Raw genomic sequence first — 144,179 nt, 5'->3', positions numbered from 1 at the left:
TTGATAACTATTGATACAAATTTGTTAATCTCAAATATAATTTTAGTAAGTTTTGATATAATTTGATAACCTTTTATATAATTTTGATTTTGATAACCTTATTTACATCGCAATGACCTTTGTTAAAAATTTGATAACAGTTAAAAAATTTGGTAATGTTTAAGGGTGTGAACAAATAGAGTTTTCAACAAACTATTGTTGAACATGTTCGATTTCTGTTTGTTTATGGTCGTTTATTAAGCTTAACAAATAATTTTAAACAATATTTTTATATTCGTTTATTAGACGAACTAAACACAAACAAAGGTCTATTTAGTTTGTTTATGTTTGTGAACAAGCTCGTTTAAAGTTATTTTAAAACTCATTCGTTTATTGTTCGTTTGCTATAAATATATAATAATACTAATAAAATTATATTTTTATCCTATTATCCTAATCCTATTTTAAGATTCGTTTATATTTATTTATGTTCATTTATGTTCGTTTAGGGTTTGTTTGTTTAAATTTGTTTTGTTATGATTTGTTTATTATTAATGAATATGTTTGTTTATATATATTAGTAAACATATTTGTTTAATGTTCACAAACAAGTTCATTTAACTTAATTGAATTGAGCATAAACAACCTATTATTTAATCGAACCAATATGAATGAACAAAACAATTTTCTTACCGAACACAAACCTAGCTCGAATACCTCTAAAAATAAACGAACAAACCACAGATATATGTTTGTTCGTTTATTCTTTGTTTGTTTACAGCCCTAGTATTGTTTACTACTTTTTTAGTAACTTTTGATATAATTTGATAATCATTTATATAATTTTAATTTTGATAACCTTTGATATATTGTGGTAACCTCTATTAAAAGTTTTATAACAATTCATAAAATTTTAGTAACCTTTAATACAATTTTGGTAACTTTTACTACTATTTTGATAACTTATGATATAATTTGAGTAACTATTTATATAATTTTGGTAGCATTTGATAAAATTTTATTAAGTTTGATATAATTTTGGCAACCTTTAATGCATTTTTGGTAATCTTAGATACAATTTTGATAATTTTTGACATAATATTGATAAATTTTGATATAATTTTGATTCTAATAACCTTTTATACATTTTGGTAATTTTGGTTAGAAATTTGATAAACTTTGATAAAATTTTGTAACCATCAATAAAATATTGGTAACATTAGGTATTAGTTTGGTAACATGATATAGTTTTAGTAACTATGAATATAATTTTGGTAACTTTTGATAAAACATTGATAACCTATTGATGTAATTTTGGTAATCTAATTTCATACAATTTAGAAAACTTATAATATACTATTGGTAATCATTGATAGCATTTTGGTAATCTTTGATAGCATTTTGGTAACATTGGGTATAGTTTTGAGAACCTTTAATATAATTTTGATAAACTTTGATATATATATATATATATATATTATATATAATGTTTGACATAATTTGGTAACCTTAGATATAGTTTTGATAACTTTTGATACAATTTTAGTAATTTTTTATATAATTTGGTAATCAAAGAAATCGTTTTGATAACCTTTGATACAATTTTAGTAACCTTTGACATAATTTGATAATCTTTGATAAATTTTGATTTTGATAAACTTTTATATAAGTTGATAATTTTTTATATAATTTTGATTTTAATAAAATGATATAATTTGATAACCTTTGTTAGAAGTTTGATAATTTTTGATAAAATTTTAATAGTCTAAGATATGATTTTGGTAATCATTGATACAATTTATTTAACTTATGTTACAATTTTAGTAATTCGTGATATGATTTTTGTAATTTTGATAAACTTTTTGCAATCTTGAATGCAATTTTGGCAACCTTTGATATTGTTTTGGTAACTAATGATATAATATTGGTAATTATTGATATAATTTTGATAACATTTGACAAAATTTTAGCAATGTATTGATATAATTTTGATAAATTTTAATAAATTTTGATAATTTATTATATAATTAATTAATATTAGATACATAAACTAATGATGAGCTAAAATATATCAAACAAATAATTTACACAAAAAAAAGCTAAAAGTTATATAACCTTAAAAAAATAAAACTATGATAAATTTAAAATGAAAGAGATATTAGTTTAAACTTACTAAAAAATATATCATAAAAAATTATCTACAATTTTTTTCTTGAGTACATACTATTTTTAAATCAAATAATCTTATTATATAATTACTTTAGTTCAAGTATAAAGAATTTTACGATAATCTGATTTTAAATCAAAATAAAAAATTTAAATTTTCAATAACAAATAGACAAAAAGTAAAAGCTCGAATGAATTCCATAATAATTTGTTACCTTACAAATTCATAAAAATGAAGATAACAATGCTTGACTGTCAAGTTGTTAAAACTGCTCCAACAAAACAAACATTATACAAGCAATTCACTGGCTGCTGTTGCTTGTATGATGTGGTCATGTGGATTTTATACTCCAGCCCCTAACCCTTGCATTTTAATTTAATTAAGGGTAACCCAATTCAAAAAAAAAAAAAAGGTAACCCCTACCACAATTTCCATGACCAACACACAGAGAGAAGAAAAGAAAAACCAAAATGGTAAGAAAAAAAATATTATATAAAAAAAAAAGAACTACCAAAAGAAAGAAGATTACAAATCTTGTGGAAAGAAAATAGACTTAACCCAGATAAGCTGATCCCATCAATTCATCATGATGACATTAGTGATAAACTATATAATCTCCTCCAGCTGCACTTTGAATCTTCTAGAAGCTTTTTTCCTTCAATGAGTTGGAAATCAGGAATCTTTCCTTTTCAGCTCCTATCTGACTGTTTTCTTATGGATGGAGATAGTGAGTGATAGAGATAGAATGATGGTGCTTTATTATTATTATTTTACTTTCTTCCCCCTTTAGCTTTAGACTTTTTGTGATGCTACCATTGTTGGTAAAGCCCTTTTCAACCCCACTTCAATGAGATCTCCAGTGCTTGGCCAGTTCAAAACCATTTTTGCTGTAGTGATAGTCTTCAATAGTTTGATCAATCTCAGCTTGAGTGTTCATCACAAAAGGTCCATACTGAACCACTGGCTCATTAAGAGGCTGGCCAGCTATCAGCACAAATCTTAATGGCTTTGAGGACTTGTTCCACACACTTGCACCATCTCCAGGACCCAAAACAACAACATGGTTAGCTGATATGGGTGTTTTGTTTTGGTAGCCAAAGACTCCTTCTCCTTCAATTATGTATGCAAAGGCATTCCATGATTCTGGGATGTGTTGATGAACTTCAGCTCTTGGCCTTAAACTAAAATCTAGGTACAAGGTTGGAGTCCTGGTGTAAACTGGAGATCTAACTCCCATTGATTCCCCAGCTATGACTCTCACTTCTGCCCCATCTTGTTCAGCACTTGGAATGTCCTCACTCAAAAGCTCCTGATACCTTGGTTCAATCCTGCATAAAAATTTTGGATAAGTCAAATATACAATTATAAGTTGGACCCGAAGTTTGGTTCAAATACTTCAAATTCTAGCACCTGCAACCTTTTCTTCATGATGACCGTACAAAAAGAAAAAAAAAAGCTATTCAAAGTTACCTCCTTAACTTCTATTTGCTAAACAGGAAATATTCTAGAAGATCTCATGAATTTAAATGACTATGACAGACAGATATAGATTAACAATATATAGTGCAATCTGAAAACTTTTTCTCTTTTCAAAAAAAAAAACAAAAGAACTCATTCATCTTATCTCTTTTTAATTTTTAGCCCCACAAATTATTTTAAAATCCATTACTCCACAAATAAAATAAAATACAACTAATGTTTGTATTTATATTAATTAAAACATTATCACACAGGTAAAATAAAGTATAACTTTTTAATGAGTCAAAGCCAATACTAGTAATACAGATTAATTAGCTAAAAGTGGTAGACATAAATCTAAAGGATATTCATATGAAGTATATGAGCAAAAGTTTTCAAAGTCAAAGAGTAATTTGTTGCTTGGAATATGGTGAATTTTCATAAATTGGTTCCCAGAATTCATAGTTGTGTATGAAAAGAAACAGAAAAGTGAAGTCAAAGTTTCGTACATTTTGTCTTGAGAAGACAGATTGATCCAAAGCTGCAAACCCTTGTGGACACCTTCTCCAGCAGGCATTTCAGAGTGGATTATCCCTCTTCCAGCTGTCATCCACTGCTCAAAACAAGGAAAACAAAACCCAGAAACAGAGAAAAAAATGAAAACCGAGAAATAGGATCAGATCTGTCATGTAGAGTTTAAATCATTCAAAGAAGAAAATTTTTACCTGTACATCACCAGTGTGAATTGTACCCTTATGCCCTGCAAAATCTTGATGAGTAATACCCCCCTGAAATCCACAAAAACACCAAATTTTAGTTCATTCTCATAAAAACTTTCAAGCTTGAAGGATCAAACTGTGATCAAGAATGTATCTGTACAAAAACAATGAACAAGAATTGTACCTGTATCATGTATGTAACAGTTTCAAACCCTGTAAAAACAGCACCTTTACATCAGAAGAATATAGCAGAAACATTAAAAAGATGGTCTTTTTATTGTTTTTTTCTCAAGATATTTGTGCTAAGAAACTCAAGAACCTCTGTGAGGATGATCAGGAAATCCAGCCGGAGGAGACACTGCAAAATCATTGATACAACAATAAGAAATGAATGGTTAATCAATTGAAAGAACAAGGGAAAAAAATCAGAGAAACAGACCAGGTTCTGGTAATGGCTGATGAACCCATACCTGAAAAATCATCCATCATGAGAAAAGGATCCAAAGACTTCAATTCACTCCTGACATCAAATGCAAACAAACAAAAAAACAAACAAGCAAAATGAATCAAACTGAAAAAGAAAGAAAACAACCCAGAAAGGAAAAGACAAAGGAAAAACTTAAAGAAACCTTCCAATGCATCTCCTGACAACAGCACCATCACCCTCACGTTGATGCTTAGCAAGAACCTTCTTGGTCACCAATCTTGGTCTAGTAAAAGAGGTTGGATCAGTTTCAGACATGATGTTTCTGACAATGATTCTGTTTCTGATAGAAGTAATTGGTTTCTGAAACGATTGTAACACTGGCAACAAAAACAATATCCTATGATTTGCTATAGCAGTAACAGCTGCTCTCATATAAGAAACTTTTTAACCAGCTTTTCTTTTTGAATGTATGACTTAAATCCTGATGTTGGGTTTATATATAAGTACAGAGATTGGGAAATGAGACCAAAACAAAGTAAAAAATTTGGATAAAAAAATGAAATTTTTGGGAGGGGGGTTGGTTTGATAATTTGATTGGAGGCTGTGACAGAAATTGATTCCTTTCCTTGGACCAATCATCATGATGATGTCAAGCATTTGTCATTATGATGGGCTCCTTGCTCTTTCCTCACATTTTTAGTATTGGAAGATCTTTTCTTTTTATGTAGACAAGACATGCATCTGATTTTTTTTTTTTCTAAATAATACCAGTTTGCTTTTATGAATGTGACTGAATCCGATCGGGTCATTTATAATTTTGTAAGTATTTAATTATATTTGAAGATATTCTTATATTAGATTAGTTATGAATTACATTTTAAAAATGTTATAATATTATTATAATTTTTATTTTATAAAAAAATAAAAATTTTAAAACTAAATTAAAAAGAACCCTTAAAACAACATTTTAAAACATAAATAAATTAATCAGATTGAGTTGACTGAGTTGCATTAATACTTGATTCTTCAAAATATCAATTTAAGTTAGAGTTGACAGATTTGATTCGAACTTAAAAATTTATTTAAATTGATTTGTGATCAAATTCAAATCAACTTAAATTTAAAAAAAAATCAAAGATCAAAATTAAAAAAAAAAATCACGCCTAATCCAATCATGTTTGCTTTCATTTTTTTTTTCTTATGCATTATATTTGAAGGTCCAACATTAGAAGGTCAAATTACTTTTGAATTTTCATGTTAGAATCCAATATTTCTTGTAAAAGCATAAGTTTATCTTTTAAAACAAAATCGAGGGGAGATATTCCGAAGTATGATATATCATTAAATCATAATTATAGTTTATATTAAATTTATATATAGTTTATCAAAATAAAAATTTGATAACAAAAATTAAAATTAAGTTTTAAAAACAAAATATTTTATGATTATCAACTCAATCGATCCTTTTACAAGGAAATCATCCTAACAATAATAAAATGTTAAATGACATCTTTCATACCTATGCATTGCGTTTGCTTTTTTATGCAAAGAAAAAAAGAGGTTTGATTTTGACGTTTATTTTCCCAACTTGTTTTGTTTTATTTTTAAGTGTTTAAACCGACCGCGATTACCATGCTTATCTTTCTATCTATATATATTGGGACACTATGGTCCTCCAATTAGATGACAGCAGGAGCCCTTTTTGACCAGCTGGCTAATGTCGATGATCGGCATGTGGCATTGCATATGAACATGGGAAACCTGTCAGTGTCTTAGAAATTAGAAATCTCAAAAATTTAATATGCCAAGTCAAATGGATTCATATGCTAACATGCATTGCAAATGGTTCAAGTTCTTAGACCTTGTTCAATGGACACTTCCAATGTTTAATAAATTTCATTTACATATTGCCAATTGTCTAACTTCTCTTTTTTGATTGATAAAAAAAAAATTTATTAATAAATGATTGACTTAATTAATTAAAATTTATCATATTCGACGAAGAAATTTTAAATTTTAATCTTATAAGTGATCATTTATTGAGATTATCTCGAAAGCGTGACATGTAATTATCTATTTTAAATTATCAAATATCATACATTATATTTTAATTTAAAAGATTGAATAATCTATTTATTTTTTGAATTTTTTTATACAAATAAAAAAATATTGTTACCAAAAGATGCCGATGTGATAATTTTAAATAAAATATTATATTTTTATAAAAATAAAAATATATTTTTATATTTAATGATATAATAATTTTTATATTTTATATTTATTTGATAACAAATAAATAAAAATATACTAATTATCAAATCTTACGCAAAGTCTGATCGAATCTGTCGTCTAAACCAATTTAATTTATATTAAAATAATAATAACCCTTTTTTACTCTGCCATGGCCGATGGGTTTGGATTGACATCATTGAATTTAGTTTTGAAGCGTTTTTCACAACCTTGAAAAATTGAGTGCCGGTCAGCAAATAGCAACTGGCGGCTTAATAATTAATGATTAAGGAAAGTTTATTCTAATAATTAATGGCTTCAATATTAATAGAGAAATAAATACAAATTGAATTATTTTTATTTTATTTAAATGTGAATAAAAATATAAATTAATATTATTTAATTATTTACTTATTCGAAATATATGTAATATGATTATCAAATGTTTCAATTAGTTATTGTTATTTATAACAGTATTTTAACATAAATAACCAGTTTAAATCACTGTTATTAAGTAGATTGATAATGAAAATCTTTTTACATATTGTAAAAAAAATTGAATTGAAAAAAAATAATATCTTATTGAATGAAGAGTCAATATTTTATGTGTCATTACAATAAAAAATTTTAAAAATTTTCTTATGTATCGAAAAAAAAAAAGTTATTCACGTAAAAATTTATATCAACAAATTTTATCTAATAATCATGAATGTTGTAATATAATATAATATAATATAATATATATGATTATTTAGTTAGTATTTTAATTAAAAATTTTGTTAATTAATGATAAAATAATTAATTTATCAAATTATTTTTTTATATTTCATATTGTTGAAATTAAAAATATAAATTTATATTCACAAACTATGCAAATTCGATTTGCAAATAAATTAAACTTGATTAATATAAAATTTTGTTCGAATTATTAAACAAACTAAATTTAAACATCTAATGATACGAGTATAGTCAAGCAGTAGATAAGTAGAATTGAATATCTTTCTATTTATACACCAGAAAATTAAAACTTATCAATGGTTGGTGAAACTCAAAAGACTGCAATTCACAAAGGAACATGAGCATTACTTTTGAAGAAAACATGCAGTGAAGTACAAATGGTCACATAGGTCAACTTCTAGAAGAATTTGGTAGTGATTCCATTGAAGAGGAGCCATGGAAAATAAATTTGCAAAGGCAGCAAAGGATGACAAGAAACATTCACATCTTCTTGTCTCCATTTCTCATTTTTGACATTTTGGACCTCCATTTAAGTTGCATCTTCTTACAAGATCATTTGCAGGCATGTGGCTTAAATGTCCAAACCAACTTAATACTATGCCAACCTTTTCCTAGATGCATTAACTTCCCTAATATCAAAAGAGGTTAAAAAAATCAATCAAGATAAAACAAAAAAATACACCTTAATTAAATCTTATTTCACAAGTTAATATAAAATAATAAACAAAACTTGAACTTTATTAATTAATTAATTATTTTAAAATTTAAGTAATATTTTGTACAATAATATTTATTTAAGGAATAAGACAACAGTGAAGTGAAGTTATGATACTTTTATAAGACTGCAATAATTTAAAAAATGTTTTACTAGTTTTTTAACATTATTTAATGTAAAATTTTAAATCAATAACATATATAAAAAAATTTAAAGAAAATTAAAATCAAATAATTTATTTTATTATATAAAAAAATAAAGCTATTTATTTTTTAGTTTTTTAAAGAGGATTAAACTATTAAATACTAATACATTTTACAAATTGATTAGGATTTGAGGCTTGAACTTTTTTTATCCTAAAATTTAAGCTTTTTTAATTACAAAATTTTTTTTTGAGGGGGCCATCTTTCGTTTGTTTGAGGAATCTTGTAAATTAAAAATAAATCTAAATATCAGAATTCATAAATGTTGGGAGGGCCATGGCCCACTCTGACTTGAATGTAACACTGTCAATGGACATTTCCATCAATAAACCATTATAAATGATATATAGAAACAAAATACTGAAAAACAATCAATTTGTGGTGTCTCTTGCTTTACTTTCTATTCGAAGTACTCATAACTCCTCATATGGACGACTATTCCTCCACGCATGTTTTTAATAGCTTGAATGTTTTCAATGTCGAAATTACACGCTCCGCTCCTCTCAAGGCCATCCAATGAACTTTATCCAAGAAGATAAATAAGTTTGATAATTTAAAATATAATACAATAATATAATATAAAAATATGATTTAAAATTTAAAAAAAAATTATAAATAAATTTAATAAAATTAAAAATTATATTTTATATTTTCGTATCGACATAAATTATAACACATAATTTTTTAATATAACATAAGATAAATAAAATATTTTATATGACATAGTAACATGAATTACCAAATCTAAAAGCAAATACCTTCAAATAAACTTTTTAATAAATAAGTTTCAACTTAAAAAATTGAACCTCCGAAATTTATTTTTAAGTTTTGTATTGTGATTTGGGTTCAAATTTAATACTCTCACTATGTCAATATTATTGAACTGATAATTCATCAATGACGGTCAAAAATTTTATGTGCTAAGTTTGTGTCTAACTTGGTGCCCTATTAATCAAATTATGACATTTATCACGTTGACATATTCAAAACTTTATGACTTTTTTTTTCAATCTTTAATTTGATAAAAATCAAATGCAATAGCTATTCCTTTCAACTTAACATTGGGCTTGATTGCTCAATTAAAGTTTCAAACCCTTAACCAAATCATATATTTACATACATATATATACGTGGATAGCTTATATTATTAACACATAGGATAGTTAATAACTTTTATTTAATTAATTATTTAATTTTTAAAATTTTAAATTTTCAAAAAATTACATTTATCCAATTCTTTTAATGTATAAAGATTTATCCTAATCTAAGCCAAAAAAAAAAAATGCCTTAACTTGCTCTTACCAATACATATATGAAAACCAAAATTCAAATAGCTTTTAAAGATTAAATCCCTAAATCGTGATAACTATAAATTCATATACTAACTAAACCCATATTCTCGTAAATTTAAATAACTAAAACTTTTTGGATGATTCGTTGTGATTTATCAAATTTTTCCTCTATTTTTTTATAATTTAAAACAAAAAAATATATATCTTATCTTAATTTAAAATCACACAATATTTTTAATTTTAATTTGTACAAACTTATTTTATCTTAATTTAAAATCAGACTTAGATAAACTTCATTTTTTGTAAATTTATAAATTTTAAAAATTGAAAAATTATTGAATATATATTTTTGTTAGGCCAAAATTTCATTAATAAAAGATGAGATAAACTCATAGCTTACAAACATAATCTCATTACATCACCTTCTAACTCTTACATAAGTAAAGATACACCTAATAACGTTAAGTGTATATAGCTCACTACATCATATAGAAAATCACCCCCTTTAACGTTATTATCCTAACGTACAAATACATTACCGTCAGGCCATGAAAAATTCCTCCCAGTCAACACCTACCTTGGCCAATGCATCAGCCGTCCCATTTTATTTGCTCGACACATTAGACCAATTTACAGTGCCAATATTCTTGATTAACCTATCGATTTCGAAGCATAAGTTCCATACCTTCCATGGTCGACCTGCCCCATTTTTACACCAATTCACATCATCATAGAATCATATTCAATTATGAGTTCGGTACTCCCAACCTTTTCGGATTTAATTATATATATATATGATTTCTTCTAATCTTTAATATTTTAATTTCTATAGGAAATAAAAGCAATTGAATTTTGGTCACAAAAGTTTCGCAGGATAAAGTTTTAAAATCAAAGATGGAAAAATCTTTGTTGTGGTTGAATAGAAAATGTCTCCCCATGTGGTGAGCTTGGGTTCTTAGATCTTTCATTACGTTTTGTTATTGTATTTTTAAAGTTTTTTAGTTATTGACAAGATTATTTGATGAGTTTCAATTGTAAGAACTGCAAATCAGCAATATTTATGTTGTAAAATTTTTTATAAGAAAACTACAAATGCATTAAAGGAGAAAATTAATGATGAATATCAAGTAAACACGTGAGGGTTTTTTAGGAAATTTTAATTATAGTGTTTCTTTTTCTTTTTCTTTTTTTAGATTAATAACTTATATGTATGATGTGTTTGTAACATGATTCTTTACTCTTTAGGGGAATTGAAATATCAAATTGCACAAGCGAAGATGGGTTTTGGTGATTTACATTCAAATGTTAAATAAATACGTTATTTAATTATTATTATTTTTTTAGCTTTATGCTATTGCTTTTATTTCTATGGTATTTGTCTAATATTTTCTATTGCTATTATTTTGTAAACTTTATTTGTGCTCTATAATTTGTTATAGAAGACGATTTCAAGGATAATGAGATAGAGATATAATGAATCGGTTGATCCATTTAGTTATTAGTAATTATAATATTTGTTATTTTGCCATTACGAATTTGCAAGTTACTAATTGTTTGAATAAGTTGATCGAGTGAATTACAAATATAATCTTTTATTGAATCTTATTGTAAGATTATATTTGTAAATTGGAGTTATCTTGAATTATAATAAAAAAAAGTGATTATTTGATAATAAAAAATTTAAATATAGTAATATAAGTATTTTTTTTCTTACCTTCAAATAAAATTTTTCTAATTATCAAAAAAGAAAATTATGTTCTTGTATGACATTTTAGATAAAAATTTTTTTAATATGATATCCCTCATAATTGCCTCTTGATTTTGTATACTATTTTTATTTTTTTTATTGATGGTTTAAGAAATATTCAAGTTGGATTTTCATTGGTTAATGTTATAATAACGACTCAAATTATTTGATATTTTTTAATGTTTATTCATATATATTCATCAAAGTGACTTAAAATGCTTAACAAAAAACTTTATTAAAATTAGTTAGTGACAATAGGCGAAAATAAACACAAAGTATATACCGTGAATTTTTTTGGTAAGTAAAATTTAGGGTGACAATATTTTTTCAATACGAATCAAAATAAATCAAAAGTTTTAGAAAAAAATTGCATTATATTTACATATTGTCTACTAAAAGAGATGGTTGATAGTAGAATTTAAATATAAATTTTACCAACTCAATCAAATCCGGTGTTAGTATATAGCATGATTTGTTATTACTTGTTTATTTATGACTTATTTTTCATTTCTTTCTTTATTTTTATGATTTTATTAACATTTTAATGACAATAAAATTGTTTTCCCTTCCATCTTTGTCAAGGTATCCACTTTTAAATAGATATGATAGTTTAAAATATGATATTATAATATGAGAAGAATATAATATAAATATAAAATATGAAAGTGATACAATTTAAAATTTTAATAATAATTATATTTAATTTAATAAAATAAAAAATATATATTTTATATTTTCATATCGATACGAATTATAACACGTAATTTTTATATAAAACACGATATAAATACATAAATTTTAATATTTTATACTATATAAATACATAATTCATTAGATCTACTTCCAAGTCCTAATATGAAAATGCTTAACCCTTAGTCAATATTCAATTTAGTAAAAAAATAACTTATAGTCAATTTTAATTTTTTTAATCAGTTAACGTGATATTTAAGAAAAAATTAATTAATATATATGATATTTTCTTAAAATTTGGAAAAAACTAATTTTTTAAAGCAGTATGTTAATTAATTATAAGCATCTGTTAATAAATCCTCCAAAAAGAATATCTATCTTAAATTAAAAATAAATATATTTATTATGAAATCAAATTTATTTTTTTATACATAAGTCATAATTTAAAATAAAAAATTATAAATATTGATATTTAAATTTTAAATTGTCATATTTGTTATTTTATTTTATTTTATTTTTTGAAACATATTTGTTATTTTAATCAATAAACTAAGGTGGGTCAACGGACTAGGAGTCAACAAGTGTCACAGTCAATTACACACAAAAAAAAAAAAAAAGGTTAAATATTAATGCAAGTATCAATGAACTGTTACATTAATTAATTATTAAGTAGTAAACATGAATGCTCCCCAAAAAATTGTTAATTTTAGAAAAAAATATCTTTTTAACTGGTTAAAGAGTAATTAAGAAAGGTAGGTAAAAAAATTTAAGAAATGGAAAACACAGAATAAAAAGAACAAGTGAGATTGAGTAGGAAGTTCGAATAAAGAAGAAACAGGCAACGGAAATACAAGGGGCGTTGAAAGCGGATTGTTGGGGTTTTTTTTTTTTTTGTTCTGCTTTGTCCCCAACCAAGTAAAATTAAACTCAGTTTTTAACTGTTCAAACTCAGTTTTTCTGTGACACCAACTTCCGTAGGCCATGGCCCCTGGTATGAAGATCGTTTTCGGATTGTTAACATTTGTCACTGTCGGAATGATTATCGGTATGTCTTTGCCACTCGATTCAAAAAAAATAAACTTTTTTTTTACACCTTCAAACAGGGTATCTCTTGTTCTTTGCTGTTTAATTAATTAATTTTGTCTGATTTTCCACCTTTTTTATGATTTTAAAATCATGGTTTTTCTTTGAAATCTGTATTTCAAACCATGAAAGGAGATTTAGCTGATTAGATAGATGTATTTCATTGAGATGAGAAATGGGATTTTGTTTTTCTTGGTTGGCTTTGAAATTTGAGCAATTGGGTTAAAAAAATTTACTCATTTTTGCTTCAGAATGAGCAAATTGTGAAATTTTCTGCTAATTATCGCGTGTATTTCATGGTTTGAGATAGAGATTTCATTACTAACATTGAAATTTATTGTACCAAGGGAGCATGGATCGGGCTTTTTTCGGTTGTTTTTGCTGCATAGATTCGTTGTTATTCCTCTTACATTTTGTGTTATGATATGCAGGTGCTCTGTTTCAACTAGCATTCATACGTGGATTAGAAGATTCATACGGTATCTTTTTCTTCATTCCATATCTTTTACATAGTTTTGTGAATGCTGGTTTCTCTGATTACTTGCTTCCTTCTATGTTATTGTGCCAAGGAGTCTAATTTTTGAAAAGGTTTATTTATTATGCTTAGTTCAGATGTATGAAATATTCAGCAAAAATATTTTTAAATTCTATATTTCTCCTTGTATTATTTTTAAAAGATAGTTTATAGCTTATAGGTATTAATAAGTAGAGATTAGAGATAATGGCACGACTCTTCAACAATCTTAGTTTCAGCAACCAGCAGTTACCATATATTAGAATTATCCTTAAGTGGACCTCCTTGGGGCAAAATATTAAAAATATAGGACTTCACTTCTGTTTATAGATCATCTCAAGAAACTTTTGTAAATCATAAAAGGGTGAAAGTTGCGATTTAACCATATCCAATTATCACTAGTCAAGAATTATCAAACATTTGTGAGTTCCCATTTTTGTTCTTTCAAACTCATATTGGAGCACTCTGCGACATTTTCTGATGTTTCCTTAGAGCTTATTTGGTATAATTTTGCATGCCTTCTAAAGACCTATGGAGGTCACCGCCGATGTGCTCCATCCAAGTGTTATTTCAATATAATATTTTAACCCAGATTTTAGGACTTGTGATGGGATAACCATAGCATTAAGCTTTACAATAAATTAGCATTTTAGGGTTTGGCAAGTTGGCTGCTTTGATTTAGTTCCGGTTTAGTTATATAAGTAACTGCTATAACAACATTTTGGTCAATCTTCAACAGAATTTCTGGTTGTTTTATCATCTATTTCTTCATCCTTTTTCTTAGAGTCTAAGTTTAAACCTGTAGCTCATGGGATTGAAGTTGTTACCTTTCCTTTACGGTAGAAAGTTTCAAAATCTCCTTCAAAATCAGATTTAGTTCGTTCTAGACTTCATGTACCTGAGTCTAGATTTGGCTTTGAGTGTAGTGTTAGATTTTGCATCTGAGTTTGACCAGTGCAGGTTGCTATTATAAAATTTTAGTGGGCCGACACAACAAATTATTTGTGTCTAAAGGATATAATTTTAAAAGCATCTTTTGGAGAAGTCATGCTAGCAAAATGCTATTGCCTCCTTTGTTGTACTGCTTTGATTTCATTTAATTGTTTTGTTTTATTATTGCTTTATTGAGATATGCATCTTTAGTTACTTAAGATAACCATTGGAAAATTTTGACTGATATTATGTGCAGTAGAACTTTTTAATGTTTCAGCAAGCACCATGTTTAGTATTTCTTTCTCCTTTTTTTTTTTTTAAACAAATTCTATTCATATGCTTAATAGGTAATGAGTTTCCAACTACAAAGTTGCGTAGGAGTCAGATTGATGGCTATCTTAAGTTGCCAAGAGGTTGGTTTGGTTCTTTCTGGTTTTCAAACAATAAAGCAATCAAAATTTATTCAACATAATTGAACTTTGGATAAAAAATTTTTAAGTTTAGCCTAATTGTATATTTTGCTATAAGTTCATTGATGTATTTGGTCTTTTTACTTATTATATTTTCAGGTATGAGTCATTGGCACGGTGACAAAGAAGCAGAAATTTTGCGTGTTGGATATGTATGTTTCTTATATTTTTTGAACTTCATTTTTATTTTTTAATTTTTAAAGTTCTAGCGCTAACAATGAGACTGAGTTTTTTTTAATGAAATCAATAAAGGTTTGAATTTGCAAGGGAAAAAGGAAAAATGGTACAAAAGGAATAGAGAAAGCTTAAATTACAAAATTTCCCTTGACAACTGGTGGTGCATTGCATTTTGGCTTGTGTTGTTTGGAAATTACTACTAGTTTTTCCACGCTTCACAGTGGGTGCAAATTTTTTTTTTTATTTTCTTTGTTCTTCTTAAAATTAACCTAAATTTGTATACTGCATTCACTAATGCTTTTGAAAACCCTTGATTCATGTTTTTGGTAAACTTTCTTTTTCCAATTTGAGGGGAGGAATATGTTTTATTCTCTTCTCTAACAAGCCTCCTCTCATACCTGCCGGATGGGCTTGGTGTTCATCTAATCACAAACCCACCCCATTTGTGCTGCACAACTCTAATATAGCTAGCCATTTGCAGTATATGAATCATACTTAGATTTGCATGTCTTTATCATAGAGAAGAACAACCACACATTCTTGTTGCCTCACCTAATATTTTAAGTTTCTATTTGGAGTTATTTTTCTTACAAATTATATTGGAATAAAATAATATAGCAGAATTTGAAGGGGATTAGTGGAGGTTGAGTGGTTCTTTGATAATTTCACATGGAGTAAATAGAGGAAACTTTGAAGCAAAGGAAATTAGGAGAGAACAGGGGGGTGGGCGGGACAGCCTCTCTGTGCATATTAAAGCGTGACATAGATGGAGATGAATAATTTACTCTTTATTTGGATTTATTATGCGTTTTTATGCTTGTGTAAAATTTATCCCAAAGATGAGTCTTCATACACCATTCAGATATTTTCTGAAAAACAAAAAGTTTGACTTTACTTTTTGTTGTGATGATGCAGGTCAAACCTGAAATAATTAGCTGGTCACCTCGAATTATTGTACTTCATAATTTCCTTAGCAATGAGGTATGTATGTCATCAACGATTGAGAACCACTTGTAATCCTAGAAAGTATCACATTGGAAATTCTGATTCATTCAATGACTAGCTGTTATGTATGTCATCAATGATTGAGAACCACTTGTAATCCTACAAATTATCACATTGGAAATTCTGATCCATTCAATGACTAGCTGATATAAACAGCTATGTGATTAGGGCTATTGTAAGCCTTAAGATTTAAATTTGTAAGAAATTGGGGGAAATTGAATAATGAAGAAAAAAAAATTGTAAGCTGCACAATTAAGGTTCCTTAGGGATCACATTTAGGTTGATTGCATTGCACAATCATAAGAACTATATTACCAAAAATTTTCTAATAAGAATCCTATCTCTCTATAAAAAGATTAAATTCATGTATATGGAATCCTAGCATTCCTAGTCCAAAAAATCACTAGACATATCATTGGCATGCTCCAAATTGAGCGTTAGGCGCTAGAACCTGCCTTGTCACTAACATGTTTGGAGGCTGGTTCCACCTTGTTTCATCAATACTATGATATTTGGTATAGGCTGTCATTGTAAATCTTTTATAATTGTTTGAATGTAGGTAATAAATAATAGGAATCACTGATCCTATTGCCTGTATCTTTTGATTGCTTGATGTGTTATACTGAAACTGATGACAAATTGTTTAGTTCCATTGGACTTTAATAAAAGCCTATTGGTCCAAGGAGCAGAAGCTGTATTCAAAGTAATTTTCATCTATAGCAGGTCATTTGTAATAGAAATACTCCTAAACTCTTTTAAGCACAGTTAATATGAACTAACAACAAGCAATTACTAAATTACACTTCATTTTGAATTTCCTTTTACAACTTAAGGGGTAAATGAGATTTCAACAAGTTATAACCAAGGCTAATCTGGTAGAGGTAAAAGATGATGTTTTGACACTTTAATTGTTGATATATTTAGTTAGGTGCCAAGAAAAACAATAGATTAAACAAATTATGATTGAGTGCTAGGTAGAAAAGTATTAAAAGACTGGAAAAGAAATTTTGTAAGTGAAGGCTATCTTTGCTAGGATAGAATAGACTAGTATTTTTTTTTGTCTTTGCTCAAGGCAGTAGGGTAGAATATTGAACTCTTTGTTTCTAGTGACATAAATAGCTCTTTTCTGAATATCGCTGCTCTCCTACTTGTGACTGACTGCATCCATCATCTGCTTAATGGTACTGAAGTCTCCTTTTACATCAAGTTCTAAGCTTTCTAAAACAACCACATTGACCTAAGTTAGTGCTTTTAAAATATCATATTAATGAGTAATCCAACACAATAGAGTTTAAATTATAGCATTATGATCTCTGCAGGAATGTGACTACCTTAGTGCCATTGCCCGCCCTCGGCTTCAAATTTCTACCGTGGTGGATGCAAAAACCGGGAAGGTATATTTGTCAACTTTTTCTATTCCTTGAAGTACTTCTTGCCGGTGTAGCAATTTGTTTGGCATGTAATTGCTTGCTAATTGAAAAGGCTCATCTCTTTTATGGACCTTCTGTTAGGTATCTAGCATATTCATATTTTGTTGAGGTCATATATGTATGCTTGTAAAGTATCTCCTCTTTTGTTTGTTTGATGTGTAAATATCTACTTTCTAAAGTTCGCTGAAATTTAGTGATTGGAGATCTTGTCTTGCCTTGAATTTGAGATTTCTTGATTGAGATCCTGTCAACCTTTAAAATTCTATGAAGCCTTTTCAAGTCTATTAAGAAAGCAAACCAGTCCTTATTTTGCATTTATTGAAGAGGGTTTGACTTGAGAATTTAATTAGGAAGCTGCTTGTGTTTTCATCTTTGCACTTTTGTCATTTTGAGCTGCTTAATTACTACCTAGGTGCTTTTTTGACCTATCAAACTTTTGTTTTACTTTAAGGTAGCCTAAAGATGAAGGAGCCTCTTTCTTATTACTGCACGATAAAGGATACTTAGGCATGGAGAACTCTAACTATTACATGTTGTAGAGATGGCAGCTGGGGGAATTGCCTTACCTTCTTTAGCTGCATCTCTGTCACTTACAAAGTATAAATTAAAATGGAATATCTTGTTACATATTCCTGCAAACCTAGCTTTAAAGGGACTCTTCCTCTTCTTGTCTTGTTATTGGTTAAGTTTTTAATGCTTTCAGTATAATGCTGAATGAAGGTAGTTATGGTCATAAGTTTTATCACAAAACAAAATCTGTATTTCCTATCTTTGCCCTAGTACTTTTACTTTTAGTAACTTATTTTTCAAGACAAGAATTGATCTTACTGGAGCAGCTGTTTTTCAGGGAATTAAGAGTAATGTCAGGACAAGCTCCGGTATGTTCCTGAGTCCAACAGAGAAAAAGTTTCCAATGATACAGGTTAGTTTTCAAATTACTTCTCTCCAACATAAATGGCTGTGTCATCAATCTATCATATGAGCTAATCTAGGAAGCATAGAGAACGATTTTAATTCCTATCCTTGATGTTTTATATTTTACTGATGCATATTGCATCTATTAATAGCTACGGAAAAAAAGCATAAGCGTTGGTCCAAATTGGCATTTGAATGACGTGATCAAATATATATTTAGTTGGTTTGATGGAAATGTTGATGGAAAGTGTTGGCAGAATTAAGTATTTAGTGGAGGGTAAAAAATGGCATTATGACTAATCTCAGCTGCAGATAGAGACTATAGGAGAGACATTAACTTTTGATATTGCAATATGAAATTGAAAACACTGATGATGTGCCGTTTTGGTATGATAAGATACTTTAGCAGAAGCTGCCTTACACCTTGTTTTCTATATTGTTGACTAAATAAAGTGGCTACCATTCATTCTATCTAGTGAAAGCAGAATTCATTCTTTTGCATGAAGTAATTATGGATCACATAATGCTATGAACCTTCCATTAAAAAAAAAAAAAAAAAAAAGTAATGCCATGAACCTTATGCATCAAAATAAAGTGGCTGCTAAGTAATGTGATATGGTCATGACATGCACAAATTCATGCCACGAACTGATTACAACAATGTAAAAGTCTAAAATAGTGCTGCCACCAAACTGGCAATGAGTATAGAGAGGATCCATTGGTTATTTGGCTTACTCACATTGTTCATGATGACTTATATGATTTCCTTGGTAACAAGCTCAGTAAATTCTTTTAATGGGCAGAGAGATAGTTTCTGAAAATGCCCCCCACAGAGGCTTTTCAAAAATGTTTGCAAAGGTCTTGCTCTCATTTACCCAAAGGAACTATGCACTTGGTTCTATGGTTCTTGTATAAAACATATCTGTCTTTCCTCTGTTGATAGCCAGTTAGCAGTCTTTTATGGGTTATCTATTTTCACTGAGGATTTACACTTAAAGGTACGGTTTTGCAAATATTTGTACATGATATGCTGGCTACAATTCTTGGAATTTAAAAACATATTCTCTCATCTAGATGGCAACTAGAAGGTGAACACTGACTTGGGTATATATGATCAACTTGCACCATCTTTTAATTTTACATTTCATTTATTGGACTTGAGGATGAATTCATCTGCATGATATGTTTCCTTTCTAACATTGCAAGTGTTGTTTACATCCGTCTTCTCCAATAGTCTAATAAAGTGTGATTGAAGTTTTCCCTCCATTTCTTTTTCTTTTGAACTCAAGGCAATTGAAAAGCGGATTTCTGTCTTTTCTCAAATACCAGCTGAAAATGGGGAGCTTATCCAAGTTTTAAGGTGGGTGTCCGACTTAAACTTCTTTAAAATATTGCTCAAAAGCAAGAAAACTGATATATCATGTTACCAAGGCTAACATATAATGCAGCACAGGTATGAAAAGAATCAGTTTTACAAGCCCCACCATGACTACTTTTCGGATACTGTAAGTTATCTGCCCTTCTTGAAATTGACATGGTGGATCTATTGGTTGTATCAGTAATATTTTTTCTTATGATTTGAAGGTATCCTGATCCATTTCTTTCGACTATTGCAGTTTAACTTGAAGCGCGGTGGTCAACGAATAGCAACTATGCTTATGTATCTAAGCGATGGTGTTGAAGGGGGAGAAACATATTTCCCTATGGTAATTCCCTTTAAAAAAAAAAAAAAAGACCAGGAACTTGACGCATAACTTTTGTTAATCATATTAGGCAGATGATACTTCTACTGCATTTAAAGAGACATTCAACTTGTTTGTCCTTTTATGGGTATTTTGAGAATAACTGCCAATATGCCTTTGGTTTAAGGTACTTCTCTTAAATTGCGTAGGTGATTTGATAGATGCTTTCCAAGCTGATAAAGTTCATTGAGTAGTTCTTTCATACTGTGCTAGAAAGAGTAAGCACAGAAGTCTTATGAAGTCTGTTTATGGGTGTCAAGGGCAAGCATTGAAAATTGGGCTTTTTAAGGTTTAAAGTTGCAAAGAAAGCTTATTAGCTTTAATATATGGATTTAGGGTTTTAATTGATGGAAAATGATTTTTGGAAGTGAGGATGTAACTTAGTAGATTTTGGGGAAATAACTGAAGAACAGAATTTGGTGTTTACAGAGGAAAGCAGTGGAGTTGGAGAATTATGGTGATGTAACACTCCAATGGACAAGACAGGACTTAAAACCCACTATAGCATCCCAAATTTCTTTCATTGTCTTCACTCAATGTTGATGTACTAAGTAATAATCCGTTATATGAGAATATATTTGGGGTCGTATGTTGAATAAATACTACAGTAGAAGAAGTTTAAGAATTTGGTCTTATTGAAAACTGTTAGGAATATAATAAGGAAGTAGGGTCTAGGATTATGAATGGTTAGAAATATTGCTGAATTACTTATTACAAATTGGGTGGGAAGGACTTGAATCATATTACTGAAGTTTAAAGTAGTGTGTGTTTGGATTTAAACAAAAATCCAAAATGAAAACTGAATTAACTTTCTTTATCTTCTTCTTTTCTTTTTGTTCTGGGTTTGAAAAGTTTTCACATAGAATAATCCAAACTGACTATACCAAAAGGATGATCCTACTAGAATTGATGGTTTGTTTGATTCACTTTTTTCATTGGTTCTTTTGCTGACTTCTAGTACTGGTGTCGGCAACTTCATGTTTAGCAACTTTGTAATTTCTTGTCACGTTATAATTGATAGATTATGTCAATTTCTTGGACTGACATTCATACATCACTTTTGAAATATGGTTTTATTCAGCAGGAATGTTTTTTTAATTTTTAAATCAAACAAGTATTCTATTTCCGTATGAGAATGCATGCAAATTTCTAAATTGCAGGATTGGTTTTATTCAGCACCTTTTGTATATCAAAAACCTTATAAGTTTGCCTTGCATTACTAGGTTGGGTTCCCATTGTTATAATTGCCAGGGACTCAATATTAAGTATTATCTTGTCATGAATCCCATTGTTTTAACTGTCAAATGTTTTTACTTTGTCAATTTTTCTTTGACAATTATTAGACGTTATACCGTTCATTGCATCAGTATGTTAAAAACATGAATGTAATCTCAGGCTGGTACGGGTGATTGTAACTGTGGTGGGAAGATTGTGAAAGGGATGTCCGTAAAACCGGTCAAAGGAGATGCAGTGCTTTTCTGGAGCATGGTTTGTATCTTTCTCTTCTTGATAAACTTAATTTGCCTGTTAAACATGCCTTTCAGTGCATTAAAATTTTCAGTGCTTCTCTTAGGGGCTCGATGGACAGTCGGATCCAAATAGCATTCATGGAGGATGTGAAGTTTTGTCAGGAGAGAAGTGGTCAGCAACAAAATGGATGAGGCAAAAACCTACTTTCTGAATATAAATCCTATCCATCTTTCATATATGTTTGGGGGGCTACCCTTTCACTATGTCTACAAATTCGCATCAATGCTTTAGCCAATGAGTAATAATCTCTTATAGTAGGAAGTTAGTATTGCCTAGATACCGAAAATCGAGTTTCACACTTTAAGCAATCAAAATACCATATCAGAATAGTGTACAGCTTGAGAAATGAACAATTAGATATATAGTTGCATCACTCATTTTTATGCACCTATTTTAGGAGTGTACTTTGATGCCCTCCATGATTACCCCCATATCCCCAACCCAAGGACTATGTTTCTGTATGTTGTTTTTGAACATCACTGCCCTTCCACAGACATAATGTTGATTTAGAACAGGTTGTTTGTAAGCATCCATCTCCATTTTTGCCAGGTTTTAGTTGTTTAAGTTCTTCACCTGTTTCTTTTCTCTTGTTCTAATTAGTTTTGTCATGTGGAATGGGCTCCTTCTATGACAAAAAACATTGGAAAAACAAGTTTTTCTCTTTCTTTCATTGATTTATAAGCTATCTGAATAACAATCTTCATCTATTAGGGTTAGATTGGTTTCTCAAATCATTTTTATGAACTTCTCAGTTTTTTCAACCTATACCATAATGAAGATATGGCTGCAATGGTTTTTAATCAATTTTTTTCTTAAATTTAGTACACTAAAATACAACAACAATAACACACTAAACCTAAGGTCCCATATTTTGGAATTGATTGTATGAAAAACCAAATAAGAAATTCAAGTTAGGTTTTAGTTTGAATTTTCTTGCGTCATCTATTTTTATCAACAATCATTTTTTTCATTTAATTTTTTAATCATCATATCATTTTTTATTATTTACATTCATATCTTTTAAGGTCAATTTTTAGAGGTTTTGATTTCTCAACTTAATTTTCCTAATTAGTGCATAAATGGGTTTATGTTTCACATGTTAAAACAATCACAAATGAATTTTTCTGATATTTAAAAAGTTTAAAATAATCAATACTTTAAAAAAATTTTAATATTTTGAAAAGTAATAATTTTTTTTAACATATTGAAATCCTATTTTTTGATATTTTAATTTGATTTTTTTTTACATAAAAAAATCAGCAAATATTAGTATTAGGAACATTTAATTTAGAAAGATAAATATTTGTTTTTCGTATTATCATCAATGGTTATAAAAATATATATATATTAGACCGAATAAAATTTAAAATGAATATGAATAAATTTTGATATATTTAAAATTTATTTGTTTAATCAAAGAAATTTAAAATATTATTAGTGATCATTTATTAAATTTAATAAATAATTTAAAATATTTTGTACTTTTTTGTTAAATTTAATAAATCAATTATATTTTTTTGTTGGAGACATCGATGGATATGGTACAAAGCAAGTAAAGCATTTTACATTTTTATTTTCGAATTTTTATATTATATATATTTATTTATATTTAATAAATATTTTAAATTTATCTTTATTTTCGTAAAATTGATATAGATAATTTTTATACTCATAATTTTAAAAAAATTATTTTTTTAATTTTTATCTTACATATTAATATAATTTTTTAATAATTATATATTAATATATTTTTAAACAATAAAATAATAATTCTAATTAATACAAAATAATAATTTATATTATTTAATTAAAAATATATATAAATATATAGTAAAATACAAATACTAAACAAATATTATATTATTCATCATCATTTTATGCGCAATAAAATTTAAAATTATATCTATTTTGATCCACGTCTCTATCTCCACGATATATCATCCATGCTGTTTGATAAAACATCAAATTCCCTGAGTAAAATTGAGATCCCTTTTTTACATATTATTCCTTCAATGTTCGTTTACAACCATAAATTTAATTAATTAATTAGTTTGATTGAAATAAAAAATTCAAAAAGCGCGGGTCCCACTTCTCCCCCAAACGCAAAACCTCTCACCCAGCCATCGAAGACCTGACAATGGAATGGACATTTTTTTTTTCCTTTTCTTCTGGTAAAATCAAATTTCCACTTGTTTTTCTTTCTTTTTTTTATTTAAAGGTTCTGAATAAAAAACAGAAGAAATTGGAGAGACAAACGAAGTAGAGAAAAGGATTACCAATTTCTACTTCCATTAAAGGTTTTAACTATGTTTCGTTGGATCGGCTCTTACTATTCTCTTCAGCTAATTTCGTTTCTCGTAGTTTCTTCTGCTATAAGTAGCGCTCGCAGTTGGGGCGTTATTAACGTCAAGTACAAATTCGCCGGCAGTCAACGGTCTCTGTTTGACTTGAAAGACCACGACAGTCGCCGTCAACTTCGAATTCTCGCTGGTGTTGATCTCCCCTTGGGCGGTTCCGGTCGACCCGATGGACTTGGGTTAGTATTTCAATCTATATATACTTTTTTTTAACAAAAGTTTGTGTTTTATTTTATTTTTGAAAATTTGGATTTTTTGGTAGGCTATATTATGCAAAAATAGGGATAGGAACACCTCCGAAGGATTACTATTTGCAAGTAGATACGGGAAGTGATTTAATGTGGGTTAATTGTATTCAATGTAAAGAATGCCCCAAAAGAAGCTCCCTTGGTGTAAGTCTTCCTTTTTTTCTGTCACTCTCTCTTTTTCTTTAGCCTTTGTTTGGTTTTTACTTTTTTTTTTATAAAGGAGGTCACAGGGATATGGGAAGGGGTTGCAGGTGCTGGGATTTGAATCCCAAACCAACTAGATGCCAACTTTTAAGGGTAGTTGCATGAACCAATTGAGCTAAGATATGGTTCGTTTGGTTGTTACTTTTATTAATTATTTTTTGCTAGTATTTTAAGCATTGCTTTGTAAAAAGAAAAAAAAAAAACATATTTATAGTCTAAAAAAGTAACAGTAGAAAGTAAAATTATACTAATTGATTAAGAATGAACAAATGAACTATTTTAATGCAACTTTTCTATATCAAATAAAATGATTCTTCAAAATAGTTTTTTTTTTTTCCATTCAAACGAAAAATTATCATTTTGCTTCTGGAAATAAAGAGCTAGTAAAAGTAACAATGAAATGCTATCTAAAAATAATGTGTTCTGGTTATCCAAAAAAAAAAAAATTATGCATTCCTATTGTTCAATTTGTCAAAAGTATTTTGTTTTCTTTTATAGCTAAACGTGTTTTTTGGGTAAAAACCAAAGATTGTGATATATACTTGGTATCTTTAATCATATTTGATCACATTTGTTTTATTTATATGCTATGGTTACAGATAGATCTTACTTTGTACGATATTAAGGACTCTGCCACTGGCCAGTTGGTTTCATGTGATCAAGAGTTCTGTCATGCCATAAATGGAGGTCCATTGGCTACTTGTACGGCTAATATGTCTTGTCCATATCTTGAGATATATGGAGATGGGAGTTCCACTGCAGGATACTTTATAAAAGACATTGTACTGTATGATCGAGTGTCTGGCGATCTTGAAACCTCATCTGCAAATGGAAGTGTTATATTTGGGTGAGTTGTCAATCCTTCTGTTACTCTTCTATAATTCATAGTTGTGATACATGTGGCACTGTGTTAGCTTTTAAATCACTGGCTAGGCACTTTCTTGCAAAATATTCTAACTTGCAGGTGTAACTGCTGCTGATGTTATTGCCAGTAAAATCTCTTTAATTTGTTCAAGTTCAGAAGTTCTTGTTTTCCCTCTGTAGATAGCAGAACATGATAGCCATCTAGATTGTAAAATTATTTGCAAATTATTCTGACAATTAGAAAAAGTTTTTAAAAAGTTAAACCTAATTTTCATTAATGGCTCCATGTACTTTCTTGATTACTTTATTTTATGAGATTTTCTTAGTGCTGTACATTTTGAATGTCATTGTGAAGTTGATGTCTAGCTTATCATTTAATACATACTAGCATATATTTTGTGCCTGCCTTTCTCTTCCTTTTTTCCCTTTCTCCTTCACACAACTCTAGTCTCTGACAACAGGTGACATTTTTATGACTAAGATGCATCATCTGATCCATCTTTATTTTGTGAGAAAAATGGGCTTCAAATTAATCAATTGTAGGTATTTGTTATGATTTAAGATGACATATTCATGATGAGAAGGTACTGTCTAGACTCTAGAGTATGTAATGTTCATATTGTTTAGTTTTAAAATAACTGTTATTATTGACAATTCACCAAGTTAAGTTTGAATAACTTGAAGTTTGCGGGAACAGGATGAAGTTGCATCAATTTCTCTTTTAGGGTTCTTCGGAATTACAACATGAGATTGTCTTCTGTCTCGAACTTGCCTGGGCTTAATGAATGTTTGATTTTGCATATGTAGCTTATGCATACTTGTGTCTGTAAAGTATGTGCTCATAATGTGTGTGCATTTGCTGTTTGCTTTTACTTCTTTTTTGAGGTATTATATGGTTATTCTAGCATTCTTTTTTCATAGGTGTGGTACTACACAATCAGGGAATCTAGATTCATCTAATGAAGAAGCACTTGATGGAATACTTGGCTTTGGAAAATCTAATTCATCAATGATTTCCCAGCTTGCTTCATCTGGAAAAGTGAAAAAGATGTTTGCTCACTGCTTAGATGGGGTTAATGGAGGTGGTATCTTTGCTATCGGGCATGTTGTGCAACCAAAAGTTAACATGACTCCCTTGGTACCAAATCAGTATGTGACATCGTTGTTGAATATCATTGCTTGTTTTTACCATCACAGTTTCCACTTATTACTTGCTCATATTTTATTTTCTATTAAGTTGGTTTTTTTTAGCATTATGTGTTATAAAATTACATAACTGTTGGAGGAAAGCATCAGAGTTCAGGGGGAATCATCATCATGATTGTTGTCTGAAAAGACTGAACAAGAATTGTGTGCTGCTAATTATTTTTCGTTTGGCCCTAGGATTGTTTGTGTCTAGCATGTGCAGCTTAGAAGGCCTAGCTGCAGGCTTAAGGGTTAATTTGCCTGAAATGATTTGATGACTAATGGTCAATAGTAGTTTTCATCACTCAGATTGTGGTGGTTGGACTGTGGAAGTTTACTCCATTTATTAGCTGCCACTGCACAAAAAAAAAAAAAAAGGGTGGTTACTAGTGTGGAAAAGAACCGCATATGTAGTCATTTCAATTTGTAGTGAAGTTATTTTGTGATTGCTTCACTTCATTGTTATACAGGTTGAACATAGTTAATTCAGCTGCTACTATTGTTTATAGCAAGCTCCACTGGGTAATAATGGATAATCAGAAAAATAAAAAATTATTATTCTATTGTCTTTTAGCTGATCTAATCAAGATGATTTACTATGATAATGGGGATGTGTTCCAAGTGGTCATTCTAGAATTTGATTTGTAAGTTAGCAAAGATTGTAACTTTAGCAGATGGATTATGTGTAGTGGTTTCTTTATGTGATGAGAGATTAGGAAGAGAAAACATTGGACAAATGGCTTGGGAAAAGTTAAAGACTTGAGATGAACGGGTACTGAATAAATTCATTGTGCATAACTAATTAAAGTGATGAAAATCTTGAAACACTCTCTTGTGAAATGCTGCATGTTTTGTTCAATTACTTCATTTTCTTTTGTCTCCATGCCTAGAAATTTCTTTATGGCTTAAAGCCATTTTTTAGCTCATTACTGACAGCAACACATTGGTACCGACTGGATCGGAGACTAGCTTCTCTATGATATGTTAGTTTTTGACTCATTTGCATGATTTTGATTGTCAATGTTTTGACTTCGTCTTCTAAGTCACATATAGCATATGAATATGTGATTCCATATTTTGAACTTAGTCTTGTCATATAAAATTTCAGGCCACATTACAATGTCAATATGACGGCAGTTCAAGTTGGTCTTGATTTCCTAAACTTTACAACAGATGTTTTCGAGTCAGGAGACCGAAAAGGGACAATAATTGACAGTGGAACTACCTTGGCATATCTCCCAGATATGATTTATGAGCCATTAGTAAATAAGGTATGTGATATAAAATTGGCTTTTATCTTCCAGAGAGTTTCACTTCGGTGTGCTAAAGTTTTATGTTTTTCTTTTTATCTCTGGTTAGATACTTTCTCAGCAGCCTAATTTGAAGCTTCAAACTGTTCATGATGATTATACATGTTTTCAGTATTCTGAAAGGTATGAAACATGGTATATAGCAATAGTGAATCATGTTGGAAACTGTTTATCATGTTTAGATTTGGATTTTATTTATTTTGTCATATCTTAAATTCCTTTATTTAATTCAATTTATTTGGCATCATAATTTTTTTGGGGATAATTTTTATCTGATTTTTTGCCTTTTTCTTTCTCTTTTGCTTAGTGGTTCAGTTTTAAAATAATTTTTTCCTTGACATTTGTTTGTGCTTGCTTCATTTGTGCTAGGGCTGAACCCACTTTTTAGGTGCCTTTAATAAAATTCTCTCATTATGGAAACTGTATGCCATTAGAAAATGTCCTAATTAATGCCTGTTGGTTTAATTTGTCATTCTAGCTATATACTTCTTGATTATGCTAGTGGTAGTGCTTGATTCCTTTTTCTCCGATTGTTCTGAATATAGTATTTTGTCCCAATAGTTCTCTGCTCCCTTTGGCTAGATTAACTTGACTAAATGATCACTATATTGAGTGTTCTATGCTAAACCTTATTTTGATAGTAATTTATATTTTTGTCAAGCAATGTTTTTATTTGCATATATTTCTTTTATTGCAGTCTTGATGAGACATTTCCAAATGTCACTTTCCATTTTGAAAATTCAGTTATTCTGAAGGTTTATCCACATGAGTACCTATTCCCCTTTGTAAGTGTGTTTAACTTCACAAATTTAGAATCTGGTCAAATGTCTATTTTGCTTGAAAGATTTGTTTAGCTGCCTTGTTCACAGTTCTATCTTTTCGTGGTAAGCTTGTGAGTGTCACTTATGAAAGTTGTTTGCCACTTTAAGAGAAGTCCTCATGGATCAGGTCTGTCCTCGGGGCTGTGCAGGGACATGCCCCCTTGCATGTCCTGAGTGGTTCAACCCGGGCCAACAGCAAAAAGTGGCTGTCTCCCTTCTCCTCTGGGTTTAACAGGAAAAAAAAATTATCTATATAGTCGACAATTTTTATTAGTAATGGTGACAATCTCTTTATGTTCTGATGAAATAAATATTTGTATTTCCATTCTGTTTGGTCAATGCATAATACTGGTGTGACAAATGTCTATAAAGAACATGTTATTACTCTTCCTGCTCTAATTTTAGTTTTGGGAATTAAAGTTGTTTGATTATTGTTATGTTATTATTATTGCTATTATTTTATGTGGCCTTTATGTAACATTTACCTGGTCTTAGTCTTGCTTGATTTGGCACAGTAAATAACTATTAGATTAAGTTGAATGAATTTTAAATAGGTTTTATTTTGAGAGCTGTGAATGTTTCTGAATGCAGAAGCAGAACTATAATTTTAACAATTACTGCATATTAGGATTGTTTTTGTCATATAGTTGAGCATAAATCATCTTAAAGGTTCTTCGGAGTATTATAAACTGGTAGTGATTGCATAAATTGGTATTTACAAGGGTGGATTCATGCAGAATGGTTTGTGGTGCATCGGATGGCAAAACAGCGGAATGCAATCCAGGGATCAAAAGAATATCACCCTCTTAGGAGGTATGCCTTCCGACCATGCTTTTTGTTACTTCTGAATTGAAGACCTATTCTTTCAAGTATAATTGCTATACATTTTCATTTACCTTTCTGCTTGTGTTTAAATCTCCAACTGTTATGTGAAAATACATATTTGCAGTACCATAACTCACATGATTTATTCTGATGTGTTGAGTATATTCGAACTTATAACAATTTATTTATTTTGCATTGGTAGAAAAATTTATGGAGTAAGTCTTCAAATCCAAGTACTGCTAAATGGAATTCTTGAGTGTGAACTGTTTAGCATTGATTTGTTAGATTTAAGTTGTAATAAAATTTGCAGAAATGAGTCATTTGTAATTTTCCCCTGAATATTGTTGTGTTGTTTACAGATTTGGTGCTTTCAAACAAGCTCGTTGTGTATGATTTGGAAAATCAGACCATTGGATGGACTGAGTACAATTGTGAGTATCATGTTACCTTTCCTTTCTTGTTTGCTTTATAATAATTGTAATAACAGGTACAAAATCTTGGGCTATTATTGTTTCACATGTTTTATGTCATTTATAAGAGATGTTTCTGCTCTCTTTTTCTTACTTGATTGCATCTTGATTCTGAAGTATTATTATTGTTGAATGTTTTTGATAGTTTAGTTTGCCCTCATTCTTTAAACATGTACAAATCATGTAAAGATATTTAAAATTCCCATCTATATATTCTTTACTAGATTAGTTGCCTTGCAGTGAGTTTTCATCAATCTTTTTCACCTAGTTCTAGTTTTAAAGATATAGGTGAGATATTATCCATAGAATTGTGTAACTTTCAGTAATTCTTGCGGCATTAACTTTTCCTATAACTTTTTTGACTCGTGGAAGAAGTATTAGATTAGCTTTTCGACTTTCGAGTGAATGTTGACTCTTATGTCAGAACATAAAATGTTAGATGGTTATCAACAGCGTTAAGTATCAATTCAGAATTCTAGCTAGAAAGCACTACATGATGTGCAATAGAGACATAGAGTTCTTTGTCTTCCCTTTTTTAACTTTTTTACGCTTGATTTCAGGCTCTTCAAGCATACAAGTGCTGGATGAACGGACTGGAACAGTGCATTTAGTAGGTTCCCACTATATTTCTTCCGCTTGCCATTTGAATGCCCAGTTTATCATGATTTGGTTTTTGTTAGCTACGTTACTACACTATTCAAACTGCTGATATTCGATAGACGATACAAAATACTAACAGTCAATTAAGTTATAGAAATCAAATATAAAATTGAAATCAAGATATTCATCATCTTGATATGTAGTTTGTTGAATAATTAACATTACATGATAGAATACTTGACATGACTTGTACATGTATCTCCAAAGCAAGCACAGCAACAAACTGGGACAAGGACCTTGTAATAGATTGTAACCCTCACAATTTGTGCATTCATATCATGCGAAACATTGATGATTCATGTATTCGTATTGTGTTTTATATAAAAATTATGTGTTATGCTTTATGTCGATAAAGAAAATATGAAATTATTTTTTTTGTTTTTATTAAATCCATATTATTCCTTAGTATTGAATCTGTGGAAATAAAACGTATACAAAGCATACACACTTGCATTGCTTTGGCATACCTGAGTGTGATTTTCTTTTATTTTCAAACCTTGAAGTTGAGCTTTCCAAAACAAAATTTGAATTCGATTCCATTTTTGCATTTGTTTTTTCTATGTTTTGATTTTTATTAAAATAAATATTAATAAAAAGGAAATAAATAATAAAATAATAAAAAGAGGAGGAAATGAGAGAAAATAGAAACGTAGAATCTTATCGGGCTGTCGGGCCCAATTTGAAATGGAAAATGCTCAACGCAATTCAAGGATACAAAACAAATCTTAAAATTTATTTAGCAATTTGGGAACTTAAAATAAAAATTGAAGTCCAATTAACAAAATTCAAAATTCAATCAATAAATTGTAAATTCGAAAATCAAGTTTTAAACATATTTAATAAAATTTGATCATGAACGTGAAAAACAAAATTTTAAAAATAACTTTGAACTAATACAAAAAATTTAAAGTTGGTTTAATTATTGAAAACAATTTAAATCAAATTATTTCAATAAATTGTATCACTTGATTCCTAACAAAATGCGATTTTTATAATAATAAAATTAACTTAAATTTGAATTATTTTAGATTTTTATTTTGGATTATTTACTTGTGTTAATAAAATTGAATTAGTCAAATTCAACTATTCAATCAAATTTTTTGAGTTCAAAGAGTTGTAATAACAATAATTTATTTTTTAGAACACGTTTGATTTGAAAAAATTCATAATTTTTTTCTCTAAATCTTGATGGTGGGTATTTATTTCCTCTGTTTGGTTTAAGGTAATTCAATTACAGGAAAAATGTCAAATTCTTAATGATACCCAAAGTCTCATAATCATAAACCTATATTTCTTTGTGGTATTTTAGGATTATGAGGAGAAAGTTGTTTTATTTTCAAATTTGACTTGAATAAAAAATTTGTCATATATATGTTATGTTTTTGAAAAGTAAGTCTGAAACTCAGTTTTAATTTTTTTTAATTTAATTGTAGCATTTCTTTTAAATAAGATGTCATAATTGGTACAATTTTTTAGTTTTCCAATGTATCATATTAAGTTCATATTATAGCGTTTTGTAGTACATACGCCTTATCTAGTACCTCACACGTCTGTGATATAAGTGGCTATTAAGGCGTTTCATTGCAAAAACGCGTTAATTGCTTATCAATTACGGCGATCAAATGGTACATATGCCTTATTTATATTCAATCATAGTTTGATAAAAATTTAAGTGGCTATTAAGATGTTTCATTTGAGAAACACCTTAATTGAAATGTTGTAATTGTCACATATTAAAATTTTGTTTTCTCTCTTGAAGATCTGACATAATTGATTATCAATCGTAGTTTGATAAAGATTCAAGTAGCTATTAGGGTGTTTCTATAATTTTTTTTCCACATATTAAAATTTTTTTTCCTTTTCTAAAATCGTATTTAACATAATGAATGTTGTAATATCTAATCAAATTTGAGAGAACCTATATTTAATACATCAAATAAGGCATTTCTATATATTAAACGCCTTAATTGATGTTTTCATCATGTTTCAATAACCAAATGCATTATTTTTATTTTTATTTCAACACATCAGAGCTCAAAGCAAATACTTTTTTATTTGAGCCAACTTCAACTTCAATATCCATCATTTAATCTTCGTCCTATTAAGTTTATTTACGTTTTTTTTTTTTTTATAAACGGTGTGTATATTATTTGATATCTAATTAACCATTACGCATTATTTATTGAATTCCAATCTTTTCTTTTCTTTTTTTTTTTTTGCATCTTTTTAGATGCTTGGATCTGTTATTCATTTGGGTTTTAGCTCATTTAATCATAAATATTTTGTTGATGATTTATATATATATATATATATATATTTTATATTTGATAAATTCCATGCACCATATACAAACATTTGCTTTCCAATTATGTTTTCAACTTTAATGAGATTTTGTTTTCTAAACAGTTATGACTCATTTATCATTAAGAACGAAGATGTAATTGGTTACCTAACTTATGATGCATTTAAACCATATGAAGATTTTGTTGTATGTGTTATGTTTTGTTACTGTGACTTTATTTGATACGAACCTTAAAAAATAAGACTATCTTATGGTGAAACATCTTATGATAGACTATATATTAGAGAATCAAACTTAAATGCAACAATTTTTTAGAACAACAAATAGTGTGTAGATAATACCATAATGCATAGGAGAATTTTTGTAAAATTATGTTATTTGCTTCAAATAAAAGGGGGATTATACGTATCTAGATATATATCAATAAAGAACTGGTTATTAGCTTTATCCACATTATTGCCCATCATACAAAAAATAGAATTATGAAGTGTCGAGTAATTAGATCTTAAGAGACGATTAGTAGGCAATTTCATTTTGTGTTGAATTCTATTTTAAGACTACTTATGCTATTGTTTAAAAAATCTAAACTAATACCAAATAATTCAATAAATAATATATGAAAATGGTTCAAGGGTTGTTTAGGTACTTTAGATGGCACATACATTAAGACCAATGTAGATGCAGTTGACAAGCTTAGATACAGGACTAGAAAAAATAAAATTGCTACTAATGTCCTTAGTATTTGCACTTTAGATATGCAATTCATATATATTTTATCGAGAAAGAAAGGTTCTACTCTAGATGGCAGAGTGTTAAAGGATGCAATACATGTAGGAATAGGTTGAGGATCCCATAAGGTATTAGCTTTATATGTTGGTTTAGTGTTTATAACAAAACACCTTTTTTTTTATGTATTAATGTTGTTCCACTATAATAGATAATTATTATTTGCGTGATACCGGATACACAAATAAAAAAGGTTTCTTGGCACCTTATAGAGGTTAAAGATACCATCTTAATGATTGGAGAGCAAGACTTTAACTGACAACCCTTCAGGAATACTTTAACATTCAACACTTTCAAACAAAAAATTATATCGAGAGATGTTTTAGTATATTGAAAATTAGATGGACAATTTTAAAAAAGAAGTGATTTTATTTAATAAAGCCATAATGTATAATCATTTTTACTTATTGCCTCCTTCATAATTTTATTAAGTTTGAGATGATAATTGACCCTAATGAAGGTGATGTTACTAAAAGAATTATTAGCCAACTAGATGGATCTAAACATCAAGATTTGATTGCGTATGTTGACCCATATGATTCTTGGACTTAGTTTAGAGATAATCTAGTTAATGAGATATTCATTTGGTTGTAATCTCGGGGATAAAGACATTATATAAATTTTTTGTATATTATAACGTTTACTCAATTTAATTACAATGGTTGAGTATAGAATTTAGTTTATACTACTGTTGAATATATGTTTATCAGATATTTCTTTTATTCTTGAGTGTCCAATGTATATTACAAATTTTTGCAATAATCTTTGCTTTCTTTTCATATTTATTCGTTTAATTCATTCCCTTTTTACGTTTTTTGTTTACTATATTGATATTGTTGCATGATGTTTAACTATGTGATTAGGAATTCAACATGTCTTCATCTCGTGCCAATCTTTTTCAATCCGTGTGAGGCCTATCTAGAAAAAAAATAGAAAGTTTAGCAGGTAGGTAACCATTCTTAGACAAAGAGGAAGATTCCTATCTGGTTTAATGCCTACATTTTTTGGTAGATGATCTAGATGGAGAGCAAATAATGGTACATTTCATGTTGGATATTTAGGTTATCTTGAACGAGTACTAGAGCAACTTATTCTTACTTTCTAACTTAAAGTTACCCCCATATCGAGTCAATGGTTAAGCTACTCAAGAGATAATATGAAGTAATTTGTGAAATAAAAAATACTAGTAGATTTGGGTGGAATGATCAATACAAATGTATCATAGTTGAGAAAGAAATTTTCGATGAATAGGTTCGGTAAGTTTTTTAAGATTAAACTTTCGCTTACCTTATTTATTTATGTTTTTTTTTTTATTTGTATTCACTTTATCTTTTTTGTAGACTCATCTACATGTTTTAAACATTTTCATTTAATTAAGGCATGAAGAGTTTTTTTTTTTAATGCAAATAGAGTGGCATGTTATAAATTTCATTCTTTATATTGAAATTTAATATTTAATATTGTAGATAAGACCAATTTCATATATGTATTTTTAGAACAAAAAGCATACTTGTGTGAATGATATAAGAAATTGGTTGTCATAGCGTTTAAATGAAACGACTGGGAATTGGTATTAATTTAAACAAATATAAACTTATAAAAATTAACAGCTAGACAATCATAGTGCCTATACAAAAAAATTTGAAATGTTTGTATATATTTACAACCATTTTGATTGTCCTTAATTTTTAATGTGCAAATGTGGATACGTAATTACACAATTCTTTACAAACTTCATTAATTTTTCTTGCATGAAGCTTTCCTTTTGCGTCCATTATTAGTAAAAAATAAGAAGTCAATATTAATCAACTTGCACAATATTATATAAGTTTAATTGAAAGATATTATTTATTATATAGTATTCATATTAACCTTGAATTGTGTGCTCATAATATCATACATAACAATCTCCCTAATAAAACGAATGATATAATATCCACATTCGATAGCTCTTGATTGATAAGAAACCTGAAAATAAAGTTGAGTGGGTTGCTAAACATTTTTCTAAACAAACTTAGCATAAAAAAATATATGTTACACTAACCGATAATTTCACGCATTTGAACTTTCTATTTTTATGAATTACAGCCAATCCTTTGAATTGAACACAAAAACCATAATAAACATAAATACTAGTAATTATACAAAAATATATTTTAATTATATTATCACAAATACATAAAATGTAATACCTCTTTATTAAATTGGCAAGGTTGGGTATAGGCATCTCAGATGGTTGTCCGGAGTTCAATAAGGAGTTCATGTATTAATCTTAATTACAACAAGCTGCCAATAACCTCTACAAACAAGCTGCCAATAACCCTTACAAAATAATATACATGATATTATTTTAAAATGTATTACATGAAAAAACATAAATTTGGTATATACTTATGCAAAATGTATTAGATATCATAAATGATCCAATTATTACTACGAATATAACTTACCCGAAATTATATGGTGCCAGATAATATTTGCAAGATTTTTGCAATAATTGACCCACATGATGAGCACCAGTAGTGAGAGTGTTAGATTAATGACTAATCAAATTTGAGTAAATGAATCTGTATCTATCGATCAATTATTTTTCCTTGATCCCTCTATACAATAAGCTGCATAATGACAATTAATAGTATCATTTAGTAATACTATATAATATAGGAAAACAAATAGAAAGAATATATTTAAATTAAATTATAAGCTAACCTCATATACTTAATAATATCATAAGCCAATATCTCATCCATAATACAAAATACCTCAATCTTTGACTGCCCTATGTACGACCTCGAAGGATAATCAAATAATCCATACTTGACCTCAATGAGAATGCGATCTCCTTATAATAAATGATAACGCGTATAGGTGGTTAACACATTCATGGCAAATTGTGCAAGTGTCATCATTGAGTCTGAACATCTTGTAATAAAATAGTATAAAATATAAATCCTTAAACTAATTTAAAAAATAAATAATAAAATTAAATATTAAATCAATAAACAAAAAAAAAATAATGATGATTACTAGAGATTGATTTTGCTATAAAACTTGATTTGTGAATTCATTTTCATGGTGGATGTCGGTGACAAATTAACCTTGAGGCATGTTAGCTTGCATTGTTGCCAACATTGCCTTTAATGTTACGAGTCATTGCTATTACTCATTAAGACGTTACTTTTGCTCATTAAGTCTTTGTTATTACTGCTTAATTATTACTTTATATTTTATATTCTTCATTGCACGGGGTTTCGATTGATTTTTAAACAACTATGATGGCGAGAAAAAATTTTCAACCCTTCAAACTTGACTATGTCTATCTTTTGATCTTAAAACTAAGGATAAAGGATCTTTTTCATAACCAATTCACAAGTCACCGGATTCATATCTCGTAGTAAATTCATCTTGAAAAATAACATGATGGTTAATAACGAACTAAATACAATATTTAGTCATGCATAAAAGCACATTGAGCATACATAAAATAAAAACAAAATGAACTTACAATCTTTTAAGTAATTTCTTCAGTTGCTTCATTCCTATACAATTAATCTTTGTACATATGTCATTTACTTTCAAATGTCCCATCTAGAAATTTCAAATTTTGAGCTAAATGTTTCTTGAAACCATTAATTAGTATCGATTTTCACATTTTCATTTAATGAATTCATAAATATTCATCTATGAATATAACAAAAGTGTTTGAATACTGATAAAATCAAGCTTGATATTTGCATAACCCTTTTTTTATATCTGATGGTAATACACTTGTTGAGCCTATGTGTGTGTTTTTTTTTTCTTTTTGTTATTTGATTTTCTGAAACAAAAACCAAAAATTGATTACATGTAACTATACCATTATATTAAACAATATATTATAAAAACTTAAGAAGCTAGTTATATATACCAAGAATTCATCTAATAGACAATCTTAAGCAAATTGCGAACACTTTGTATAATTAATAACAACTGCATATGTCGTTGGAGAATCTAACAACAATTCATAATTATCAACAAATAGTAAAATATATTGGTTGTCAATTTACTTTTAAAGTTTCTGAATACTTTCTCAGTAGATTGCAACACAAGCTTCTTATACTCAGATTGAACGTCGAATAGTTTCTATAAATAAGATTAAATTAAGTTAACTCAACAAAGTAATGAATTAATTTAGATTTCATTCATTAAACTTGTAGACACCTAATCTATTTGGGGTCTATTTTTGGGTTTTGTTAATTAATTAAAAATAAAAAATGAAAAAAAGGTGGTTGAATTGGAGTAAAACTGGGATTGGGAATTTTGAGATAAATTGGAAGAGATTGAACAGGACTGAAAGTCCAAAGGAAATTGGGATTCCTATTCAGTTTTGGAGTTTGTAGTTTTAAAGCTTATAAATAGATCCACTGATACACAGAAAGTATACACCAAAAAAAAAGAAAATAAGGAGAAACAAAAGTAAAGAAAGAGTGTTTAGCAATCTTAGGATGTTCAAAAATTTTTAAAAAAATTTTGGCTTTGTTTTCTTCTAAAAATTTTTTGAAAATTTCTAGAATCCGATGAAATTTTTGACGAAAATTTAAGTTTTTTGGTGACTATCCGACGAGAAACCCAGTTTCCAACGATATAACACAGAAACGGTGATTGAAAATCACCTAGAGAGAGAAAAAGTAGAGAAGAGAGAGAGAACACATGATTTGAGGAAAGAAGAAATTTTTCCTTTTTATATGCAAGCTAAACGATGTCATTTTGAGTACGCACTTAAACAGGATCCGTACGTTTTGCCAAGATCTGACCAAACCCGTAGCGTGACCCGAACCAATAATCCGCATTCCTACCTGGGCTTTATCGGAGTCCAATCGAGCTGATTTTTCATCGAACAGCACTTTTGAGTCGTTTTCTGTGTCTGGAGCCGAGCCACGCCAACCCTCAAGCCGAGTTGTTTTCGATTTTTTTGGTCTTTTTTAATTTTGTTTGTTTGTTTATTATTTTTTAAGAGTATTTTTGAATGAATAAATTAAAAAATATATAAAAATATAAAAAAATATTTTTGAGAAAAAATTGAAAGTATTAATTTTCCTTAAAATAAAATTATAAAAAAATATTTTTGAGAAAAAGTTGAAAGTATCAATTTTTCTTAAAATTAAAATTTAAAAAAAAAGTATTTTGAGGAAAAGTTGAAAGTATTAATTTTTCTTAAAATAAAATTTCTAAAATAAAAATTTTCAAAAATATTCTGAAGAGAAGTTGAAAGTATCAATTTTTCTTTTACAAAAGCAATGTTTATTTTTATATAAAACAAAAAGAAAAAGATCTATATCAAAAGTTGAATAATTATTTTTTTTCTTTCTTTTTTTCTTTGGAAAATTTTTAAATGTTAAATAATCCGACGATGGAGCCTTTATAAGAGAAACAGTAGTTTTCTTGCATACTCTTAAGGTAAGAGAATTTTTTTAATTTTTTACTAAAAGTATTAGAGTTAATCAAGGATAATTTTTAATAATTAATTACTTGATAATTTTTAAGGCTTATTAGATAACACGAAATTAAGCTGGTACCATCTTTCAATGGACGTTGTGAGGGTGTTATAACCTTCTTCACTCGTAATCGAACTTTCAAATCCTGTTCTGATTAATAGACCTTAACCTATTCTTTTAGGGACCTTTAAGCTTAGGTGTTTCTTGAAAGGATAGATTTCTTAGGTGGCCAATCGCACCTAAATAAAAAAGATTGGTGGTGACTTTCTAAGTCAATGTCAAGCAATAGATCCCTAGATCTAGACGTTATGATAGTTTGACGACTTCGCTGGGGACATCCGAGAGTCAGGCCAGCAAATAAATTTGTGTTATCCAAAAGTCTAATAAAACTGAACTTTTTTGCATAGATTTTTTTATTCATTCATATCTATTTACTTTGTTAATTCTATCATTCATATGCATGTGCATAACATGAGCTCTATACTCGAGCTCCGTCTCTTTAAGAGGGAGTAAAGTACCTATTACTTTCGAGAGGTTTTAATGCCTTCATAGTGGCTAGTGAAATACTCTCACTCAGATTGAATATTTTTCACTTGTAACCTGTAATGGGTGAGGATTAAGATACCTTACTAGTCTGTGATGAACAATGACATAAGGAACAATTTGGAAACCTTTAAACTTTAACCTTGAACCACATATAATGAACCTTATAAGCATCTAACCTATAGATAGAGCCATCTCATTCGCTTTAGAATTAACCAAAAGCATAAGATTTATTCCTCTTATTATGTGTAATATTTTAATTTATTCATTTATTTATTTCTTTTTATTTGGTATACTAACTTTTCCTCTTTTTCATTTTTGCATTGATTCATGCTCATATCATAGAGTTGCATAAAAAACATTTACATGAAAGACGGTCTTCAACAGTGAATTTTTCATGGATTTCATAGAATGACTAGTTTGCTCTTTATCTGTATTAACTTATTATGAGTCATCTAACGAAGTAAAGGTCTAATAAAAAAAGATCCAACAAAAAGAGAGAGACTGCCTACCCATTGGTCATGTTTCTATCTTATCTCAAGAGACATCTATCCTCTTTAAACAAAATAATCTAAAAAATTTGGTTGATATATGGAAGAAGATGAGTCCATCAAGACAAGAAGAGTTTTACCAGAAACATGGGCATATAGCACACCTTCTTACAGTAAATGTCGACAATCAACTAATTAGAGTTATAATGCAATTCTGAGATTTTGCATACTAGTGTTTCATATTCAATGAAGTTGATATGAAACCAACTATTAAAGAGTATTCGACTTTGTTAGGTCTGCATCTCAAGGCTCTTAATAAGATATATGTCAAAAAATATAAATTAGGGTTTCATAAGAATTTGGCCCATCTTATGAGGATAGACAAAGAGATTAGAGATTCTCATTAAAAAAAAAAACAAGAACAAGTTTGCCTACCTTGAAAGTTTTTTCATGATTTTATAGTGCAACATGTCAACGAAGAACAGAGTTAGATGTATTTACCTTAGTCATATACAGAATGGTGATATTTTTAAAGGTTTTAGGTTATATTGAAATAGCAATGATTGACTTCTTCGAAAGTATGATCAATGGCTGTAATCTTTCGATGATAATATTAGTAGAGACTGTTAGATCTTTCAGTTACTGTCACCAAAATAGAGGACGTCTTATAGGCTATATACAATTATTGTACTTATAAATAAAAAGCCACTTTGAGTGGAGAAAATATGCTTTCTCGAAGCTTTATGTTTACAATCGAGCTTCGATCAAGAAATTTTACAAAAGTGGGTGGTTAGGATAAAAGTCTAAAAAAAAATGGATAGCTTTTTTACAAAAACTAACAAGTGTTGAGGTAAGATGGTTGGTCTCATGGATGAATCATGAACCTATGCTATATCAGTGTGAAGATAATACTGTGGTCTCACTTTTGGGTTTATGGAGAGCAACAAGTTATGCGCCACTTCTAGTAAAAAAGTAGTTTGGGGCAGAACAGCTCATTTTCATGACGCATAAGCTCATCAATCAAATTTTTCTTACAGTGAGCCAAAAGTATTTTATAAGATGAATGAGGTAATTAAAGCATGAAAAAACCCCCATAAAGTGAGTATTAGAATGTTCACTGATAATGTTACTCAGGGGTACTTAGTTTGGAGAGCAAGAAGAAGACATGAAATGGTATTCATTTATAAAAGCTTTCAATTGCCAACAAGAGAAAAGCTTGAAGAGACACAATCAGAATTGGAGTTTACGATAAAAAAATTCGAGTCCGAAAAGGAGAAGTTAAAGCAAGGAATCCAAAAGCTTTAATAGGAGAAAAAACATGAAGTCAAAGTTTGTAAGATTACTAAGGAACGTAACACAACTGTTAAAGACTTAACAGAGCTGCAGTATGAACATAAGAGGTTATATGTGAAGGTACAAGCCAAAGAGATAACAATTACTGAGCTGACAGATGAAAATGAGCAATTGAAGCAAGAATATGCTGAATTAGAAGAAAAAAAACCCAAGCACAAATAAAAAATAACATGTTGAATAGCTAATTAAGCAGATTGAGACAGAAGTTAAATGAATAAGAATATTATATTGCTGCATTGGTTAGAGAGCATAGAGAGTTATCATACCAAGTCTAGTGTGATAAAAGAGAAAACCTGAGAAGACAGAAGTATATTGAGCACTTAACAACCCAAATTTGTAAAGGGATATGTAAGACAAGAGAGATGGTAGAAGAGGTCGAGGCATTGAAACAGGTGATAGCCCTAGTAGGAGAACATAGGTAGCATCTCTTAAATTTCATTGAGGAAGCCAAAGATCAGTATGAGCAAATCAAACGATTTTATAGTTATAACTCTAGGATGATCAATTCTATGTAAACAAAAGTTCTTTGGAATAAATGAAATCTTTTGGTTAAACACTATCTTAAAACAAATGTTCTCTTTATGCATGCATTTTTATTTATTACATTTAACAAAATAACCATGAGATAGTTGTATAAACTTGCTAATTCTAAGATATGGTATTCAAGGTTCAAGGATAATTTCATCCAATATGAATCCCACCCACCGATATAATACTGAGCCAAAACTAAATAAATGGAGCAAGAAAACTCTCACCAATTTAAAAAATTGAAAAAAGTACAAAAAAATTAAAAATGAGTTAAATAAGATTTTGGATGCTCTCAACAAGTTAAATAAGGAAAAAGGGATAGAAGAGAACACAAGCCAACAGGGCCATCCATCATAAGAAGCGGTTGATCCTCTATATCTTTCAAGTTTTGGTCCATAACAAGCCCAATCCACACGGGATATACTGTCATAGTAGTTCACATATCTTGTATATCCTAAAAGGCCATCAGTTTCGAATCCATAGCATTACTATAGTTATGTAAATTTAATCTTTACTGAAAATGCGATAGAACTAATCCAAGTTCTTGATTTGGATGACTTGAAATAAAAAGAGAAAGAAAAGGTAAATGTGGTGGGATCTCAGAAAGATTCAAAAATTAGTATGCTTAAATAAAGGTTACAGGCTGTGGAAAGAATTAGGTTTTATGGTTTTGTCGATGCTACTAGGCTTTGCTTAGTCCCAGATGTAGTTATTCCACCAAAGTTTAAAGTATCAAAATTTAAGAAATATGATGGAACAAAGTGTCCGAAGACCCACATTACCATGTACTATTGAAAAATGGTAACCCATGCTAATAATGAAAAATTATTGATGCATGTGTTCTAAGATAACCTTACTGGCTCTATTGCTAGATGGTATATCCAGCTGGATAGAACCTGCATTCGATCTTGGAGTGATATGACCCATGATTTCATTAGTCAGTATCGATATATCATCAACTTAGTCCCAGATCGTTTTTCTTTAAAAAATTTGGAAAAAAAAGTAACTGAATCATTTAAAGAATATGCCTAAAGGTGGAGGGATATTACTTCTTAAGTACAACGTCTTATGATTGAGAAAAAGACTACAGTATTATTTGTTAGCACTTTAAAATCTCTTTATTATGAAAAGATGATAGGAAATGCAATAAAAAATTTTATCGACATACTGATCTCAGGTGAAATCATTAATAATACCATAAAAAATGACAAGTTGAAAGGAAGAGAAATCGAGAAGGCATCAGAGAAAAAAGAGATTGAAGCTCTAGTTGTAAACTCTGACAAATAATTCAGGGGATATCAACCCTATCCACCCCAAGATTATTCTTCATACTATCCTGTTATGAACAATGTCTCATCCTACCCATACCAGTTAGCTCCATAACTACCTTATTCATCCACATATCAGCCTTTTTTTAGCCCCCAAGTTTCCACATACAACCCTAACATTCAAACTCCTGTAAGACTCCAAATTCATAATGTTAGCATGGTAAATGGTTTACGAGAGCAATAAATTACTCGAGAAAAACTCGTATTTGATTCAATCTCTATGACTTATACAAAGTTATATCGAGAGCTTTATAACAGCCACTTGATTATCCTCAGCAGTGTGAAGCTGCTCAAGTCATCCTATCCTAAATGATATGATTTTACAGCTCACTGTGACTACCCCTATGAAATTGCTGACCATTTCATTAAAAATTACATTGCTCTAAAGCATAAAGTGCAACGGTTAATCAAGGATGAAATGGTAAGTTTTGATCAAAGAAGAGTAACAACACCTAATGTTAGTGCCAATCCATTGCCTAATCATAATGTTAACGCTCTAAATGAGAATAAGAACACGTTAATTCAAAAAGGCCCGAAGAGCTACAATGAATCAAGGGACAAGATGTTAATAAAGATTTTTCACTTGATTGCATAGGGACATAATTTTAGAGAATGAAAATAAGGCTGGATGAAAGTTTCTTATCATTTTAGGATTTTTTCTAGAGTAATGTTAGGCTTTCTTTTATGAATAGGATTTCATTTGTTATCATTTTAATAAGGCAAGTTAATACATTTCATTACATTTTCTTTTTCACTCAACCATTGTTCCATGCTTTGTTACCTTTCATAACTTTTCATTCATATTATCAAATTTTAAATGATGAATGTTTAGACAATGATAACAATAATTTTGGGATTTAATTTTGAGAACTCATTCACATTAATCAATGTAGACTATTTGAGCAAAAGAAGTCAATTACTAGTAGATATAAAATAGATATATTTAAAAGATATGCAATATGTTATAAAGATCCATGAGCTTATTTTTGTTCAATGGATAATCTTTAAAGAAAGCATTCACATTTGAGAGAAAAAATGACCATATTTCTTTTACCATTTGAAAAATCATTCATTGCTACCTCTTTGAGCCTATTATGATTTTTTTTTCTAAAAAATCCTGACCAAGGATCACTCTCTACAGTGGAGGGTATTTTTTTATTTAAAAAAAGAAAAAAGAGACAAAACATTATAAAAGGTCTCAAAGAAAGAAAAAAAAAATAAAATGAAAGAAAGAGAGAAAAAAATGAATGCCATACATGATTTGGGGCAAAATAATAAGAATCATTTTGTAAGGAATGTTATGAAAAAGGAAAAAGTAGTGAAATAATGTGGCAAAATGTCAAGTTACATCAAGTGATGATCTTTCGATTTTGAACCCTTTTAGTACATGTTTTGAGCCTATTATATCCATTTTTTTATGATCCTTCACCATGACTTACATTACAGTCTTTAAAAGTTCATTTGGATTAAATGTGAATATTCGAATTGAATGATCATATGTTAAATTAAGGCATACTCATGATGAAACAATAGAATCGTGCTTGGTTGCTATAAAGATTGATGTGCAAGAGATATCAATAATGGATGAAAGAAAAAAGATAAAAAAAGATAAAAAGATAAAAAAAAGAGAAAAAAAAGAGAAATGGAAAGAAGAGAAAATGAAGACTCAAATTTAAACCCAAAATGATGATTTGAGTAGAAAAACTTTTAAGCTGAAAGTTAGACAAATGATTCACATGAATGAAAGATCAAAGACATATGAAGATCCCTCAAAGCTAGGGTGAAGTTTGATGAGATCAAAATGATTTCGATAGTCAATAGAATAAGTTTTTAAAAAAGAATCCTAAATTAATGTTCAAAATTATCTGGATATTGATTGTTTGGATATACCATTCATCCCAATGATATGTATCCAATTTGTTTCTTTTCCTATTTGTTTTGCACCAAAATCGTCTTTCATTGATTACCTTTATCTCAAATCACCCTGTGTTTCCTTATTATTGCATCCCCAAAATAAATCAAAAAAATGTATAAGTGCATTATATTTGTCATGATTTGAAATGATGATAAATGAATGATAATATGCTTAAAAGATTCTTGCATTCATTTGAGAAGAAATTCAAAATGATATGATGAATTGAAAAGACACATGGCATGACCAAATGGAAAATATGATGATGGATTGGTCAACAAAAGGAGGCAAAGTTTAAAAAAAAAGTGGTATGTCCAAGTAATGAATATGGGGATGAATTGATCGACATAACCTGTGAGTTGTAATGAAAAAGTATAAGGCAATGGGCAAAATTGGTGCTGAAAAGCCCATGAACAATGATCAAGTAATGGAGGATGAAATTTACTCTGAAATACTGAGAAGCCTATAAATGATGATCAAGTGATGAATGATGAAATTTGTACTGAAAAGTTTATGAGTTATGACTAAGTGATAGAAGATAAAATTTATTCTAAGATGGCTAGTACTAAGAAGGTCAAAATGATGGAGTTTTGAGAGCCGTATTACCATAGTTGTTTAGAATTTCATGACATTATTGACATTCGCATTGCATGCATCATGTAAGCATCGTTGTTTAAATAGTACATGCACATAATTTGATGAATTAAAACTTTGTCTAGACATGCATGACATTATGAGAATCTAGGTTGTTGCATTTACATCATTAAAAAGGTATTTGCATCTTTGATCATGACATTTATTGTATGCACAATTTTGAGTCACTTGAAAAAGAAATTGAGAATCTTTGGAATTTTTGAGTTCTCAAATAAGAATCTTTGAGGTGTGAAACTCAAAATTTATCGAATGTGAATCTTCAAACTCAAATGAGAATCTTTGATGTGTGAAACCCAAAATTTGTAAACTATGAATCTTCGAACTCAAATGAGAATCTTTGAGTTTTGAATAAAAATCTTTGTGGTGTGCAATCCTAAGATTTGTCAAATGTGAGCCTTTAGACTCGAATGAGAAACTTTAAAATTTTTGGATTTGAATCTCCAAAATTCAAATGAGAATCTTTAAATATTGATGCGAATCTTGTAATTTGCAAATGCGAATATTGAGATTTTACAAATTTGAATCCTTGTGAAACTGAAATTTTAAGAATTAAATTTTAGTGAATTTTTACGAAGTTGAAAGGTTCTTACGAATCTGAATGGTTGACTTTCAAACTTAAATTGTAAATCTTTGAGTTTTTCATTACAAATTTCATCTGATTTGATCTATGACTCCCTTGGACATAATCGTCAAGGAGCAATTTATTTTCCAAAGTTGTGGTGCCTTTGTTTAAAAGAGCAGTTTATTTTTTAAAAGTTATGGTGCCTCTGTTTAGAGAAGCATTTTATTTTTTAAAGTTATGGTTACCTCTATTTAGAGGAGCATTTTATTTTTCAAAGTTGTGGTGGCTCTGTTTAGAGGAGCTTTGTTTATTTTTTCAAAGTCATTGAGCCTCTATTTAAAGGAGCTTTATTTATTTTTTCAAAGTCGTTGAGCCTCTATTTAGATGAGCTTTTATTTTATTTTTCAAAGTTGTTGAGTTTCTATTTAAAGGAGCTTTGTTTTATTTTTAAAAGTCATTGAGCCTCTAATTAGAAGAGCCTTGTTTATTTTTTAAAAGTCATTGAGCCTCTGTTTAGAGGAGCTTTGTTTATTTTTTAAAAGTTGTTGAGCCTCTATTTGTTCACTCTAAAAAAAAAGAAAAAAAAAGAAAGGGATTGTGAACCTCTGCTTAGAGGTGTTTCAACTGTTAAAAAAAAAAAAAGAATGTGTTGGCATAAGTGGGGTGTCTACGTCTTTGCACAATTCCTGTTGCACAGGAAACGTGCAAAGAGGGGCAGCTGTAGACACCCAATCTGTCCGGGGTCTGTTTTTTGGTTTTGTTAATTAATTAAAAAATAATAAAAATAAAAATAAAAAAGGTGGTTGAATTGGTGTAAAACTGGGATTGAAGAGTTTGAGATAAACTGAAAGATATTGAACAGGACTGAAGTCCAAAGGAAATTGAGATTCCTATTCAGTTTTGGAGTATGTGGTTTTAAAGCTTATAAATAGATCCATAGATACACAGAAAAAAAATACACAGAAAAAAAAAAGAAAATAGGGAGAAACAGAAGCAAAGAAAGAGTGTTTAGCAGTCTTAGGAAGTTTAGAAATTTTTTTTGAAATTTTTGGCTTTGTTTTTTCTAGAAATTTTCAGAATCCGGTGAAATTTTTGACGAAAATTCAAGTTTTTCGGTGATTGTTCGATGAGAAATCCAATTTCCGACAATATAACTTAGAAACTGAAGATTTTCCTAGTGACATTCAACCAAAAACGATGATCGAAAATCACTTAAAGAGAGAAAGAGCAGAGAAGAGAGAGAACGCGAGAAACATTTAAGGAAAGAAGAAAATTTTCCCTTTTATACGCATGCTAAACGACGTCGTTTTGAGTCAGCACTTAAACAGGATCCGCACGTTTTACCAAGATTTGACTCGACCCGTAGCGTGATCCGAACCAGCAACCTGCGTCCCTGCCTGGGCTTTAGCTGAGCCGATTTCCCGTTGAGCCGCACTTTTGAGCCGTTTTCTGTGTTTAGACTCGAGTTGTGCCAACACTTAAGTCGAGCCGTTTTCAAATTTTTTGGTATTTTTTAAATTTTTATGTGTTTGATTATTTATTATTATTATATTTTTAGTTTTTTTATTTATGTGTTTGTTTTTTTTAAAGTATTTTTGCATGAATAAATTTAAAATATATAAAAATATAAAAAAATATTTTTGAGAAAAAATTGGAAGTACTAATTTTTCTTAAAATAAAATTATCAAAAAAAATATTTTTGAAAAGAAATTAAAAGTATCAATTTTTTTTTAAATTAAAATTTAAAAAAAAAGGTTTTTTGATAAAAAGTTGAAAGTATCAATTTTTTTTTAAATTAAAATTTCAAAAAAAAAAGTATTTTGAGGAAAAGTTGAAAGTATCAATTTTCCTTAAAATAAATTTTCTAAAATAAAAAATTTTAAAAACATTATGAGGAGAAGTTAAAAGTAACAATTTTACTTAAAATAAAAACTTACAAATGCTTTAAGGAAAAATTGAAAATATCAATTTTCCTTGTACAAAAGTAATGAGTTTATTTTTATATAAAACAAAAAGAAAAATATTTATATCAAAAGTCGAATCATTATTTTTTTTCTTTTTTTCTTTGAAAAATTTTTAAATGTTAAATAATCCGACGATAGAGCCTTTGCAAGAAAAACATTAGTTTTCTTGCATACTCTTAAGGTGAATGAATTTTTTTAATTTTCTGTTAAAAGTATTGGAGTTAATTAAGGATAATTTCAAATAATTAATTACTTAGTAATTTTTAATGCTTATTGAATAACACGAATTTGAGTTGGTACCATCTTTTGATGGGAGTTGTGAAGGCACTATAACCTTCCTTACTCGTAACCGAACTCTCAAACTCTGTTATGGTTAATAGATCCAAACCTATTCTTTTAGGGACCCTTAAGCTTAAGTATTCCTTGAAATGATAAATTCTTTAGGTGGTCAATTGCACCTAAATAAAAAAGATTGGTAGTGACTTCCTAAGTCAATGCCAAACGATAGATCCTAGATTTAGACGTTATGACAAAACTTACCAAAATTGAATCCCATATATTGTCCTTTTTATCATCTGGAATCATCTTTCAACTAGGGTAGGTAATGGATATCCTCTGTCGAATGACAGCTTCAATGTGGTTGGCCAACTTTGCCCCTCCATTTAACACAGGTCACCTTTTTTAATTGAACTCTACATGAATTTTTGTCTCACTCACTTTAAGCAATTTATCACTTCCTCTTGATTTTCTCCTTTTTAATGCTAGTGTGTCTTCTTCATGTTTGGTAGAGGGACACAAATGTTTTTCTAAAGCCATACTACCTGCGATTTTGATTAGAATTATATAAAATTTAAGAAACTAACCAAAATGCAATACACCAAACTTTTTTTCTACATATTCACATAGTAAATACAACTAATATCCAACACAATAAATACACATGTAATACACCAATATGCAATACACAGAACAAAACCAATCAGCAAACCATGCATCTATCAATGAAATACATCAATGAAAATTATGAAAATCATATAACAATGCAGCCATGCATACCACAAAAATCCAACTAATTGGCAAACCAAAAATATCCAACCATACAAAAAAAAAAAAACCATGCATGCAATGTAGGGAATGTGTGGGACGATGGTGACGATGATAGATGTATATATATATATATAATTATATATTAGGGAAGAAAAAAAGAAAGGCATCCATACATGAATAAACAAAAAAAAAAAAGGAAAAAAACTTTGCACATACCAAAGTTAGACAATGTACGACGAGATGATGGTAACAAAGTTGGCGGTAACGAGGAAGATGAAGAAACAAAAAATAGAAAGTAAATGGGTTTATGGTTTGCAAAATACACGAATGATTCCTTTATTGTTTTAAAGGTTTTAGTTGTTTAGGTTTTTAAGGTTCAAGAATGAAAAGTGAATGGGTTTATGGTTTTAAAATTACTTGATTAAGATGTTTATGTAAAGAAAATACCTTAATTGATTTAAAATATTATCAACTAAGGCGTTTATATTAATCAAATGTCTTAATTGAAGAAATATCCTAGATTCATTAAACAATCTCAATTAATATATTCATCCTAAATAAACGCCTTCATTAAGAAAAAAAGCAATTAAGGTGTTTATATTGGACAAACACCTTAATTGAGGAGTTTTCTTGGATTCATCGAACAATCTCAATTAAGGTATTCATATTAAACAAATGCCTTAATTGAGAAAAAATAATAATTAATGTGTTTATATTAAATAAAATGTCATAATTAAAGACTTTTTAAAAATAAAAAATAAAAGTAATTAAAGCGTTTATATTAAATAAACACCGTAAATGCTAAGTTTTTGCAAATAATATGTTCCAAATGCTATAATTGAGTGGTTTTATCAATTTAAAAAGAGCACTTATTTAAGGCATTTCGATGTCTTAAATGTCATAATTAAGAAGTATTTCAATTATAAAATCAAATCAAATAAGACGGTCATCTTTTCCAAATGCATTAAACAAAATTTTTTGTATATTTTATTTAGGTAAATATGACATTATGTTTGAACCGTAAATGAGTATATTTAATTTAAAAGAATTTAAAATTTTTATTCTTTTTAGCTGTTAAATATATCATTTATTATTTGAGAATTTATTATTAAAACAAAATAAAAAGTTGCTTGAAGGAAATTATAATAAATATATATAAATTAATAAATGAGAATTCTTTGTGACTAAACGAGTGATTATGAGTATGAAATATCTTAAAAATCAAATAAAATATTGGGTATCAAACTTTTGTGAGTATCATATTTTTTTTTTAGAATTCAAGATTCGCAAACCAAATGCTCTTTAAAGAAAATGAATAAAAATAGTTTAGACAGTGTTCTTTTTCCTTCTTTTTTACTGCCTTGCAGTTCCTTCTCACAGGGTAAAAGGCTAAAGCTTAAGAGCCTAACTAGCAAGCATATGAAAGCTGCCAAACACCATTTTTTTCTTCCTCGGCGGGAAAGCGATAATTTTTGGGGCCAAAAAAAAAACAAAAAAAGGAAAGCCAAAGCTAGAGCGTTAGCGCCCCCTTCTCTCTCACCCGCTCCCTCCAAAATTCCCCCAAATCCCTATTTTAAACCCTAAAACTCTTTTCTTTTCCTTTACCTCCCAAAACCCTCCCTTCAGATCCTAACCCTCTCTTCCAAGCGATGGCATTTATCGAAAAAGGAGATGACGATGACGTCGACACTCCGATTCGCTACGTTTCCTTGGACCGCGTCTACTCCGCCGCTTCCCTTTGCGTCAGCGCCACTAACTCCTCCAACGTCATGTCCAAAAAGGTCAAAGCTCGTAAACTCATCGTCGACAACCACCACCACCAACGCCTTCTCAAACCCCATAATCCCCCGCTCTTGCATGTCTACTCTCGCCGACCTAAGCGGCCTCGCCAATGCCTCTCTTTCTACGACTCTTTGCTCCAAGGTGAGAGCGAAACGATGGTCAAATGTGAACTGGATGAGAGCTTTAGGAAAAAGAGGAGGGTTGGGTGTAATGAGTTGGCCAAATTAGGGGTTGATTCGAGTATTTACTGTGAGTTGGATCGCCCGCGTTTGAGGGATTGTAGAATTAATAATAGCGTTAATAATGTTAATAGTAATTCTATTAAGAAAAGGAAGCATAATTCTACTCCAAATTCGCAACGGGGTTTCACTGGTTCTGCTACTGCTAAGAAATGGATCAGGTCAGTTTTTTTTTTTTTTTTAATATTATAAATTTGTTTCATTTTTTTAATGTTTCTGAGTAGATGTTGAGGACATTACCTTAAGTTAATCGTATTGTTGATTTATATATTTCATTAGGCTCCATTTGGTTGTTGCATTTGCTAATGAATTTTGCTTCCAGATGCAAAAGCAAAAAGTGCATTTGAATATTATGCAAAGACAAGTGGGTATTTGAAATTGAAACTACTGATTAGGAATTGTCGTTGCGTCTATGTTTATTTTGTTTATTTTTAATCAGTCATGATTTTGATTTCTGACATTTGTTTTTGCTTGGAAGCAAAACGTTAATAGCTAAAGCAATAATTAAGAGGAGTCATAGTTAATTAGGTTTAGATGGTTGCAGTCTTGATGTGAAAGGCATTGTTGTGTTTTTTTTTTTTTTTCCTAATTTGTAAATATCGATTATTTAATTGTATTTTGGTTATATTAACGGTGAAAAATTGTAACTTGAATAGGTTGAGTTTTGATGGTGTTGATCCAAAAGCATTCGTTGGGTTGCAATGCAAGGCAAGCATTTTGATGGCTCTTTGAAATTGCATTTTTAAACATTGAATTTACATGCTTCTTGACATAAATATTGTTGGGTGCAGGTTTTTTGGCCGTTGGATGCTGATTGGTATTCGGGTCGAGTTGTTCGATACAATGCAGAGACTAATAGGCATCATGTATGTCTGTCTTATCTTTTTTATTATTTTTTCCATTTTCTGATTATACAAATTGTTTTGGCATTTAATGGTGTAAAATGTTCTTTACTTCATGTGCCAGTTTGTTCATTACTTGACAAGTTCAAATGCAGGTTGAATATGAGGATGGAGACGAGGAAGATTTGATGCTTTCTAATGAGAAACTAAAGTTTCATGTTTCTCATGATGAGATGGAGCGCTTGAACCTGAGTATCAGTGTTAATAGTACAAATGATGACGGTTATGATTATGATGAGATGGTTGCGTTGGCTGCCAGTCTAGACGATTGCCAAGAACTTGAACCTGGGGATATTATATGGGCAAAACTTACTGGTTTGTGCTAAATCTATCTGATTCATCTATTAGTATTGGAGATAGTTACAACTTACTATAGAATGCCTTTTAATATCATGACATGAGATATTTGTAAGGACTAGATCATTCTTAGTCTCCGATGGTCGTAATTTTATTGAAACTTAGTTTGTCTTAGAATTTGATAACACTTAATACGTGTCTGGAGGTCTTGTCTTATAAATATATCTTCTCGTGGTTTAAATACTGAATTAATTTTCTTTGAGGTCAATAATGAATCCATCCATGTGATTTCCATATTTTCCACCAGCTTATCTTTTGATTTCTGTAGTGCAGGTCATGCTATGTGGCCAGCAATTGTGGTAGATGAATCACTTGTTGGTGATCGTAAAGGTTTAAGCAAGATTTCTTGTGGAAGATCAGTTCCAGTACAATTTTTTGGCACCCATGATTTTGCAAGGTTTATATGTTTTTTAATTTTTCTAGACATAATATTCTTGTTTAGCATTGATGCTGGACTTATATCTCTCGAGGGCTGATATAATCGGTTTCTTTTGTAATTGTCAGAATAAAAATGAAACAAGTGGTTTCATTTCTCAAAGGACTTCTTTCTTCATTCCATCGAAAATGCAAGAAACCTCGTTTTACAAGGGGCTTGGAAGAAGCAAAACTGTAAGTTATATTTCCATCTAGGTCTTTTTGCTAAAAGTTCATTTAGTGTGACTTACAAAAAAGAATACAGCAAAGAAAAAAAAATTCTTTCTTTGAACATATCCATTATTCTAATTGCAATGAGATTAACATGCCCATTTCAATTGTTTCTGCTGTGATGCTCTTTTAAGGTTATTGCATATGCCTCCTAATCATCCTTTCTCTCCATTCTTAACTTGTATGCTATTGCTTGTAGTCCTGGGGACTGTTACCTGATTTGGTATTATCTGACTTGCTTTTGGTGACTACATCTTGTTTTAAATGATTAGGGTCATTGGCAGTTATGCTTTTGGTTTCTTACTTAAGTTTGGTTCTATAGAATCCGTCTTTGTATTTTCCTTTGTGGTACCCCTTCTCTGTTTTTAATTAGTTGTACCCTTTTCTTAAAATATTAGTCTCAATGAATATGCCTTTAATGGTGATATATGTGATGGCATGGTGTTTTCACTCTTGCAATTGCATGCAAGAGCTAATGATGTCTGTGTTTCAATCTTTTGGTACAAAACAGCTATCTGAGTGAACAGAAGCTTCCAAGAAGAATGTTACAATTGCAAAATGGAATTGACGTGGATGATGGTGAAGCTAGTACTGAGGATGAAGGAAGTGTAGATTCAATGGCAGATCACATAAAAGATCAGGGGATTCAGATACCTCCTGGTGGACCTGGAGATTCTCCATATGTAATAGGAGATTTGCAAATAATTAGCCTTGGTAATTTCTAGTATCCTTGAATTGCTTTGTATTTCTATAAGTTGAGACATCATACAATTTGCATATAGTTGTCTAGTTGGCTAGCCATTTGGCTATTCACCCTCTTTCATTCTTCTTTTGCCTTTTCGAGTTCCATTTTTTGGGAAATTGTTTAGTCTGCTGAAATAGATGCTTGTTGTATGTGAGGCTCAGAGGTAAACTGGTAATTATGCTGGTTGAGGTAGTTAGTAAAGAACTGATGCCAAAACTCTTTCCTAGAGTAGGTATCAATCAGTTGGACTGAGATTAAGGTAGCTTAGTTGAACTTTGTGGCCCTTTATTTTACTTATGATTATTCAATGCTGCTTGTCAAAAAGATAGAAACTTCAAGTCTCTAATTATTGCTAATGGAATCTTGAATGCCTCTTACAGGAAAAATTGTCAAGGACTCGGATTATTTCCAAGATGATGGGATCATCTGGCCTGAAGGGTACACTGCCATTAGGAAATTTACTTCAATGAGAGGTAAGGCATTTTTTCTTTTATGTATGCAATCCTTTTTCTTTTTTTATTTTTTTTCTTCTCTCAATGTGATCATCCTATTTTATTGGCATTCTGTGACTTTACCTCTTTTGTCCCTGTTTCCACTCTTTGGCTGTAGATCCAAGTGTTTGTAGCTTGTATAGGATGGAAGCGTTGAGAGATCCTCAATCAAAGAATCATCCTTTATTTAGGGTGTCAAATGAGGGAGAGAAGGTTAGTTGTATAATGTGATGACATGATCTTAAATTTGCTGGATTATGCTGCACTGCTTGTTTTTGTGCGCTTGCTAATGTTGCCACAGTTTTGCACTTTTCTTTTTCTATTTCTTATGAGTTTTGCTTTCTACTTGTCTGATTTTGTTTATGATGCATCATTGGGCCACTTTGGACATGCTAGTAAACAGCATTTTTTTTTTTTCACATCCTGGTAGAGCTAAATAAAATGATTAGCTATCATTGTATCATTTGTTCTTGGTTTAGGGAACTGCTTCCCAAGAACTAGCCAGATGTGATAGGTATTGGGAGATATCTAGAGTTATGACTCTTTTTTGGTGTTGAAATCTGGAATAACACTTACAAATAGTTGGGATTTCAAATAACCATTAGAAGTCCATGACTCTCTGAGGCTTGTTAAGGACTACTTCAGGTTCCTAGACGAGAATGTTTGGTTATGAATTTGAACCTTTGATGCTAATGCTGTGGTATTGTGGTCATTTTTCTTTGTTCCTCATCAATGCTTTGTCATAGTGGGTTCATTTTGGAGAATATCACATCATTCAGGGGCCTCAGTGCTTCATAACTCATGTATATTCTTTTTTCTTGGCATTGAACTTATCTCTCAGTAGTATGACTTCAAATTGTCTTCCCATGTATGTCAATATTGAATAATGATACTGAAGAGGGGTTCTCTTTTGGCAGTTGCTATGCAGGGAATATGGGGATGATAGGGATTTCTAGGTTATTGAGGAACTTTTACACTGAAGGGAGGCTAAGGAAAGTTCTTGTAGTTGCGGCCTAGTTGGGTCAAAATAAATAAATAAAAGATGAGGAAAAAAAAAGTTAATGGCCATTGAAGTTAACTCAACACTGAATCCCAAAGTTAAAAAAGATTGTCACCACTTGGGCAAATGTATTTCTGCCACAGTTTCCTTTCATCTTCCTTTCCACTCTTTTAGTTCCTGTTGGTCAACTAAATTGATTCCACAAATGTGTCAAAAGCTTTGGTAGCTGTAAAGGTTGCAGGGTAGGGTTTTTTTTTTTATATATATTGTGTAAGGGGAGAAAATGCCTATTGCTGTGGTATTGAGTGCAATTTGGTGGCACCTTGAAGCATGCAGAGTCAGAATTTAGAAAGGGATGAAGTAATAATTGAAGTATCTGAATTCAAATATGTTAGGAAATTGTAGAAGTGAGAGCTTACTCATATTTTAAAGTATAATTTGCATTCCTTATTGTTTTGTTTCTTGATCCTTATCCACAATAGATTTTCCTTCAGTTAATTTGGTTAATTTTGCATACATTCGTTCCTTGTTGGACTGGTAATCATATTATTCATCTCTGCTTTTGTTTAATTTGGTACTTACTGTCAAAATTATGAGTGCAGCACCTAATTTAAGTTGAGTATTTGTTCAGTTTGAAGGACCTGACCCGTCAGCTTGTTGGAATAAGATATATAAAAGGATAAGAAAGAGACAAAATGGTTGTTCTTATGATTCAAAGGTTGGAACAGAAAGAGTCTTTGAATCTGGCTCCGAAATGTTTGGTTTTTCCACTCCTGAAGTTATAAAATTAATACAGGTATACCAGTACCTTCTTTTTCCCTTAAAATTGAGGTTGCACTTAGTGTTGTACAGATTTCACTTTTGATTGTCCAGTACGAGGTTGTGGATCTATTCTAATTGTATATGTAGTTTTTTTTCTCACATCCTGTGAAGTAGTACATGATAAGCCTCGAAGGTATCCTTATAAGGTGATATTTATAAATGTTCACTTATGCTCTCCATTTTGTGCTCTTCATTCTTTAAACTATGATTTTCTAAAAACTGGAGACAAATGCCTTTATATTAGCTAAATTTTGGTCCTCATATTGACATGAAGCCAAAATCTTACATATACTGTTATTACTTCTATTCTGCCTGCCTAAATGACAGTCTGAGTGTTACAAGCACGAATCTGTTATCTCACTAAGATGAGTTGCAATTGTTTAACTCATAACTAAGTTAGGAACAATATATGGTTATGGTTTTTCAAGGCAAAATTTTTTCCCCAAAGAGCTAGTGCTTTTAAACAGCTTTTGTAGTCTCGTTGTTGTTTAATTAGCACATGTACTGTTTTTTTCATCTTGTTGTTCTTCTCTTTGTTAGTTGTATGACTGAAAATGTTGAGACCTTTAAATGTGCGTCATCGTCATATACTTGCATGAATCTATTGTTATTCTTAGGCTGTAATGAGTTCCTATCATATTGACAGGGGTTGTCCAAATCCAGACTGTCTTCAAAGTTCTCGGCATTCAAGTTAGCCAATGGAAGATATCGAGACCTGCCTGCTGGTTATAGACCTGTTCGTGTTGACTGGAAAGACCTAGATAAGTGTAGTGTCTGCCACATGGATGAGGTAAAAGGCAGTTTCATCTGTTCTGGTACAGTAGCACTATCTTCTTTTTATTTAGTCTGTTTTTCATGGTATTAGTTGTTTTATTTTTATCCTTCATTGACTGAGTTTTAGATTGGATGCTTTGAGTCAATGTTTTAGGACAATTTTGTAATTAGAGATTGTGTCTATTCTTGCCTTAGAACTATCAAAGGACATATCAAAACATATGTGAAGAGGAAACTTATTCTTCTCAAATTCTAATCTTATGATAAGAGACTGAGAGGCTAAAGTGAAATGCAATACCAACTAATTTTATAAAAAAAAGGGATTGCTAATAACCAAACAAGTTTTAAACAAACCATATCAGAATAAGATCTACTAGACCTAAGATAGGACACCTAAGAGGCCTACCAGATATCATAGATATGTTAAATGATTCAAATATTCTTGGAAATAAAATTTTGTCATATCTAGGGGCTAATTGCTGTGAAAATACTCTGAATGGCACATATGACACCACACAGGTGCAACCCCAGTTTACCTGTTCGAACTTTGGTTTTCTTTCACTCTTATTTCTTGATCTATTTGCTTTTAACATCTTTTACTTTGAGAATTTTTTCCTGTAACTCTGTGAGCTTACTGATTATGCTTTTCTAGGTGTCTGTCTTTCCATTTTTGCCCTTGTTACCAGTTGAATTGCTTTGTCCTCTTATGATTTTGATGCTTGACTTAGTTTTGCTGACTGAGGTTGCTTTGTTTTTAGGAGTATGAGAACAATCTGTTCCTCCAATGTGACAAATGCAGAATCATGGTAAATACTTCTTTTCAACAGTCATGTCAATAGCTTGTCTTTTATGTTATTTTCTTCCAGACAACTAATTGTCAGTCAAAATTGATTGCTTATTCCATATTAGACTTCTTCATATGCCATGTAGGTGTACATGTATGTGGTTAATTTGATTTTTGAATTTTCTAGTTATTTTAACTTACTTAATGATTGTACAGGTTCATGCTAGATGCTATGGTGAACTTGAGCCTGTTGATGGTATTCTGTGGTTGTGCAACTTATGCCGCCCTGGGGCACCCGAGTCTCCTCCACCTTGCTGTCTTTGCCCTGTTATAGGTATTTTGGCTTCTTAAATTCTTGTTGAAATCTAAGAATTATACATCATTGAATCAGTGAATAATCTCTTTTAGGGGGAGCGATGAAGCCTACAACTGATGGCTGTTGGGCTCATCTGGCTTGTGCCATATGGATACCTGGTTTGTGACCGAATAATTTACTTTCTCTTTTTTCTTATATTTTATACGTAATGCTTTGACTTAACATTTATGTTCCAGAAACATGTCTATCTGATGTCAAGAGAATGGAACCCATTGATGGGCTAAATAGAATCAGCAAGGTACTTCTCTTACTGTCTTTTTGGATATATTTTCTGTTCGCAGGACATAGTTATCATCTGCTTTTTAATATTATCTAGTGAGGATCATGGGGCCACTTTTAGAAAGCTAAATTCGATATATCCTTGATTTGAAAACATTAAGCAATGTAAATTCATTTTCTCTCTGATTGTTTTGTTGTGTATAACAGGACCGTTGGAAGCTGTTATGTAGCATCTGTGGTGTATCTTATGGAGCTTGTATTCAAGTAAGCTTATAGTAATATGTGGTTTTTCTTATTCAACCTATTATTATATTTAATATAATGATTTATTTCTTCTCTGCTGTAGTTTCTTGTGTAACTTATCCACCCTCATTATGTTAATTTGTATGTGATAGTGATGTTTAATAGAATTTCTGTTAAAGTATGTGCATTCAGGGTGTTTATTGACATTAGAACTTTTTTGTATATGATGTTTAGTTTGAGCTGTGGTTAATTATGGAAGCGGCGGTAGGTAGCTATCTGAGAATTCAATGCCTATTGAAACAGGGCCTTTAATGTGTTTTAGCATATAAAATTAATTAAGCACATGTAATTTGTCTATTTTGCTTGAACTGGTAAACAATTGAGAAGTATCCATAATGATATGACTTGGATCTTGTACTTGATTGGATCTCTCTGACACGCTAGAATACACAAGAACATGTCTTCATGGCATAAAAATATTCATGGCATGAAAATAATCATGGCATGAAAATAAGCTTGTTGGCAGCAAACAAGATCTCATGTCGACGATGTCCTCTTGTGCAAGGAGAGAAAAAAGGCATGAGTATCATACTGGAACTGTTGAGAGAGATAAGGGAGAAATATGTGAAATCTAAGAGAAATAAAAGAAAAGCTAAAATAAATAGGGAGAAAGAAAGGTAAAGAGGCTTGATTAATGGTGTCATCTTGGCGGCAATGTTTGTGATGTGAGAGAAAGCTCTTAAGCTTCTTTGACTGACAGGTAGAGGAGACTGGAAATCTGATAAGATGATACTATGTTTTGGGCCTAAAGTTCGAAACAATAATTTGCATCCTTTTTGGTTTTTTGGGGTTTCTTCTTCTTCTTTGTGAACATTGTTGCTATTCTTTTGGCTTTAAGTGGAAACGGTATGTACTCTTTGACTTCAACTTTTAAAGGCTATGAACATTATACACGTAAATTACCTAATTCTGCTTAACAAATTTAGCTTTTCCAATTTGTTCCCTTGCAAAGAACCATGAAATTCCATGTTGGATAAGCTGATCGACATGTCCATTACTTATAGTCATCACAAGAGTGAAATTATTTTTCATAATCAGGTTAATTGGTTTTATATTAGTAAACAAATATGTCATACTTCAATAAATGTTTATCAAGTCCCTGCACACCCATATTTCAATTGGGCCCTTTTAATGGATTTTATATTATTGTATGTTCCTTGGTCTTTTAGTTTAAGGCAATCGAGTCAGAGATTCAGATATCACCCATGGTTGCTTCCAATGCCTAACACCAATAGTTGAGTCCAAGCAACATGCAGTATGCAAAATTTCTACTTCAATGGACTTTTTGGTTCTGCTTGATGTTTGCTTTAACCTATAATAGTATGTTGGAACTGTCATTTTAAGTTGTTAATTTACCATGTATAACTTTCCTCCTCTTTTGATGCTGATATATATTTTTTGACAATGTCCATTCTTCAGTGTTCAAACAGTACATGTCGGGTAGCATATCATCCACTTTGTGCACGTGCTGCTGGTCTTTGTGTTGAGGTAGTTTCAATCTTTATGTGACATTAGTTTAGGAAATCTTTTACAGTTATATTTCTCCCATTCTTTTGAGTAATTGTAACCATTGTCACTGATGGATAACATGGATCATATGCTTTCAATTTGCCTTGTTTTATGGTTGCATAGCTTGAGGATGAGGACAGACTCTTTCTCCTCTCTGTAGATGAAGATGATGAAGATCAGTGTATTCGTTTACTTTCCTTTTGCAAGAAGCATAGGCAGCCATCTAATGATCGATTAGCATCTGATGAACGAGTTGGCAGAACAGCACTTCAATATTCTGACTACACTCCGCCTCTGAATCCATCTGGTTGTGCTCGTACTGGTATGCTATTGGTCATTACATTTTTTTCATTAGTTGTAGTTTTGACATTCTAGCTACCTTGCAATTTGATTCCTTTGATGTCCCTGCTTTCAATGTGTTTGCTTTCTTTTAAGTTTTGGTGTGTTCCTTCTACCTTAATCAATTTTAATCAGCGATTTTGAATATCACTTTTGATAGCTATACTTATATTTATTTCATATTTTGTATATTTAAATTTTGCTCATGGCTTGTGTACGTGTTGGTTCTATGGGTAGCTATATGATGGGATTAACCTTCCTCCTTTTTTTCAAAGGCCTTTGGCATTGTTTCTTAGATCTACAGAGACTGAAGGGGTTTTACAGGCTAAGGCAGCTAGCAGCAGGTTACTTATAGATAGGATTTAATTGAGTTGATGAGTAAATTGCCTTTATTTTATCTTACTTCGGGTATGTGTATGAGTGAAGTGTTTAAAGCTTATTCATAATCATATCAATGTAGGTTAATACAATCCTACTTCTCTCACAGGATTACATATTTCCTTGCATATTCGAGTTTTGGTCCTGTGAAGTTATCATATCCGATCCTATCTTAAGCAGCAATTGTGGCCCTACCATATTATTATAATTTTAGCTGCCTAGTTTGTTGAAATTGTTATATCAAAACTGAATACTTTTTTGGCTTGAATATTTCTTTTTGTTTGGTGCAGAGCCTTACAGTCATTCTGGTAGAAGAGGCCGGAAAGAACCTGAAGCCCTTGCTGCTGCATCCTTAAAGCGCTTGTTTGTAGAGAATCAACCCTACTTGGTTGGTGGCTGCTGCCAACATGGAATGTCAAACAGCACGTTACCTAACAATAGAGTTAATGGTGTCAAATTCTGTTTTAGCCTTAACAAGCTTAAAGCCCCCCAGCTTGATGCTCCTAACAACATTCTTTCTGTGGCTGAGAAGTATAATTACATGAGGCAGACCTTTCGAAAAAGACTGGCATTTGGTAAGTTATTACAGTTTGTCTTTTGTAAGTGTGTGTGTGTAGAGAGAAGGGGGGGGGGGGGGGGGGATGGAACCTCCTCAAGTATTAAGGAAGCAGGTCTGGCAAAGCTTCAGTGTTATTTAGGCTTCATTTGATTGGTGCTTTTGCCTTTTTACTTTTTGCTATTTGTCACTTGTTTTCAGTTTATGTTTTAATTTTTGCATTTCACTTTTTATTGAGAAAAGTAAAGAGCAAAAATCGAAAGTACCAACCAAAATGGAGCCTTAACGTGTTCTGACAAAGTGCTAATAGTAATAGGAAAATGCTGGCCAACATTTATTTATCCTAGAATTATGATCCGTGAGGTTTTCTAAAGCAAGAAACTTATAGTCATTGGGTTTGTGATTCAATCATCTGTTATCTTTCTTCTTGGACCTTTTCTGATGGGGCCTATGACAGGTCTAGATACAGGATTACTTAATTTTGGCTAATGGTGTTATTCAGATTGGACAATTTTAGAATTCCACATAAGATATTTGTAAAAGGGAGGAGGCATAAATAAAAATGTTTGGCAGGGGATACAAGCTGTTCCACTGAATTGAAATTGAATGACATCCTTTTAATAAAGCTGAGTTTAAACTTTTTTGCCTTTTCTGTCTGTCTTTAGATATATGGGAAGTAAATATGCTACCATATATAGTGTCTACTAGCTTGGTCAGTATTTCTTTTTCTTGATTGCAGTTGTTCTTTTGATATAATAGCAATAATCTTTTAAATTTCATCAGTCTTTCATGGAATTGTACATATGCACATCATTCTAACACCTCTGAGTTTATGTTTATAAATTTTTTTTTTTTTTTTGTGTGAGTTTTCTTCTGCTTGATCACATAGTTGATCCTTGCATTCAATGTCTAGTTGTTTTCTCTTTAAAGAATCATATAGAAGTTTAAAATAGTCACTTGCTCTTTTTATCGTTCTGCATTCCTTTTTTTCCCTGAGTTTTTCTTTCTGGATAATTGGAATTGCATTTGGCTCTAGGGAAATCAGGAATTCATGGGTTTGGAATCTTTGCAAAGCATCCACATAAGGCAGGAGACATGGTAAACGAATGTGCTCTTTACACTTTAGTATTCTTTGGATTTTTTTTTTTTGTTTTTGAGTACACGAAAAGTAACTTGAATTATCTATAGGTGATTGAATATACTGGTGAACTTGTTAGACCTTCTATAGCTGATAGGAGGGAACATTTCATATACAATTCATTGGTGGTACGCACTCTATTGTATCTCATATACTTTTTGTTTATTTGCATGTTTGTAATATTGTCCTATGGCAATCTCAGAGAGCAGGCATAGTCAAGTTTGAAAGTTACTAAGTACTTTATCTCACAGGGTGCTGGGACTTATATGTTTCGAATTGATAATGAACGAGTGATCGATGCCACTAGGGCAGGAAGTATAGCACATCTGATCAACCACTCATGTGAAGTAAGTGTTTTTCACCCTTGCTTTTGGTAATTTAATCTACTTTATGCCTTCTGTTTCTAATTGTTTAGCTAGATTTGATGTTTGTGAATCCTTATAATTATTGCCATACATGTTTATGTTCATTCCACTTTTACCCTTGCATGGATCTTTATGAGTCTATGAAATCGTGTGTGAGGAGATGAAAATGTTCCAACCTCACTTTTTTGTAATTTGATATGCTTTATACCATTCTGCTGCAATTTGTTTGGCTACATCTGATTTTTGTGTAGTTTTATTATTCTTGTCATACATGTTTGAGTTCATTCCACTTTTACCATTGCATTGTTCTTTATGAGTCCACTAAATGGTGTATTAAGAGATAATGAATGAAAAGTTAATGTTGTCTTTAGTTAACAAAGATTATTGTTCTCCTCACAGACATGGAATAAACTTGAGATTGTCTGAAGGGTAATAGGGCCAAAGACAATGGGACAGGGGGTGTAGAAAGGTTCCTTTGACATAACTAAGTTTTTTTAGTATAACACCTACTAAGTTCTTTTAGTATAACACAAGAGTTGTTGGTGTCTTAACCTGCCAAAAATATTTGTAGTAGAATGCTCATGTGCCATTGTGATACTATCAATTTCTGATGAATTATACACAGGTGTAAAAGCTGTTCATAATTTTTCTTTTGTGCCTTTTGTGCAGCCGAATTGCTATTCAAGAGTTATTAGTGTTCATGGTGATGAGCATATTATTATATTTGCAAAGAGAGATATTAAACGATGGGAAGAGCTGACATATGATTATAGGTTCTCTTCTATTCCTATGCATACATTTGTTCCTTAGTTATCTTAGACACTGACTTCCTTTTGTCTTTCAGGTTCTTCTCCATTGATGAGCGTTTGGCATGCTACTGTGGCTTTCCAAGATGCCGGGGTGTCGTTAATGATACTGAAGCTGAGGAACAAGTGTCAAAGTTATTTGTACACCGCAGTGAATTAATAGAATGGACAGGAGAATGAGAGAGGTAATAACCCATAGATCTATTCTGGGCTTAAATTTCTTTTTGGCTATTGGAGTCAGATTGGCTTGTTACTTCTTGACGCTTGAAGTTGAATCACAGTGCATCTCTTGTATTTTGAATGAAGAACTATCTGTGAAAAGTCAGCAACTAAAGCCAACTGCATTTTAATGAAATAGTCTATGAAAGCATGTTAATAATACACTAATACTAATGAAACAAGAACTCAATACATTTGAATCTGTGCACTAAGCCATATTCAACTACAGCATCTATTTGTCATGACATGCAAAACAAATTCAATGAGCAATATATACTGATATGTACATATAATGTGCAGGAAGAGTGCAATGTGGCCGTTATAATCTAGTGAACCAGTCATAGCAAAGATTCTGGTTTGGTTTGCTAGTGAACAAGTCATGATTGTCTAGCATTTATGTTTATTGCTTGGCCATCATATACTGTAATACTTCACTACAAACATCAGTCATCATCTTCTTGCTAACCATATTGAAGTTTTTTTTCCTTGATTCTTCCGACCTGTCCCCACTTCAAAATATACATACTTGTAGTTCTATTCTCTTTCTGTTAATGTTCTTTTCAAGAATTGGTTTATATTGGATTCTTGTTGTACTCTTTTAGATTGATGTTTCTTCCATTTTTTTTTCTTTTTTGCAGAGGTTTCTATGCCAATGAAATCCTTCAAACTCGTCTTGAGATGCCATGAACAAAGGTGGACCTCTGGTTCTAGCTCTGGTTCTCATCTCACAGTTGTATCTTTATTTTTCCTTACCTTCGAAAGCCAAGTGGTTCAGCTTATTATTTTTGTTCTTCAAGCTGGTTCTTCTTGGATCGGATTTACTAATGCTGAAAGATGTTGTCTGAATTCTTTGAACATCCCGGTTGAAAACAGGAAGATACTTCGGCTGAGCACGAAACTTTAACTCATTTTTCCTCAATTTGTAACATGCTATTTCCAGCTACACATATGTACGTAATTACATTAACTATTTGTAAAAAAAAAAAAGCAACATTTTCGATATTACTAAGGAAATGTGAGTTTCAATTGTATTCTTGCCACATTCAAATGGTGGAAACCTTTTGTTAAGATTGAGAGGACCTTCAAATGATTCTAATAGTGTGTTCCGACTAGATAAAATGTTTATGTTTAATTCAAAATTTAATTGATTCATGCAATAATTTTAACAATTGTAATATTTTATTTTGTTCTTCAGTTATGGGGTTTCTTTTTTTTTTTTTATAAAAAAAAAGTCTTTCCCTTTACCTTAAGCCATAACATGCCATAACATGTGGCTCATAGAACAAAGAAAAACCCCCAAAAGGAACAATTATTGATTTACATAAATGAAGAAATCAATTCCCTTAGTCAAGCAGTCAATCTCTGTGGAATTTGCATTTGTCAATGTCGTATTAAGTCAAGCTTGGATGATTATAATTGACACAGGCAATTGCATTACTACGTTTGGTGCAACCATGAGCATGTGGAGCAAGTGAGTACAAATATTATGTTCCTATAAAAACAACATTGTAATATTTATTGCGCTTTTGAAGCCTTTTCCACCACCCATGTGGGGAGGTTGGACTTTTCCTGTTCATTTATTTGCACATTTCTTACGTCTCTATATCTAAATTTTAGATATAATAATTTTAAAAAGGATAAAAAATATGATTTAAAATTTTAATAAAAACAATATAAATTTTAAAAAATAAAAAATATTAATATAAATTTAATATGATAATTTTTTTAAATATTTTATATTTTTAACAGGTCATAACAATGATATTCAAAAATATAATCATTGGATTTAACTTATTCAAAAACATAATCATTGGATTTAACTTGTCTCATTTCTAATATTAAATGTTATTTTTTTAAAGTTAATATAATCTTTCTAGCAATAAAAATGGAGGGAACAAAAGTGTGCCTTCTATATTTAGAAAACACCTTTAAAAAGAGTAAATGATTGAAAGCGAGCCACCGCCTATTTACAAAAGGCAAGAATAAGAAAAAGGCTTTAAATGAATAAAGCAAATGCCTAAAGCTAAAGTGAAAAAAAAGCATTTGCCTTTGTCTTTCTTCTTCTGACAGTTAAAGTTGATTCAAGCACTCAATGAATAAAAAATCATAATTTTTTTTTTTTGTATCAGGTCTGATTCAATTAGATCTTCCAATCATTTTTAAAAGTAATATTTAATAAATTTAATATTTAAATTTAAGTATTTATAGGATTTTTTTTATCCCTAATGACATTTATTTGTATTTTTTTAATATCTCAAAATTATATCTTTTATTTGTTACATATTAAATTTTTTTTTATAATTTAAAATTATTTATTTTTTAACATTTAAAGTTAATTTTTTCTTAAACTTTGTTAAAATAAAAAAAAAACCCTTCGTTTTAAAGGGTAAGAATATTTAACAATTTAAAAGCAAAACATTTACCAAAAATTTAAACTTCATGTTTTAATTATTGAAAAACTAATTATTATTCCAACAAACTAATTACTATTTATTCTTGTTGATAAAATAAAATGTAAATCATTTTCCTATACGTGAAAAGCACGCTCGGTGACATGCACGTGTGGCTGCTGTCTTTCTACTCCGACTCAGACACAAAACGACAACGTTTATAGTGTTTAACGAAGATAAACAGGAAATTTGAGTTGACTGCGCGTGTAAAAACTGAGTAAAGTGGGTTTTTTAGTTAAGCAACCGTAAACCCTACTAAGTTAAATACTCTTTCTCTTTCTCTTTATGTTCTCTAGCTGTCTCCCTCCGCAAACATCTGTCTCTCTCTCTTTTTTTCTTTTTTTTCCTTTTTATTTTTTATTTTTTCAATTTTCATCTCTTTTTCTAAACCCTAGAATCTCATCTCTTTGAACTGAATTTGAGCATCTAGGGTTTATTTTTAAATTTCCAAATTTTCATCATCGGATTAAACAAAAAATAATGGATCTTCCAAGTCTCGCTGTTGTTCTTCAAGCTGCTCTTAGTCCCAATCCTGCTGAACGCAAAGCTGCGGAACAAAGCCTTAATCAGGTTTTTTTGTTTAATTTTAATTTTTTATTGTTAATAATTTATTATGATTCTTTGTTTTGGTTTCAGTTTCAGTATACGCCTCAGCATCTGGTAAGACTGTTACAGATCATCGTTGATAATAATTGTGATATGGCGGTTCGTCAAGTTGCTTCTATTCATTTCAAGAACTTCATTGCTAAGAATTGGGCTTCTCTTGATCCAAGTATCAAATTTTCAATCATTTTTTTTAAAAATTTTTTTGCGATATTTATGTTCATAAATATTAATATGAGTACATATATTTGTTTGTTTTCAATAAATGTAGATGAGCAACAGAAAATTTCGCAAAGTGATAAAGATATGGTTCGCGATCATATTCTTGTATTTGTAGCTCAAGTTCCTCCTTTGTTGAGGTGCAATTGTTTGTTGTCCCTTTTTTTTATTTTTTGATTGTTTGTTTAGAATTATTTATTGTTTCATTGGAAGTGTGCGTAGATTACGTGGTTAAGTTGCTGTATGCATCATATTGGTTTTGTTGCAGGGTGCAATTGGGTGAGTGTCTGAAGACCGTTATCCATGCTGATTATCCAGAGCAGTGGCCAAGGCTTCTGGACTGGGTAAAGCATAATCTACAAGATCAGCAGGTTTATGGGGCCTTGTTTGTGTTGCGGATTCTTGCTAGAAAATATGAGTAAGTATATACCTTCTTTTCTATTTTTGGCTGCATTTTTTTTTTATGTTATTTATGTTTTGAATTGATATCTCTATATCAATGCAATCTTTATTTTGATGTAAGTTGGTCACTGAACGGTGGTGGGAAGTATTTGTTTAATTCAACTAGCATCTTTCCACGATCTTAATGCTTGATGGCAATACATGCTAGCAGGTGGCATTGTCCCTTGAGAAGTGTTGAGATGTTTTTAATTCAAATAACAACTCATTGTTTCTCTTAATTTGGTGGATACTTGTGTTAGTACTAATTAAATCATTTCTCTATCATTCTAGGTTCAAGTCAGAAGAGGAGAGAACTCCAGTTCACCGCATTGTTGAGGAGACATTTCCACATCTTCTCAATATATTCAACAGACTTGTCCAGATTGAAAAACCAGCATTGGGAGTGGCGGATCTAATCAAGCTTATTTGTAAAATTTTCTGGTCATCAATCTATGTAAGTTTTTAATTGCTAGTTTTGTAGTGCATCATCATTGCCTTTATCACCTAATCTGTTGATTTGGTCATAAAGGGAGCTTCTGACATTATTTTACCGTTTGTTTATATTCTTTTTTATTTTCCATTTTCTGTTTTTCTCTTTTATTTTCTTTCTAGATGAACTTTTTGGCATATTTATTGAAGGCATTTGTTCTTATTTGAAATTATACCTATTATTGTTTGTAAACGAAGTGTTTTTTTTTTTTTTTTTTTTTATGCGGATTTGATGATCTTATATAATGCTATTGTTATGAACTCTTGATCTCTCCGTATGTTCTTTATCACCAGCAAAAAGTAACGTTGTCTTACTTTTCTTGTTAGTCCAGATGTAGAAAGTTTCTCAATCTAATTAATAGCTTGCTAGCTAGTCCATTATAGTGTATTGTTATTATTGTCTGAGCTTGAGAAAAAATCATGCGCCAAATATCTTGAGGAAAACTACTTGTACTAGAATGTTTACTTGTCTACTGCAACTATTTTCCTGTGACCTGTTTTTATGAGATTTGTGTGATTGACATGCCATCTTTTGGTTATCATCTTTGTCTCTACTTCTCAGTTGGAGATTCCAAAGCAGTTACTTGATCCAAATGTGTTCAATGCTTGGATGATGCTTTTCTTAAATGTTTTAGAAAGGCCTGTACCTCTGGAAGGTCAACCTGTAGATCCTGAGCTCAGGAAATCATGGGGGTGGTGGAAGGTGAAAAAATGGACAGTTCATATTTTAAATCGGCTATACACTCGGTAAATTTTAAAAATTGGAACATGTTTGGAGTAATTTGTGATAGGCCTCAAGGTACTATGCTTATTTGTGATTTTGGTGGCTATTTTATAGGTTTGGAGATTTAAAGCTTAGGAATCCAGAAAACAAGGCTTTTGCCCAAATGTTTCAGAAGAGTTATGCGGGAAGAATTTTGGAATGCCACTTAAACTTATTGGGTGTTATTCATGTTGGTGGCTATCTCCCTGACAGAGTTACCAACCTTATTCTTCAATATCTAAGCAGCAGGTTTGCAATGTGTTTCTGCAAAAATCATGTCAATAACTGTTGCTTTTGATTTTTTTTGTCAGTGTAAGATGTTTGGTTATTCTTTTGTTAGAGCCAGCCATTATTTCAGGATAACTGGACCATCCATTTTTTTGAGGCTATAGGTTGCCCTGCATTAACTGAAAGAATAGGATTATTTTAAAATATTTTCTTTTCAGTGTTTCCTGTTACTTTTTTTCTTTTCTCAGAAAAAGAGAGAGAGAGAGAGAGAGAGAGCAATGGGCTGAGCTTCTTGATGGATTTATGATTACCCAGAAAGTGCTGAACAGCAATGTGTTAACATGAAAGCTATAAAATTTTTGCATAGCAGTGTTCATTAGAATAATGCTCTGTATAATGTATAACTTTATTCCTTTAGTTACCAAATAACCAAATAAAGCTCATCATGCTTAATTCTACTTTTCTGCCTTACATATTTTGGAGCATTTTTTATGCAGTACTCCTGTACTCTTACTTTGTTGTAGTATTATTTGGTGTTGGTCTTTGTAGTTCTGTCAAGGCTATTGATTACATTGCATCTTTCAATGATGCCATATCCTCATCCTATGTTTCCATATTGCAAATTTTATTTGAATTTAGAAATGTTAATAATGAATTTTGACCAGAAAACATTTAATTATGTGCAGCATCTCGAAAAATGGCATGTATACTTTGTTGCAGCCACAGCTTGATGTTCTTCTTTTTGAGATAGTCTTCCCTCTAATGTGCTTCAATGACAATGATCAAAAGCTTTGGGAAGAAGATCCACATGAGTATGTAAGGAAGGGCTATGGTAAGCTATGAAATCTGGTGTACCTGTTGGAAACGTGGAATGAGCTTACTGGTTCATACATTCTATTGTTGTCCTGCAGATATAATTGAAGATTTATATAGTCCAAGAACTGCTTCAATGGACTTTGTCAGTGAGTTGGTCAGGAAACGTGGAAAAGAGAATCTTCGAAAGTTCATTCAATTCATTGTGGAAATTTTCAAGAGGTAAGCCTAATAAAAACAGACTGGGAATATAGGGATGCTTAGATGTTGACTTGATTTTTGTTACGGTATATTCATGGTATACCTCTTTCTTGTTCCAGATATGATGAAGCACCTGTAGAATATAAGCCTTACCGACAGAAGGATGGCGCTCTCCTTGCTGTTGGAGCACTTTGTGATAAACTGAAACAAACCGAGCCGTATAAATCTGAATTGGAACATATGTTAATGCAACATGTTTTCCCAGAGTTCCGCAGTCCTGTTGGTCATCTTAGAGCCAAGGTTTTGTTTTTAATTTCTTTTATCTGGGGGACATCTTAATCCTTCTTCATTACTCTTTTTCATGATTTCGTGAGATATATATAGATACATTTCTATGTGTGAGAATGTTCTCACTTTTATACTTTTATGGTCTGGATAATAGGCAGCTTGGGTAGCAGGACAGTATGCCCATATAAATTTTTCTGACCAGAATAATTTCCGGCATGCACTGCTTAGTGTTGTTTCTGGTTTGCGTGATCCAGAACTTCCTGTTCGTGTTGATTCAGTTTTTGCATTGAGATCTTTTGTTGAAGCTTGCTCAGGTATATAGTTGCTACTTCCTATTTGAACTTTATTTTATATTTTGTACAATTTGGGTTTAAATTGAGCAAGCTTGGGGCCAAATCTGAATTTTGTAGTTAGATTGCCATCAGTGGTTACTACTTATATTCCATCTATTCACCCCTCATTTCTTCTTTAATTGGAGTGTTAACTGCTTAACAGAAAAGAAATTGTTTTATATGCAGATTTAAATGAGATTCGTCCAATTCTTCCTCAACTACTCGATGGTAAGTGGTATTTGGAACTTGGTTTTGTCTTATTAACAGCTTCTGATTATCTGCTGTTATCTCAAATTAACTTGGCTCTTGGGAACACTGCTGTTGTTTTATTTTCTTCTTTTACGAACTTTGGGATCATGTACATGATTCTATTGAACATTCACACAATAGACAGTTACTTTTCATTATTCAAGTGAATTAGTCAAGAAATTGCAATTTCTTTTCCTCCCAGAGATTTTTAAACTTATGAATGAGGTTGAGAATGAGGACCTTGTTTTTACTCTGGAGACTATAGTCGATAAGTTTGGGGAGGAGATGGCGCCATATGCTCTTGGATTATGTCAGAATTTGGTATGCATGTTTCCTGCAATTTTTTTAAGTATTAAGTTTCAAACTGTCTTATACCTGAAACTATCACCATGTCTCTGCTTTCAGGCAGCTGCATTTTGGAGGTGTATGAACACATCAGAGGCTGATGATGAAGCCGATGATCCTGGTGCTCTGGCTGCAGTTGGCTGTTTGCGTGCCATAAGCACAATACTTGAATCAGTTAGCAGGCTTCCGCATCTTTTTGTTCAGATTGAGCCAACTTTGCTTCCAATCATGAGAAGAATGTTGACAACTGATGGACAAGGTAGACACAGTGTTTCTCCTTTTTTTCGTTGCTTTTTAGTTGTTTTATTTTCTTAATAGTGATATGTACTTTGAGGCAACCAGAAATGAGAAGTAGCACCTAAAATTTGACCAGGTTGCGTATATAGTATAAGTTGATTAAAGAATCTAAAGTTTAGATGTGAAAATTGAAATGACAAGCTGCTGCTATAGCTTAGGTGCTGCTTTTCTTAAAATTTTCAACTGTTTATTAGGTGATTGATTTTGATATTGAGCAATTAAAGAGAAAGGAAAGCTTTTGTTCTATCACTATTGACTTGTAATACTTAACTTTATTACTAGATGTTTCTAACTCTTTAATTGTATTCAATTTTTTTTTTTTTTTTTATAATTTTATAAACGTAGATCAAAGAGCTTCTTTATGGCGTTAGCCATTGCATCTTGGTTTAGAATTGTATCAGACTATCAGTAACAGTGGCAAATGTAGTTAGGTCCAGGTGTTTGTGTAGAATAGAATATGCTCATAAACACATGAAACATTTGCTAAAACAACCAGAAAAGAACTGATCATAAACAGTTACCTTTTTGATGAATTTGTAGCAGGCATGCTCCAAGAAAAGGTATGCTTTGTTGTAAAGACACTTTCAAACCATTATGTCAGCATGATTTAAACTTGTCAAAAAGGACTTGAGTTTAAAATTTTTTGCCAAATGAAATCTAAAAGTGAGTTGACAAAATACATTATCGAAGAGTTTATTGGCTAGTGCATTTCAATCCCGCTAAATTGGAATGCTATTTGGTCTATATCATTGTATAGCGTCCATTTCATCAAAATTTTGATTCTTCGGCAGAGGTTTTTGAAGAAGTCTTGGAGATTGTTTCGTATGTGACCTTCTTTTCCCCGACTATATCCTTGGATATGTGGAGCCTTTGGCCTTTGATGATTGAAGCGTTAGCTGATTGGGCTATAGACTTCTTTCCAAGTATGATTTTATTTACATTTTCTGCTTTTATTAGTTCCCTTAAATTTCCATGTCTGAATTTTTCAGAATTGTTAACCAGCCTTTCCCTTTAATGCTACTCATCAGTTCAATGTTTTATTCTTCTTTAAGTTAATAACTGAAATTGTAATTGGGATAAGAATTGCAAATTGTACTGGGAAGACTAATGCATCCTGTTCATGGTCAACAGTATAATAAGCTACTTAGTGTTACTATTGCTCTTTGAAAAACATTAAGTTACTGGTCTGAAACTTGTGCTTTATGCATGTGTGTCTATGATCTACTTTTCCAAATAAATTGCCAATATTTGTGCCTAATTTGTTGGTAGAATTAGTTTTGTTTGTCAACTTGTTGAAGTGTGTTTTGTTCTTACAAATCCTAGATTTAACATGTTTGCACAAAATCCTCATCCGTTCAAATTTTGGTAATTGGAAAAGTTTTGAAGACTAACATCCCTAATTTGGGATCAGATCATCACTGCAATCTGGATGTTGAGATTTGTTTATGATAGAATGCCAACAGTTCACTTCTGTTGGTTCTAGTATTTCCATATAAATAGTATGTTACATCTTTAACAACGGAAAGTGGGAAGTTTCACTCTTTTTTTGTCCACCTAATTCAATTTATCATTATTTATTTTGGAATTCATCTGAGTTTTTTCGTTGTTTCTAAATATTAGCTGTTTTGATGCAGACATTTTGGTTCCCTTGGACAACTATATATCCAGGGGAACAGCGCATTTTCTTACTTGCAAGGAACCAGACTACCAGCAAAGTCTTTGGAATATGATTTCATCTGTGAGTTCCTATGTAGTGATAAAAGTTGGTTGTAGATGGACAACTGTCGGGAAAATGAAAATCAACTATACATTCTTCAGTTTTGATCTTCTTCCAATTTTTCTATTCATTATATGTCAGTTCCTTTGGTTAATAAGGCCTATGTTATCTGCTTTTTCTTTGGCAGATTATGGCAGATAAAAATTTAGAGGACAATGATATTGAGGCGGCACCAAAGCTGATAGAAGTAGTGTTTCAAAATTGTAGAGGGCAGGTGGATCATTGGGTTGAGCCATATCTGAGAATCACTCTTGATCGATTGCGTCGGACGGAGAAATCACGGCTGAAATGTCTTCTTGTACAAGTGGTAAGGTGTCAGGACCTAGCTGTATTTGTAGGCAAGATGGTGTCATGTTTTATATGCTTTTGTCTTGTGAATATTACACATTCAATGTTCCTCAATTATGCACCCACCCTAGGTTATGGACCGCACTAGTTGAAGATTCATTTATTGCCAATTTAAGTTAATTTGGTATGTTTTTATGTGTCTCAAATTTTCTTTGTTGGTTCCTGTTACAAGATTGAAGTTAACAGTCTATGTTATCTTGGGATGTTCCTGTTAGAATCGAGATTTGTCCTTATATGTTTAATATATGGTGTGAAGTAGCTATTAAAAGCAACAGCTTATGCTGTTTCGAATGATAATTGAAACACTACTATTGTTTTGCAAATTGCTTTAGTTTTCTTCCAGAAATACTTTTTATTTCTGGAAATAGCTTTGCCCTGTGATTTCTAACACAACACTGGTCTTCTTTAACCAGATTGCCAATGCGGTCTATTACAATGCAGCTTTGACACTCGGCATATTGAATAAGTTTTGTGTTACAACGGAAGTGTTCAATCTTTGGTTCCAGTTGTTGCAACAAGTTAGAAAGAGTGGTCTACAGGCTAATTTTAAGCGGTAGGTAGTTTTGTATTTGCTTTGATCATTTTCATTCTCACTCCATAAGCCTTAAGTGTAATATCATTACTTTTATACCTTAAGTGTAATATCATTACTTTTATAATGAATTTTTCTCCTTGGGTATTGTTTGGCTGTGACTTTATAAGTTATCTGGTTTCTACAGGGAACATGATAAGAAAGTATGCTGCTTGGGCCTTACGTCACTACTTGCACTTCCTGGTGAACAGTTAGTTGGAGAGGCTCTTGGGCGTGTGTTCAGAGCCACCCTTGATCTCTTAGTTGCATACATGGATCAAGTTGCAGGTTTCTGTCTCTCCCTTAATCTCTCTCTGTGTAGGTGTGTGTGTGTGTGCATGCAAGTATGCATACCTGTTGTGTGTCTGAATTTGCAACCATTTCTTGTTCTTTTTCCTTTGCCTTGCTGTCTTTTGGAGGTTTCATCCTTCGATTTTTTACCGTAATACCTGGATTTTCCATGCATTATTTGTGTAAGCAGAAGCTGCAAAGGAGGAAGAGGCTGAAGATGATGATGATGATATGGATGGTTTCCAAACAGATGATGATGATGATGATGCTGATGGTTATGACAAGGAAATGGGAGCCGATGCAGAGGATGGGGATGAAGCTGATAGCATCAGGCTTCAAAAATTAGCTGCCCAGGTATGCATTACTTTGATCATTTAAGTTATTATTTGGTACTTTGCTTCTATCATAAATTTCACAATTTGGCAAAAAAGGGAGAGCTCCCTCTTTGGTTGGTAAATAATATAAAGTCCTGAGAACTGATCATATTGCCCATGGGGGAATGTCTAGCTACTGTTTGGGCAGGATGAAGGCATTCTAAATAACATCCTATTGATCTGTTTTGATTTTTGTGCCTGGAAATTCACAAAGCTAAGTGTTAGAACTCAAGTGGATAATGCCAGTCTTTCATGGTAAATCTTGATACAAAAAAATGAAAATGAAACCGGTTTGTTTTTTATCAACGGTCTTTGCACATTTGTTCTTATCATTAAAAAAATTAGATAAGCAATTAAATAGGAGCTTTACAATATGAAGGAATAAGGATAGTGCTTGAGTACTTGCCAGGTGCAATAGCAAAGGCATTAAGACAGTTATTTGTTGAAGCTGGTTGGATTCACTTGGTGTGTTGGTGACGTACACTCCCTGTGCCCCCAAAAAACTTTCACTTGAAATGCTCGGGCATTTCTTTAGTCTGTTTTTGTAAATTGCACTTGTCTTCTGAATTTGAATGTTGGTACTAATGACTTGTTTGGTGATGAGGGGTAGAACAGAGAAATTTCAAAATTACTATTAGTGCTGCGACCTTTTGTGATCTTGTATTTTATGACATATTCATGTGAATAATCCTATTATAATATATATCCTTTCAGGAATGGATTCCTGGACTTTCCAATCTTTAATTTTACTCCAACTTTGTTTTCTATAGGCTAAGGCTTTCCGTGCAAATGATGACGATGATGATGACTCTGATGATGACTTCAGTGATGATGAAGAGTTTCAGTCACCAATTGATGAAGTAGACCCTTTTGTGTTCTTTGTTGATACTGTCAAAGGTAAATGTTTATTCAGCAAGTTTGTTTATATGCATCTTCTACTTTTGTTAATTTTCCATGGCAATGTCTGAAATGATGACCTTTTTCTTCCCTTCCGTAATTTTGAATATAGGTTTGCAAGCATCAGATCCTATGAGGTTCCAGAACCTTACACAGACACTGAATTTCCATTATCAAGCTCTTGCACATGGTGTTGCTCAGCATGCTGAACAGAGGAGAGCAGAGATTGAAAAGGAGAAAATGGAGAAGGCATCTGCTGCTGCTGCTCCATCATGAGTTCAGTTTTGAAATGAATTTTTGGTTTGCCCTATGCGTTCATTGATTATTCCATTCATTTAGAAATGGTTTATTGAAACCAAGAGTTGTTTCTGGTCCATTCAAAGCATTTATCAGTTCGCATGGTTTTGAAGGTGATTGAACCTCAAATGGTTGAGGTTCAAGTGCATGGAGCCTTGTGCGTATAAGTTCTCAATCATAAGCAGAATATAGGATTAAGGGAACTCAGAGTTTGCCTCTTTGTCACGTTATGATTTTGGTTAGTCTGGTGAATCTGGCTATTCTTTGGCAGAAGATGCCCGTCGCAACCAATTTGCATTTTTCCTTGTATTCCATCCATTTGCATATTTTCTTATTCTTCTTCCTCATCGTGTTCTTTTCTCTTCCCATCTTTTCCATCATTTTTTGGGTCTTCACATGTTTAGTCACTGTATTGGTCGAAGTTCTCCCAGATTGGTTGTTTCCAGGAGTCCGATCTCTCTCCTGGCTGTGACCAGGGAGGGTAGTCCATTGCATAATCTATGGATATGTCTTGCCATGTTAATCAGATGGCCAATATATAGTTTTTTTTTTTTTTTTGTATTGATTATTTTGGTGTAGCCTACAAAAATTTTCCTTTCCCCTCTCCCAAGTCAGGTATAGTGTACCAATATCAGGGAATATTTAGTATGATTATTTTTTGTGTGGGTTATGGAGATTTTTGGTTTCAGAGGGATCTTGGGGCGTAGCATGGTTGCCTTTGTAAGAAAGATATCATGACAATTATTCTTTATATATAATGTGGATTAATGAAAGAAATTATTCTTAGGATATTTGTCAGTAACCTTTGTTCTTCAGACCTCTCAACTCCTGTCAAAAGTATTGTGGACTCTGCCATTTTCCATTGGAGAGTAAGAATTTACTAGACAAGTCATATTGGTGTCTTTTATAACAAAAAGGGAATCTTTATCTGTTCATGACAACTTCAGCACTGCACTGGTTCGTTTAAGCCCGTATCAAAGCACAAGCATTTCCATTCACGACTGTAAAATCAGAGCTGCATAAGACCTGCAGGTTCCTGTCAAGTCAAAAATGAAAATTTCTTGGGAGACAATGGAGGCAATATTCTCGGGCAGTTGCAATGCAATCCTTGATGATTATATCATCCTTAAGGATGGTCCTTCGGTGGCTTAGTCTGGCATTTTTGCCTTAAAAAACACTTCACTACGGGAATGCCTGAATTCAGGGACCGTAGCCTCAACATCAGGCTGGGTCAAGAGGCCTGGTTATAGACCTTCACTTACAGCCCTAGAAGCCCAAACGTTCACTGTTGCCGGTTCTATTGCCGGAAATCTGTGGTTGCCCTAGACAGGGGCAACATTTGAGTCAGGTTTGCTAGATTAACCAGTTGCCCAGCTCATTTACTTGTGTCATGGGTTGAGTCCGTGTAATTTCAGGATTTTGGTATAAATTCATTTGATATTTCAGAACAACCTAAGATTTATATTTTTATGAGATATTGTTCACTTTGATCTCATAGTTTTATCTCACAAAAGATATTCGGTGATTTTTTTTCATGTGTGATGTAAGATTAGAGTACTCTGTCTACTCTTTTTGAAGCTTTTCGTGTGATATTCTTCCTTACTCAACCTTATGATATCTTTGTCATAGATGTTGGTCACTCTACCTACCTCTCTTGAGGTGCTTGACATGAGTTGAATGTTTTAAGGTCTGCTCTGATATCACATATCATGGGTCCAGATGCAATCTTTATGCTTATGCTGCTTCAGAATTTTGGTATGCACTCATCTGACATATTAAATCAGTTTATTTATCACGATTCGTATCTTTGTGAAATATTATCTACTTTGATTCTTTTAATCTTACGATATTGTTTTACAAAATACGTTTAATAAATAAGAGGTGACGTAAATCTTTTTATATCTCAATGATTATCTTTTTTATATTCGATTTGAGATTGAAGTGATTTATCTTCTCTCTTTTAAAACATTGGATGTGACACTTGAATGTAGATGTAGACTAGAGCCATTGGTGCCCTCGGTTTGCCGTGGACGGGATGGGTTTAGTTTAGCTGGATTTTGAATTAAACGATATTTTAAGTTGGGTTGTACCAAGCTCGAGCTTAACATAACCGGGGCTCACAGAAATGGTCGAACTTTGTAAGCCTACGGTGGCTACCTTTTTTTTTTTTTTTTGCTCTTGATGTTAGGGTAAATATCACGGATCTAAGGAGAAATTTTGAATCTCATATTTTATATAAAAAATAAGTCATTGAGGTATATAAGAATTTACACAATCTTTTCTTTATGAAGTATTTTTTGTAAGATAAAATCATGAGATTAGAGGATCAGAACGAATAATATTTTATAAAAATATAAATCGTGATAAATAAACAAATTAATCTAAAACGTCGGATGAATAAATATTTAAATTTCAAAATCATACGGATCAAAATTTAAGTCGATCGGATCAAAATGTGACACATATACTAATATATATATTTGTCTAAACAACCGAATAATATAGTGTATGACATTACTACCTGCAATAATTTCAAAGTAGTGGAGCTTCAATTTCCACGTTAACCAGTTCCATACCTGGAATAAAACACAACTAAGCAACTCAGGAAATTGGTGGGATGGGGCAGCATCGTTAAGAGTTATGGTTTATATGAAAGCATGATCGAGGGTTTCACCGCATAAAATATGTGGTTTATGGTTGAATTTTTAATAATTAAAATTTTAAAGATTTAATGATAATTTTACAAAATATTTAATATTTTTATTTAACAAATATTCATAATTATTTGATTAAATCACCTGGAAGAGTTATTATTTGAAAATTCTGAATTCATAAAATTCAGGTGATTAACTTTACGAAGAATCACATTCCCCAACTACCCTGTCGTACGAAGAATCACCTTCCCCAACTACCCTGTCGTTCTCCAGCATCCTAAAGGGACCATTGTTCGGTTCCTCTTCAAAACCATACAACTAGTAACTGCCTAGTAGAAACTTCTGCAAAGACAGCCAGAAAAACCCAACAGATTGACCATGGGTTCTGATGAGCACACCGACGTAGTGATGCTTCCTTTGATGGGTCATGGCCATCTTATACCATTTCTAGCTCTTGCAAAGCAAATCCACCACCGAACAGGTTTCAACATCACCATTGCCAACACTCCTCTCAACATCCAATACCTCCGTTCCACTCTTCAACAAGATCCCACTTCCGGAATCCGCTTGGCCGAGCTTCAATTCAACAGTGCAGATCATGGCTTGCCACCCAACATAGAAAACACTGAGAACTTACCACTGGATCTAATTGGTAAACTCTTCGCCTCATCTGTATCTTTGAAAACCCCATTTCGTAACCTGTTATTAGGTATCACAGAGAAACAGGGCAAGCCACCTCTTTGTATAATCTCAGATGTTTTCTTCGGATGGGCTGTGGATATTGCAAAGAGTATAGGCACTGTAAATATTACGTTTAGTACAGGTGGTGCTTACGGTACCATAGCTTATATTTCCTTGTGGTTGAATCTTCCACATCGTCAATCAGATTCTGAAGAATTCAGTGTTCCAGGATTCCCTGAAAGGTGTCGATTTCATGTTTCTCAACTGCACGGATTTTTGAGAAACGCTGATGGTACTGATCTATGGTCCAGGTTTATGCAGCCACAGATTTCAGGTTCTTTGCAGTCTTTTGGGTGGTTATGTAACACAGTTGAAGAGATTGAGCCTCTTGGATTGGAGTTGCTGAGAAAGTATATCAACTTTCCTGTTTGGACAACTGGGCCTCTTCTACCTAAACCCTGGTTAAATAAGTCCTCATCATCATTGGCTTTAAGTGGTAATAGTTTATACAGACAACACGCAGGAAAAGAGCCTGGAATTTCTCCTGAAAAATGCCTCCAGTGGCTGGATCTGCATGGTCTTGATTCAGTTCTATACATATCTTTTGGATCTCAAAACACGATTAGTCCATCACAGATGATGGAATTAGCAATTGGTTTGGAAAAGAGTGGGAATCCGTTCATATGGGTTATAAGACCTCCACTTGGTTTCGACTTGAAAGTTGAATTCAGACCAGAATGGTTACCAGAAGCGTTTGAAGAGCGAATGAGTAAGAGTAAGCAAGGTTTGTTGGTGAAAAACTGGGCACCCCAATTGGAGATCTTGTCACACAAATCTACAGGAGCGTTTTTAAGCCATTGTGGGTGGAATTCAACATTGGAGAGCTTAAGCCAAGGTGTGAAAATGATAGGGTGGCCAATGGCGGCAGAGCAGACTTACAATTCCAAAATGTTGGTGGAGGAAATGGGTGTCTCGGTGGAGTTGACAAGAGGGATGCAGAGTTCCATTTCGGGGGAAGAGGTTAAGAAAGTGATACAATTGGTAATGGACAAGAAAGGGAAAGGAGGGGATATGAAGAAGAAAGCTGAAGAGATAGCAGAACACATAAGGGCAGCAGTGAGAGATGAAGGAAATGAAAAGGGGTCTTCCATTAAAGCAATGGATGATTTTATTTCAGCCATTGTAACAAGGAAACAAGATCAATCTGCTGCTTCAGCTTGTGATGAAAAATAATTGTAGTTTTATGAAGAGATAATAACATATTATTAGCTTCAGCACCATGTTCTTCCCCTCTTGATCATTTTTTTTTCATGGTTTGTTGGCCCTGTCTAAATACATTTATTAAGAAATCAAAGATCTTGGCCTGAGGCATGTGCCTTCAATTTTTTGATTGTGTCTTATTAGTAATCCAAACAAGATGAATTTCATTTTTTTTTTCATTCAATTTTACAGATTTAAAAAAAAAAAAAATTATAGTATCTTTTATGAATCTGTGACAAATTCTGGAATTCCTAACTCATGGGGATTCCAAATTTATTGATGCTTAATTTAAAAAAAAAATCATTTAAAAATTCCTATTACAAAAGACATGATTAAATCAAAATCATAGCTTGGAATATTTTTTGTTGTTCTTTCATCGGAACAAAAAATCATGGCTTGTATATTTGTTGAAGATTACATAGATTTCAATTCCATAGAATCCTAGGGATTGAGGGAAAACTAAATATAAAAATAATAGTTATAGTGTTCTCTTATCACAACTTTGTACAACATGCCATTCCAAGCTGGAATTGACACCAGTTAAATGTGAATAATAAAAAGTAGACGAATTACCTTAAGGTTGTTTTATCTGCCTGCCCACAATTTTTGCTCAAACAAAAATGATGCATGATCTGTACAACATTCCAGAAATATTACAACATTAGCAGCGGTGGAAAGAATCGAGCCCTAGATACAATAGAAGAGACGGGAATGTAAATTTGTATAGCAAGTTGCTGTCCAAAAACGCAAAATTTTGCCAGTTCTTGAACCCTGTACTCCGTGTAGTTAACACCAAACCCATCTCTTTACACCATTAGCTTCTGATGATCAGCATTAACATTTTGAAGAAAAGTACCTGTTTCAAGCTTCTCCAGAGGAACTTGTCATGGAGTATGACGTGGCGCTGTAATTCCAAAGATCTTTCAGCTCTCCTCTCACCAAACCTAATATGACAGCAACTCCTGAAAAAGAAAAAAAAAATCAGAATGGAGAACGGGGAAGGGGCAAAAAGAGTAAAAACGAGAGAGCATGTGAGATCCTTTTTCGACAAGCCAGTCAGAAGTAGCCTGTCCAGGTGCAATTGTTAACTTTGTTACCTAGTGTACAAGGAACAAGATAGAGGAGTGCAGGTTAACCCTAAGTATGTAAAGAAGAGGCCTGCAATACAAGAAATTGAGACACATAAGTATCAATATAGCTTCACAATAGTTGTTTTGTAGTTATCCAACTCCTTTGCTAGCTTTTCAACCAAATAATAACGAGAATACGACTCTGATATTCATTCATTTTCACAAATCAAACATCAAAGTTATTCAGTACTTTCAAGTTTACACACAATACAATGCTCCAAACCTACATGATATGCAAAAAGATAAAATTTGTTTCCAAAGATTAACAACCGCACTTGAAAACTAGGACCTGAGGGCAATAGTGCACGTGTGTTTGTGAGAGAATCGATGATGATTTGATTCTTTTCGCTGGAAGAGGAAATCCCAAAGGTAGGTAAAAATCAACCTGAAACGATAAAGTAGGCAATTTCGCAGGCCATTTATATCCAGGCTTTAATTTGGTGCCATTTTGAAACAAATAAAGGCAAACCTGATGCTTTTGGTGATTGCATGCCCATGAATCACAAAATTGCTACTGAAGTGATAACTAGATCTGATGGCTTTAATTAAATGTAGGTACATAACTAAGCAGATGCTTGTCTCAACGCCTGCATCTGCAATGGACAAAAATTGGTATGATTTGAAATCAGAGAACATATATGCCAGTAGGATTTTTGAATGAAAATGACTTAAGGCCAAAACAAACCTCTTTTCTCATTAAAGAGAAGTTTTATACAAAATTAAGAAAGAGGGATTGACCCCTTTGTAGACAGGATCGATCTATCTTGGATAGAAACTATGAATGTTGTTTAAAACCCAAAAGCGATTGATCCATTCAAAGAAGAAATCGATCAATTTTTCTTATAGAAAAGTTTAAATTTAAAGCTGGCAAAATGGATTGATCGGTGTTTCTTATAAAATGGTCTTGAATTTAAAACTAGCAAAAATGGATCAATGGGTTTTTCTCATAGAAAAAGTCTCAGATTTGAGACTGACAAAATGGATTAATCCATTATAAAACTAAATTTATCAATTTTTCTTACAGAAACATCACTTATTCAAATTTGGCAAAAATGGATCCATTCACTAAAATGGATCAATTGATTATTTTACTAGAAACATGTTTTGGCTTGAAAGGCCAAAACTGATCAGTCCTCTTCAAATATGGATCGATGGGTTTGGCCTAGACAATTTCGAACGGTTATATTTTCCTAGTTTTTGTGTGATATTAAATGTATTAAACCAAGGCAACAGCTATTTTTTATTTTCTCATATATTAAGAGGTGTTTCACCACATTACAGAGTATCAAGAGCTAAGAGAATTGATTGCTATCCATTCTTCAACTTCTTCAAGCCTTTAAAGAGTAATAAATGTGTTTAAGAGCATAAATTCCTATATTGTATTCAATCTTCTTGTTATTATTTATACCTTCTACTTGCACTTCGAATTAGCAAATACCAACCTTAGAGAGGTTTTTAAGTTTATTAAACATTTGTGTTTAGCTCTGAGATTGTAAGCTTGAGGGGGAGTATAACTCTTGAATGGTTCTTTAAGGAACTTAGGAAAGCCATTAAGAGATTTATTAATTGTTTGCATTAACAGCTTTGGAATAATATATAATGGATTAAGTTTTTTGGTAAATGAGACTAAGAGAGAAGATGTAAGTGCCTTGTAGAAGGACCCGACCTCTATAATTTCGGGTGTTTGCTTCTTTATCTCTACTCTTTTAACTTTCAAAGTTATTTATTTGTACATATATATTGTTTTTATTTGCTTAAAAATCTATATTTGTGATTATTCTAGATTTGGTAATCAAAATTTTTCAATTTCTAATTAACTAATTCACCTCCTCTTGATTTATTCAATACATTGAGCCAACAGATCATATGAGTCTCGAATATTACCTTGTTAAGCTTGATTTTATCTATAAATCCTGAATATTATCTAATAAGAAAAAGAGTCTTATTGCATGTCTAATTAGGCTTTTAATATTTAGATTTTTGACGAAATGGCTGTATGGTTCTAGCTACACTATTTCTTCTTCCGAGTTTTAATTTAGAGTTATATTGTTTTTGTTAATATTTTCAGAGTGATTTCTACAATACTGGGAACAAAACAAAAGCCATGTGAAGGCCATTCAGCTATTCTTTTGAATGAAGATTGAATAATGATTGTTATTAGAGGATCCACCCTAGAGGACTGCATATGGTTTCTTGAGGTTGGTATTTTGAAAACTTAAGAATCTTTTAGGGTTAATTGAAGATGATTTTCACATACTCTGCCGTCATAATAGTTCATTTCTTTGTGGCATTTGTACATTATAGAAGTCAATGCTTCTGAGTTGCATAAAATCTATATGAATATTTTGATGCCTAAATGTTGTTCAAAATATGTGTAGATGGACTCTATGCATGTTAAGTAACAAAAAAACTTTGGGGACTAAAGTTGTTGCCTGGGGTAAAGGTGTGAGAGATGATACTGGGAAGCCAGTTATTATCAGTGGTCCTTTTAGAGTTGGTAAGAGGACATTAATAAACATGCTTACGAAAGAATTCCCATCCATGTTTGGATTCTCTGTTAGCCACACAACCAAATCACCAAGGGTCATGGAGAAGAATGGAGCTCATTACCATTTTACTGAGTGAAGTGTAATGGAGAAGGATATAAAAGATGAGAAGTTCATTACGTTTGCTTCTGTTCATGGAAATCTTTATGGAACAAGTATTGAAGTAGTTATGAGGCCATAACAGACTTTGGAAAGGTAAACATTATAGTTCCACTAGTAGTGGTCGACCAAAACTACTCTCTTAATTGTTAGAATATTTTTAAAATGTTGTGGGACATGATATTTTAATCAATGGAATGAGAAATTTGTTTAATAAAGAAGCTATAAATCTTGAATTTCATTTTCCAATTCACCAAGGTTTTTTTTTTTCTTTTTTGTAAATTAATATGTACTATTTTTTAATTAAAATTAGAATGAATGATCGAGATTGAATCTTGAGATCCAATCATGGTTGACCAAAAAGAGTATACTGTTGACTATACAATAATACTTCATTGTTCCATAGAGTTTTAGCAATTAGGAGACCCTTTTTCATTGGAAAGAGAAGAAAAGGCAATTGCATTTACGGGAGAAACAGGGAGAACATTATCGAGCAAGGATGAATTTATGTTTGTTAAGCTATTGTGTTGCCTTTAATATAGTTTTTCCTATTTTTAATGGTTTAATTTTTTGGATTTCTATTCTTTCATATAGTGTTTTGATGTTTAATTTTCTTTTGTTGATCTATTTTATAAATGCTTTATGTTGACCGTCTTAGGGTCATTAAAGCTAATAGACTTTCTAGGTACGTTGAGTTTAAATGGTTTATGACTTTATGATGTTTCTATTTTTACGGACGTAACTCTTAGTAGGTCTAGAAGGTTAAATATTTTGAGGGTTAATAGATTGAGATGTCCAAAGGGTAACGTTAGCTCTTCTATTACTTTTGTGATGGGAGGAGATGAGATTAAATAGTGTTTCTTGGTGTAATACAGTTGGTTGAATAGATTGTGGTTGTAGTAGTGGTGGTGATAATTTGGTTTAATATGAAGTTACGAATCTTACAACTCAATAGTCTTTTCTTAGATTGCTTGGTAATTGTGTAAGCATGAGTCAAAATAGGTTGCATTCTGCTATGGCTGTTGATGGTGAATTAAAAATTGTTTCAAGGGACTTGTTAACAGCAGAAATTACTAGAATTCCAGTAATCAATATAAAATGGCATTTTAATCCTTCTATTGATAGTAGGATTTTGTTGAGCATTTTGTTAATAGGGAAGTAGCTGCAGGGAGTAGCCATTCTTCTAATTTAGTAAATAGGGAACATAGTATGAAATTTGGTTTTAACAACGCTTTGAAAAGCTTCAAACATATATCTCAGTCGGATGGTCAAGATGTTGTAGTAAGGGTTGTTTTACAGTTAGGGTCGACGAGTGGTTTTGTATAGGATTATTTTTCTCACTATTTTTTTTTTATGATTTTTGTGGCATTTTTAAAGTTTATGTTTGATCCGTGTTTTCTTTTTTAAATATCAAGGTTGCCATAATGTCATAGTGCGTTGTTGAGAGTATTCATAAACTAGAATCATCAAAAAACTGTTAACGGTCATTTAACCGAATGTGTTGTATTTAATCATGGATTAGTGCTTCTTTGAAAGATGTAATTATTATAGATGTAGTTTAATATTTAATTTTTTTTTCATTGATTTCCCTTAACAGGGAGATGTTATGCACTGTATAGTTTTGGTGTTTTTAATTGTGCATGTCCTTTTTCTTGAGCATACATGTAGTATAGAAAGATCGTATGTATTTCAATAATAACATCTTATCCTACATTCCTACTCTGTTACAGAGAAATTATAGTTAAATTACCTTCTTTGAAACCTATTTCTTTTTTAAATGCTTTGCTTGATTATGGAAGTAGTAGGTATATGCAATTTAATTATTAATAATACGAGGTTGTGTTTTAGCAGCAAAGTGCGATGCACTTATCAAGTATATATATACTCAAAGTTTTATTTTATTTAATTGTTTAGTTAAAACTTTAGAAACCATACATTTCTCATTTTGACGTTCTAGGATTCATTTCATTCACTTGACAAAAAGTAAAAGAGATTAAAAAAATAAAAAAGGCAAAAGCATTTTTGTTTTATGAGGTCAATGCTTGCTTTGTATAATACATCTCATCAACGTTCAAACTTGAAGCGTAATGAAAAACTTGTTGAGCAACAAAATTCAAAGGTTTAACCTAATAGTGAAGGTATATAATTCAATATGGAATAAAGATTAGAATAAAGTATATTTTAAACAGAAAAAAAAATAGTGTAAAAGACATAAATTGTTTTATTTAAAAGTTTCACCAACATATTGAAAGGTTTTGAAATTAAAAAAAAGTTAAAAAAAAATCTTATTATATGGAAAGTTTTGAAATTTAAGAATGATTTTTGAAAAAAAAAAATTTACGAACATATTGAAATGTTTTGAAATTTAAGAGAAAAAATAAAACCTTACAAACATATTTAAAGGTTTGAAAATTTAAAAATGATTTTTAGAAAACAAATAAAAAATTACTTAAAAATTGATTTTTACAAGGTTTGTTTTTTGAGGTGAATACTTGTTTTCTATGATGCACCTTATCAGTGTTCAAACTTGAAGCATAATGAATTACTTGTATGAGGTACCAAAATGCAAAGGTTTAAAAATTTAAAAATGATTTTTGGAAAATAAATTAAAAAAATTACATAAAAATGAATTTTGCAAGGCTTGTTTTTTGAAGTCAAAGCTTACATGGTATCATGCACCTCATCAACCTTCAAACTTGAAGCAAAATGAATTACTTGTTGAGGCCCCTAAATGCAAAGGTTTAACCTAGCTAGTATTAAAGGCATAATGAATTACTGCAGTTTTGAATTGAATTTTTGGTTTGCCCTATGCGTTCATTGATAATTCCGTTCATTTAAAACTGGTTTATTGAAACTAAGAGTTGTTTCTGGTCCATTCAAAGCATTCATCAGTTCACATGGTTTTGAAGGTGATTGAACCTCAAATGGTTGAGGTTCAAGTGCATGGAGCCGTGTGTGTATAAGTTCTCAATCATAAGCAAAATATAGGATTAAGGGGACTCAGAGTTTGCCTCTTTGTCACGTTATGATATTGGTTAGTCTCGTGAGTCTGGCAATTCTTTGGCAGAAGATGCCCGTCGCAACCAATTTGCATTGTTTCCTTGTATTCCATCCATTTGCTTATTTTCTTATTCTTCTTCCACATCATGTTCTTTTCTCTCGTCTTTTCCATCATTTTTTGGGTCTTCACATGTTTAGTCATTATATTGGTCGAAGTTCTCCCAGATTGGTTGTTTCCGGAAGTCCAATCTCTATCCTGGCTGTGACCAGGGAGGGTGGTCAATTGCATAACATATGGATATGTCTTGCCATGTTAATCAGATGGCCAATATATAGGGTTTTTTTTTTAATTTTTTATTATTGATTATTTTGGTGTAGTCTACAAAAGTTTTCCTTTCCCCTCTCCCATGTCAGGTATGGTGTACCAATATTAGGGAATATCATTATTATTATTATTTTTTTGTGGGTTATGGAGATTTTTGGTTTCAGAGGGATCTTGGGGGGTAGCTTGGTTGCCTTAGTAAGAAAGATATCATGACAATTATTCTTTATATATAATGTGGATTAATGGAAGAAATTATTCTTGGGATATTTGTGAGTGACCCTTTTTCTTCAGACCTCTAACTCCTGTCAAAAGTATTATGGACTCTGCAATTTTCCATAGGAAAATATAAGAATTTACTAGACAAGTCATATTGGTGTCTTTTGTAACAAAAAGGGAACCTTAATCTGTTCAGGACTTCATCACATTACAGGGTCGTTCAAGCCCGTATCAAAACACAGGCATTTCCATTCACGACTGTAAAATAAGAGCTGCATCAGACCTGCAGGTTCCTATCAAGTTAAAAATGAAAACATTTCTTTGGAGACGATGGAAGCAGTAATCTCGGACAGTTGTAATGCAATCCTTCCTTGATAATTATATACATCCTTCAGGATGGTCCCCTCGGTGGCTTGGTCTGGCATTCTTGCCTTGAAAACACTCAGGGTCAAGTGGCCTGGTTATCGACCTTCACTCACATCCCTAGAAGCCCAAACTTTCACTGTTACAGGTTCTATTGCTGGAAATCTGTGGTTGGCCTCGACGGGGGCATCATTTTAGTCCGGTTTGCTAGACTAACCAGTTGCCCAACCCACGTACTTGCTTGTAGATGTAGACTAGATCTATTGGTGCCCTGGGTTTGTCCTGGATGTGATTGGTTTAGTAGCTGGATTTTGAATTAAACAATATTTTAAGTTGGGTAGGACCAAGCTCGAGCTTACCATGACCTAGGCTTGACAGAAATGGTCGAACTTTGTGAGCCTACGACGGCTTTTTTTTTTTTTGATCTTGATGTCAGGGCAGACACTAGTATATATATATTTGTCTAAACAACCGAATAATGTAGTGTATCATATTACTACCTGCTATAATTTCGAAGTAGTGGAGCTACAATTTCCACGTTAACCAGTTCCATACCTGGAATAAAACACAACTAAGCAACTCAGGAAATTGGTGGGATGGGGCACCATGATTTGTGTTTTAGATTATATCGTTAAGAGGTATGGTTTATAAGAAAGCATGATTGAGGGTTTCACCGCATAAAATATGTGGTTTATGGTTGAATTTTTAATAATTAAAATTTTAAAGATTTAATGATATTTTTACAAATTATTTAATATTTTTATTTAATAAATATTCATAATTATTTGATTAAATGTCCTGGAGGAGTTATTATTTGAAAATTCTGAATTCATAAAATTCAGGTGATTAACTTTACGAAGAATCACATTCCCCAACTACCCTGTCACTTTCCAACACCTTAAAGGGACCATTGTTCGGTTCCTCTTCAAAACCATACAACTAGTCACTGCCTAGCAGAAACTTCTGCAAAACAGCCAAAAAAACCCGACAGATCGACCATGGATTCTGATGAGCACATCGACATAGTGATGCTTCCTTTGATGGGTCATGGCCATCTTATACCATTTCTAGCTCTTGCAAAGCAAATCCACCACCGAACAGGCTTCAACATCACCATTGCCAACACTCCTCTCAACATCCAAAACCTCCGTTCCACTCTTCACCAAGATCCCACTTCCGGAATCCGCTTGGCCGAGCTTAAATTCAACAGTGCAGATCATGGCTTGCCACCCAACACAGAAAACACTGAGAACTTACCACTGGATCTAATTGGTACACTCTTCGCTTCATCCGTATCTTTGAAAACCCCATTTCATAACCTGTTATTAGGTATCACAGAGAAACAGGGCAAGCCACCTCTTTGTAAAATCTCAGACGTTTTCTTCCGATGGGCTGTGGATGTTGCAAAGAGTATAGTTACTGTAAAAATTACGTTTAGTACAGGTGGTGCTTACGGTACCATAGCTTATGTTTCCTTGTGGTTGAATCTTCCACATCGTCAATCAGATTCTGAAGAATTCAGTGTTCCAGGTTCCCTGAAAGTTGTCGATTTCATGTTTCTCAACTGCATGGATTTTTGAGAAACGCTGATGGTACTGATCTATGGTCCAGGTTTATGCAGCCACAGATTTCAGATTCTTTGCAGTCTTTTGGGTGGTTATGTAACACAGTTGAAGAGATTGAGCCTCTTGGATTGGAGTTGCTGAGAAAGTATATCAGGTTTCCTGTTTGGACAATTGGGCCTCTTCTACCTAAACCCTGGTTACATAAGTCCTCATCATCATCGGCTTTAAGTGGTAATAGTTTATACAGACAATACGCAGGAAAAGAGCCTGGAATTTCTCCTGAAAAATGCCTCCAGTGGCTTGATCTGTATGGTCTTGATTCAGTTCTATACATAACTTTTGGATCTCAAAACACGATTAGTCCATCACAGATGATGGAATTAGCAATTGGTTTGGAAAAGAGTGGGAATCCGTTCATATGGGTTATAAGACCTCCACTTGGTTTCGACCTGAAAGTTGAATTCAGACCAGAATGGTTACCAGAAGGGCTTGAAGAGCTAATGAGTAAGAGTAAGCAAGGCTTGTTGGTGAAAAACTGGGCACCCCAATTGGAGATCTTGTCACACAAATCTACTGGAGCGTTTTTAAGCCATTGTGGGTGGAATTCAACATTGGAGAGCTTAAGCCAAGGTGTGAAAATGATAGGGTGGCCAAGGGCTACAGAGCAGACTTACAATTCCAAAATGTTGGTGGAGGAAATGGGTGTGTCCGTGGAGTTGACAAGAGGGATGTAGAGTTCCATTTCGGGGGAAGAGGTTAAGAAGGTGATACAATTGGTGATGGACAAGAAAGGGAAAGGAGGGGATATGAAGAAGAAAGCTGAAAAGATAGCAGAACACATAAGGGCAGCAGTAAGAGATGAAGGAAATGAAAAGGGGTCTTCCATTAGAGCATTGGATGATTTTATTTCAGCCATTGGAACAAGGAAACAAGATCAATCTGCTGCTTCAGCTTGCGATGAAAAATAATTGTAGTTTTCAAAGATCTTGGCCTGAGGTATATGCCTTCAAATTTTTTATTGTGTCTTAATAGTAATCCAAACAAGATGAAGAATTTCATTTTTTTTTTCCATTCAATTTTACTGATTTAAAAAAAAAAATTATAGTATCTTTTATGAATCTGTGACAAATTTTGGAATTCCTAACTCATGTGATTCCAAATTTATTGATGCTTAATTTAAAAAAAAAAAATCATTAAAAAATTCCTATTACAAAAGACATGATTAAATCAAAATCATAGCTTGAAATTTTTTTTGTTGTTCTTTCGTTGGGACAAAAAATCATGGCATGTATATTAGTTGAAGATTACATAGATTTCAATTCCATAGAATCCTAGGGATTGAGGGAAAACTAAATATAAAAATAATAATTATAGTGTTCTCTTAACACAACTTTGCACAACATGCCATTCCAAGTTGGAATTGACAACAGATGTGAATAATAAAAAGTTGACAAATTACATTAAGGTTGAAGTTATATCTGCCCGCCCACAATTTTTACTCAAACAAAAATGATGCATGATCTGTACAACCTTCCAGAAATATTACAAAATTTAGCAGCAAAGTGGTGGAAAGAATCGAGCCCTATATACAATAGAAGAGACAGGAATATAAATTTGCATGGCAAGTTACCGTCCAAAAACGCAAAATTTTGCCAGTTCTTGAGCCCTGTACCCCGTGTAGATAGCACCAAACCCATCTCTTTGCACCATTAGCTTCTGATGATCAGCATTAACATTTTGAAGAAAATTACCTCTTTGAAGCTTCTCCAGAGGAACTTGTCATGAAAGATAACTCAGGGCTGTAATTCCAAAGATCTTTCAGCTCTCCTCTCACCAAACCTAAGACGACAGCAACTCCTGAAAAACGGGATATGATATCAGAATGGAGAACGGGAAAGGGGCAAAAAGAGTTAAAACGAGAGAGCATATGAGATCCTTTCCGACAAGCCAGCCAGAAGTAGCCTTTCCTGGTGGAATTGTTAACTTTGTTATCTAGTGTACAAGGAACAAGATAGAGGAGTGCAGGTTGACCCTAAGTATGTAAAGAAGTGGCCTGCAATACGAGAAATTGAAACAAATAAGTATCAATATAGCTTCACAATAGTTGTTTTGTAGTTATCCAACTCCTTTGCTAGCTTTTCAACCCACTAATAACGAGAATACGCCTCGGATATTCAATCATTTTCTCAAATCAAACATCAAAGTTATTCAGTACTTTCAAGTTTACACACAATACAGTGCTCCAAACCTTCATGATATGCAAAAAGATACAACTTGTTTCCAAAGATTAACAGCCGCACTTCAAAACTAGGACCCGAGGGCAATAGTACACGTGTGTTTGTGAGAGAATCAATGATGATTTGATTCTTTTCCCTTGAAGAGGAAATCCCAAAGGTAGGTAAAAATCAACCTGAAACGATAAAGTAGGCAATTCCGCAGGCCATTTATATACAGGCTTTAATTTGGTGCCATTTTGAAACAAATAAAGGCAAACCTGATGCTTTTGGTAATTGCATGCCCATGAATCACAAAATTGCTACTGAAGTGATAACTAGATCTGATGACTTTAATTGAATGTAGGTACCTAACTTAGCAGATGCTTGTCTCAATGCCCGCATTTGCAATGGACAAAAATTTCTACGATTTGAAATCGCTGAACATATATGCCAGGCAAAACATCAGTGAAATCATTCCGAGTTAAATAAACATCTATACGGAAGTTAGACAAGGAACGGAAATTGCGAAGAAAATAAAAAAACTAAACTTAGTTTAAACTTTAGAGCAAGCCTTATGAAACTATTATGTTTCACTGACAATTTATATTATTCTGACATTAGAAAGAATGAAAAAGAATAGCTGGATATGACACATGCACACTTACCAAATCCACAGCCGATTATCAACCACAGAAAATCCCCATTGGCAAGACGCTTCTTGTTTTCTTTATCGTATCTGATACAGCCAAATAGGGAAAATAATCATAAACCCATATATAAAAAAAAGATGAAAACCCCTAAAAAACAAAGGCATAAAAAAGGCAATGGACTGGTCTGCAATAGCTAAACCCAAAATTAACACTAAAACCAGTTCATATACTGGAATGGTCCATTATAATCCAGTTCAACTAGGTGTTTGAGCTGTTTTTGATCGGCTTGACAAAAACCTGGTTCAACGGCCCTCGTCGTACCGGATAGGCTGCCTAGCAACCCAACAATCTCATAATAAAAATTAATGTTGCTATAAACATCCCAAACTTGTTGGATCTGCAATATAAATCTTTTCCTCATTCCTCATAGTAAGGTAAGAAAGATTCAGACAATTTCTACCCCCTTTCATTCTGCTTGTATTAAATCATTTTACACACCCACAAACAGACATACAAAAGGTTTTCAATATTAGAGGCGGTCCAGTTAATATACCATGTGTTTAGGATTTAAGAATTTCTTTTATTCATGGCAGTCCTTTGTCAATCTCTAGTGAATTAAGAGTAATTATTTCGTTGTTTTAGAGATGGCAAAATTAACAAGTCCAAAAAAAACAACATCCCACCTATTCTTTATAAGGTTTTAAAATCTAAAAATGGTTTTTGAAAAAAAAAAAAAACTTATCTACATATTGAAAGATTTTAAAATTTAAGAAAAATGGTAATAAAACATTATCAACATATTAAAAGTCTTAAAAATTTAAAAATAATTTTTGGCATAGAAATAAAAGAATTTAGATAAAAATGATTTTTGTAAGATTTGTTTTCTAAGGTCAATGCTTACTTTGATGATGCACCTTATCACCCTTTAAACTTGAAACATAATGAATTCCTTGTTGAGGCATCAAAATGCGAAGGTTTAATCTAGCTAGTAGTAAAAATATGATTCAATGTGGAATAAAGATTAGAATAAATTATAACTTACATGAAAAAGAATATTAATATAAAAGACATTGATTGTTTTATTTAAAAATCTCATCAAAATATTGAAAGGTTTTAAAATTTTAAAAAATAATTATGAAGTAAAAAAAATCTTATCAACATATTAAATGTTTTAAAATTTAAAAATAATTTTTGAAAAATAAAAAAATTACCAACATATTAAAAGGTTTTAAAAGTTAAAAAAAAAATAAAAGTAAATTATTACCAATATATTAGAAGGTTTAAAAAATTAAAAATGATTTTTGAAAAATAAATAAAAAAATTTACATAGAAATGATTTTTACAAAGTTTGTTTTTTGAGGTCAATGCTTACTTTGTACAATGCACCTCGTCAACCTTCAAACCGGAAGCATGATAAATTACTTGTCAAGGAACCAACATACAAAGGTTTAACCTAACAAGTAGTAAAGGTATAATTCAATATGGAATAAAGATCAGAATAAAATATAACTTAAATGGAAAAAAAATTAATGTAAAAGAAATCAGTTGTTTTATTTAGAAACCTCACCAAAATATTGGAAGGTTTTAAATTTTAAAAAATGATCATAAAATAAAAAAAATCTTACCAACATATTAAATATTTTAAAATTTAAAAATGATTTTTGAAAAATAAAAAAAATATCAACATATTGAAAAGTTTTAAAATTTAAGAAAAATAAAAATAAAACATTATCAATATATTAAAAGGTTTAGAGATTTAAAAATAACTTTTGAAAATAAATAAAAAAATTACATAAAAGTGATTTTTACAATGTTTGTTTTCTGAGGTCAATGCTTACTTTGTACAATGTATCTCATCAACCTTCAAATTTGAAGCATAATGAATTATTTGTTGAGGCACAAAAAGCAAAGGTTTAACCTAATTAGTAATAAAGGTATAATACAACATGGAATAAAGATTAGAATAAGGTATATTTAATCGGAAAAGGAACATAAATGTAAAAAGAAAAATTATATTGCAATATAATGAAGGTATTCTATATTTAAAGTGATAAGCAAGGCACAATGATTGGAAATTTGGAATATTGAGAGGCAACAAAAGATATAAAAAGGCAAGACGGTTCATGATAATTTTGCCTGCCTTGGCTTAATTAGATTGAATGAGAGAGCCAACCTTTTTTCTTTATTTTATTTTCATATTTAAGTCTAATATTCAACCAACAAACCGCATCAACTATAGGCAAATATGACGCCTAAATCCATCCCCAATATCACCTACATCGACATGACCCATGATATGTTCCAAGCTGCAGAAGATGGAAAGTGGGAAGTACTAGGCGGTCTTGAATCTCTTGACCGCCTGGTGGACGGAAGGCAAAACACAGCCCTTCATATTTACTCCAGAACCGGGGGAGGCCAGGTATTTACTTTTTGCCGCCTGAAAATGAGATCGAAACCAATGCCATCCGTTGACTTTCTCAGGCTACTTGTCGACAAGTGCCCATCACTGCTATTACAACCCAATCTCAACGGGGAAATCCCATTGCACATTGCAGCCACATATGGGCACGCTGCTATTGTGAAATTCCTTATTGAACGCACCAAACATCTTCAAGATGAAGATCTGGAGAAGGGGCTAGAAGCAACCAGGCTGGGGCAGATGCTGACTATGAGGGATGATCAGGGAAATACTGCTTTGCATAAGGCGGCTCGATCTGGTCACGTTGAGGTGCTGCGAGAATTGATGAAGGCATTAAACTCTCATCATCGTGACTTTTCAATATTCTCCGCTAATAAAAGCGGTGAGACTCCACTCTACATAGCCGCCATTGAAAAATATCCTCTTTTTGTGGCTGAGATATTGCATAATTGCAATTCAACGGCAATGCCTTATGGCGGCCCCCATGGTAGAACAGCTTTACATGCAGCAGTCATGGGTGGAGATAAAGGTAAGCTAGCTCATTACTTATTTGTTCATTTTTATCTTCTACTTCTATTAATTTGTTTTCATAGCTCATTTGATTTTAAAATGAAAAAAAATAAGGACTAAGATATTCGAGTAGTAATTCTATCATAATTAATTTAAAAAAATGATTTAATCTCATTTTTTAAATTTATTGAATTCAATCATTAGAAAAAAAAATATTGATATAAGTTGATCCCTTCCAAATATTAATAATATAAAGCATACACACATCGAAAAACTTGTAAATTGAAAGTATTTTTGTTTACTAAAATTTTAAATTGTCATTTTAAATTAAAAATTTTTATTATAATTTCAATATTTAATAATAAAATTAGTATTTTAGATATAAAAAATATTTTAATTATTTTAATTATTATCATTAAAATAATTATTTTTGGATAATGATTTTCAGAGAGCTTTTATTGATTAATTTATCAAATAATGGTAAAGTTAATTAGAGTTTATGAATAATAATCATTTTATATATATAAATATATATATATGTATATGTGCGTGTGTGCGTGTGCGTGATTTTTTTTTAATCAATTTGGATCGACTTAAACATTAATAGTGTATATACTCATATTTTTTATTAATAAATTTTTTATATAATGATTATTTAAATATCTCTTAACTGGTTAATTATCAAAGGCAGTAAAATTCATTCTCCACCTTTGATCTTATACAAGTAAAAGTAATATTGTCGTAACGGTTTTGTGTCCGTCTGACGAATTTGAAAACAAAATAAAAAAAATGGAGTCGTCACCAATTTTTTTTGGCTAGGTGCGATTGGCCATCTATTAAAACATATCATTTTAATGAAATCTTAAAATTAATTAAAATTTATTAAAAAGATAATTTTACGGTCTGCGAAACAGTCTGGGTTCAGGAGTCAGTTACGCGTGGAGAAGGATTAGCACCCCCACAACGCCTGTTAAAAATGATACCAATTAACAACGTGTTATCCTTTGATTTTGATAAACATAGTCTTATTTTCAGTATTCGAAAAATAATTTCCTTGATTTTTTATTCATAAAAAAAAAATTATTCTTGAGAAAAATAAATCAAAACCCTTTTATTGAAATAATTCTTAAAATGTTTCAGTACGTTGGTAACATTAGAAGAACTTTTTCTCACCTAGAGATTTCTTAGGCATCGTTTCTCGGAATACCATAGGATCTCATCCTTGGAGGCTCGAATTTATTTTTCGTAAGAAAATGTCATGTTAAAAAAATTTATTCTCGAGAAAAATAAATTAAAACTTTTTTATTGAAATAATTCTTAAAATGTTCTAGTACATTGGTAACATTAAAAGAACTCTTTCTCACCTAGAGATTTCTTAAAGCATCTCTACTCGAAATACTTTTAGAATCTCATCTTTGAGAGGTCTAAATTTACTTTTCGTAAAAAAATTATGTCATGCATACAATGCAAATAATAACATGTTGATGCACACATCTTTTTTGAAAATTTTATTAATTTTTTATTAAATTTTTTAATTAAAATTAAAATTTTGAAGAAAAAAGAATTTAATTATATTGAAGATTTTCTATAAATATTTCAATACGCTGGTAATATTTTACAAAAAATCTTCTCACCTAAAGATTTCTTAAAGCATCTCTACTCGAAATACTTTTAGAATCCCATCATTGGATTAAATTTCTTTCATTCCTATTTTTATTACATATATTTTTAATATATTAATCAATTTTTATTTATTATTATAAAAAAGAAATTTTTATTTAAAAAATGAAGAAAAATGAAAATTTTATTATATTGAAGATTTTCTATAAATATTTCAATACACTGGTAATATTTTACAAAAAATCTTCTCACCTAGAGATTTTGTAGGTATCACTACTCGGAATACCTTTGAATCTCCTCGTCGGATAAAAATTTCCTTTTCCTACATTTTTTATTACTTTAGTATTATTTTTAAGTTTATTTTTATATTATTGTAAACATAATTACATAAAAAAAAATTTAACCACAATTTCATCATTTAATCTAACAAATATAAATATTTTAATAAGCATAAATATTAATAAAATAATATATAAAAATTAAAAAAAATTAAAAAAATTTTTTTTTTACCTAAACCAGACCGATCAACGGTCCGATCAACGTACAGTTCGGTTCGACGGTTCGGTCCGACGATTGGGCTCGGTCTGGCAACGGTTTAAGCGCGGTTTAGTTCGATCTGGGTGGTCTGGTCCAGTTCAGATGGATCGGTTAGGGGCTGACGGAGAAGCGGGTCGTCGGGTCGGGTGCGCGAACCTCGGGTCGGGTCGTGGGTTGACGCACGGATCCTCCTTAGTCTAAACGACATTGTTTTGGGCCTTTAATGAAACGGCGTCGTTTTGGTTCTAACGGTTTATATAAAAGTTAAAAAAAAATTTTTCCATTCAGTTCATTCGGTTTCCGTAAAAAAAAAATTCCTTCATTTTTTTTTCTCTCTTCTCAGTCTACCTGAGGCTGGTGGTCGTCCGTTGCGACGGTCGCCGCAGTCCTTGCTGGTGACGAGCTCTGGTCGCCGTCGACGGTGTCAAAAAATTCTAAAAATCTCTCATAAACTCCTTTCGACCCCCTGAACACAGATCCGACATCTTTTTCACCAAAAAGAGTCCCAAAATCAGTAGATCTGCTGGTGAAGTTTTGGTGAAACTATAAATTCTTGTGTTCTAACTCTTTTTTTTGTTTGAAACTGACTTTTTTTTCTTCTTCATGCAGGAAGCTCGACGCTGGGTTCCTCCTTACGGGGAGGACTGTGTATATTTTTTTTTTTTTTGGTAGCCTCTCTTTCCTTCTCTTCCTCTTCTTTTTTGCTTCGCTAGGAGCTCTATTTATAGAGCTCCGTGTGTTTGGGGGGAAGGGCATGGGGCTCGGCACGGGTGTAAACACGAGCCCCATGCTTCTTTTATTAATCATGGCTATATCTAGTAGTTTGTCAACGAAAAAATTAATTAGAGGGGTGGAGGGTAGGGTATGACGATCACGGGTGGTGGCAGTGTAGGGTCTGGTGGCATGGGTGGTGGCAGTGGTGCCGGGGATGGCACCACTGCCATCATTGATTTTTTGTTCTGTTCTATTTTTTTTTGTTTTTTTTTTATTTCATATTTTTTTTTGTATTTCATATTTTTTTTTGTATTTTGTATCTTTTTATTATATTTCATATTTTATATGTACTTTGTATCTTTTTCTGGATAAATTGATGTCCACAGCTGCTCCTCTTTACACATTACTGGTAATCAGTAATAGGGCAAAGACAAAGACAACAATTTTGTCCAGAATTCAAATGATTTTTTTATCGAAAATGCTCCTCTCACTTGAGGCTCGACAACTTTCGAAAACTTAAAATCTGAAAAAGCTCATCTCAGTAGAGGCTCAACAACTTTAAAATCTCATTTGAAAAGGGCTCCTCTCAACAGAGGCTCAACAACTTTAAACAATTTAAAATCTGAAAAAGCTCCTCTCAGCAGAGACTCAACAACTTTAAAATCTCATTTGAAAAGGGCTCCTCTCAACAGAGGTTCAACAACTTTAAAATCTTGAAAAAGGCTCCTCTCAGCAGAGGCTCAAAAACTTTAAATTTTCATTTGAAAAAGCTCCTTTCAGTCGAGGCTCAACAACTTTAAAATCTCATCTAAAAAAGCTCCTCTCAACAGAGGCTCAACGACTTTAAAATCTCATTTGAAAAGGGCTCCTCTCAACAGAGGCTCAACAACTTTAAAATCTCATTTGAAAAAGCTCCTCTCAGCAGAGGCTCAACAACTTTAAAATCTCATCTGAAAAAGTTCCTCTCAGTAGAGGCTCAACAACTTTAAAATCTCATTTGAAAAGGGCTCCTCTCAACAGAGGCTCAACAACTTTAAAATCTTGAAAAAGGCTTCTCTCAGCAGAGGCTCAACAACTTTAAAATTTCATCTTCTCTCAAAATTGAGTTCTTTTCTTTTAACAAGTAAATTCTTCTCTTTTTGAAATCTTTTATTCGATCAGGAAATGAAAAGTCTCTGTCCTTATTAAAACTGTTCATGGATGCATGTATTGAGTTCTCTAAATGCAATGCATGTAATGCAATCAAAATTATTCATTGTAGCAAAAAGGTTATCAAAATCTCTCACTTTTGGCTTTTTTTTTATCAGAATTTTTGTACGACCAATCTATTCTTAACATCTAACCATAATATTTTTCTTCTTCAAAAGTCTACAAAATCAATGTCCTATCATACTTTTCTCATCCTTTTTCATTTGTCTTTGCCAACTTTTAAAAAGTAATGCTAAGATCTTTCATGTTTGTTTTTCTTTTCATCATTTTAAGTCCAAGACCAATAAAATGCAATCACACATTTCTTCTATTCATATGGTGGACAAAAATGAGAATAAAAGAATGGATAGGTGTTATTTTTAAAAGAAAAAAAGCATATTTTATTATACTGGTAACAAGTACATGGTAAAGTATTTGAGTTGAAAAAAAGGTGCCCAAATGATGATCATAAGATAATCATGAACAAAATATTCCTATATTTTTTCTAAAACTAAATTAGATGACTTCCTTGATCTTTTAGAGTTCATCAAACTACACTTGCCCCTGTATTATGGAATGATACTTCTTCTTCGCATCCAAGTCACCTTTTTCAGGTTTTCAACTTCGGATGAGTCATCATTTTTCATTTTTTTACTTTTTTTTCTCTTTTCTTTTTTTTAAGCAAAATATTTCTTCACAACATCTGAATTTATCGGAGCGGGTAAATCACTTCCATCCATTTCTGCCAAAATCAATGTCCCATCAGAAAAAGCCTTTTTTACCACATACGGGCCTTCCCAATTTGGTGTCAATTTTCCTCGATTATCATGTTGATTTGAAATGATCTTTTTCAGCACTAAATCTCTTTCTCTAAAGCAACGAGGACGGATTTTTTTGTCATGTGCTCTTATCATTCTTTTTTTGATATAATTGATCATGACAAAGTGCTGTAAGTCTTTTCTCTTCAATGAGGTTCAACTGCTCATAGCGATTTTGAACCCATTCTGCTTCCTCCAATTCTACCTCCATTAGGACTCTTAGCGAGAGAATTTCCACTTCGACCGGTAGCACTGCTTCCATTCCATATACCAAAGAGAACGGAGTGGCCCCAGTAGATGTTCAGACTGATGTTCTATAAGCATGCAAAGCAAATGGTAACTTCTCATGCCAATCTTTATAAGTATCAGTCATTTTTTCTAAGATTCTTTTGATATTCTTATTTGCAGCTTCTACTGCCCCATTCATCTTTGGACGATATGGTGCCGAATTACGATGACGAATCTTAAACTGAGTACAAACTTCATTCATCATCTTACTGTTTAAATTTTTGGCATTATCAGATATAATTATCTCTGAAAGCCCATATCTACATATTATCTCTTTTTTTATGAATTTACATACCACAGATCGGGTCACGCTAGCATATGATATAGCTTCTACCTATTTGGTGAAGTAATCAATCATCATAAAAATGAATCTATGCCCATTCGAAGCTTTTGGAGTAATGGAACCAATGACATCCATGCCCCACATAGAGAATGGCCACGGAGGAGCCATAACGTGTAATGTTGATGACAGAGCATGAATCTTGTCAGCGTAAATCTGAAATTTATGATATCTCCTAGCATAATCAATACAGTCACCTTCTATTGTCAACCAATAATAACCAGCCCTCATAATTTGTCTAGCCATCATATGACTATTTACATGTGCCCCACAAACTCCATCATGCACTTCTTCAATAATCTTCTTTGCTTCAGCTGCATTTACACATCTTAAGAGTACTTGATCTCGATCTCTTTTGTAGAGGATATCTCCATCAATGAAGAAACTCATAGCCAATCTTCTAATAGTTCTCTTATCATTTTCTGTTACTTGTTCTGGGTATTGCTGGTTTTTAGTGTATTGCATGATATCATGATACCATAACCTCCCATCAACTTTTTTTCAACACTTGAGCAATGTACCGATACATCTTTTACATCCAGCTTGATGGGTTGGATTTCAGTATTTGTATCTATTTTAATCATTACAGCTAGAGTAGCCAGTGCATCAACAATTTAGTTTTCTTCTCTGGGTAGATGCTTAAATTGAACTTCTTTAAATTGTTTGACCAACTTAGAGATGTATTTATGAAACCGAATCAACTTAGAGTCTCTTGTCTCCCATTCACTTCGTAATTGATAGATGACTAAAACTGAATCTCTGAATACATTTAACATTTTAATCTTCTTTTTCATTACTGCTTGTAGACCCATAACGCAGGCCCCATATTCAGTCACATTGTTTGTGCAATTAAAATTTAACCTGGCTGTGATGGGGTAATAATATCCATAAGAAGATATCAAAATTGCCCCAATACCATGACCCAAAGCATTAGCAGCTCCATCAAAATACATCTTCCATGATTTTTCAACAGGTTCATTTTCTTCAATAGCCATCACATCCTCATCAGGAAAATCTAATTTCATTGGCTCATAATCTTCGACTGCACGATCAGCAAGGAATTCAGCTATTGCACTCATTTTAATAACCTTTTGAGTCACGTAAATGATATCATATTCTGAAAACAAAACTTGCCATCGCGTTATTCTTCCCGTCAATGAGGGCTTTTCAAAGATATACTTAATAGGATCCAGCTTTACTATGAGTCAAGTAGTGTGATAAAGCATATATTGTCTAAGCCTTTGAGTTGTCCAGGCTAATGCACAACATATCTTTTCTAATGGTGAATACTTGGACTCATAATCAATGAATTTTTTACTCAAGTAGTATATTGCTCGTTCTTTCTTGTCAGTTTCATCTCTTTGCCCCAGTACACATCTCATAAAATTTTCATGCACTATTAAGTACAAGATCAAAGGTTTTTTCAAGATTGGAGGCACCAACACAAGTGGATTTGACAAGTATTCTTTGATCTTATCAAAAGCTTTTTGGCATTCATCATTCCATTCCCTTGGATCATATTTTCTGAGAAGCTTGAAAATAGGATCGCACTTATAGGTGAGTTGAGAGATGAAACGAGCAATATAGTTCAGTCTCTCAAGGAAACCTCGCACTTCTTTTGGGGTACTAGGAGGAGATAAATTTTGGATGGCTTGTATCTTATCCGGGTCTACTTCGATTCCTCTTTCCCTGACTACAAAGCTCAATAATTTTTTTGACTTGATACCAAATGTACATTTAGCAGGATTCAACTTCAGTTAAAATTTTCTCAACCTGTCAAATAACTTTTTGAGATTGACTATATAATCTTCTCCTTCATGAGATTTTGTAATCATATCATCCACGTATACCTCTATTTCTTTATGCATCATGTCGTGGAAGAGAGTCACCATTGCTCTTTGATAAGTGGCACCAGTATTTTTCAACCCAAAAGGCATGACTTTGTAACAGAATGTTCCTCACATGGTCATAAATGTAGTTTTTTCCATATTATTTCGAGCCATCTTAATCTGATTATAGCCTGAGAAACCATCCATAAAGGAAAATGTGGAATGCCTAGCAATATTATCCACTAGAGTATCGATGTGAGATAAAGAAAAGTTATCCTTAGGGCTTGCCCTATTTAAATCTCGATAATCGACACACATTCTCACTTTTTCATCCTTCTTAAGAACTGTCACTATGTTGGCTACCCATTCAAGATATTTTACCACTTTCAAAAATCCAGCATCGAATTGTATCTTCACTTCCTCTTTAATTTTCAGCAGCATTTCTGGTTTCATGTGCTTTAGCTTTTGCTGCATCGACTTACATCCTGGTTTTAAAGGTAACTTATGCTCTACAATATTAGTGCTAAGTCCTGGCATATCCTGGTAAGTCCATGCGAACACATCTACATATTCTCAGAGCAATTCTTCTAGCTTCTGTCTTTCAGTTGGTAAAAGAGATGTACCAACTTTGACCTCTCTTTTGTTCTCACCATCTCTCAAATTTATTGATTCTGTAATTTTTTGGTGGGGTTCAATTGGCTTATCTTCATGTTTCATTAATTTTAACAAATCAGGAGGCAGTGTATAGTTATCTGAAATTATTATCATGATTATCTTCATGTTCATTGTTTGGGACCCTGCAAGGGGTAAGATGGAGAGAATATTGGCACACAAAAATAGAATGGCAAGAAAATGTAGTAAAAAAAATAATTGAGGTAAAATGAAGATAAAAATAATAGAAGAAATGTGGATGCATCTTCTAAATCTTTTATTAGAATGACAGACATAAACACACCATAAAAGATCTCTTAATACTCGTAGAAAGTAATTAGGGATTTAAAGTTCACAGTACATTACTTTTTCAAAGTTTTAAAAACAACAGGCAGCTCTGTAACTTTTCAATTATTCAGCTCAAAATATGAAGGACAAGGGTACACGAACAGCTCTTCACTTCGACTCTTCTTTTCTTCATCATCCATCATTTGAATGGCCAGCTCTAAAAATTTTTCCACGAATCCTACATTTGGGGCTCCCGGTAAATCTGGATAAATGTATCCTCTTGAGTGAAAAGAATCATAAAGGTATAAAATGACTATGGGCTCTGACTCCGGCTCATATCCCTTAAGATTAGCTATCCTTTTATCTCTTTTCTCATTCACCATTCTTGCTCTGTCCCCTCTCGTTGGCTTATATCCCAAGCTAAATCTGTCTCTCTTTTCATATACGATCGATGGCTCTGTGATTCTTTGTAGGTTCTTTCCAAGTCTGACTTCAGGTCGTCATCCCATCTTGGTAAGCTGTTTGACTACCATTTTAGTCGTCGTAAACAAGTGTGGTGAATACAATTTAGATCCTTCAACTATATATGTTGCATTGGCAATCTCGAAGGACCTATAAGAGCATTCTAGAGCTTTATCTATCGATTTCACATAAAGAGTATTTATCGGTTGAGTTACCAATAAATTTTCTTCTTTTACCACACATGTTAGCTTCCCTTCAATAATGAATTTGACTTTCTGATGTAATAAAGATGGGACAACACCTGTCATATGGATCCACGGTCTACTCAATAAATAATTGTATGAAGGAGAGATGTCCATAACTTGAAATTTCACATTGAAAGTGCATGGGCCAATCTATAATGGCATTTCTATATCTCTTAGTACCTCTCTTCTGGTTTCATCAAAGGCTCTCACTATCATATGACTAGGTTTCATATAAGATCCATCAACAGGGAGTTTTGCCAGAGTAGTCACAGGTATAACATTGATAGATGAGCCATTATCAATCAAAACCTTAACCATTATATAACTTTTACATTTCACAGTAATGTGAAAAGCCTTGATACTTCTTCTACCTTCAAGAAGAATCTCTTCATCATTGAATGAGATATAGTTTGAAATTATCAGATTACCAACAAGCTGTTCCACATATTCAACAGAAGCATTGTGAGACACATATGCTTAATTTAACACCTTCAGCAAAGCATTACGATGTGACTTTGAACTAAGCAATAATGACAATAACAAAATTCTAGTTGGCATCTTGTTAAGCTGTTCTACCATGCTATACTCGCTATGTTTTATTAACTTCAGAAATTCACTTGCTTCACCCTCAGATACTGACTTCTGACATTCTTTTTCTGGGGTTGTATCAAGACCACTCTGACTTTCATTTTCTTCTCCTACCTTGGCTTTCTCTTGTCTAGCTTTTTCTAAAGCCTCTAGGGTATAGCACCTACCACTTCGAGTTATGCCTCCTACACCCGTTATGTTGGTAGTATTTGGATTGATTACGACATCATAATCATACTTCCAAGGTACTACTTTATCATTCTGATATGAAAAAGGGCCAAAAACTTTAATTGTCACCACAGGTCAGGAGATAGGCTTTTCTAGCTTCGATGTTGACTTTTCATCACAATAGATAGTCATCGGTCTATGCACAAACTTATTCTTTGAATCAATGGTAGACACTTCAGCTTTCACCAACTCTTCTCTTTCTTGGTAAAACTCTATTTGACCTTCATCCATCAATTTTTGTACCTTTTGATGAAATTGGTAACAATTTTTGATAGAATGCCCTAGAACACCTCAGTGATAATTACAGCTTTCAGTTGAGCTAATTACTTTAGAGCAATTTTGAGGTTCTATTGGCTTCAACATGTCAGCTTTGACAAATACTTCAAACACCGTAGCCATCAGAGTTTTAACTTCATTTATTTTCTCTCTCACGTGGCTTTTTTGCCCATCAATTAAGGCATTTATTAATGGTCTGGTATGATTTGGTAGAGGATTCCCATTGACATTTAGAGTCCCTTATTGGTTGGTATCAAAATTTAATACTCCTTCATTGATTAACCCTTGCATTTTACGCTTTAAAGTAGTATAATTTTCAGTGGAATGACCTGGATTCCCATAATGATAATCACAATGTGCATTGGGGTCATACCATTTAGGAAATGGAGGTTTCAAGGGTTCAACGATAACAGGAGCAAGCAAATGTTTCTCAACAAGTAGAGGATACAAATCTGTATATGTCATGAGAATGGGATTAAAAGTAATTTTTTCTTGGGTATTTTTTGGGGCTCTCAAACCACTATTAGGATTGGGTCTCCATCTTGGTCTGATAGGTGCAGCAGGACGATTATAGGTGGATGTCTGAAAGGATGACTGAAAACGGGGTGAATAAGCTGATTGTGGTAATGATCGGTATGGTTGATATGAATGAGGGATAGATGTAACATGGTTTACAGAAGGGTAATAGGTTTGGTAGACTGGTACAGAGTAGGGTGTGAAACTTTTAAACTGTTGCCCTACTTGGGCTTCATTCTCTTTCTTTTTGAGAGCTTCACTTTTTCTTGCTCTACTTGTCTCTCCTGCATCGAGCTTACCATTTTTTATGGCATTTTCAATGATCTCACATGATATCACCATATCTGTAAAGTTCTTGGTTGCATTACCTATCAATCTCTCATAATACGGTGCTTTCAAGGTGTTCACAAATAAAACAATTATTTCTTCTCAGTGAAAGGTGGTTGAACTTGTGCAGCCATGTCTCTCCATCTTTGTGCATACTCCTTGAAGTTTTCAGTTGCTTTCTTTTCCATACTTTGAAGAGATAGACGATCTGGAACTATATCCGTGACATGACGATATTGTGTAAGGAATACCTTTGTAAGCTCTTGCCAAGAACGAATATGAGTCATATCTAATTGAACATATCATCTAGCTGCAGAACTCGTAAGACTATCTTGAAATATATGCATTAACAACTTCTTATCTCGAGCATATGCTGCCATCTTTCGACAATACATGGTGATGTAAGTCATTGGGCATTTTATGCCATCATATTTTTCAAATTCAAAAACTTTGAATTTAGGTGGAATTACCACATCTGGAACTAAACAAAGGTCAACCGCATCTGTGGAGCCATAAAAATTCATTCCCTCTACAACCCTAAGCCTTTCTTTCAATAACTTCATCTTTTCTTGAGCACTGGTATCTTTTACTTTTTTAGGTGTCTGCATCCCTAGCTTTTCTCTTTCCTTGAGATCATCCAAATCAGGAACTAAGATTGGCTCAGGTGGTTTTTCCATCATAATGGGATTAACAAAAGTTTGAAATTATCCTGGAGCAAGTGTGGACGTCATTCCTGGATAAGGATTAAGATATCCACCGGGAGTAAGAATTGGTACTCTAGTTCCTTGTGAAGGTTGGTTCAGTCGTAGCTCAAACCCTGAAAGATAGACAGCATCTACCATATCTGGCGATTGCTCTTGAAAGCTAGGATTTTCTTCTACTACTTTTTCCTTGTCAAGTTTCTTCAGCATATCCATTATTGTGCTAAGATCCCCTCTTAGTTCTTCTTGAGCTTTCTCAATTCTCTCAAATCGACTGGCCTGTTCTTGCTTCATAATTCTTGTCTGTATTCTGGTATTGTATGAATGACGAGTAGATTGGGCCGAAATTTTTGAAGGGCGAGCTATTCTTGAACCTTTATTACCATAAATTTTTTTTTTTAAAAAAAAAGATCAGAATGCCATGTGTCAAAATTTTTTTTAAAAAAAAATGATGCAAATGATGCATGAATGCAAAAAAAAATATTTGATATGATTAATGCAAAAAGAAAAAAAGAAAGAAACAAAATTGAGTTAGTGTGAGGATGTGGTTTAAAAAAAAAACATTTTTTTTGTTTTGTTTTGTGTTTTGAGATTTTTTTTGTTTGTTTTGTTTTGTTTCGTATTATACACAACTTTTATTCTTAGGTATTTTCTACAAGAAGGTGGATATGGCTTTACATAAGGCTGGTTTCCTAGGCTTATTATATGTTGGGTTTGGATTGACAGGGTTTAAAGGTTCCCAAATTGTTCCTTACTGTCGTCCATGTTGGACTAGTAAGGCATCTCGATCCTCACCCATTACAGGCTACAAACGAAAAATGGTTCAATTCGAGTGGAAGTATTTCGCTTGCTATTGCGAAAGTTATCACTTCACGAGAGCATAGGTATTTTACTTCCTCCTATAAAGGACGGAGCCCGGGTATAGAGCTCATGTATGAGATGCATCGTGCCATTGTGTGCAAATATATCCTAATTTATTGAGAGCAATATATACAAAAAAAATAAAACATAAGAGGCATAGTAAAAGAAATGTGTGTGAATTTTTTTTGATTTGATTTGTTTTGTTTTTTTTTTTTTTTTTTACCTTTTTTAAAAAATTAAAAATTAAAAATTTAAGAAATTGATTAAGACTGTTTAAATCAAAATTTGAGGATAACAAGTAGTTAATTTTGGCCTGACTCTCGAAAACAAAAGGCAATCCCTAGTGGAGTCGCCAAGTTGTCGTAACGGTTTTGTGTCCGTCTGACGAATTTGAAAACAAAATAAAAAAAATAGAGTCGCCACTAATCTTTTTTGGCTATGTGCGATTGGCCACCTATTAAAACATATCCTTTTAATGAAATCTTAAAATTAATTAAAATTTATTAAAAAGATAATTTTACGATCTGCGAAACAGTCTGGGTTCGGGAGTCGGTTACGCGTGTTGAAGGATTAACACCCTCACAACGCCCGTTAAAAACGATACCAATTAACAACGTGTTATCCTTTGATTTTGATAAACATAGTCTTATTTTCAGTATTCAAAAAATAATTTCCTTGATTTTTTATTCATAAAAAAAAATTATTCTTGAGAAAAATAAATCAAAACCCTTTTATTGAAATAATTCTTAAAATGTTTCAGTATGTTGGTAACATTAGAAGAACTTTTTCTCACCTAGAGATTTCTTAGGTATCGCTTCTCGGAATACCATAGGATCTCATCTTTGGAGGCTCGAATTTATTTTTCGTAAGAAAATGTCATGTTAAAAAAATTTATTCTCGAGAAAAATAAATTAAAACCTTTTTATTTAAATAATTCTTAAAATGTTCCAGTACATTGGTAACATTAAAAGAATTCTTTTTCACCTAGAGATTTCTTAAAGCATCTTTACTCGGAATACTTTTAGAATCTCATCTTTGGGAGGTCTAAATTTACTTTTCGTAAAAAAATTATGTCATGCATACAATGCAAATAATAACATGTTGATGCAGACATATTTTTTAAAAATTTTATTAATTTTTTTATTAAAATTTTTAATTAAAATTAAAATTTTGAAGAAAAAAGAATTTAATTATATTGAAGATTTTCTATAAATATTTCAATACGCTGGTAATATTTTACAAAAAATCTTCTCACCTAGAGATTTCTTAAAGCATCTCTCCTCGGAATACTTTTAGAATCCCATCATTGGATTAAATTTCTTTCCTTTCTATTTTTATTACATATATTTTTAATATATTAATCAATTTTTATTTATTATTATAAAAAAGAAATTTTTATTTAAAAAATGAAGAAAAATGAAAATTTTATTATATTGAAGATTTTCTATAAATATTCTAATACACTGTTAATATTTTACAAAAAATCTTCTCACCTAGATATTTCGTAGGCATCACTACTCGAAATACCTTTGAATCTCATCGTCAGATAAAAATTTCCTTTTCCTACATTTTTTATTACTTTAGTATTATTATTAAGTTTATTTTTATATTATTGTAAACATAATTACATAAAAAAAATTTAATCACAATTTCATCATTTAATCTTACAAATATAAATATTTTAATATGCATAAATATTAATAAAATAATATATAAAAATTTAAAAAAATTTAAAAAATTTTTTTTTACCTGAACCGGACCTGTTAACGGTCCGATCAACGTACGATTCGGTTCGATAGTTCGGTTTGGCGGTTCGGTTCGGTCTGGCAACGGTTCAAGGGGGGTTCAGTTCGGTCTGGGCGGTCTGGTCTGGTTTAGTTGGACCGGTCAGGGGCTGATGGAGAAACGGGTCTTCGGGTCGGGTGCGCGAACCTCAGGTCGGGTCGTGGGTTGACGCGCGGATCCTCCTTAGTTTAAACGACGTCGTTTTGGTTCTGACGGTTTATATAAAAATTAAAAAAAAAATTTTCCATTCAGTTCATTCGGTTTTCATAAAAAAAAAATTCTTCCCTTTTTCTTTTCTCTCTTTTCAGTCGACCTGGGGCTGGTGGCCGTCCGTCACGATGGCCGCTGCAGTCCTTGCAGGCGACGAGCTCCGGCTGCCGTCGACGGGGTCAAAAAATTCTAAAAATCTCTCACAAACTCCTTTCGACCCTCTGAACACAGATTTGACATCCTTTTCACCAAAAAAAGTCCCAAAATCCATAGATCTGCTGGTGAAGTTTCGGTGAAACTATAAATTATTGTGTTCTAACTTTTTTTTTTGTTTGAAACTGACTCTTTTTTTTTTCTTCTTCGTGCAGGAAGCTCGGCGTTGGGTTCCTCCCTACGGGGAGGACTGTGTATATTTTTTTGTTTTTTTTTTTTTTAGCGTCTCTTTCCTTCTCTTCCTCCTCTTTTTTGCTTCGCCAGGAGCTCTATTTATAGAGCTTCGTGTGTTTGGGGGAAAGGGCATGGGGCTCGGCATGGGGCTCGGCATGGGTGTAAACACGAGCCTCGTGCGTCTTTTTTGTATTTTGTATCTTTTTATTATATTTCGTATTTTATACATATTTTGTATCTTTTTCTGGACAAATTGATGTCCACAAATATCATACATTTTGCTTTTGAATTTGATTTGTCATTTATAAAAATATTATTTTTTATCTAAATACTTTTTTTCTTACTTTTGAAAGTAAAAAAAAAAAAAAGTTATTTGTTATTTGTCCAAACCTTTGCACATGTGGACATTTAACACTCTTAAAATAAGGATTAGTATCGTATACAATCAAGTTTATATATAGAATTATCTCATTATATTAACATATTGATCTTTTTAATTATATCTTAATTGACATTTGGCTACTTTTTAAACATGTTTATAAAATTTATAACTGGAGTCTTAATTCTAATAAATCAAATCAGGGCTCAAATTCTAAAATTCTTAAGTATTAAAAAAAATTAAAAACCATATTTTTTTGTGTATAAGATAAATATTTATTATATTAATTTACTTAATTATATTTTAATGGATTTGTGAAAAATGATAACATATTGAACTTGTTATGTGAAATTTAAAAATTTTATCGCAAGATAATTTTTTATTAATATAATATAATAATATATAAACCAAAATCACAAATTATGTTTTTAATTAAATTCCTTCTTGACCACTTAAGTTTTTTTTTTTTAAAAAAAAAACAATTATTTTGCTCACTCATGAACTTATGAAAAATAATGTTTTGGATACTCAGATTTATAAGCGTTTATTCTTTTGATCACTGAGTGTTATAACATATCTTTCTCCTTAACATTTCATGTCATGTGACATATCAGCGTGCATGGCAAAAAAAATAACACTTGTATACGTTCTAAAATATTATTTTCAAATTGAATAATCAAAAGAAAATCTTAAAATATTAAGGGAATAAAAAGAGATAATTTTAATCCTAATACGTTTTTCTACAATAAAAGTTATAATTTGAGATAAAAAAAAAGATTATTAGTGTTAGAATTTAAATTCTAAACTTATTAAATTTAAAGATAATTGAATAAATTAATTGTGTTAAATTAAATTTTTTAAAAATTATAACTATATTCAAATATTATATCCATATAATCAATTATTACATCATAATTAAATTACAATAATTGAATAATCAATTAATAAACTATTACTTAACTAAATAATCAAATTCACATGCCATATATATAACTTAAATGTAGGATGTCAGAGTTTTACATCATATATTCAAACTTTTTAAAATGAATTGTGTTTTGTTAAGGACAACGGAAATACTGTTAAAGGAAAAAATGCATTTAGCCAAAGAAACCGACGATCAAAGGCGGACTCCACTTCACTATGCTGCCATTTGGGTCGCCGTCCAATTGCGAAACTGTTGTTAGAGACCGATGCATCTGCTGCTTATATGACTGATGAAGAGACAGCCACGACGGCACTTCACATGGCAGCTTGGCGAGGACATTTAGGCGTAATGGAAGACATTATCACCTATTGTCCAGGTTGTCGCGATATTGTTGACAAAAATGGCAGGTATTATCTTCACTTCGCCATCGTTGCTTTAGAACCCATACAATTTACGAGCACGCCATAAAGGGTTATATTTTCAATGAGGAGATTTCTCTTCGAAATCTTTCGCACCAAAAGGATGTCAATGGGAGCACGCCTCTCGATGTCATTAATTTTGGACCTGCTCGTCTGCGCGTTAAAAGTACTTTTTCTGCAGCTAGTCTTCTTAAACGTCGTGGATTTGGACGACTGGTTTATGGAATTTCAGATCCAAAAATGGAGGTAGGCAGCTGGCTCCACCCTGCTTAAATTAATTTTTTCCTGTGGCCTTTTTTTATATATTGTTGTTGAAGTTTTTAAATTTTCATCAGTGATATTGGAATGTTGTCACATACATATCCTATTACGTACTTTTTATATAAATTTATTAATCTTTTTTAAAAATGTGGCATCCTCTAACTTTGCAGGTGAAGATTTTAAATTACATTGGTGACGGATGAGATAATTTTTTTTTATTGTATATACATACATAATATAATAAAATTTTGTGTCAATTTCTTAATTAAAATAAAAAATTTATAATATAATGTATCAAATAATAATTTTTTGTTTATATAAGAAATTTTACTATGCTTTACCCCAGGATTTCACTTTGAAAATTAAACCTTAAGCTCTAATTATTGGATGTCTTCTTAATTAGAGACAAATATCTTAGGAGCAAATAATGTGAGGTAAATATTTGATCAAAAGATTGGATAGAAATAAAGATAAAGTTTGGTTTATGAAGTTTAAAAATCCCATCTCTAATGTATAGATGACAAACGCTAATCATTAAGCCTGAAATTGACGATTATTGATAAATATGTTATGCAGAAACTGGTTCAGGAAATGTTGAAAGAGATAGGGGATAAAGCAGAAGTGGCAGGGGTACCGGTTCACAACTCCTTCCGCAAGTATTTTGTGGGGAAGGATGATGAGGCCAAGGAGGAGAAAATCGAGATTCTGGATAAAGCAGCCGATAACCATTTGTTGGTTGCAACGCTAGCAGCAACCGTAACATTTACTGCAGCATTCACGGTTCCTGGTGGATACAAGAGCGAGCAAGGCACTGCAACCTTAAATCGTGACTCAGCTTTTAAAGCCTTCATTATTACAGATACCCTCGCATTTGTTTTCTCCCTTTTAGCCATCGCCCTGCATTTTACTGTAGCGTCGGAATCTAGGAAGCTAGTTCAATACCTTCTTAAGTATAGTCAAGTGGCCGTTTACTTAACTTGTCTTGCAATGGCTGCCATGGTGATTGCTTTTAGGACAGGCACTTACGCTGTGTTAGAATCTTCCTTATATTATTTAAAATTAATAAAAATTAATATTCAAGAATGATGAGACTCGAGCAGCCAAGATGTGCCGAGGGAAACAAGAGAGAAAAATAAGGAGAAAGAAAAAAAGAAGAGCTTTTGTTCTTTTATTGTAATCTACTTTTCTCGAGTTGGTTTTAGGGTTTTGGCTATATATCTATCTATCTAATATTATTATTAAAAAAACACATGCAAATCTCACGGATTTTACGCTTCTTGTAGTGAGGAAAGGCGGATTTAGATATGTCCAAGGGTCGAAAGGATATAGATCCAAATAAATTCGGCTGAGCTTGGGTCAAGAAATTAAATGTTTGAGTCCTACTTGATTTTAAATATTTAAAAATTAATAAAATATTTTATTTAATATTTTTAAAAATTCAAGTCTATTGAATGGAGAGGGGCTTGGAAAAGGATTTTCCAAGTCCAATAATATCAGACGTTGGATAAAACCTCAGTCATTATTATTTACATTATAATTTTTTGAAGTAAAGAGACTTCTCAAAAGTGTTTGATCGCGTTAAAGTGAAGCATAAACTTAATAAAAATTAAATTAATTTTCATTATAATTTTTTATTTCAAGTTTTCAACTAAATATTAAACGTGCATGTTTTTCCTTTCCTTTTTAACTTATTATAATATCCTCTTTTCATATAATTCTTCACTTTTAATTTTATTCTAAAATTGCATCTCATGTTTTTCAAATTCAAAAATTAAGATTGAGATCACTTTATAAAAGATTATTATAAAACACCATACCTTCTAATCTCAAATTTTCTCTCCACTTTTCCAAAAGTGTTTTTCAAATTTGATAATAGTTCTTAACAGGAAATCTTTTATATAAATGTTACAAATTGACACAAGAAATTACTACTTCTTGGCCATGTGGCTTTTTACGTGCAATCCCTTGTTTTTTTTAATGAGGTCCATATGTTTTTTTTTTTAATTTTAATTTCATATATATTTTTTATTTGATAATTTTAAAAAGATGATATTACGGATTTGATTTTTTTTTATCAATTTTTTTAAAAAGAAATCCTTAATATAACTCTTTTTATTATTTCATTTTATTTTATATTTATATCTATATATGCATTATATTAATAAATCATTATTTAATAACTTAATTTAATAAATCCCCATTTTTTCATTTTTTTCTTTGTTTTTGTTTGTTACTAGTGTAGACACCCAATTGGGTCCAGGCCCAGATCAATTGGACCTGGCCCAAATGGGTAAGCCCAATTCAATTTTATCTTGTATTTTTTTTTCTTTTATTCTTCTTTTGTATTTTATGTATTGTATTATTTATTATTATTATTATTATTATGTATTAATATATGTATATATTTATTTATTTATTTATTGTTAATATTTATGTGTATTTTATTATTTATGTATATATATATATATATTTTTTATCTTTTTTATTTTATTCATTTTTGTATTTTTACTTATCTAATTATATATCTGATATATTTTTTTTATTATTATTTATTCTATAATATCTGCTGATTTATCTTCTCTAATTATCTAGTTTTTTTATTTTGATTTTTATTTTGGAGGGCTAGGATTGAAAGTTGAAGAATCTCACTGGGAGTGGGAATTCAATCAGAAGAGTCCAGACTGGATTCAAAGATTGAATTCCCGTTCAAAGGAGAATTGGGATTGATCAGAAACTCCTGATCAATCCCTATATAAAGCACCTCTTGGAACATAATGAAACACATAGAAAACAGTAAGCAAAGCTACTGATTTGAGAGAAAAGGAGGCGTTTAGGAAGCTAAGAAAAGTTTAGGAGTGTTCTGGGAGTGAGAAAAAATTTTTAGAAATTTTTGGCGAAAATTTTTTCTGGAAATTTCTGGGAAATTTCTAGATTCCGGCGAAGTTTGAATTTTCTGGCGCAAATTCCAGCCAACCTTGAAGTTTCCGGCGACCTACCCAGTTTCCGGCGAAGAATCCCAGAAACCGGCGATCTTCCGGTCAACTTCCGGCGAAATTTCCAGATTCCGGTGACATTTTCCAGAATCCGGCACCGGTGTTCTTCGGTTTTTAGAGAGAAAGGAGAGAAAAAGGAAAGAAGAGAGAGAGAGGGAGGAGCGTTCTGTCGAAAAAACGAAGGGGATTGCCTTTTATACCCTTCCAAAACGACGTCGTTTTGGCCTTAAGTAACTCAGAGGATCCGCGCGTTTTGCCGAACTCGACCCGACCCGGGCGTCGACCCGCGCGTGCCAGCCCCCCTCCGAGCCGAGCCAAGCTGCCAAGCCGCTCCCCCAAGCCGTTTTCTCTTCCTTGAGCCGAGCCGAGCCGCGATCCAAGCCGCTCCAGGTTTTTTTTTTTTTTTAATTTTTTTTATTTCTTTGTTTATTTTATTTTTTATTTATTAGATTAGATTTATGTAATATTCTTTTTTTATTTTTTATTATTTTATTTTCTTTAAATAAAAATAAAAAATTTCAAAAAAAAATATTTTTAGGGAAAAGTTGAAAGTATCAATTTTCCTTAAGAATAAATTTCCAAAAAATATTTTTAGGGAAAAGTTGAAAGTATCAATTTTCCTTAAAAGAAAAATAAATTTCCAAAAAATATTTTTGGGGAAAAGTTGAAAGTATCTATTTTCCTCAGAAATAAATTTAAAAAAAAAAAAATTTTTAGGGAAAAGTTGAAAGTATCAATTTTTCTTAAAAGAAAAATAAATTTCCAAAAAAAAAATATTTTTAGGGAAAAGTTGAAAGTATCAATTTTCCTTAGAAATAAATTTCCAAAAAATATTTTTGGGGAAAAGTTGAAAGTATCAATTTTCCTCAGAAATAAATTTCAAAAAAAAATATTTTTAGGGAAAAGTTGAAAGTATCAATTTTCCTTGAAAATCAAAATTTCAAAAAAAATATTTTTGGGGAAAAGTTGAAAGTATCAATTTTCCTTAGAAATAAATTTTCAAAAAAAGGGTTTTTGAGGAAAAGTTGAAAGTATCAATTTTCCTTGAAAATCGAAATTTCCAAAAAAATATTTTTGGGGAAAAGTTGAAAGTATCAATTTTCCCTACAAAAAAAATCATTCTTTCCTTCCTTTCTATCTTAATTTTGATTTTGTTTTTTTCTTTAAATAATCCGACGACGGAGCCTCTGCAAGTGAAACAGTAGTTTTTCTTGCATACTCTTGAGGTGAGGGAATTTTCTCAATTTTCTGCTAAAAGTATTACAGTCAATTGAGAAAAATTTCCAATAATTAATCACTTGGTAAAATTTTAAGGCTTTTGGATAACACGAATTTCAGCGGGTACCATCTTTTGATGGGCGTTGTGAGGGTGCTATAACCTTCCTCACACGTAATCGAACTCCCGAACCCTGTTCTGGTTAGCAGACCTGAACCTATTCTTCTAGGGACCCTTAAACTTAGGTGTTCCCTAAAAGGACAGATTCCATAGGTGGCCAATCGCACCTAGATAAAAAAAGATTGGTGGCGACTCCCAAAAAGTCAATGTCTAGCGATAGATCCCCGGATCTAGACGTTACGACAACTAGATTAATTTAGTTAAAAAAAAGGACAATTAAGATGCCCACATTGCAACTATATTTAGCTTTTTTTCTTTCTTTTTTTTTTAATTTTTAATTAGATTAATTTATAACAAAATGTGAAGAAAGTATACATAAAAGTAGATTTTTATTATTAATTTTATTTTTATATATTTTATGAATAAGGTGATTATTTGGTACTTTAATTTAAGAAATTTTAAAACAATAATTGTGAAATAAAAAAATATTACGAACATATTGAAGGTTTTAAAATTTAAAATTGATTTTTGAAAAAAAAAAAACTTACCAACATATTGAAAGGTTTTTAAATTTAAGAAAAATGAAAATAAAACAATACCAAAATATTAGAAGGTTTAGAAATTTAAAAATTACTTTTGGAAAATAAATTAAAAAAATACATACAAATGACTTTTGCAAGGTTTGTTTTATAAGGTCAATGTTTACTTTGTATGATGCACCTCATCAACCTTTAATCTTGAAGCATAATGAATTACTTGTTGAGGCATAAAAGTGCAAATGTTTAACCTAACTAGTAGTAAAGGTGTAATTCAACATGGAATAAAGAATAGAATAAAGTATAACTTAAATGGAAAAAGAATATTAATGTAAAAGACATTGATTGTTTTGTTTAAAAATATCGCCAAAATGTTGGAAGGTTTTAAAATTTTTAAAAAATAATTTTGAAATAAAAAAATCTTATCAACATATTGAAGATTTTAAAATTTAAAAATGATTTTTGAAAAAAAAAAAAAACTTATCAGCATATTGAATGGTTTTAAAATTTAAGAAAAATAGAAATAAAACATTACCAACATATTAGAAGATTTAAAAATTTAAAAATGACTTTTGAAAAGTAAATAAAAAAATTACATAAAAATGATTTTTGCAAGATTTGTTTTCTGAGGTCAATGCTTACTTTGGATGATACACCTCATCAACTGTCAAACTTGAAGCATAATGAATTACTTGTCAAGGCACCAAAATGCAAAGGTTTAACCTAACTAGTTGTAAAGGTATAATTCAACATGTAATAAAGATTAGAATAAAATGTAACTTAAACAAAAAAAGAACATTAATGTAAAAGACATTGGTTGTTTTATTTTAAAACCTTACCAAAATATTGGGAAGTTTTAAATTTAAAAAAATAATTTTGAAATAAAAAAATCTTACCAATATATTGAAGATTTTAGAATTTAAAAATGATTTTTGAAAAATAAAAAAGCCTACCAACATATTGAAAAAGGTTTTAAAATATAAGAAAAATGGGAATAAAACATTACCAACATATTCAATCATTTAGAAATTTAAAAATAACTTTGGAAGATAAATAAAAAATTTACATAAAAATGATTTTTGTAAAGTTTATTTTCTAAGATCAATGCTTCCTTTTGTATGATGCACCTCATCAATCTTTGAACTTGAAGCATAATGAATTACTTGTTGGGGTACAAAAATGCAAAGGTTTAACCTAGCTAGTAATAAAGGCATATCTTAACATGGAATAAAGATTATAATAAAGTATAACTTAGAAAAAGAATATTGATGCAAAAGACATTTGGTTATTTTATTTAAAAAAACTTATTAAAAAATTGGAAGATTTTAAAATTAAAAAATTGAAATAAAAAAAAAATCTTACTAACATATTGACAGGTTTTAAAATTTACGAAAAATAGAATTAAAACATTACCAACATATTAGAAGGTTTAAAAATTTAAAATAACTTTTGGAAAATAAAAAAAATACATAAAAACTATTTTTGTAAGGTTTGTTTTCTGAGGTCAATGGTTACTTTGTATGATGCATCTCATCAACCTTCAAACTTGAAGCACAATGAATTACTTGTTAAGGTACCAAAATGCAAATGTTTAACCTAGTGTAAAGGTATAATTCAATGTAGAATAAAAACTAAAATAAAGTATAACTTAAATAGAAAAAGAAAATTAATATAAAAGATATCAATTGTTTTATTTAAAAATCTCACCAAAATATTGGAAGTTTCTAAAATAAAATAAAATTTTGAAAAAAAAAATCTTACCAACATATTGAAGGTTTTAAAATTTAAAAATGATTTTTTGAAAATAAAAAAATCTACCAGCATATTGAAATGTTTTAAAATTTAAGAAAAATAGAAATAAAACATTACCAATATATTAGAAGGTTTAGAAATTTAAAAATAACATTTAGAAAATAAATTTAAAAAATTACTTAAAAATGATTTTTGCAATATTTGTTTTCTAATGTCAATGCTTATTTTGTATGATGCACCTCATCAACCTTCAAACTTGAAGCATAATGAATTACTTGTTGAGGCACCAAAATGCAAAGGTTTAGCCTAACTGGTAGGAAAGGTATAATTCAACTTGGAATAAAAGATTAGAATAAAGTATAGCTTGAATGAAAAAAAGAACATTAATGTAAAAGATATCATTTGTTTTATTGGAAAACCTCACCAAAATATTAGAAGGTTTTAAAATTTTAAAAATAATTTTTAAATAAAAAAAATTACCCACATATTGAAGTTTTTAAAATTTATGAAAAATAGAAATAAAATATTACCAACATATTAAAAGGTTTAGAAATTGAAAAATGACTTTTAGAAAATAAATTACATAAAAATGATTTTTGCATGCTTACTTTGTGTGATGCACCTCATCAACCTTTAAACTTGAAGCGTAATGAGTTACCTTTTGAGGCACCAAAATGTAAAGGTTTAACCTAGCTAGTAGGAAAGGTATAATTCAACATGAAATAAAGATTAGAATAAAGTATAACTTAAACAGAAAAAGAACATTAATGTAAAAGAAATTGTTTGTTTTATTTCAAAACCTTGCCAAAATATTGAAAGGTTTTAAAATTTTAAAAAATGATTTTGAAATAAAAAAATCTTACGAAATATTTAAGGTTTTAAAATATAAAAATGAGTTTTGGTAAAAAAAAAAAATTATCAACATATTGAAAGGTTTTAAAATTTAAGAAAAATGGAAATAAAACATTTTCAACATATAACATATTAAAAGTCTTAGAAATTTAAAAATGATTTTGGAAGAGAAATAAAAAAATTACATAAAAATGATTTTTGTAAAGTTTGTTTTCTAAAGTCAATGCTTACTTTGTATGATGCACCTTATCGGCCTTAAACTTGAAACATAATAAATTACTTGTCGAGGAGCCAGAATGCAAAGGTTTAATCTAGATAGTGTTAAGAATATAATTCCACATGGAATAAAGATTAGAATAAATTATAACTTAAATGGAGAAAGAATATTAATGTAAAAGACATCGGTTGTTTTATTTAAAACCCTCATCAAAATGTTGAAAGGTTTTAAAATTTTAAAAAATAATTATGTAATAAAAAAATCTTACCAACATATTAAATGTTTTAAAATTTAAAAATGATTTTTGAAAAATAAAAAATTACCAACATATTGAGAAGTTTTAAAATTTAAGAAAAATGAAAATAAAATATTACTAACATATTAGAAGGTTTAAATATTTAAAAATGACTTTTGAAAATAAATAAAAAAATTACATAAAAGTGATTTTTACAATGTTTGTTTTTTGAGGTCAATGCTTACTTTGTACCATGTCTCTCATCAACCTTCAAATTTGAAGCATAATGAATTATTTGTTGAGGCACAAAAATGCAAAGGTTTAACCTAATTAGTAATAAAGGTATAATTCAATATGGAATAAAGATTAAAATAAGGTATATTTAATCGGAAAAGGAACATAAGTGTAAAAAAAAAAAAAAAATTATATTGCAATATAATGAAGTTATTCTATATTTGAAGTAATAGGCAAGGCACAATGATTGGAAATTTGGAATATTGAGAGGCAACGAAAGATATAAAAAGGCAAGACGGTTTATGATAATTTTGCCTGCCTTGGCTTAATTAGATCGAATAAGAGAGCCAACCTTTTTTTTTTATTATTTTCATATTTAAGTCTAATATTCAACCAACAAACCACATCAACTATAGGCAAATATGACGTCTTCATCCTTCCCCACCTGCATCTACATGAACCATGATATGTTCCAAGCTGCAGAAGATGGAAACTGGGAAGTACTCGGTGGTCTTGAATCTCTTGACCGCCTGGTGGACGGAAGGCAGAACACAGCCCTTCATATTTACTCCAGAACCGGGGGAGGCCGGGTAGTTACTTTATGCCACCAGAAATATAGAGTGAAAAAAATGCCATCCCTTAACTTTCTCAGGCAACTCGTCGACAAGTGCCCATCACTGCTATTACAACCCAATCTCAACGGGGAAATCCCATTGCACATTGCAGCCACAAATGGGCATTCTGCTATTGTGAAATTCCTTATTGAACGCACCAAACTTCCTCAAGATGAAGATCTGGAGAAGAATTTAGAAGCAACCAGGGTAAGGCAGATGCTGACTATGAGGGATGATCAGGGAAATACTGCTTTGCATAAGGCGGCTCGATATGGTCAAGTTGAGGTGCTGCGAGAATTGATGAAGGCATTAAACTCTCATCATCATTACTTTTCAATATTCTCCGCTAATAAAAGCGGTGAGACTCCACTCTACATAGCCGCCATTGAAAAATATCCTCTTTTTGTGGCTGAGTTATTGCATACTTGCAATTCAACGTCAATGCCTTACGGCGGCCCCCATGGTAGAACAGCTTTGCATGCAGCAGTCATGGCCGGATATAAAAGTAAGCTAGCTCATTACTTATTTGCTCATATTTCTTTTTTCTACTTCTATTAATTTGTTTTCATGCTCATTTGATTTTAAAATGAAAATAAATAAGGACAATGATATTCGAATACTAATTCTATCAGAATTAATTTTAAAAAATAATTTAATCTCATCTTTTGAATTTGTTGAATTCAATAATTAGAAAAAAAATTGATATTAGTTGATCCATTCTCATTATTAATAATATAAAGCATACACACATTGAAAAACTTGTAAACTGAAACCAGGTATTTTTGTTTACTAAATTTTTAAATTAAAATTTTTTTATCATAACTTCAAATTTTAATAATAAAATTAGTATTTTAGATACAAAAAGAAATTTAATTATTTAAATTATTATCATTAAAATAATTATTTTTGGTAATGATTTTCAGATAGCTTTTATTGATTAGTTTATCAAATAATGGTAAAGTTAATTAGAGTTTATGAATAATTAAACTTCATATTATATATATATATGTATGTGCGTGTGCACATGCATGTGTGTGAGATGTTTTTTTTTTTTTTTTCAAATCATTTTGGATTGACTTAAACATTAATAGTGTATATACTCATATTTTTTATTAATAAATTTTTTGTATAATGATTATTTAAATATCTCTTAAATGGTTAATTATCAAACGGAGCAAAATTCACACTCCACCTTTGATCTTATACAAGTAAAAGTAATATTATACATTTTGCTAAAGTAGTATCATACATTTTGCTTTGAATTTGAGTTTTCATTTATAAAAAGATTTTTTTTTATCTAAACACCTTTTTCTTATTTTTGAAAGTAAAAAAATAGTTATTTGTTATCTGTTCAAACCTATGCACATGTGGACATTTGGAAGCTCTTAAAATAAGGATTAGCATTGTATACAATCACGTTTATAGAATTATCGCATTATATTAACATATTGATCTTTTAATTATATCTTAAATGACATTTGGCTACTCTTTAAACATGTTTATAAAATTTATAACTGGAGTCTTAATTCTAGTAAATCAAATCAGGGCTCTAATTCTAAAATTCTTAAGTACTAAAAAAATTAAAACCTATCTATTTTTGTGTATAAGATAAATATTTATTATATTAATTTACTTAATTATATTTTAATAGATATGTGAAAAATGATAACACATTGAACTTGTTTTGTGAAATTTAAAAAATAATTTTTTATTAATATAATATAATAATATATAAACCAAAATCACCAATTATTTTTTTAAGTAATTAAATTCCTTCTTGATCACTTAAGTTTCTTTTAGAAAAAAAAAAACACAATTATTTTGCTTACTCATGAACTTATGAAAAATAATGTTTTGGATACTCAGATTTATAAGTGTTTATTCTTTTGATCACTGAGTGTTAAAATGAATTGTGTTTTGTTAGGGACAACGGAAATACTGTTAAAGGAAAAAATGCATTTAGCCAAAGAAACCGACGATAAAAGGCGGACTCCACTTCACTATGCTGCGCATTTGGGTCGCCGTCCAATTGCGAAACTGTTGTTAGAGACCGATGCATCTGCTGCTTATATGACTGATGAAGAGACAGGCACGACGGCACTTCACATGGCAGCTTGGCGAGGACATTTAGGCGTAATGGAAGACATTATCACCTATTGTCCAGGTTGTCGCGATATTGTTGACAAAAATGGCAGGAATTATCTTCACTTCGCCATCGTTGCTTTAGAAGCCACACAATTTATGATCTTAATAAAGGGTTATATTAACAGTGAGGAGATTTCTCTTCGAAATCTTTTGCACCAAAAGGATGTCAATGGGAGCACGCCTCTCGATGTCATTAATTTTGGACCTACTCATCTGCGCGTTAAAAGTACTATTTATGCAGCTAGTTATCTTAAAGCTCATGGATTTGGACGACTGGTTTATGGAATTTTAGATCCAAAAATGGAGGTAGGCAGCTGGCTCCATCCTGCTTAAATTAATTTTTTCATGTGGCCTTTTTTTATATATTGTTGGTGAAGTTTTTAAATTTTCATCAGTGATATTGGAATGTTGTCACATACATATCCTATTACGTACTTTTTATATAAATTTCTTAATCTTTTTTAAAAATGTGGCATCCTCTAACTTTGCAGGTGAAGATTTTAAATTACATTGGTGATGGATGAGATAATTTTTTTTTATTGTATATACATACATAATATAATAAAATTTTGTGTCAGTTTCTTAATTAAAATAAAAAATTTATAATATAATGTATCAAATAATAATTTTTTGTTTGTATAAGAAATTTTACTATGCTTCACCCCAGGATTTTACTTTGAAAATTAAACCTTAAGCTCTAATTATTGAGATGTCTTCTTAATTAGAGACAAATATCTTAGTAGCAAATAGTGGAAGGTAAATATTTGATCAAAAGATTGGATAGAAATAAAGATAAAGTTTGGTTTATGAAGTTTAAAAATCCCATCTCTAATGTATAGATGACAAACGCTAATCATTAAGCCTGAAATTGACGATTAATGATAAATATGTTATGCAGAAACTGGTTCAGGAAATGTTGAAAGAGATAGGGGATAAAGCAGAAGTGGCAGGGGTACCCGTTCACAACTCCTTCCGCGAGTGTTTTGTGGGGAAGGATGATGAGGCCACAGGGGAGAAAATCGAGATTCTGAATAAAGCAGCCGATACCCATTTGTTGGTTGCAACGCTAGTAGCAACCGTAACATTTACTGCAGCATTCACGGTGCCTGGTGGATACAAGAGCGAGCAAGGCACTGCAACCTTAAGTCGTGACTCAGCTTTTAAAGCCTTCATTATTACAGATACCCTCGCATTTGTTTTCTCCCTTTTAGCCATCGCCCTGCATTTTACTGTAGCGTCAGAATCTAGGAAGCTAGTTCAATTGCTTCTTAAGCATATTCAAATGGCCGATTACTTAACTTGTCTCGCAATGGCTGCCATGGTGATTGCTTTTAGCACAGGCACTTACGCTGTGTTAGAATCTTCCTCGGGGCTTGCTATTGCTGCTTGTTCCCTTGGGATCAGCTTCTTTGCCGGCCTGATCATTGTAACTTTTAATTCTCGCCCGGTTATTCGCCCGTTAGACTACTAGTCCTAAACCACAAACCTTGTGGAAAATAAAAAATAAAATAAAAAAGACTTTTCTTTTTTATATATGAAATGCAATTTATTTAAACAAAATAATAAACAAATAAAATGCAAATGTTTATTTCTATATATATGAACCTTACGAAATAAAGGCTATTTCAATATTCAAGGATTCAATATATATATATATATATATATATTATTTAAAGTTAATAAAAATTAATATTCAAGAATGATGAGACTCGAGCAGCCAAGATGTGCCGAGGGAAACAAGAGAGAATAATAAGGAGAAAGAAAAAAAGAAGAGCTTTTGTTCTTTTATTGTAATCTACTTTTCTGGAGTTGGTTTTAGGGTTTTGGCTATATATCTATCTATCTAATATTATTATTAAAAAAACACATGCAAGTCTCACGGATTTTACGTTTTTTGTAGTGAGGAAAGGCGGATTTGATATGTCCAAGAGTCGAAAGGATATAGATCCAAATCAATTCGGCTGAGCTTGGGTCAAGAAATTAAATGTTTGAGTCCGACTTGATTTTAAATATTTAAAAATTAATAAAATATTTTATTTAATATTTTTAAAAATTCAAATCTATTGAATCGAGTGGGGCTTAGATAAGGATTTTCTAAGTTCAATAATATCAGACATTGGATAAAACCTCAGTCATTATTATTTACATTATAATTTTTTGAAGTAACGAGACTTCTTAAAAGTGTCTGATCGCGTTAAAATAAAACATGAACTTAATAAAAATTAAATTAATTTTAATTATAATTTTTTATTTCAAGTTTTGAACTAAATATCAAATGCATGTTTTTCCTTTCCTTTTTAACTCATTATAATTTCTTATTTTCATATAATTCTTTACTTTTAATTTTATTCTAAAATGGCATCTCATGTTTTTCAATTCAAAAATTAAGATTGAGATCACTTTATAAAAGATTATTATAAAACACCATACCTTCTAATCTCAAATTTTCTCTCCACTTTTTCAAAAGTGTTTTTCAAATTTGATAATAGTTCTTAACAGGAAATCTTTTGTATAAATGTTGCAAATTTACACAAGAAATTACCACTTCTTGGCCATGTGGCTTTTTACGTGCAATCCCTTGTTTTTTTTAACGAGGTCCATATGTTTTTTTTTTTATTATTTTAAAAGTGTGGGTCACATTTTTTTTTTGTTAAATTTTTTTAGGGTGTGAAATCCACACCTTGGTTTCCCTTTTTTTTTTCTCTTTTTTTTTAATTAATGTGGTCTACCTACTTTTATTTTTAAAAACTTTTTAAAAGTGTAGGGCAACATTTTTAAAATTTTTTTGGGTGTGGGATCCACGTCTTGGTTTTATTTTTTTTTATTTTTGGTTTTTTTTTTTCATTTTTAAATTTGCAGGGCCCATCCGTTTTTTATATTTTTTTAATTTTTAAAAGGTGTGAGACCTACATTCTTCTTTTGGGTGGGATTTATTTTTTTCCCAACTAATTTTTTTATTAATTTTTACCTTTTTATTGTGGGCCTATATTTTCTTTTTTTTTTTAAATTTAATAAAAATATTATATTTAGACATATTTAAAATTTAATTCATCCGTGCATCTAACTTTTTTTATAAATAAATCATGTATATGTATGGATATACATTAATGCCATATGTTATCCACATTAACTTTTAAAGGTTGATACAAGCAATCTCTTTAAATTTTTAATAAATCTTTTTTTAAGGGGTGACATCCATTTTTTAAAATTTTTTTTCTTGAACCATCTTTTTGGTTTTTAAATATGAGACTCACATTTTTTTCGTGAGACTCACTTTTTTTTTTTTTTTCCTTGTTTAATTTGTTTTTTTATTTTATTTTAATTCTTTTTTAATGTGATCTTCTTTTTCAATTTATTCGTTGAACCTTTTTTTTTTCTTGATTTTTTCTTTTGTATCATGTGTTATTTATTTTTTTTTCTTTTTTAAATGTTTGATAAATAATTTTTATTTGTTGGAAGAATCAACTGATATAAAATTTTATCCATTTTTTCTCCTTTTCTATGGAAGATTCAATAATTTTTTTTTTTTACTTTTATTGCCTTTTTATAAAAAAAGGTATGCCCTGTATTTTTTTTTATTTTTTCCATTTTTTATATATTTAATAAAAAAATTTTAGATTTAATATTTTATGACTAACTTGACCTTGATTGTATACATATGAAGTTATTTGATTTTTTTTTCTTTTGCTTTTTAATCTTTTTTCTATTTACTATTTTCCCTTTATTTATTTAATAAAAATTGAAATTTTTAAAAAAAATTTAAGACTCATTTTATATTATTATTAAAATATTTTTTTTTGTTATTTTATTAATTTTTTGCAAAAAAAAATACTGACAAATATGTTGATGTTACATCTAGATTTAATTTTTTTTGTTCTTTTTTAGATTTAAATTTTTCTTGTTTTGAGATCCACTTGATACTAAACGTACGTCACATGTTTACTTTTTAATTTTTTTCCTCTTATATATTATTTTCTATTTTCTATTTAATAAATATTTTAATGAATTTAAGATTTTTTTTGTGTGACCCTTTAATGTTAAGTGTATATCAGGTATCTAATCATTTGCTCTTTTTTTTTTTTCAAATTTTTTACTATTATTAAATTTTTTAAAATATTCTAAAATTTCTAAAAAATTAAGTTTCATTTAATCTTATTGATTTCATATATATTTTTTATTTGATAATTTTAAAAAGATGATATTACAGATTTGATTTTTTTTTAATTTTTTTAAAAAGAAATCCTTAATATAACTCTTTTTATTATTTCATTTTATTTTATATTTATATCTATATATGCATTATATTAATAAATCATTATTTAATAACTTAATTTAATAAATCCCTTTTTTTTTTTTTCATTTTTTCTTTGTTTCTGTTTGTTACTAGATTAATTTAGTTAAAAAAAGGACAATTAAGATGCCCACATTGCAACTCTATTTAGCTTTTTTTCTTTCTTTTTTTTTTAAATTTTTAATTAGATTAATTTATAACAAAATGTGAAGAAAGATTGAGATGCCAAAACAATTTATATTCGAGAGGTTTGGTCCATCTCGATTAAATAAGAGACAATTTTTTTAGATCGAGATCAAGTTGAAATAGATTTTGTTTTTAAAAGAAAAAAGAGATTAGGGAGGAAACATGTTGAGGGTGATCTATCTTGACCAATTTAAAGTATACATAAAAGTATATTTTTATTATTAATTTTATTTTTATATATTTTATGAATAAGGTGATTATTTGGTACTTTAATTTAAGAAATTTTAAAACAATAATTGTGAAATAAAAAAATATTACGAACATATTGAAGGTTTTAAAATTTAAAATTGATTTTTGAAAAAAAAAAAAACTTACCAACATATTGAAAGGTTTTTAAATTTAAGAAAAATAAAAATAAAACAATACCAATATGTTAGAAGGTTTAGAAATTTAAAAATTACTTTTGGAAAATAAATTAAAAAAATACATACAAATGACTTTGGCAAGGTTTGTTTTATAAGGTCAATGTTTACTTTGTATGATGCACCTCATCAACCTTTAAGCTTGAAGCATAATGAATTACTTGTTGAGGCATAAAAGTGCAAATGTTTAACCTAACTAGTAGTAAAGGTGTAATTCAACATGGAATAAAGAATAGAATAAAGTATAACTTAAATGGAAAAAGAATATTAATGTAAAAGACATCGATTGTTTTGTTTAAAAATATCGCCAAAATGTTGGAAGGTTTTAAAATTTTAAAAAATAATTTTGAAATAAAAAATCTTACCAACATATTGAAGATTTTAAAATTTAAAAATGATTTTTCAAAAAAAAAAAACTTATCAGCACATTGAATGGTTTTAAAATTTAAGAAAAATAGAAATAAAACATTACCAACATATTAGAAGATTTAAAAATTTAAAAATGACTTTTGAAAAATAAATAAAAAAATTACATAAAAATGATTTTTGCAAGATTTGTTTTCTGAGGTCAATGCTTACCTTGGATGATACACCTCATCAACTGTCAAACTTGAAGCATAATGAATTACTTGTCAAGGCACCAAAATGCAAAGGTTTAACCTAACTAGTTGTAAAGGTATAATTCAACATGTAATAAAGATTAGAATAAAATGTAACTTAAACAAAAAAAGAACATTAATGTAAAAGACATTGGTTGTTTTATTTTAAAACCTTACCAAAATATTGGGAAGTTTTAAATTTGAAAAAATAATTTTGAAATAAAAAAATCTTACCAATATATTGAAGATTTTAGAATTTAAAAATGATTTTTGAAAAATAAAAAAGCCTACCAACATATTGAAAAAGGTTTTAAAATATAAGAAAAATGGGAATAAAACATTACCAACATATTCAATCATTTAGAAATTTAAAAATAACTTTTGAAGATAAATAAAAAATTTACATAAAAATGATTTTTGTAAAGTTTGTTTTCTAAGATCAATGCTTCCTTTTGTATGATGCACCTTATCAATCTTTGAACTTGAAGCATAATGAATTACTTGTTGGGGTACAAAAATGCAAAGGTTTAACCTAGCTAGTAATAAAGGCATATCTTAACATGGAATAAAGATTAGAATAAAGTATAACTTAAACAGAAAAAGAACATTGATGCAAAAGACATTTGGTTATTTTATTTAAAAAACCTTATTAAAAAATTGGAAGATTTTAAAATTAAAAAATTGAAATAAAAAAAATCTTACTAACATATTGAAAGTTTAAAAATTTAAAAATAATTTTTGGTAAATAAAAAAACTTAATTACTAACATATTGAAAGGTTTTAAAATTTATGAAAAATAGAATTAAAACATTACCAACATATTAGAAGGTTTAAAAATTTAAAATAACTTTTGGAAAATAAAAAAAATACATAAAAACTACTTTTGTAAGGTTTGTTTTCTGAGGTCAATGGTTACTTTGTACGATGCATCTCATCAACCTTCAAACTTGAAGCATAATGAATTACTTGTTAAGGTACCAAAATGCAAATGTTTAACCTAGTGCAAAGGTATAATTCAATGTAGAATAAAAATTAAAATAAAAGTATAACTTAAATAGAAAAAGAACATTAATACAAAAGATATCAATTGTTTTATTGAAAAATCTCACCAAAATATTGGACGTTTCTAAAATAAAATAAAATTTTGAAAAAAAAAATCTTACCAACATATTGAAGGCTTTAAAATTTAAAAATGATTTTTTGAAAATAAAAAAATCTACCAGCATATTGAAATGTTTTAAAATTTAAGAAAAATAGAAATAAAACATTACCAATATATTAGAAGGTTTAGAAATTTAAAAATAACATTTAGAAAACAAATTTAAAAAATTACTTAAAAATGATTTTTGCAATATTTGTTTTCTAATGTCAATGCTTATTTTGTATGATGCACCTCATCAACCTTCAAACTTGAAGCATAATGAATTACTTGTTGAGGCACCAAAATGCAAAGGTTTAGCCTAACTGGTAGGAAAGGTATAATTCAACTTGGAATAAAAGATTAGAATAAAGTATAGCTTGAATGAAAAAAAGAACATTAATGTAAAAGATATCATTTGTTTTATTGGAAAACCTCACCAAAATATTAGAAGGTTTTAAAATTTTAAAAATAATTATGAAATAAAAAAAATTACCAACATATTGAAGTTTTTAAAATTTATGAAAAATAGAAATAAAATATTACCAACATATTAAAAGGTTTAGAAATTAAAAAATGACTTTTAGAAAATAAATTACATAAAAATGATTTTTGCATGCTTACTTTGTGTGATGCACCTCATCAACCTTTAAACTTGAAGCATAACGAGTTACCTTTTGAGGCACCAAAATGTAAAGGTTTAACCTAGCTAGTAGGAAAGGTATAATTCAACATGAAATAAAGATTAGAATAAAGTATAACTTAAACAGAAAAAGAACATTAATGTAAAAGAAATTGTTTGTTTTATTTCAAAACCTTGCCAAAATATTGGAAGGTTTTAAAATTTTAAAAAATGATTTTGAAATAAAAAAATCTTACGAAATATTTAAGGTTTTAAAATTTAAAAATGAGTTTTTGGTAAAAAAAAAAAATTATCAACATATTGAAAGGTTTTAAAATTTAAGAAAAATGGAAATAAAACATTTTCAACATATAACATATTAAAAGTCTTAGAAATTTAAAAATGATTTTGGAAGAGAAATAAAAAAAATTACATAAAAATGATTTTTGTAAAGTTTGTTTTCTAAAGTCAATGCTTACTTTGTATGATGCACCTTATCGGCCTTAAACTTGAAACATAATAAATTACTTGTCGAGGAGCCAGAATGCAAAGGTTTAATCTAGATAGTGGTAAGAATATAATTCCACATGGAATAAAGATTAGAATAAATTATAACTTAAATGGAGAAAGAATATTAATGTAAAAGACATCGGTTGTTTTATTTAAAAACCTCATCAAAATGTTGAAAGGTTTTAAAATTTTAAAAAATAATTATGAAATAAAAAAATCATACCAACATATTAAATGTTTTAAAATTTAAAAATGATTTTTGAAAAATAAAAAAATTACCAACATATTGAGAAGTTTTAAAATTTAAGAAAATGAAAATAAAACATTACTAACATATTAGAAGGTTTAAATATTTAAGAATGACTTTTGAAAATAAATAAAAAAAATTACATAAAAGTGATTTTTACAATGTTTGTTTTTTGAGGTCAATGCTTACTTTGTACCATGTCTCTCATCAACCTTCAAATTTGAAGCATAATGAATTATTTATTGAGGCACAAAAATGCAAAGGTTTAACCTAATTAGTAATAAAGGTATAATTCAATATGGAATAAAGATTAAACTAAGGTATATTTAATCGGAAAAGGAACATAAGTGTAAAAAAAAAAATTTATATTGCAATATAATGAAGTTATTATATATTTGAAGTAATAAGCAAGGCACAATGATTGGAAATTTGGAATATTGAGAGGCAACGAAAGATATAAAAAGGCAAGACGGTTTATGATAATTTTGCCTGCCTTGGCTTAATTAGATCGAATAAGAGAGCCAACCTTTTTTTTTTATTATTATTTTCATATTTAAGTCTAATATTCAACCAACAAACCACATCAACTATAGGCAAATATGACGTCTTCATCCTTCCCCACCTGCATCTACATGAACCATGATATGTTCCAAGCTGCAGAAGATGGAAACTGGGAAGTACTCGGTGGTCTTGAATCTCTTGACCGCCTGGTGGACGGAAGGCAGAACACAGCCCTTCATATTTACTCCAGAACCGGGGGAGGCCGGGTAGTTACTTTATGCCACCAGAAATATAGAGTGAAAAAAATGCCATCCCTTAACTTTCTCAGGCAACTCGTCGACAAGTGCCCATCACTGCTATTACAACCCAATCTCAACGGGGAAATCCCATTGCACATTGCAGCCACAAATGGGCATTCTGCTATTGTGAAATTCCTTATTGATCGCACCAAACTTCCTCAAGATGAAGATCTGGAGAAGAATTTAGAAGCAACCAGGGTAAGGCAGATGCTGACTATGAGGGATGATCAGGGAAATACTGCTTTGCATAAGGCGGCTCGATATGGTCAAGTTGAGGTGCTGCGAGAATTGATGAAGGCATTAAACTCTCATCATCATTACTTTTCAATATTCTCCGCTAATAAAAGCGGTGAGACTCCACTCTACATAGCCGCCATTGAAAAATATCCTCTTTTTGTGGCTGAGTTATTGCATACTTGCAATTCAACGTCAATGCCTTACGGCGGCCCCCATGGTAGAACAGCTTTGCATGCAGCAGTCATGGCCGGATATAAAAGTAAGCTAGCTCATTACTTATTTGCTCATATTTCTTTTTTCTACTTCTATTAATTTGTTTTCATGCTCATTTGATTTTAAAATGAAAATAAATAAGGACAATGATATTCGAATACTAATTCTATCAGAATTAATTTTAAAAAATAATTTAATCTCATCTTTTGAATTTGTTGAATTCAATAATTAGAAAAAAAATTGATATTAGTTGATCCATTCTCATTATTAATAATATAAAGCATACACACATTGAAAAACTTGTAAACTGAAACCAGGTATTTTTGTTTACTAAATTTTTAAATTAAAATTTTTTTATCATAACTTCAAATTTTAATAATAAAATTAGTATTTTAGATACAAAAAGAAATTTAATTATTTAAATTATTATCATTAAAATAATTATTTTTGGTAATGATTTTCAGATAGCTTTTATTGATTAGTTTATCAAATAATGGTAAAGTTAATTAGAGTTTATGAATAATTAAACTTCATATTATATATATATATATATGTATGTGCGTGTGCACATGCATGTGTGTGAGATGTTTTTTTTTTTTTTTTCAAATCATTTTGGATTGACTTAAACATTAATAGTGTATATACTCATATTTTTTATTAATAAATTTTTTGTATAATGATTATTTAAATATCTCTTAAATGGTTAATTATCAAACGGAGCAAAATTCACACTCCACCTTTGATCTTATACAAGTAAAAGTAATATTATACATTTTGCTAAAGTAGTATCATACATTTTGCTTTGAATTTGAGTTTTAATTTTTAAAAATATTTTTTTTTATCTAAACACCTTTTTCTTATTTTTGAAAGTAAAAAAATAGTTATTTGTTATCTGTTCAAACCTATGCACATGTGGACATTTGGAAGCTCTTAAAATAAGGATTAGCATTGTATACAATCACGTTTATAGAATTATCGCATTATATTAACATATTGATCTTTTAATTATATCTTAAATGACATTTGGCTACTCTTTAAACATGTTTATAAAATTTATAACTGGAGTCTTAATTCTAGTAAATCAAATCAGGGCTCTAATTCTAAAATTCTTAAGTACTAAAAAAATTAAAACCTATCTATTTTTGTGTATAAGATAAATATTTATTATATTAATTTACTTAATTATATTTTAATAGATATGTGAAAAATGATAACACATTGAACTTGTTTTGTGAAATTTAAAAAATAATTTTTTATTAATATAATATAATAATATATAAACCAAAATCACCAATTATTTTTTTAAGTAATTAAATTCCTTCTTGATCACTTAAGTTTCTTTTAGAAAAAAAAAAACACAATTATTTTGCTTACTCATGAACTTATGAAAAACAATGTTTTGGATACTCAGATTTATAAGTGTTTATTCTTTTGATCACTGAGTGTTAAATGATGATTATAACATATCTTTCTCCTTAACATTTCATGTCATGTGACATATCAGCGTGCATGGCAAAAATAATAACACTTGTATACGTTCTAAACTATTATTTTCAAATTGAATAATCAAAAGAAAATCTTAAAATATTAAGGGAATAAAAAGAGATAATTTTAATCCTAATATGTTTTTCTACAATAAAAGGTATAATTTGGGATAAAAAAAAAAGATTATTAGTGTTAGAATTTAAATTCTAAACTTATTAAATTTAAAGATAGTTGAATAAATTAATTGAGTTAAATTAATTTTTTTAAAACCTATAATTATATTCAAATATTATATCTATATAATCAATTATTGCATCATAATTAAATTACAATAATTGAATAATCAATTAATAAACTACTACTTAACTAAATAATCAAATTCACATGCCATATATATAGCTTAAATGTAGGATGTCAGAGTTTTACATCATATATTCGAACTTTTTAAAATGAATTGTGTTTTGTTAGGGACAACGGAAATACTGTTAAAGGAAAAAATGCATTTAGCCAAAGAAACCGACGATAAAAGGCGGACTCCACTTCACTATGCTGCGCATTTGGGTCGCCGTCCAATTGCAAAACTGTTGTTAGGGACCGATGCATCTGCTGCTTATATGACTGATGAAGAGACAGGCACGACGGCACTTCACATGGCAGCTTGGCGAGGACATTTAGGCGTAATGGAAGACATTATCACCTATTGTCCAGGTTGTCGCGATATTGTTGACAAAAATGGCAGGAATTATCTTCACTTCGCCATCGTTGCTTTAGAACCCACACAATTTACGATCTTAATAAAGGGTTATATTATCAGTGAGGAGATTTCTCTTCGAAATCTTTTGCACCAAAAGGATGTCAATGGGAGCACGCCTCTCGATGTCGTTAATTTTGGACCTACTCATCTGCGCATTAAAAGTACTTTTTTTGCAGCTAGTATTCTTAAAGCTCATGGATTTGGACGACTGGTTTATGGAATTTCAGATCCAAAAATGGAGGTAGGCAGCTGGCTCCACCCTGCTTAAATTAATTTTTTCCTGTGGCCTTTTTTTCTATATTATTGGTGAAGTTTTTAAATTTTCATCAGTGATATTGGAATGTTGTCACATACATATCCTATTACGTACTTTTTATATAAATTTCTTAATCTTTTTTAAAAATGTGGCATCCTCTAACTTTGCAGGTGAAGATTTTAAATTACATTGGTGATGGATGAGATAATTTTTTTTTATTGTATATACATACATAATATAATAAAATTTTGTGTCAGTTTCTTAATTAAAATAAAAAATTTATAATATAATGTATCAAATAATAATTTTTTGTTTCTATATGAAATTTTACTATGCTTCACCCCAGGATTTTACTTTGAAAATTAAACCTTAAGCTCTAATTATTGAGATGTCTTCTTAATTAGAGACAAATACCTTAGTAGCAAATAATGGAAGGTAAATATTTGATCAAAAGATTGGATAGAAATAAAGATAAAGTTTGGTTTATGAAGTTTAAAAATCCCATCTCTAATGTATAGATGACAAACGCTAATCATTAAGCCTGAAATTGACGATTAATGATAAATATGTTATGCAGAAACTGGTTCAGGAAATGTTGAAAGAGATAGGGGATAAAGCAGAAGTGGCAGGGGTACCGGTTCACAACTCCTTCCGCGAGTGTTTTGTGTGGAAGGATGATGGGGCCAAAGGGGAGAAAATCGAGATTCTGAATAAAGCAACCAATGCCCATTTGTTGGTTGCAACGCTAGTAGCAACCGTAACATTTACTGCAGCATTCACGGTGCCTGGTGGATACAAGAGCGAGCAAGGCACTGCAACCTTAAGTCGTGACTCAGCTTTTAAAGCCTTCATTATTACAGATACCCTCGCATTTGTTTTCTCCCTTTTAGCCATCGCCCTGCATTTTACTGTAGCGTCAGAATCTAGGAAGCTAGTTCAATACCTTCTTGAGTATATTCAAGTGGCCGATTACTTAACTTGTCTCGCAATGGCTGCCATGGTGATTGCTTTTAGCACAGGCACTTACGCTGTGTTAGAATCTTCCTCGGGGTTTGCTATTGCTGCTTGTTCCCTTGGGATCAGCTTCTTTCCCGGCCTGATCATTGTAACTTTAATTCTCGCCTGGTTATCCACCCGTTAGACAACTGGTCCTAAACCACAAACCTTGTGGAAAATAAAAAATAAAATAAAAAAGACTTTTCTTTTTTATATATGAAATGCAATTTATTTAAACAAAATAATAAACAAATAAAATGCAAATGTTTATTTCTATATATATGAACCATACGAAATAAAGGCTATTTCAATATTCAAGGATTCAATATATATACATATATATATTATTTAAAGTTAATAAAAATTAATATTCAAGAATTATGAGACTCGAGCAGCCAAGATGCGCCGAGGGAAACAAGAGAGAATAATAAGGAGAAAGAAAAAAAGAAGAGCTTTTGTTCTTTTATTGTAATCTACTTTTCTGGAGTTGGTTTTAGGGTTTTGGCTATATATCTATCTATCTAATATTATTATTAAAAAAACACATGCAAGTCTCACGGATTTTACGTTTTTTGTAGTGAGGAAAGGCGGATTTTGATATGTCCAAGGGTCGAAAGGATATAGATCCAAATCAATTCGGCTGAGCTTGGGTCAAGAAATTAAATGTTTGAGTCCGACTTGATTTTAAATATTTAAAAATTAATAAAATATTTTATTTAATATTTTTAAAAATTCAAGTCTATTGAATCGAGTGGGGCTTAGATAAGGATTTTCCAAGTCCAATAATATCAGACGTTGGATAAAACCTCAATCATTATTATTTACATTATAATTTTTTGAAGTAAAGAGACTTTTCAAAAGTGTTTGATCGCGCTAAAATAAAGCATGAATTTAATAAAAATTAAATTAATTTTAATTATAATTTTTTATTTCAAGTTTTCAACTAAATATCAAACGTGCATGTTTTTCCTTTCCTTTTTAACTCATTATAATTTCTTATTTTCATATAATTCTTTACTTTTAATTTTATTCTAAAATGGCATCTCATGTTTTTCAATTCAAAAATTAAAGATTGAGATCACTTTATAAAAGATTATTATAAAACACCATACCTTCTAATCTCAAATTTTCTCTCCACTTTTTCAAAAGTGTTTTTCAAATTTGATAATAGTTCTTAACGGGAAATCTTTTGTATAAATGTTGCAAATTTACACAAGAAATTACCAGTTCTTGGCCATGTGGCTTTTTACGTGCAATCCCTTGTTTTTTTTAACGAGGTCCATATGTTTTTTTTTTTTTATTTTAAAAGTGTGGGTCATATTTTTTTTTTTTTGTTAATTTTTTTTTAGGGTGTGAAATCCACACCTTGGTTTTCCCTTTTTTTTTTCTTTTTTTTTTTAATTAATGTGGTCTACCTACTTTTATTTTTAAAAAGTTTTTAAAAGTGTAGGGCAACATTTTTAAAACTTTTTTGGGTGTCGGATCCACGTCTTGGTTTTATTTTTTCATTTTTAAATTTGCAGGGCCCATCCGTTTTTTATATTTTTTTAATTTTTAAAAGGTGTGAGACCTACATTCTTCTTTTGGGTGGGATTTATTTTTTTCCCAAACAATTTTTTTATTAATTTTTACCTTTTATTGTGGGCCTATATTTTCTTTTTTTTTAAATTTAATAAAAATATTATATTTAGACATATTTAAAATTTAATTCATCCGTACATCTAACCTTTTTATAAATAAATAATGTATATGTATGGATATACATTAATGCCATATGTTATCCACATTAACTTTTAAATGTTGATACAAGCAATCTCTTTAAATTTTTAATAAATCTTTTTTTAAGGGGTGACATCCGTTTTTAAAAATTTTTTTCTTGAACCATCTTTTTGGTTTTTAAATATGAGACTCACATTTTTTCGTGAGACTCACATTTTTTCGTGAGACTCACTTTTTTTTTATTTTTTCCTTGTTTAATTTGTTTTTTATTTTCTTTTAATTCTTTTTTAATGTGATCTTCTTTTTCAATTTATTCGTTGAACCTTTTTTTTTCTTGATTTTTTCTTTGGTATCATGTGTTATTTATTTTTTTTCTTTTTTAAATGTTTGATAAATATTTTTTATTTGTTGGAAGAATCAACTGATATAAAATTTTATCCATTTTTTCTCCTTTTCAATGGAAGATTCAATAATTTTTTTTTTTACTTTTATTGCCTTTTTATAAAATAAGGTATGCCCTGTATTTTTTTTTTTATTTTTTCCATTTTTTATATATTTAATAAAAAAATTTTAGATTTAATATTTTATGACTAACTTGACCTTGATTGTATACATATGAAGTTATTTGATTTTTTTTTCTTTTGCTTTTTAATCTTTTTTCTATTTACTATTTTCCCTTTATTTATTTAATAAAAATTGAAATTTTTTAAAAAAATTTAAGACTCATTTTATATTATTATTAAAATATATTTTTTGTTATTTTATTAATTTTTTGCAAAAAAAGATACTGACAAATATGTTGATGTTACATCTAGATTTAATTTTTTTCGTTCTTTTTTAGATTAAAATTTTTCTTGTTTTGAGATCCACTTGATACTAAACGTACGTCACATGTTTACTTTTTAATTTTTTTTCCTCTTATATATTATTTTCTATTTTCTATTTAATAAATATTTTAATGAATTTAAGATTTTTTTTGTGTGACCCTTTAATGTTAAGTGTATATCACGTATCTAATCATTTGCTTATTTTTTTTTAAAAATTTTTTACTATTATTAAATTTTTTAAAATATTCTAAAATTTCTAAAAAATTAAGTTTCATTTAATCTTTTTGATTTCATATATATTTTTTATTTGATAATTTTAAAAAGATGATAATACAGATTTGATTTTTTTTTAATTTTTTAAAAAAGAAATCTTTAATATAACTCTTTTTATTATTTCATTTTATTTTATATTTATATCTATATATGCATTATATTAATAAATCATTATTTAATAACTTAATTTAATAAATCCCCTTTTTTGTTTTTCATTTTTTCTTTGTTTCTATTTGTTACTAGATTAATTTAGTTAAAAAAAGGACAATTAGATGTCCACATTGCAACTCTATTTAGCTTTTTTTCTTTCCTTTTTTTCATTATTTTTAATTAGATTAATTTATAACAAAATGTGAAGAAAGATTGAGATGTCAAAATAATTTATATTCGAGAGGTTTGGTTCATCTCGATTAAATAAGAGACAATTTTTTTAGATCAAGATCATGTTGAAATTGATCTTGTTTTTAAAAGAAAAGAGAGATTAGGGAGGAAACATATTGAGGGTGATCTGTCTTGACCAATTTAACGTATATATAAAAGTATATATTAATTATTAATTATTAATTTTATTTTTATATATTTTATTAATAAGGTGATTATTTGGTACTTTAATTTAAGTAATTAATATTTTAAGCTTAATGAAAGTCTTTGTATGGCATTTTTTATGAGCTTTTTTTTTTTTTTTTGTTTCTAGTTTTTTATTTTTTATCTTTTTTTTTATTTTTTAAAATTAGATAACTTCCCCCAAAAAAAAAGTCAATCGAAATAATCACATCTCATCCCCATTTGTTTTTTTGTTACCTTTCACCTTTTTTCATTTTAGATTAAGTGAATTTCGCAATAAAAAACCAATTAAGTAGATATGACAAAATTAAAAAATTTTTACCAGCAGCAATGCACGGATATTTTGCTAGTTCATAACATAAATGTTGCATATGTCTTAGGCTACGTGTTGCTCCTGTGTTTTTTTTTCTTAATATGTAATAATGTTTTAATATGATAAAAAAATATATTTTAAAGATTTTATTTTATTTTTGTTTAAGACTTATTTATACCAAAATTTTGTTTTTATTTTTTATTTTTTCTTTTTTAAAAATATTTAATATATATGTTCTAGATTTTTTTTTTGTATAGGATTCACTTGTTATTAAATGTATGTTATGTATTTTTTTTTCTTTTATACTTTTCCTTTCTTCTATTTTTTATATTTTAATAAATAATTTTTTAATTTTTAATTTTTTTTGTAAAATCCACTTTATATCAAAAGTATGTCACATATCAAGTTATTGAGTCTTTATTTTTCATTTATTATTTTCCTATTTACTTTTTTTCAAATGTTTAGTAAATATTTTTAAAAATTTTAAAATTTCTTAAATACGAGTTCCATCTGATATTATTATTTAAAATATATATTTTTTATTTTTTAAGTTAAAATTTTATAAAAAAATTAGCAGAAATGTCAATGTCATGTCCGAATTTAAATTTTTTCTTTGTTCAGTCCTTTTTCCTTTTTTTTTTTAGCTTTTTGGCTTTTTCAAAATCATAACATAAAATTTTCAAGAAAAGCTCATCATTATTGATGTTAAGTGGCTATTCAACTTTTTTGCTTTTTTCTCTTTTTTCTTTTCATTTCTTTTCTCTTTTTTAGTTTTTTTCTTTCTTTCTTTCTTTTTTCAATTAGATCATTTTTTGAAAAAAAAAATCAAATGAATGTGTACAGTGACACTATGTTGTTTTTTACACATTTTTCGGTTTTTTATTTGATTTTTTTCATAAAAAAATTGATAAATAAAATTTTAAAGATAAACATCAATGAAGGTATGTATAACAAAACAACCCTCCTTTATGGATTTTTATCCGAACCCAATAGATTTTTTTTTTTAATTTGAGATTAGATCGATTTTTTTTTAAAAAGTTGGGTTAAGTTGGATACAAGTTTAAGGTGTGTTGTCCCATTGAGTTCTATATAAATACATATTTTATTATTCATTTAATTTTATATTTATATATATTATATAAATAAATTTATTATTTGATACCTTAATTTAATAAATTCATGTGTCATTTTCATTTTATTTTTTTTTCCTACCATTTTTTTAAATAAACTTTTTTAAATTAAATAAATTTTGTAAAAAAAAATCAATAGATGTAATGGTGATAAAACAACCTATATTTCATAGGTTTCTATTCAATCAGATCTAATATGTGCCTATCCATTAAAAATTCAGGATCAGTTCAAAATTTTTCCTTTTTAAAAGTTGAGGTCGGTTGAATGTAGGCTTAGGGTCTTTCATTTTAACTTGAATTAATATATAATTATATTTTAATTATTTATTTTATTTTATATTTATATAAATTATTATATTAATAAAATTATTATTTAATATCTTAATTTAATAAAATACTTTATTTATATATAATTAAAATATAATCTATCTATCAATTTATCTATTTATTGTATAATTGTACTCATTTTGACTTTTATTTGACCTTTATATAAGGTATCGATGTGACATTTTATTTTTTTATTTTTTGTCAACTTTTTTTTTGTTTTAATTTTTTAAAATTTAGATAAATTTGTTAAAAAAACGAATGAGGTTGCCTATACGACATCCTAACTTAGGTTTTTTTTTTTTTTTGTTTTTTAATTACATAAATTTTGTAACAAAATGAGTCGATGAATAAAGATGAAAAATAATTCTCCTCCGATGGACTTCAATCCAACTTGATTCGGTTAAAGGTAATTTTTTTTTTTATCTTTTGTTATTTATTTATTTTTTATTACATAAATTTGATAAGAAAATAATGTCAACAGAGGAGTCCATGTAGCATCGCGTTTGTTTATTTCCTTTAGTATACTTTTTTTGTTTTTATTTTTATTTTTAAAATAGATAAATTTACAACAAAATGTTGGACAAGAGGGCTGGCAAAACAATAAGTGTTTGATAGCTTTATATTTGTCTCAGTTCAAGATAAGCGTTTTTTGTAAAAAATCAATATTGAGTTAGGTCGAGTTTTTTTTTTTATTATTATTATAGAAAGTAAGGACAGGTGACAAAAGGATTTAGGTGTTCTGCCCCAACCCATCTCGTAATATATATAAAACTATATATTTTATGATCTATTTAATTTTTAATTTTATATTTATATAGATATACTATATTAATAAAATTATTAATTTTATTCATTTTTATTTTGTATTAATCAAATTATTATTTAATATTTTAATTAAAAAATTTAAACTCAATTAGGATGCCCATGTATATAATTACTTGATAAACTTTTTTTTTTTTGTTTTTCCCCTTTGTCGTATTTTTAATGCATTTTTTAAAATTTAATTTTGTTAAAAAATGAAACCAATGAAGATGTCCATGTAGTATTTCCATTTTTTTTTTTGCCTTTTTTTATAATTTTCAATTAGAAAAATTTTGCATTAATAGGTGAAAATGCCAAAACAATATATATTTGACGGATTTTGATTCATTGCAATTTGATAGGAGATGATTTTTTAATTCAAGATTGAGTAAGAGGGGTGGAGTTTTTTATAAGATACAAGATTAGAGTAGATGCATGTTTAGTGTTCTTCGTCTCAACTCATTTCAAGGTAGAGAAGTATATTTTTTATTATTAATTTAATTTTATATTTACATATATGTATTATATTAGTAAAATTATTATTTAATACTTTAATTTAAGAAATTAATATTTTAAAATCAATGTTGTCTCCATGTGATACCCGTTATGAGTTCTTTACTTTTATTTTTTTATTTTTTGTTCTTTTTTATTTTTACGATTTTGGTTGTTTTAAGTTTTATTTTTTTATTAGATATCTTTTGTGATAATGGAGAGTCAATTTAAATATTCACATGTCACCTTATTTGATTTTTTTACTTTTTGATTTTTAATTAGATAAATTTTACAAAAAAAAAAATTTAATGAATAGAAATGACAAAATAAAAAAATTTTGACCCGCAACAATAAATGAGTATCACCTATTATGTTTTTAAACCACTTATATTTTTGTATTCGATAGATTTGGTCCATCTGAATTAGATAACGGATGATTTTTTTAGATTGAGATCAAGTTGAAATAGATCTTATTTTTAAAAGAAAAAATAGATCAAGAGGAAACATGTTGAG

The 144,179-nt window shown here is 30.3% G+C and overlaps 8 protein-coding genes and 3 pseudogenes across 15 annotated transcripts; 10 read left to right on the top strand and 1 right to left on the bottom strand.

Moving 5' to 3' along the window:
• Positions 1 to 2,314: 2,314 nt before the first annotated feature.
• On the bottom strand, positions 2,315 to 5,271 carry LOC111307248 (pirin-like protein). The gene is made up of 7 exons (XM_022905267.2): positions 4,953 to 5,271; positions 4,794 to 4,843; positions 4,643 to 4,681; positions 4,508 to 4,536; positions 4,330 to 4,392; positions 4,114 to 4,217; positions 2,315 to 3,474 (listed from the first exon to the last, which is right to left on the bottom strand). The coding sequence occupies exons 1-7, from the start codon at positions 5,180 to 5,182 to the stop codon at positions 2,991 to 2,993; spliced, it is 999 nt and encodes a 332-aa protein (XP_022761002.2). The 5' UTR covers positions 5,183 to 5,271; the 3' UTR covers positions 2,315 to 2,990.
• A 7,863-nt stretch (positions 5,272 to 13,134) lies between these two features.
• LOC111307766 (prolyl 4-hydroxylase 1) lies at positions 13,135 to 22,694 on the top strand. The gene is made up of 12 exons (XM_022905958.2): positions 13,135 to 13,409; positions 13,879 to 13,926; positions 15,242 to 15,307; positions 15,464 to 15,516; positions 16,457 to 16,522; positions 17,866 to 17,940; positions 18,824 to 18,898; positions 20,181 to 20,251; positions 20,345 to 20,396; positions 20,508 to 20,597; positions 22,029 to 22,121; positions 22,207 to 22,694. Exons 1-12 carry the CDS (start codon positions 13,346 to 13,348, stop codon positions 22,312 to 22,314), a joined length of 861 nt encoding a protein of 286 aa, XP_022761693.1. The 5' UTR covers positions 13,135 to 13,345; the 3' UTR covers positions 22,315 to 22,694.
• A 1,602-nt stretch (positions 22,695 to 24,296) lies between these two features.
• Positions 24,297 to 31,451, top strand: LOC111307765 (aspartic proteinase 36). Of its 4 annotated transcripts, none has more exons than XM_022905952.2 (10): positions 24,297 to 24,699; positions 24,783 to 24,912; positions 25,572 to 25,819; positions 26,758 to 26,985; positions 28,130 to 28,292; positions 28,381 to 28,454; positions 29,029 to 29,116; positions 29,890 to 29,965; positions 30,337 to 30,408; positions 31,008 to 31,451. In XM_022905952.2, exons 1-10 carry the CDS (start codon positions 24,470 to 24,472, stop codon positions 31,154 to 31,156), a joined length of 1,458 nt encoding a protein of 485 aa, XP_022761687.1. In that variant the 5' UTR covers positions 24,297 to 24,469; the 3' UTR covers positions 31,157 to 31,451. The 4 variants fall into 4 exon arrangements, with proteins under 4 accessions (XP_022761687.1, XP_022761686.1, XP_089607387.1 ...); XM_022905951.2 differs by having other exon boundaries at positions 29,875 to 29,965; XM_089751261.1 differs by having other exon boundaries at positions 29,875 to 29,965; positions 30,337 to 30,464; positions 31,008 to 31,237.
• A 20,053-nt stretch (positions 31,452 to 51,504) lies between these two features.
• Positions 51,505 to 65,812, top strand: LOC111307764 (histone-lysine N-methyltransferase ATX2). 2 transcript variants are annotated; one of them, XR_002692186.2, is made up of 26 exons: positions 51,505 to 52,233; positions 52,729 to 52,780; positions 52,864 to 52,938; positions 53,070 to 53,289; positions 53,605 to 53,728; positions 53,836 to 53,940; positions 54,488 to 54,690; positions 55,102 to 55,194; positions 55,331 to 55,425; positions 56,844 to 57,008; positions 57,681 to 57,824; positions 58,567 to 58,614; positions 58,809 to 58,926; positions 59,001 to 59,066; positions 59,145 to 59,206; positions 59,395 to 59,451; positions 60,910 to 60,978; positions 61,123 to 61,321; positions 62,007 to 62,291; positions 63,309 to 63,370; positions 63,461 to 63,538; positions 63,662 to 63,757; positions 64,445 to 64,548; positions 64,620 to 64,766; positions 65,101 to 65,223; positions 65,439 to 65,812. XR_002692186.2 is itself a non-coding variant. In XM_022905948.2 (25 exons), the coding sequence occupies exons 1-24, from the start codon at positions 51,701 to 51,703 to the stop codon at positions 64,759 to 64,761; spliced, it is 3,195 nt and encodes a 1,064-aa protein (XP_022761683.1). In that variant the 5' UTR covers positions 51,505 to 51,700; the 3' UTR covers positions 64,762 to 64,766; positions 65,439 to 65,812. The 2 variants fall into 2 exon arrangements, 1 of the variants encoding a protein (XP_022761683.1); XM_022905948.2 differs by lacking the exon at positions 65,101 to 65,223.
• A 1,732-nt stretch (positions 65,813 to 67,544) lies between these two features.
• On the top strand, positions 67,545 to 77,875 carry LOC111307763 (importin beta-like SAD2). 4 transcript variants are annotated; one of them, XM_022905945.2, is made up of 22 exons: positions 67,545 to 67,820; positions 67,887 to 68,022; positions 68,125 to 68,212; positions 68,341 to 68,490; positions 68,805 to 68,967; positions 69,565 to 69,749; positions 69,841 to 70,014; positions 70,680 to 70,825; positions 70,905 to 71,028; positions 71,127 to 71,307; positions 71,450 to 71,609; positions 71,814 to 71,855; positions 72,079 to 72,197; positions 72,282 to 72,480; positions 73,310 to 73,441; positions 74,153 to 74,256; positions 74,423 to 74,602; positions 75,057 to 75,196; positions 75,363 to 75,502; positions 75,696 to 75,859; positions 76,650 to 76,776; positions 76,889 to 77,875. In XM_022905945.2, exons 1-22 carry the CDS (start codon positions 67,731 to 67,733, stop codon positions 77,050 to 77,052), a joined length of 3,108 nt encoding a protein of 1,035 aa, XP_022761680.2. In that variant the 5' UTR covers positions 67,545 to 67,730; the 3' UTR covers positions 77,053 to 77,875. The 4 variants fall into 4 exon arrangements, with proteins under 4 accessions (XP_022761680.2, XP_022761679.2, XP_089607294.1 ...); XM_022905944.2 differs by having other exon boundaries at positions 67,545 to 68,022; XM_089751168.1 differs by lacking the exon at positions 73,310 to 73,441 and having other exon boundaries at positions 76,889 to 77,641.
• Positions 77,876 to 79,911: 2,036 nt separating this feature from the next.
• On the top strand, positions 79,912 to 81,764 carry LOC111307247 (UDP-glycosyltransferase 92A1 pseudogene; annotated as a pseudogene).
• Positions 81,765 to 82,654: 890 nt separating this feature from the next.
• Positions 82,655 to 89,545, top strand: LOC111307034 (guanylate kinase 2-like; annotated as a pseudogene).
• Positions 89,546 to 90,225: 680 nt separating this feature from the next.
• Positions 90,226 to 91,954, top strand: LOC111307033 (UDP-glycosyltransferase 92A1 pseudogene; annotated as a pseudogene).
• Positions 91,955 to 96,023: 4,069 nt separating this feature from the next.
• LOC149512488 (protein ACCELERATED CELL DEATH 6-like) lies at positions 96,024 to 114,636 on the top strand. Its single transcript, XM_089751456.1, has 4 exons — positions 96,024 to 96,726; positions 113,031 to 113,215; positions 113,278 to 113,535; positions 114,127 to 114,636. The coding sequence occupies exons 1-4, from the start codon at positions 96,024 to 96,026 to the stop codon at positions 114,634 to 114,636; spliced, it is 1,656 nt and encodes a 551-aa protein (XP_089607582.1).
• A 7,398-nt stretch (positions 114,637 to 122,034) lies between these two features.
• Positions 122,035 to 125,997, top strand: LOC111307032 (protein ACCELERATED CELL DEATH 6-like). The gene is made up of 3 exons (XM_022905098.2): positions 122,035 to 122,824; positions 124,244 to 124,770; positions 125,363 to 125,997. The coding sequence occupies exons 1-3, from the start codon at positions 122,128 to 122,130 to the stop codon at positions 125,933 to 125,935; spliced, it is 1,797 nt and encodes a 598-aa protein (XP_022760833.2). The 5' UTR covers positions 122,035 to 122,127; the 3' UTR covers positions 125,936 to 125,997.
• A 6,937-nt stretch (positions 125,998 to 132,934) lies between these two features.
• Positions 132,935 to 137,669, top strand: LOC111307031 (protein ACCELERATED CELL DEATH 6-like). Its single transcript, XM_022905097.2, has 3 exons — positions 132,935 to 133,775; positions 135,683 to 136,209; positions 136,802 to 137,669. Exons 1-3 carry the CDS (start codon positions 133,079 to 133,081, stop codon positions 137,363 to 137,365), a joined length of 1,788 nt encoding a protein of 595 aa, XP_022760832.2. The 5' UTR covers positions 132,935 to 133,078; the 3' UTR covers positions 137,366 to 137,669.
• The last annotated feature ends 6,510 nt before the right edge of the window (positions 137,670 to 144,179 follow it).

This window comes from Durio zibethinus, chromosome 22 (genome assembly GCF_047325235.1).
Source record: "Durio zibethinus cultivar Kanyao isolate XHJ-2024 chromosome 22, ASM4732523v1, whole genome shotgun sequence".
Classification (NCBI taxonomy): Eukaryota; Viridiplantae; Streptophyta; class Magnoliopsida; order Malvales; family Malvaceae; genus Durio; species Durio zibethinus.
Note: the sequence above shows the minus strand (reverse complement) of the source record. Positions and strands in the feature narration are given on the sequence as shown.

Excerpts from the sequence above, each read along its gene's own strand:
- LOC149512488 (XM_089751456.1), top strand. The coding sequence starts at position 96,024 with ATGACGCCTAAATCCATCCCCAATATCACCTACATCGACATGACCCAT. Across the intron at positions 96,727-113,030 it reads AGTCATGGGTGGAGATAAAG|GAAAAAATGCATTTAGCCAA; the intron begins GTAAGCTAGCTC and ends ATACTGTTAAAG. Across the intron at positions 113,536-114,126 it reads TTTCAGATCCAAAAATGGAG|AAACTGGTTCAGGAAATGTT; the intron begins GTAGGCAGCTGG and ends TATGTTATGCAG.
- LOC111307031 (XM_022905097.2), top strand. The coding sequence starts at position 133,079 with ATGACGTCTTCATCCTTCCCCACCTGCATCTACATGAACCATGATATG. Across the intron at positions 133,776-135,682 it reads AGTCATGGCCGGATATAAAA|GGACAACGGAAATACTGTTA; the intron begins GTAAGCTAGCTC and ends GTGTTTTGTTAG. Across the intron at positions 136,210-136,801 it reads TTTCAGATCCAAAAATGGAG|AAACTGGTTCAGGAAATGTT; the intron begins GTAGGCAGCTGG and ends TATGTTATGCAG.
- LOC111307248 (XM_022905267.2), bottom strand. The coding sequence starts at position 5,182 with ATGAGAGCAGCTGTTACTGCTATAGCAAATCATAGGATATTGTTTTTG. Across the intron at positions 4,393-4,507 it reads CTGTTACATACATGATACAG|GGGGGTATTACTCATCAAGA; the intron begins GTACAATTCTTG and ends TGTGGATTTCAG. Across the intron at positions 4,218-4,329 it reads TTCACACTGGTGATGTACAG|TGGATGACAGCTGGAAGAGG; the intron begins GTAAAAATTTTC and ends TGTTTTGAGCAG.
- LOC111307763 (XM_022905944.2), top strand. The coding sequence starts at position 67,731 with ATGGATCTTCCAAGTCTCGCTGTTGTTCTTCAAGCTGCTCTTAGTCCC. Across the intron at positions 71,029-71,126 it reads ATTGTGGAAATTTTCAAGAG|ATATGATGAAGCACCTGTAG; the intron begins GTAAGCCTAATA and ends TTCTTGTTCCAG. Across the intron at positions 72,198-72,281 it reads TTGGATTATGTCAGAATTTG|GCAGCTGCATTTTGGAGGTG; the intron begins GTATGCATGTTT and ends CTCTGCTTTCAG.
- LOC111307765 (XM_022905951.2), top strand. The coding sequence starts at position 24,470 with ATGTTTCGTTGGATCGGCTCTTACTATTCTCTTCAGCTAATTTCGTTT. Across the intron at positions 29,966-30,336 it reads GAATATCACCCTCTTAGGAG|ATTTGGTGCTTTCAAACAAG; the intron begins GTATGCCTTCCG and ends TGTTGTTTACAG. Across the intron at positions 30,409-31,007 it reads TGGATGGACTGAGTACAATT|GCTCTTCAAGCATACAAGTG; the intron begins GTGAGTATCATG and ends GCTTGATTTCAG.
- LOC111307764 (XM_022905948.2), top strand. The coding sequence starts at position 51,701 with ATGGCATTTATCGAAAAAGGAGATGACGATGACGTCGACACTCCGATT. Across the intron at positions 60,979-61,122 it reads CTGCTGGTCTTTGTGTTGAG|CTTGAGGATGAGGACAGACT; the intron begins GTAGTTTCAATC and ends ATGGTTGCATAG. Across the intron at positions 63,371-63,460 it reads CACATAAGGCAGGAGACATG|GTGATTGAATATACTGGTGA; the intron begins GTAAACGAATGT and ends AATTATCTATAG.
- LOC111307766 (XM_022905958.2), top strand. The coding sequence starts at position 13,346 with ATGGCCCCTGGTATGAAGATCGTTTTCGGATTGTTAACATTTGTCACT. Across the intron at positions 20,252-20,344 it reads GAGCTTATCCAAGTTTTAAG|GTATGAAAAGAATCAGTTTT; the intron begins GTGGGTGTCCGA and ends AATGCAGCACAG. Across the intron at positions 20,397-20,507 it reads ATGACTACTTTTCGGATACT|TTTAACTTGAAGCGCGGTGG; the intron begins GTAAGTTATCTG and ends CGACTATTGCAG.
- LOC111307032 (XM_022905098.2), top strand. The coding sequence starts at position 122,128 with ATGACGTCTTCATCCTTCCCCACCTGCATCTACATGAACCATGATATG. Across the intron at positions 122,825-124,243 it reads AGTCATGGCCGGATATAAAA|GGACAACGGAAATACTGTTA; the intron begins GTAAGCTAGCTC and ends GTGTTTTGTTAG. Across the intron at positions 124,771-125,362 it reads TTTTAGATCCAAAAATGGAG|AAACTGGTTCAGGAAATGTT; the intron begins GTAGGCAGCTGG and ends TATGTTATGCAG.